The following is a 144179-nucleotide window of genomic DNA, read 5'->3' on the forward strand; positions in this document are numbered from 1 at the left end:
CTGTTCAGGCCAGGGGGAGAGCGAGAAAAGGAATTTGGACTCTCTCTCAGTTGGTTAAGCAGCTGTTTCTCTGGAGGTTCAGGTTGGGCAACAAGAGAGCAGAGCAAAGAAAAAAGAAAATAAAAAAAGTGAAAAAGTGAGAACAAGGGAAAGAGTGAGAAACGGAGGGGCTGTGGAACTGGAGTCTTGTTTCATTCCAAATCAGATTGCTTTATAGTAACACAGGGGGTGAGTGGTTCCAGGCAGCAGACAAAGGGCCAACAGGATCAATATTGACATTCTCCTTAGTGATAGATGAGTTGGCTGGGTGAGGTCAGGGACTGGACCTTTGTATTAGCCAGCGAGCATTAGTGGTCACGGCTGGGGGACACTTACAGTAACCTTGGCCTTTCAGTATAATGGAGGGTCTGAGGGTGCCCAGGAGAAGTCCCTCCCTTTTATGGGCTTTATTACCGTAACAGAGCTCCATCCTCCACTGGCCCGATTCAAACACAGATCATTACTTTGTCAAAACAGCTACCAGACCACATTGGCACTTGCGCAGGCAAACTTGTGCAGCAGACTGTGCAGAATCTCAAGGTGGCTGTTTTTCAACGCAGCAGTCGTGGGAGATGAAGAAAGGACAACACAAGACAAAGCAGAGCAAGTGACTGTTTATTAGGTCTTATTCCAACAGCATGTACAATAGGACAGATTCACTGGTGAGTCTTGCACGGTAGGCAACGATACACACACAGAGTACAATCTTTTTCCAGAGTTACGGCAAGATGGGCTACCACAAAATGCTGCAATATAACCCTCCTGTAATTTCCATGTGCTCGCTTTGCTCAAACATTTTAATTGTTGTTTACCTTAAGTGGTCAATTAATCCAAGGCAAACTCATAAAAGAGAGAAGGCTGTGGGCTGCCCAGATAGTCAGATCCAACTAGCCTAAGAATAATGGCTACTAGGGACATCACAGTCATTGGTGGGAAAGAAGAAGATCATAGTGGAGGGATGAGCATAATAGGAAAAACACAGTAGGGGCGCAGGGAGAAAAAAGAGAGAGAAACAAAGCGAGGAGGTGCAATTACACTGTTGCCAAAGAGATGGTGGGAAAAAGGAGAGGAGGTGGGAAAAGTAGAGAAAGAGAAGAGGTCATCTGAGGCGATAGAAATTTGGTGAGTTGGGTTCATCAAAGATGGAGCTTGGCCACTCTCCTCCTCCTCCTCGGATTCTGTTCTGGCTCGGGTTACTCAGCTGACGCCTCGCAAACACAAACACACACACACGAAACACATGGCTGCAGTCTCCCACGCACATGCTCGTTCTTCTTTCATGCACACTTGTAAGTGTTTCTTACAGAAACAGAAGTGTCATCAAAATATTGTAAGTCACTGCATGTTGATCCCTATGAAACGCACACGTACACGCATAGTCTGTCAGTCTGTCTCAGAGTCCAAACCACTCGGTGACCCCTCCTCTCCTGGGGTCGAGTTTCTGCCTCTGCTTTTCGTCCTCCATGAACTTCTCCTGCATCTCCTCCATCGAGCCCTCAGCCGGTGCCCGCTCTTTTTCTGGGAAGATGTCGGGAAAAGTAAATGTCTGGCCCAGCGCCTGATGAGGAGGCAAAGACAGAAAGCACAGAGAAAAAAAATTAGCTTAAAAAACACTGTGTTCTTACTTAATCAGATAAATCGGTTGTTTGTTAAGACTCAAAAACCATCGATCATGTAAATCACTTTCTGTGTAACAAATATGTCAAACTGCACCTTCCTAAAATAAATCACAGTTCTTTGCAAAAATGAAGGCGAGTGTGTCACCATTCTCGCTCTGTTACTCTTCATATGACACAGATGCTCACTCACTCTCTTGTCTTTAGTTTCTCCAACTTTCTACCACATTTTAGCTCTCCTCTCCTGTCCATTTCTCTGGTCTTGATTTATTCAGAGGGAAAAGATGGTATCCATTATTTATTCCATACTAACCCATTTCTAGCCATAACTAATGCATCTCTGGCAAAATGTAGCCTGTGTCATGTTGACATAGAGTACAGTACAGACAGCACACATATGCATGCATGCACACTCACTTGCACACAAGTGCGGTCACACACAGAGACAGGTCATGCATGCAGACATGCAAACATATCTACAGCCTGTCTCTCTGAGCGTCCCTCGTGGACACCTGGCAACAAGAATTCAGTTGAGACTGATAACAATAGAGTCAAAGGATCAAATGAGGGGAAAATGCAAGAACATGTCATTTTTATCACAGGGCATTTACATGTTAAGCAAAGTGCTATAACTTAGTAGTTTCCCCAACAACAGTAGAACATCTACCAGAGGAAATATAAAAACCCAATGCTCAATATATTTGTCAATACATCTAAAACACTAAAAGAACCTACATGATCAATTCTCTCATAGACTCAAATTACAGTGAATCACAGAGAAAATAACCTTCACCCACAAGAGTTGTACATCTGTGTTTAGTTACATCTGAAACTCATTCTTAACTCTTCTCAGTTGAACCCAGACACCTCGGGCTAAGGCCACACCTCTACAGTAGGGACCACAACTGCCCACGAATTGCTGAAATCCGCAAATACCTCTAAAAATGCTTACAACTGCCTATTTTAATTTTCCCGGGAGCTTTGTGTTAGGAATTTGCGCATTGTTTGGCAAATCTTTTTTAAGAAAAAAACAAAACAAAACAATTTACTGATATTTTGGTGTTTTTACATTAATGTTAATATTTGAAAATTTGTAAATATTTTTTTACTCATATGAAATGTATTTAGTCACTACAATAAAATGAAAATAAAAAATATTTTAGCGCTACAGAAATCCGCGAATCCACAAATACTGAACCGCGAATAGGCAGGTGGTTGACTGTAACTACAATTGATAAAAAAAATAATTAAAATCTACCGAAAAGGTGCTTTTCACTAAGCTCAAACAGTGCAAACCTAAACTATAGGTTAGAACATGACTACAGTACATACAGATCAAATTAAATGTACTGGATGCTGGGAGCACTGTGACAGTTCTGTTTTAAAGCTAGCAAGAAACAGCAGAACACCATGGTGGTAGACGATGCCGTCTGGGTGAAACAGGAGCATTTCTTCATAAAGACAATTTCCCAGGAAAGGCATTTCTACTCTACCTGAGTCCTCAAAGAGCTTTAAACAACTTACCTCATTCACCCATTCATACAAGCGCTTGTTTGTGCTTTTTCTAAGCAAGTGCCTTTCTATCTAACATTCACAGACATTCATACGGCAATATTGAAACAGCAACCTTCTGATTAGTAAATGACCTGCTCTACCTCCTGAGCTACAGCCAGCACTATACCTACCCCTGCATCCGGGCAAGAAGACACGATACCTGGATGCAGCTCGTCTGTGCCAATTACTCAAATTCTTGTTTTGTCTGAAACTCACTCATCCATTTCTTAATAACCGTTCGACATTATATAAGTTTTAAAACTTAGAGCAGCACGTCATCGGCATAGCAGTGGAATGTAATATTGTCTCCCTGTCTAATGTGACACAGCGGCCACACAAAAAAAGACAGGTGCCAGTATAGACCCCTGGGGGATTCCACAGTCCAGTGCACAGTATTGAGAATGAAAACAAAAAATGTGTTTGGCACAACGATACATTCAGACAATGGTTCTGCTTGCCAAAACTGCTGCAGAGGAGTGATAAAACAAAACACTGTATCAACTGCTGCACTGAGTAGTACTAGAACAGAATATTCACTACTATCAGCAGTTAAGATATCATTTGTAATCCTAATAAGCACGGCATCACTTCTTTGATGCTACATAAAACCTAACCTTTTCAAAGATACTGTTATGATGTAATGCAGGGGTCCCCAATCCCAGTCCACGAGGGCCGGTGTCCCTGCAGGTTTTAGATGTGTCCTTGATCTATCACAGCTGATTTAAATGGATAAATGACCTTCTCAACATGTCTTGAAGTGCTCCAGAGGCCTGGTAAGGAACTAATCATGTGATTCAGGTGTGTTGACCCAGGGTGAGATCTAAAACCTGCAGGGACACCGGCCCTTGCGGACTGGGATTGGGGACCCCTGATGTAATGCTTCAACAAGCTGTAGACAGACGATCTTAAAGTGTTTTGCTATAAAAGGTACTTTGTTATCCAACTACTCTGTGGAAGTCCAAACCTGTGGATAGATTTGAGGGAGCTAGGAGGCGGCTGGGAAATCAAGTTTTTGGTTGTGGCTCCAGAGGAAGGATAGCAGTTTGGGTAAAAACCAAAAGGCAGCTATAGGGGATGGCAAGGAAACATCACCTATATGTCCTCCTGCCTCCAGCTGATGACCCTGCAACTGACATTCTAGGAGTGGCGGAGGTTTGACAGGATTAGCGCCAAAGCAGGAGAAACATCTCAGCCGTACAAGAATCTACTACTGCTGCCACCACTGCTATTACTGTGTTTACTACTTTAATTACTGGTACTATCCATCACTATTGCTACTGTAACTGCAGCTGTTGTTGTCATCAAATTAACCAAATCTACTTGCACATAAAAGCTGAGCAAGAGTGAAAGTAAAACAGTAAAACAAACAGTTTAATTGGATCCAGTTAAATTTTTTTTGCAGAAATCTACATTACCACTTACCATCTACCTTTTTTCCCCACCCGATGTATATTATTCTTCCATATTTGCTCTTTTAAGACCATGAAATTAGGACAAACATCATGTAATTATACAGATAACATTGTTGTCCCGTCTTTACAAGTGCTTATTTCTAGATGACCACAGAGCACGCACACCAAACCCAGGCAGAGTTTATGCACACTTGTAAATATTTATACTAATAGATTATTCTGTAAGTCTCATGTATCTTTATGATGTGCTGTTTGGCGTTTCCAAAAAAATTTAAATAAGGATCATTAAAACTGTAGTTTACACTATCAGCTTCCACTTCATAATAAAATCCACTTAAATGACTCAGATTGATCAATTATTATGTGTAGAGGCCTGCTACAATAAAAAATAAATTGTTTCAATGAACACAATTGTCAATCAACTAAATATGTGAAACATTCTGTATGGGGTCAGTGTGTAGGCGTTAAGGAATGGTCTGGCTCTGATGTGAATGTTACTTTGTCTGTCTCCAACCCCCAAAATACCAAGAGAAACATGCATATAATTGCTGCAAAGCATAGTTTAATTCCCAGAGGGAGAGGCAACATGAAGCTGAAGATGCAGAATGAATCCGACTGCGTCTACTGTAAAAATAGGTGCGAATAAGGACAGCCTATAGCATTTTGGGCAATATGCTAAAATTTGACATAGTCCGGCAACTGGTAAGTGCTGATAGATCTCAGAGTCTGCACAGTGGTGTGAAAAACTAGCAACAAACAACAAGCTTACCAAGTACAAGCTCCAGTAAGCTTATTAGTTCATAATACTGTTGGACATGAGAATAGACCCTCCACAATGGTCTTTGTTCTGCAGCACTCGACTTGGACTATATCAGTGGATCCCAAACTTTTTTCGTTAGGTCCCCCTGTGTTTTACAAGAAAAATCTTCGCGCCCCGCCCCCAAACACATCCTCCAACCACACACACCCATATTTTGTTTTCAAACTCCATTGTGGTTTATTTCAAACCTCAAACATTTAGTAGACAACTACATGAATAAAAGTAAACTGCAATAAATTACAGGTAGCAATGAAATAAACTACTAACTCTTTTACGCTACGTCCACACCTACGCGCGTATTTTTGAAAACGCAGCTGCTTCTATGCGTTTGGGCCTTTCGTCCACACGTAAACGGCGTTTCGAATCACCGAAAACTGAGGATTTTTTTAAAACTCCGTATTTGCGTTTACGTGTGGACGAGGAATACAGAGCTCGTCACGCAACGTCAAAGGTATGTGCCTTTTTTCACGTCACGCTGTGCGCCACATTATTGTTTACATGAGATGAATTTCTACAATGGCAGATAGATTAACAGTATTTTGTCTCTATCTGCAGGTTTTACACGCTTACATACACACGCAGTTACTGTCCCTCCATTTACAAAGGCAGAGGCGTCACGGTGTAATTATTTTACGTGTAGTTGTTTTTTTCCTGTGTAATAATATTCAACATTACTATCAATACATTTTTCAAAAAATGCCTTTCTGTGCAAAATGGGTTTAAAAACATAAACAACTGTAGGATACTGTTAGGCTACGTTCACACTGCAGGCGAAAGCACATCAAATCCAATTTTTTTGACCCTATGCGACCCATATCCGATCATGGTATGACAGTGAGAACGGCACAAATCCAATATTTTCAAATCCGATCTGGGTCACTTTCGTATGTGGTACTGAATCCGATACATATCCGATGTTTTAGAAAGCGACTGCTGTTTGAACGGTCAAGTCGCATTAAATCCGTCTTTTACGTCACTAACACAAGACAGACGCTAATTATCAGCGCCGCAGAAGACATTGCGAACGCTTCCTGGCCATCCAGTGAAACTGTTGGGAAGACAACGTGAACATTTTATTTGTACTGTATAATCTGCAGATTCTGACAGAAATCTGCAACTATCCTTTGAAGCACCGCTCCTCTAAAACAGCAATTAGGTTAATTAAAATAACTAACAAAATAACTTAAAGCAAAAATTGGGAAACGTAAAGTCCGAAGTCTTTATATTGAGGGCCATCAGTCAAACAATATTGTTTGCTCTGGGTCTAAACAGAGCGCGTTGTGTGTGACGTCTTCTTTTGCACATGCGGGCCGCTTTGAGCGTTCACACTGGAGCACGTTTGCTGTCGCATTTTAGTTGTAGTGTGAACGAGCAGACAAAAAAATCGGATTCGATCAAAAAATTGGAATTGAGCATTAAGACCTGCAGTGTGAACGTAGCCTTAGTCCCTGGTTTGGACAGGGGGAAAAAATTGTGGCAGGATCAGCCTGATGTTATTTGTATCCTGCTGTAACTTTACTGTATAAAGAGCTAACATCTCCAAAATGTCAGGAGTAGTTAGTCATTACAAGAAGTGTTTGTGAACTAAAAATCAAGAATGTGGGATCCTGTTTGTCTGTGATTTGGACAGCCCAGCACGTGCTCCCGACGCAGGGGAAAGTAATTCTGTCGCAGAGACCTACCTCGGCACTTGTGCAGGTGAAGCCAAAGGGAAGATATGCTTCACCATATTTTATAGTCTTTGGCTTGGAAGGAAGTTGGTTTGGAAACATATTTGGCGATGCTTCATCTCCTGCTTTGCGTTTGTGTGGGAACTCCGCCAAAAACCTGTCAATTATGCTAGCAGTGTCCAAGCATTCTTTTTTTTTTTTTCTTTTCATACGCGCCCCCCCTGCAATGGTTCTGCGCCCCCCCCCCTCCCCCCTAGGGGGCGGGCCCCACACTTTGGGAACCTCTGGACTATACGATCACAGTTCTCCGTGGCATTACCTGACAAAACCCTGGATTTCCAAGTGTCCGTGTACAACTCCTTACACTGCTTAATTCAATTCAATTCAATTTTATTTATTTAGCGCCAAATCACAATAACAGTCGCCTCAAGGTGCTTTATATTGTACAGTAGATCGTACAATAATAGATACAAACTTATGATGCTTAACGCAACAAAAAGTAAAGCGGTACCAACAATTCTGTATTAAATGAATTGTTTTAATGAGTCAGACTAGTAAACCAAAAACGATTTCAACTGCCGAACACTGGACATTAAAAATGACCAAATTTGTTCAAATTCCTGCATCTTAAGTTTGCAGTGATTGTGTTGTGTGTAGAGTTACAGCTGAAACAGCAAAAGCACAGCTGTGGTCTTTCTTTGCATATATGGTAATTGTGTCAGTGTCACAAGATTAAATTCTGGCGTGTCCTGCCCAAGTCATTAGCCCTGTTTTTGATTAGCACTCAGGCACCAAACCCCAGAAAATGGTATTTGGAAAAGCCTGAGTAACTCCATCCAACTATCCAAAACCCATTATGGAAACTGCTATTTTGGTAGGATACTTCACACAGGCCTGAATTCATGTTACTCTCAACATGTGGCCATTTGGGTCTAAATTCTGATACCAGATTTGAGGAGTGCCTGGAGAAAACCATGCACAACCTTCAGTCAAAAGCTACCCTGTTCTTCTGTTTCAATCTTGCGGCAACAATTACATTTCAAACTACAGGAGGTTTTCTAGTGAGTGCAGTATAACAGTAAGAGATGACTGTGCAAAATAAGTCAGGCACAGGCAGAGAACTGCCAAACACCAGAGAAACACCTGGAAAACGCCAAGGTCTTCAGTGTCTCGCTGCACTCTCGCACACTGCCATCGAGGAATCCAGAATCCAGAACGCAAACACTGGATGAGGCCAAAGGAAGTTTTCTTGCAGGAGTAAGAGAAGGAGAAAGGAGAAGGAGGTCAAAGGGAGAAAAATGGGGCTAGAGTATGCGAGGAAGTAAACGTGACAGGAAAAAGATGAAAGTAGGAGGTGACGAAGGAAGGGGTCTACCCCAGTCCTATAAACACAAGAGCTCACAACAACATGAACAATGAAGCAGTGAATGAAACAAGACTTCACCCGACCTGAACCAAACATTGTCGCATGACAATTCCCAGTTATACAGAGCAGTTCTGAGTACCTTATGTATACAGACAGTGAAGATTAATACCAGCCTCGGAGAGCGCGATTCACAAAAACAACAAAGCAGCAAGACTGAAATCAACAAAGAGCTGAGACTCGTTAAACAAGTCTTATTGTTGGCAGCGGGCCGCGCCCTGTGTGTGCGTGCATGTATGTCAACCGTCTGCTCGACACATTTTCGCAGCGAGAGAAAGTGTTGGCAGAGAGGATACATACTTTTGTTTGAAATGTATACATCGCACCACAGCAGAGGCAAACCCCAGTCTCATCCATCTCCTGGCGCTGAGCTAAAACGATCTTTCCTGTGTGTCTGTCTGACTTGCTGTGTATCCGAGTGAGAGAGGGAGTGTGTGTATGACTGCATATTGAGTGATTTATGGTGATGACCCAGTCCTGGCCAAAAAAGACAAAAGTGGAGAAAGAGGCAATGTTATTATGTGTATTTCTCTTCCACGTTTGTTCCTCTAAGGGTTTTATTTCTGGTACTTGTTTAGTTCCTAGATGACAAACTGAAGGAGGCGTATTTTCCCTCTCCCTACATCTTTGCCATCTTCAACGTGCTCCCACTCAAGCTGCCATCCAGGAATATTGGGAAGCGATCCCGTACTGCCATGCAATGTAAACATACTCCTCTTACGCACATGAACAATCCATTACAACACAGTTTTCCTCTCAATGGGGAAAAGAAAGAAATGGGTGGTGGGGGGGTAAGTGTTGTCATTAACTCATTACCACGCCGTTTCACTTTTCCCATCTGTAGGCACATGTATACTTCTCTATTAAGCTCTAATTCAGTGCCTTGTTTTGCCACAGGAACTGGCCAGTGTCACATTTTGGGACCACTGTCAGAGATTTAACCAGTTGGTGGAGGCAGCTGTCAAATTAGGAAAAACAACTGGTGTGAACATGTTTTCTTAACCGCTACATTGAGGAGGAACTGAACTGCTTGCATGTAGTTCGTGTAAACCTCCCAGGCAACACTGTACTTGAGTGAAATGACCCCATCTGAAACCGGAGTTTGTTGAATCCATATGTGTGCTCGTACACATACACAAAGTCATGCACACGACCTGAGTAACCCTCTTTGCTGACCCCAGAGATGGGAAAACAGAAGACTAGGCGAGAGATAAAAAGAAACTCATAAAGGACAATTATTCAGTTCGATCGACCTTTCCCACTGATCTGTGACAAACTGAGCATGCAGTCATAGCTTAAAAACAGCTCTAAGATTTTTTTTTGGTTTTAAAATTGACTCCTTATGGGTGCATTATTTAAACAGTTGGAGTAAGTGTCCTTTAACCCTTTAAAGCTGGTCGGAGCAGGCACGCTCTGTTTAGCGTAACTATTTTTAAATCCCGGTAGCTCTGCAACCACATAAGCTAGCGCAATAATTTTTTTGCATATGAAACCGGAGGAGTTGTACTTACATCTTATGCCATCAGCTTGTCCTAGGTCACAGTTTTCTTCCACATATAGCTTTGCAAAAACTAAATAAAAAGCACTTGCAGCAACAAAAACATAATATTCCAGAAACACGCTTTGCCGATCCGATCAGCTGTTTGTAACACTTCCTACGTTGGAATAGACGTCAGCGCGAACTTTTGCATGTCCGCCATTACCTGCCCGAAACCGGAAGTGACGTCATTTTCGCGGAAATGTAGGGTTTTTTTTTTACCATCGGGGCCTCATGAGCCTATACTGGTGTTTTTAAAAGTTATGTTTGACTTTATGACTTTCTGTGTCGTTTCTGGGATGCTTTGGACTCATATTGCACTGCTGGAAATAGTTTATTTTGATGCATATGCTGCTTTTTGGCAAATTTGTACAATAATATTTATTTTCGTTTTTCCTGCAGTATATAAAAATTGGTGTATTTCAAAATTAAAACTATGAAGACACTCAAAATAAATTTCCTGTGGTGGGAAACTATTTTGTGCAACTTTTTTGTATTCACAGTTTTGAGGGATAAGCCTCTTATATTTCTAGTTAGAGAAATTTATGTTAAAAAAGCAAAAACGATTTTCAATTTTTTTGTAGTTTATTGCACTTTTTTGCAATGTATGTAATTACTATGCACTTAATGCAGACATATTATTAAAATCTGGGCTATAATGGTTGTATTGATGTATAGAAACTTGAAATGCTCCCTAAAATAGCACTACAGCATGTAAAAATATAATATAAGCTCTGGTGGACTTGGTTCTATGGTAGGTCTTAAAGGGTTAAGAAGAGGGGGAGAAAAAAACTAAAATGAATTCAAGAAAAAACGATGGCTGTTATATTTAACTATAAAATATGAAAGTCACAGTTGCTCTGGGTGGATAAGTTCAAGTGTCTGATGAAAACAGGAAAGTGCCGGGTCAGTAAAGTGACACTTTACCAGCCTGGAGCTGAATAGAACATTATGGCACAGTCGCACACTGAAGGCAGCGAAGGCTAATTCAACCTGCTTCTCTGGGCTGTGACCAGACTTCATGATGTGAAAGATTATATATTAAGATCTAGATCCCGCTGACTGCTAAGGATAGAAAAAGAACTATGCCACAACTAATAATAATAATAATAATAATAATAATAATAAAGAGGTTTGATTACTAAACTCCATTGAGGTAAGTTTGATTTCATTTTCCAATATCATAAATCCACAAAATAGCCTTTTTCATATCACATTTTATGTCCTCTGAAATGAAAGAAGCATGGAGCAACATTTTATTACTTTAAAGACTGTTTAACAGCTGTAAAACTACTCTCCAGGTCAAATAAGGACTTCCATTCAGATAATCTCAATAAAATCCATGTGAAAAGACCTTCTAACCACTCTTTTACAGCCTGAGATCAGCATTTCTTTTGTGCTCTCTCAAAACATCAAGCACCAAGAGTTATTATGGAGCTAAATAAGTTGTGACTGCGAGGTGGGGGTCAAGTACACCAACTTCTTGGATGACCACACTTGACCGAGTTAAAGAAAAAGGAGTTCTTCAGGTGGTTATACAGCCTCAGAGGGCTTTAAATGGTCTGAAAATCGAAACTGAGCCATTAATGCCAGCTCTTATACACTGCCAGAAAAACAATCCCCTCATTTGATAGGGGACACAAAGATAAACCGATAAGCTACAAAATCACTTACAAGTGAAAAGAATAACACGGATCATCTAATTACAATGCTGAATATACCCTAGACCAGGGCATGTAGCTTTTATGTTGCCATGTACCACAGATGCAATTTAATGTCGCAGCTTGTTGATATTGAGCTAATCGAAAATCAAACACGTGTAGACAGATGCTAATAAAGCGAGAGAGAAATCTGGAGAGATGCTGACAACACGGTGAGAGGCAGTGGCTTATGTGGCTAGAAAACAATGTGGTGATGTGAGGTAAACCACATACCATGATGAGGTAAACTGTAGCAAAGGACAGACACATCTTGAATAGTTGTGTGTGTACATGTGCGCAGAAGGTGTTTAAGAGACACTATCCAAACAGGCTGACAGTGATTTTTAAGGTGGAATTTAAGAGTTGTGAGCCTGTTTTCTTTCCTCTTAAATACAGCCCATATAATTCCCACTTCATAAATACAAGTGAAAAGGGGCTTTTAAACAAAATTTAGACTAAGTAAAAATCATATCACAATGAGGAAAATTTACTTATAATTGATAATAATTATAGTTTAATTTCTGACTATGGAAAAAACAAACAAACAGTACTGTCACTACTGAAATGAGGAAGCATTATACTGCAGTATTAGTGACATATCCACTGCCACAGTGTTAACCACCTAAAAGTAAAGGTATACCATGACTGCTGTTTAATGATTTCTTGATATCATCAAAAAATATTTTCTACTTGTGAAGTTGTATCTTCGGTAAGACTTTTCAACCAGCTGCTTGAAGTCATTGCATCAGTAATGAATAACATGCACCATTTGCTCTTCCTGTCATATGGAGTGCAGCTAGCAATGCTCGGTGGAGTCATCTGTTTACATCTGGGTTGCAGATCACCAGCTGTTATCTCCTCCTTTGAAGCCTGGTTGTAGTCATTGGTGGGGTTTTTATTTTTTATTTTTTTTACCTCATGTGCTTTGTTGTTTCCAGCTTTTTGAAAAGCACTCTGCTTTGTTAGAGGGAGTTGAAATAGGTCCATTTTTGCCAAATGGTCATTTGAGGCCATCACGTGGCTCTTGCTTTTAGACATGCCTGGACATGTCTGCTTGGGAATGTAAATACCTGGAATTTACATTCTGTGCTATCATAGATATGGTAGCATGGTGGTTATCACTGTTGCCTCACATTAAGAAGGTCCAGGGTTTGAATTCACTGTGTGTCCGGGGCCTCTTCGTGCATGTATGGGCTCTTTCCAGGTACTCTCAGCTTAGGTTAATTGGATTCTAGATTGCCCGTGTCTGTCTATGCATTAGCTCTGTGAAAGACTGGCGACTTGTCCTGGGTGTACCAATTTTCGCCCTGTGGTAGCTGGTATGGGTTCTAGCTGCCCTGCGACCCTGAACTTGATAAGCGGAAGACGATGGATGGATGATCGCAGATGATATGATTTGACATCATAATAGACCCTTTGATCTATTTTTATGTGAAATAACACTTCCTACTTTTCCTATTGTTTTATATAAAAGAACAACACTGTCAGGTTGTAAAAAACAAACAAACAAAATAAAAAAAATCCACACACTTAAAACAAAACTCATTTGTAATAGACCAACAGTAATGACACCAACTTGGAAACCCTTCAACACATCTATAGTGTTGCAAATATTTTCTTTGTGTTTCGCTGTGCCTAAATACAGTAGGTCGGTCTATAGTAGGTCAGTGTGTTATCTAAGGATGTTTTCCCACGTGCACAGTATGGTTTAAATGGTTCAACTGTTAGTGTTTTAGTGCAACGTCCAAGGTAGCGTCATTAGCATAAAAAGCATTTCTACTGAGATGAACAGGGGAAATCACCTGAAGTACTAATTACAAAACCTTTCAATACCAAAATCGCCAAAAAATGTTGTTTCTCTCTTGTTGTTGTTTTCTTTAATACCACAGGTGAAAAACTAAACATGGTAAATATGACTAGTGCAATAAAGGCATATTTTGGGTTATGGTGACATGACTTTTTTTTTTAGACAATTGGCACAGTCATTGTGAAATCAGCTATTCTCTAAGAGATCAAATGTTTGCAACAGCTAATGTAAAAATAGATACTTTAGACATTGTGGTAATGGTTAATGAGATATTCTGCAACCACCCTAACATTTTCTGTGTCTTTAACTTGTGAAAATATAATGTTATCATGCCAAATAAACAGTCTGCCACCATCATGGTATCAATTTGGGTATCAAGAATATCACAGTTCTACTGGTATATTTCTTCTACATGTAAGAAATGGCAACTTCAAACATTTCGGACATAATTCCACAGTTAGTGTATAAAACACAAGATGAACAGTGCATTTTCATCTGCAATTACAGAGACTAAATGGTCAAAGCAAACTAGGCGAGGCAGGAAAGGCAATGGAACAGGGCAGGAGAAGAGATGTAGCCAGATGATTGTAAATGGCTCCTGCTGCCTGGCTCCTGGGTGTGCCACACATTCACTCTCACTTTATCTCATTGACACACACACAGACAGACACACACACAGACAGACACACACACAGACAGACACACACACACACTTCTGTCCAAATGTCTTGGCAATAAACAGTTCCAGGAACAATAATATTAAGTAAAGAGAGTGGGGATGTAAAAGAAGTAGTTATTAAAAGACAAATTAAATAGCACCCAGGAAAGACAGCGAAATTAAAATGATTTTGTGTGAAAACATACAAACAAAATTAATATATTACTTTAGTCAGTTAAAAGTCTAAAACAAATAATCACTTTCAATGAAAAACAGATGAAGTTTAGAAACCAAGAGTACTTTTCTACGGCTTAATTTAGGGTTATGACCCTCAGCCTCCCTCCAATTACAATAACATCTCCTCCACAGCCCTGTAATGGCCAAATAACTTGGTCAGCTTTGGCAAGCAGTAGTATATGTCCTTGCGTGCCTCACTGTCATTCCTACTAATATTATGTCCTACCTCTACTGTTAATTCAACCATACAGAAAATGTCAAATCCATTTGTTGGATAAGAAGAGATCTAAAAACCCTTGTGTATACTTGACTTTGTGGACCAGGAGTAAAGAACGTTGGTGAACATCGCCTCTAGTGTCCAACTGAAAATACTTTACGATTTATCGCTGAAACCCTCTGACATACTAATGTAGGACATCCAGTAATACATAAGCACATACTTCTGCCCAGAGACAAATGGAGGGCGTGAGTGAGAAAGTGCATGTGTGCACGTGCGCATGCATGATAGGTTTCATGCCTGGGCATGTCTGCTCCCAGCCTGCTGCTGGAGACATTGGAGCCTGGTAACAGAGCTCTCAGGAAAATATCATCACTACCTAAATACACATCCAGCCACCCACAAAGACATCACATCAATCTGATCTCAAACTGGACACTCAGATGATAATAGCAGAAGTAGCAGCAACAACCGTGCACTCACACACACACACACATCTGCCCATATTAACAATAATGACCAACAACTAACTGAGTTCGATTTCTTCAGTTTCTCCACCATCCTCCATCATACCTTAAAGCCATATTACCCCTAAACCTTGCCTATCTCTACTGTTCCCCATTACAGACACGCAGAAGCATATACATAAACAGCTGTTCACCATCATTATCCCCTGCATGTATGTCAGTCACCCCCACAACCCCCAACAATGTACCCCATTTCGATTGCCAATACTTGTAAACAACCCCACCACACACACACACCCCTTCTCAAGCATCCCTTCCACCTACCCCACACCCTCCCAGCCCCAGACCAAACTATCTAGGCTACCAAACACAAACACAGCTAGACCCTTGCACAAAAACCAACACACTCACCCCTACATGCACACGAACATAAACATCCCGGCGTTGCCCCTGCCCCCCTCCCTCACTCTGAGGAATGTGGGGACCAGCTGGTGGAGAAAATTAAAAAAAAAAAAAAAAAAAAAAAAATGAAGAAGCATACCAAAACAGGAAATACATCAGCACAGGCCTATCAGAACATGTTATCAAGCCGGTGGCAGTGCCGCTGAGAACACGGGTGGCGCCGCGTGCTGATTGGCTGATCAAAGTGGCAGCTGTGTCATTACGGGTCTAGAGGTCAGGGGTAATCAAGAAAAGGTTACGAGCATGCGCGCTTGTGTGTGGGTCGGTGTGTATGTCTGTGTTGCCGTGGCTATCTAAATAAGGGGAAACTGGAGAGAATGTGGAAGGAAATGAGGGTGAGGAGAGAAGATGCTGCAGAGAGAGATAAAGCAAAAGTAAATAGAAAACAACAAAAGAAAAGACAGGAGACAGAGAGGCTGTAAGAGCCCTGAAGACTATTCACATAGTTCAAGTGAGCCGTTGATTTGTTGTGAGATTTGTTTGTCACACCAAATTACTATAGCATTGTGTTTTCGTGATAATAATTAAACCTGCCCTATGCAAATGCATCTACAGCACAGACACTGCATCTAAAATGAATTGGACATAAGAGTGAAACACAACTGAGAGCCTCCACTACGGTCATTAAAATAAAAAAAAGTAAAAAAGAAAAAGGTTTGCGTGTGAGATTCCTAGACCCTGCTCTGCTCTCTATAATTCATGTTCTCTCTCTACTGAGCTCTTATGAAACCTGCACACACACACACACACACACACAGCCACACACTCGCTCAAGATTTTGCTTAGGGGTAGAATTTTTCCAAATCAAGACATACAGGGAGATGGGGGGGGCCTTAAAGAGAAGCCTGATTGCCAAGCAAAGCTTCTGCTTTCATAATGCTCACCACCAGCATACACACATGTCTGTGCACACATATATATGTAAACACACTAATTAGTGGATAAGCTTATGCCTTCCTTTAGATGATTTATGTGCCTGCAATGCTGACAGATACAGCTATGCACACGCAAGGATGCAAGACTGTAGATAAATTGAAAATTAATTTATCGCGTTTGTTTTTAATTATTATAAAGACTTTAAAAAAGCCTTTGTTACGTCAACTGTGTGTTATAGCTCAGTGCACTCTTGTGATACGCTAAAAATATTAGATATATCTGAAATTCTCGATTCAATCTTTCAGGCGGTCGATTCCTTTATGTTTTGAATAATTGCGCAGATCTGTGCTTCATAGGGGTGGGTTTTTATAATCGATTTATCGATTAAAATCGATTCTGGCTTGGATTACGTAAAATCGATTCATTAAAATCCTGAATCGATTTTTTTAATATAAATTTATTTTGCCCGAAATGCCAGAATCTCAGGTGAAATCTCACAAAATTTCAACAACCACCAAACAGCTAAAACAGTAAATGAGAGCAGGAACACGGATTCTGCACAAAGACTTAAACACACAGCGCAACCCGCGGATCAGAATCAGTTAGATGTCGAATTTCTCACAGTCGGGGCTGAAAGCCGACAGCTCGCTGATTCTGATCTGTAGGCGGGTCCGCGCTTTGTGTTCACGCCCTTTATGCGCTGATTCTAAAGCTGTTAGTTTGATGTCTCTCCAAACAATATTGACCGAACCAGCAGCAAAAGAGGATCCAAACTACGCTTCACAAAAACATCGTCATGTATTCACTCTGACTTTTACTGTTTTGCTTCGACCACGATGCACAGCTCTCTCTCTCTCTCTCTCTCTCCCCCTCTCTCTCTCTGTACGGTTTTCTGCATTATTCGCTTGCTTGTTACGCACAAGTCTACCGTTGTTTACAGCGCTATCGGCCGACTTTTTTTTTTTTTTTTCTGTTTTATATACTTCCGAAAAGAAAACCTAATTTCTGCCGTTCAATGCTGAACAAATTTAAACTTTTTAAAATTATGCAAAATGCAAAATGCTTAGCCCTGTCTCTAATAAAACCGCTGTAACTTCAGAGGTAATGTTCATATGTTGATTAATGGTTTTCTTTCGTTTTTGATGTACTGCAGAATATTTTTATAAAATCCCAGGCCAGGAAAAATCACCTTCATGTGTTTCTGTGTTTTATCTTCAGCTACTTTGACACAAAGGCATCTGCTGTGACGCTCACACCTTTGATAAAGTCTTGCGTGTGTCAGCTTCCTTTTTATAGATACAAAAATATGTAAACGTACTAATCAGAATTATAATATTTCTGACTGTCACAATTTCCCATATTCAAATCGAAGTGAATCGAATCGAATCGAATTAAATCGAATCGTGGATCGAATTGATTCTGGACCTTGTGAATCGGAATTGAATCGATTCTAAAAATCAGTGACGATACCCAGCCCTAGTGCTTCATATGTAGGAATATGATTTAAGTCATAGTGGCACTGTATGTGACTCACTGTGAGCTTTTAATTTAAACCCTCAATGCCATTCTAAATAAATGTGGACAAATCCGGTTTCTTATTTCAGCTGTCAATCGGAGAATTAATGGTCAACTCTCCTCAGAAAGGTGAAAAAATGAATAGCCCATTAAAAAAATAAATAAAATACAATTCTTTAAATTGAATATTTGGTAAGAAACCATGATTCAGTACAGCACCTACGGCCTCGGTATGCGTTTAAAGTTAAGTTCTGTGCTCCATGGCCTATCATATAGGAGAAAATTCTCACAAGACTTACTAGAGGTACAAACTGAATTGAAATTGCATTTTCGATAAATCATCCCACCCAAACGGGAAGATGAGACCGCCTCGGGAGGGAAAAGTGCAGAAGTTAAAAATGTTAATTGGCGTGATAAGCAAGGGTGAGGCCGTACAGAGAAGGGAAGGAAGCAAAGCGGCAGACGGGCAAGGCTGTGTGAGGAAAGCCTGTGTTTGCGTGACAAGGTGAAAAGGAGGAAGAGGGAGGGAAGGTGAATGGGAGCCATCATGATCCAAATAGTTGAAAATAATAAAATTCCACACAGATAAGCAAGATTTCCCTCAGCTTCACTGCCTGATTCAGCACCTCCAGTCCCATAGAACAGGGCTTCGCTCAGAGTGGAGAACAGGAGGGGAGGGGCTGGGGGTCAGAGGGGTTTGCAGCAACCCATCCTGTACCCCCCCCCCCCCCCCCCCTCCATCACCACCCTTTATCCTAGCCAGATACACACAGTTGCACATATATGCACAACCATACTGTGTCTATTATTAAGCAACAAGGAGTCAATAACAGATACAAGAAAAAAGGGAGACTAGCAAGAGAAGCTATACAGCAAAACGTTGCCATCTAGTGTCAGTCAAACAGAGAAGAGAGCCATACTTGGCCATAGCTTCCTTCACATAATCGCTCTGAATACAGCTGTTTTTCCTCTTCTCTTCTTGTTCCTTTTTTTTCCAGCTGTGTCAGAACTCCTCCATAGTTGCTACTCAGTCTAACTCCGTTTGTTTGTGTCTCTCCCTGCGCCTTTTCACTTTGAGAGATGCCTTCCATGTGGATTGAGCGGGGGTGGAGAAAGCGTCTGAAAGAAACATGGGAAATGAGCAATTTCGATTTTAAGGAAGCTACCACTTACTCTACAAGTGCTGGTCCAACCCCGTATCTTGTTTTGTTCTGTGGTCGTCGGGTCAGGACAGTGTTTTGGGGGACAGAGTGAATGTGACTGGGGCATTTGGTTTGCTCCGATGCTGTCAGCGACTGGGGCCAAGGAGAGAAACTTTGACGGCTTATTTACTACTTTAAAGAGATCTTGGCCAGCAGCCACATAAACAATAGTAGAGACCTTTCACCTGTTAAATGAGATGACTGTATGGGTTAAAGATATCTGCCTTTAACTTGTACAAAAATGTGCATATGTGTAAGTGAATCTTTCAGATGGAAAATTACACTGACACTACTATGCTAACAGTGAAATCACTGGCTTATGTGTAAACAAAACAAGCTGCTCATTTCATGACGAGTAAAGGCCGGCATCGTGAGAATACCTTGTACCATCTGTGTTCCTGCTCTCCCTTCTGCTGCAAAGTTTTTGCTCATCACCTACTTTCACTACTCTCAGCCTTATGCAGACCATCTCTGACTGTATGAAGTGAGCTTTTGTCTACAGATAAAACTCGGAGCTTGAGTGGGATTTGCACAATCATACCCAACAAAAACATGAACTTACATCAACGCTTAGATCCTGCCAGTGAGTCTGGATGACTGTTAATGCACATGGATATGCCATCTTTGATTCTATCAGGTTACAATGACTGGCAAACAGCAGAGACTGGCTAGACCACTCCATGACCTTAATGTGCATTTTCTTTAGCCGCTCCTTTGTTCTCTTAGCAATATTGCTTTGGGTCATTGTCATGCTGGAAGACCCATCCGCAATCTCACTTCCGTGTTCTGGCTGAGAGGAAGTACTCTTCCACGATTTTATGGTACATGCCCCTTCCATTGAGCCCTCAGTGCAGTGTACACTTAACAGGAAAACAACCCAAAGCATAATGTTTCCATGTCCGTGCTTGATTGTAGGGATGGTCTTCTTTGCGTCATACTCAGCATTTCTCTTTCTCCAAACACAGCAGGTCAAGTTGATGCCAGAGAGCTTGATTTTGGTTACATCTGACCACATTACTTTCCCCTAAGCCTTCTGTAAATAATTTAGATGGGCCTGTACATGTGCCTTCTTGAGCAGGAGGACACTGTGGGTGATGCAATTCTTCAAACCATTATGATATAGCGTGCTAAGAAATGGTGTTCTTAGAGACTGGTCCCAACTGCCTTCAGCTCATTTAATAATTCCTTCTGTGCAGTGTTGAGCTGATCCGCCACCTTCCTGTAATCATTCTCACCCCACCAGGCATGATCAAGCGTGATTAATGGTCATTCTCACAAAGCCTCTTGCTGTTGATCTTGTAGCCATATTGGGCGTGGGGGTGGGGGCAGTGCCAGGTAGGGAGTAATGATGGCAAATGCCACAATTAGAATGACAGAAATTGCACATGCTGAAATAAAAAGTAAAGGGGACTTCTGCTGATGTCTCTCTCTCTCTCTCTGTGTTCGGTACGCATATGTATCGAACAATACAAAAATTTTAATTTATTTTATCAACTTTCCTTCTGACGATGCTGTCTGTGTTGAGCGCTCAGTGGATCTGCGCTCGAGAGTGCAGCCTAGACGGAGTAGTCGAATGCAGATTCACTGAGCGCAGGGGCAAGCTAGCGAGACAGAAGTTAAGCTCTTGTTGCAACATGGCAAACTGAACCTCCCCCACCCTCATTCAGATGTGGCGTTTGGAACTATTTTGGTTTTCATGTGACGTATGACCCTGAAGGTAAGTGCGTCATGGACAAAAGTAAAACAGTATGTCGGATGTGCCACGCAATGCTCAATTACATTGGTGGGAACTAGTGTGTTAGCGCAGTTAGCTCGTTAACGTGTTGGCCATCCAGCCCAACGGAGATTTGCCGTGTTGTGGCGTTAACGTCATTTCAACGAGATTAACGCTGACAGCACTAGTGGGAACACAACGAATATGACTGCACATTTACTCCGACATCATCCTAGTGCAAAGACAAGTGGAAGCAGACAAAAACAACAAGCACGCATGCTACAAACTTTACCCGAGTCATTTGGACAGCGGTTAGCACATGATTCTCCTTATGGGGACCTGCTATGTTTAATATGCTGCTGAGAATATAGCCCAGAAGAAGCGTATAGTATAGCTTTTATTTTGGAAAGAGCCATTTCTCTGTAATAAACTCTCTTTTCCAAAGATGAGTGATTTCTCGATCAGAGAGATTTATTTTATTTATTACTTTGTTGTTTCAGCAACATTAAATTTAAAAACTGTACTTTTGAGTTAAAATATATATTTATAATTTTAATAAATGACAAATTAAAAAAGCATGAACATTTTTTTGTATCGAAAAAATATCGAACCGTGACACCAAAGTATCGAACCGAACCGTGAATTTTGTGTATCGTTGCACCCCTAATATATATATATATATATATATATATATATATATATATATATATATATATATATATATATATATATATATATATATATATATATATATATATATATATATATATATATATATATTTTTTTTTTTTTTTTTTTTTTTTTTTTTTTTTAATCTCAATTAAAAAGAAATTCAAGACTTCTTTGTAAGTGAGCAAACTTCAAAATTCAGCATGGGATCAAAGAATTATTTCCTCTCCTGTATAAGAGATGCAATCAAACAACTATGAGCATAAAAATTAATAATTTTTGTTTTGTTTTGCCCAAATCTCTGTAAGCATTATAAATACAACACATTGTCACTGGAACATTTTGAACTGCTGACTGGAAAATTGTACTTTTTGACATTTACTACACAATAAGTTACTAAACTGAAATGTTGAGACTGGTCAGCAATCCCATTCTTATATTCCCAGCTTTACCTCATTGAGCTTTAACCATCCACTCTGAGAACTAGCCCACTAAACTGCTACAGCTGGCACCAGTCAGAAAAGTAACATCATTCTAAAAAAAATATAGTAAGTCCTGCTCCACAAAAACTTTTTTTTTCTTTTTACACGCCAGGTAGAAGTACCTTATCATAAAAGTTTGGCTGAAGATCAGGGTTTCACTTTCAGACTACTCTGCCTGTCAGGGACAAGCATCTTTTTTCCCTTAATTAAGACAAGAGGACAAGTTATTGGGCACAGCCGACACGACTCATGTAAGTGAAATATAATAATTTGTACTTGCATTTCTTGTTAACCTCTGCCTTTGGCATCCAGGAAGAGTGAAGCAATGCAGAGAAAAGCTAAAGAACTGAAACAGTTCTCTCAAGAATTTCAACAGCAATTTCAACATTTAGCCTCAGTTGCATTTTTTTCCAGGCTCTACTGTGCAGCCACGTAGCAGAGTACTTCCTGCTGTATATCACTTGTAAGAAAGGTCAAGTGTTATTTCCCCGAAACCATCTGAAGATTATGTGTGAAAACAACTAAATTTACAACCACTCAGTACAAACTGAAGAGAGAATAACATTTCCTAAAAAGCTGGCAAGATGCATCTTGTATGACAAGTAAGTGACTTAAAGAGTTATTCACCAAAACAGTATAAATGTCACTATAATGTTAACTAAACACCAACTTTGAGGATTGTAATCTGACTCAGAGACAAAAAATATGTTTGAAATACGGTGTTGTTATTGAAAACACTCAATAAAATCTACATCTGTTTTTTTATAAATCTCAATCAATCAATCTGCATGTTTTCATTTCCACCCCCATAATTATCCATAAATTGACATTGACACTATTACAGACAACTGTTAACACATCATTTATAGCATCTGTACCAGTAATTCTTAACAGGTACCTGTAAACTATCACTGTAATATCCAAATCATGACCAGTGCTTTAGCTACAGATGACTTATTTTAAGAAACTTCACAAAGTGATTTACAATCCAGTGGAAAAATGAATAGGAGTTAGGAAGGCAAATGCAAATCAAAAAAATGACAGCATTCATCACTAAATCACTAAACACCCCGAAACTAAATGTCTAAATAAATCTCTAAGAAACATTTTACAGAATACAATCTAGGCTGGAAAATAACAGCACAGATGAACTGTTAAAACGGTTACAGTGAATTTTCTAAATAGACAAGTGAAACACAAAATTTAAAAGAACAAGTTTCATGTTAACGCCATGCAATTGCATTTGTCCCTAACCACCAGAAACCTCACGTTAACTTTTATCGAGTGGAAAAAAGTTAGCGTTCATCCTTCAACTTCACTGCGCTAATGTTATGCTAACGTAGCTGTTTTGCTAGCAATAACGTAGGACATCATTATATACGAGCAAGTCCAACTTCAGTAACCCTGCAAACGTCACTGCTGTTTAGTTTTTCTGTCTTCATTTATGTTGGAAGTGACAGCAGAGCTGTACGTTTTAATTTTTTTTCAGAAATCTCTCAGTCAGAACATGCTATATCATGTTTAGGTGAAAACTAGCGAGCTAACTTCCTGCTAACTTCTAACTCCGTTGAATTTAATAAATTCTGTTTTCATGGATGCCTGGATGTTAAACTTAATTGTTACACCTGGTAAAGCAGCAACACTGATCATTTTATTAAAGATGAAAGAATTTAGACAGTTTTTAACTCTCAGTGATGCCGCAGTGTTTGTTTGACTTTGGGACCTGAAGCGGACAGAGTTTTGGACCCAGTTTACTCCGCGAGGCTCCTGACTGCGGCAGCCGTAATGCTCCGGCAATCCATCAAGCGGTGTGCTTGCATAGCTTACCAAAGTCGTACTAAAACATTTTTTGACAGATTTCTGCGCGCCGTGTACTACATAAAATCGGTTCGAGGTCAGTAAGCACAACCAGAATTCATACATAAGGCACACTGTCGATTTTTGAGAACATTAAAGGATTTTTAGTGTGCCTTATAGTGTTCTGTATATGTTATACAGAAGAAAAGAATATATCGCGATATATATCGTTACCGCACATGCTTCAAATTATACCGTGATATGGATTTTAGGCCATATCGCCCAGCCCTACCCTCAGCACATCAGCTTGAGTTAGCCTTCAACTGGGCTAAGTGGTGCATAAAAGCAGTCTGATTTTAAACACATTAGTCCCACTGAAAGCCAGTCAGGCTTAAAAGCAATCTGATTTACTGAAGATTTGTACCGCTGTTTTTGTCACCTCACCACCAGCACCCACCACCCAGTTTCACACACATACAGCCTCTTTCCCCTCCCCCTGATTGCTCTGCCCCGTCTCAGGACCTCCCTGCTCTGGCACGGCTCCATCATGGCCTTGGTCACCTTCCTAGCTCACCCTTAAAGCCCCTTACACTTGTACACACTTTCCCACACACAATGCACATTTCACACATGCAGACACAGCCCACCCCCCAGTACTGGGGTGCCCCCTAAGCCTAAGGAAAATGGCCGTCACGGAACCCTGCAAAACGGGAGGCCTCCCCTCAACCACAAACCTAGAGTAAGGAATGAGAGAGGGGCAAACGTATTACTGCTGCAATATTAGCTGATGGAGGGTGCAGGGGGAGGAGGGGGGAGCCAAGGATGAGGGTAGTAGAACGGGGGTACCACAGTGTGAGCATCTACCCACAGAAAACTCTTCCACATGTGGAGTCAATTAGGCACAATCTTGTTTTCTACCAACTGCTGCAAAAGAAACAAGAGTTTTCTGGGCTTTTGTGTTTGAGAGTGTGTGAGCGTGTGCGTACGCGTGTACTTAAGAAAGTTAAGTACTATAGGAAAGGGTGAGGAGAGAGCATGTTTTTCACAAAAATCAGCCAGAGAAATTAGACAGGGTTTTGGTTTTTATATCTAGCCATTTAGCAGCAAAGAGACAGCAAATCTTCATTTCTGCATGCAGTTAAGTGTGCACGACTTGACAAACCTGCAACATGAATGTGACTAGGGAGCAAATGACACTCAAAGAAAAACATCCATCCTCTAGGGCTCATTATGCATGAATGATGCACATGTCACAGGTGTGTGTACCCAAGTGTGCGCAGTGTTCTGCATCCTCCTACCTACAATGGGGGTGCATGTCTGGTGAGACAGAAGCGTCACTACTAACTGTGCTGGGAATTCCTGCCACACACAAAATCACAAGCCACTGCCTTAGTGTTAGACAAGAGGAAGTCTCCCCTTTAAAAGATTCATGGCTGCTTCAATTATGTATCCTCTTTTTCATCCTCTTTTGTCATGTTTAGACAGTTTTCATTATTCATCCATTTCAAGATAGATGGCACCCGGTCGGGTGGGCGGTGAAGCATATACAAGTGTCTACCCCAGTGTTGATTTACCTGGGCAAGATCAAAACAGCAGTCACAAAACAAACATTGCACAAAACTTGCTTTTCATACAGATCAAAGGGCCATTAATAAGGTGACTTTAGTGATGTTTTATTTTGCAAGTGGTGGGTGAGGGATGTACAAATACTAACAGACTTTAAGCTTTAGTGAAATGATCAAGAATACTCACGTAAAGGTCTGGAGGCAACAGCTTCCTAAGTGAACATGACTGCTCCATCCAACCATATCTCAATATTTGTTGTAAAAAGTCTCATATGAAACCAAAGAGACTATCTTGCGCTTAACTTTTACCCCAACCCATTTTTCAAAAAGGCTGCCCGAGCGTGAGCCGTACGGGTGGGAGCTGTAGCTGATGTAGCTGTTCAAGGATGTTTGCGATAATACCGTAAATTTAATCTGCGATAACAGCTTGCAATCCATCCTTTTGGAATGAGCTACCATCATTGAAAACATGACAAAGCACAAATCAAAAGCAAGCACAAAAGTAGCATAGATCGTTTTTTTTCATTGGACATTGCAAATAAACGTATAACATGATAACATTTCAGTCTAACAATAACTAAATTAACTTCATCTTGTAGCTCTTCAAGAGGCTGCACAACATTGTCACATAATAAAACTGAAATTAAAAATTATTTCCTAACTAAAATGTTGCCACTTGGGTCAAGCTTTTTGCCCAGCTGCTTAAATCCCTCCTTGTCCACCTGATGCACCAACTGCATCAGTAATTTTCATCCACCGTCTGCTCTTCCCGTCATATGGAGCACAATCAGCGAGTGTTCCCCTGATGCTCGGTTGACTCATTTGCTTACTTCACCAGCTGCTAGTATCTCCCCCTCACATGCCATCATAGCTTCGTCTACTCAATGGTGTGCTTCTGCCTCAAAAATTATTATAAGTTTGTTATTTCTACAGTTTTCTTGCGTATTTTGCAAAGCCCCTTGCTTTGATAGAGGCTTGACCTCTTGCGGCCAAATGGCTTCCATGCTCCTGAAGTATCTCTCCTTTCAGGTAGTAAATTTTCTTCAAAAAAATGACATGCTGCTCTCGCTCTCAGACATATCTGGCCTTGCTCTGTTTTGCGCGCTCTTCACGTGAATACATGGTGTAGCTTTATAATTTAAATTACACTTATTTCAATCATGTAAACATTTATTCCAGGATTACCACGTACAGTATGATATGGCAAAGCCCTGGTGAGGTGCACAGGAAAAAGATAAGGTAGGTAAAGAAACTGTACTTCTCAAGCATGTGTATAAGGAAGAGCGAATTAAGGATGTAGCCTTCAAAGCCAACTGCAGGGCAATGCAACATACCCATCTCAACCAATCCCAGTTCTTCCCTTAAAAAAAAGCCCACAAGAAAAAAAGATCACAGTTCAATGCCCCCAAAATGCCCCCACAGTAAGAAACACACACACACACACACACACACACACACACAGCTGGCCATGCAAGAAAAAAAAGAGAGCGTTATTGTGGTGAGGTCTCTGCCTTGCACTGTGTGCTGGGTAGGAGTCTGTGAGCTATATCTACACTACACACTAACCAGAAGAGATAGGAGTAGAAGGATAAGTGTGTGTGTTGATGTTTTCTCACCAGCTGAACGTAGGCTACTTTATAATCTGGTTGCTTAACCTTCTGGTTTAGATGATTTCTTTTCTTGTTGGACCCTGAAAAAGAGAAAGAGCAGCAAGTATTACTTTTGAAGGTAAACTAGAAAGACAACAGAGGGACAAAGTGATGATATTTATGAATATAGTGAGAGCATGACTAAGCAAAAATAACAGTATAATGTTAAAAGAAATGAATATCATTATGGCTTATCAGTTACAGACTTATAGTCTCTAGTATGGTACCAGTATTATTCTCTGTGGGCAGTGTTGCAACATTTTTAGCTGTACTACGAGTCAGTCAACAAAACGTGTAAAGCACTAATTATCTGCCCAGAAATTACAACAGTGTGCTCCATTCCTTTCTGAACAACACTAGAGAGTCTAGTGAGTGTTTTTCTTTTTTTGTTTTTTTTTTTTAAAGCAAGAAGCCCTAGCTACATCAAACAACAAGGGACGAGCACAGGGTGACAAAAGCCCAGGAAGCAGTGGACTTGAGCTTAATTTGTGCTACCACAAATATGTCCATTTGCGTATGCATTTCCCTAGGGAGTGGTGTGGAGAGGGGTTTTAATCAAAGCAAACGTACTCCCCATGCAGTCCTCAAAAATCCCAATTGCATGTTGCTGGATGAGGATGACAACATGTGTCAGCTGAACGCTAATTGGTTGACAAGTGAGCCAGAATGGGGAAAGCAGTGACAGTGAAGTTCACCACAAAAAGGAGATGGGGGGGAAAAAAATAAGGTTTTTGTATATTTTCAGCAGCTGGCTGACTGACCAACAACAGTACAAGCAAGAGTTTCCCACAGACTAGTTTTACCACATACTTTGTACGCTGTCCCTATCGACAACAGACACTCTCTACAGGTAGATGAGCTGTCCATGGACTGCCAGCAGACTTCCAGTGCATTACCACTGCTGATCCTTAACTTCAGCATTACACAATTTCAAGTCCTGCACAGAAGCCATTGAAAGAACAAAAGAATTTTATGTGTTCTTTCTAGGGATGCACCGATACCGATACTGGTATCGGGTATCGGGGCCGATACTGTAAAATGTGTGTGTACTCGTACTCATAAAAGTTAACCAATACCATGAACCGATACTAACTTATTTCATTAATCAGAGGGTGGCTTGTCATTTCTGTTGTAGTTCTTTAGATTGGCCACTAGGGGGACATCCCGCGCTAAACAGGCACAGGGTTAGGCGAGTAAGACTGGCGGCTCCAGATAAAAAAGAGAAACTGGAGGCTGCTGTAGCTAGGCTAAACAAAATGTCAGCAGTGTGGACCGGAACAGCCAACTTTAACTCAGGTTTCGGAAAAGCGAAGAAAAATGTCAAAAGAAAATCCACGGGCAGTTAAAATAACAGAGGCTCTGATTCATTTTATCGCTCTGGATGACCAGCCAATGCCGGTCGTGGAAAAGGTAGGATTGCACCGTCTTCTCAGCATACTCGAGCTGCGATATGAAATATAATAAATAAACAGAAGTGTTTATTTATTATTCTGGAAGCTCGGGACAGTGCCAATAGTTCAGTGATATTTTGTTAAATTACAATGTGGAGACTCCGCAATAATTTAAGAGAAATGCTTATTTTTCACTTGAAATTTTTTTGTGGTCATTTTTATTAAGATTTTATTTTTTATCGGCAGAGAATAAAATAAAATCTGTCTTCCAATTCATTGCATTTGTGTGTGTGTGTGTGTGGTAGAAGTATCGGTTTTTGTACTCTGTATCGGCAAGTACTCAGATCCAAGTATCGGTATCGTATTGGTTTGAAAAAATTGGTATCGTTGCATCCCTAGTTCTTTCAGTTTCTCTGGATGGATCTTTGCTATAATTAATTATTTAAATTATTTAAATTAATTAAATAATTTCCCCCAGGGATCAATAAAGTATTCTGATTCTATCCAAAGGTTCCCTTTCTGGAATCTTGGCTTCAGATAAACTAAAGTGGTTGGTCTGAACTTTGAAAACGAGGTGAAAGTGAACTATTGCAAAAAACAAACAAAGAGTTATCTTCTTTTCATAGTGGCTAAAAGCCAAAGTTATAATTGAAAATGTGTGGAAAAGGACAAACCAATCTTGTTTACCATGTAGTGCTGGTTAACCTCTTTCACAACTGCAGGTGATGATGACATCATCCTCATTCCTTTCAGACCTCTCTGGGTTTGAAAGTCAGGGAACCGGGGAACTGCTGAGTGCGTGCATGTGTAGGGATACCACATGTGTGTGGAGGCAGGCTAGGGACTTAACTTCAAATAAATCAAAGGGATTTTTTGAGGCCCTAGATACAGGTATACACATCTTTACATTACAACAAAAACTACAATGATGATGGATACTAACCAGAGCATCAAACGGTCCATCTCTCCCATAGAACTCTAATCTCAATAAGACCCCAGTGGTCAAGTCAACAGGCCCTCTGAGTAACTGCCATTTCCATGGGAACAGTTTATGACATTCAAAAACAAGGGAAACATTCCCCTGCAGTGAGTCATTCGTGAGTGTGTGTCCATGCCTATGTGTGTGTGGTACGTGTAGCTAGTAATCACTAGCCGGGCAGCCCACTGCTCAGGGCTTTCCCTGAGCAGGGTTGTAAAACACACCCCACCACCACCTCCACCACGCTGGCTAAGTGGAGGCCCCTAAGTGGGTGGGAGATGAAGGTAAAAAAAAAAGTGTGTGTGTGTATGTTTGCCATTAGGTTGCTGAGGAAATCCACAGGGAAATGCTACAACCTTTGAAATAGCAAGGTACGACCCTGACCAGTCCTGTCATAAAACATCGAAACGTCTTTGAAAACCCACAAACAAGTGCATAATACCTCGAAAAGATATAAAAGAAAGTATATTTCCCTTGGTTTCCTTTCCCAACGTATACAGACACACAGACAGACCTTTCATACAACACTCGCAAACGCAAGCACAATTCCTCCCTCTTTGAGATTGCGGTTTGGCAGCCAGCTATCACGTTACAAATCCCAGACCAGAGGAGTAACCATGGCAACTCCTTCCAAAATACCCCTGCCGCATATGGAGGGAAGAAAGGGTTGTTTTGCGCCCCTTACTCTCTTCAGCTTGCTCCCGTCTTTACACTGCAAATGGAGTGGAACCCCTGACGCAGACAGGGATACCTTCTCTGACGTACCTAAGGATAACCGGGGCCTTCTCTGACCGACTCTATCCCCCAAAATCTCCCTTCTTTCCTTCTTCTCAACCAAGGAGCTTTTCTCTTAGCTTCTAATGACACAACTCTAATAAACAGTTCTAATTGGTTCCTCAGACTGCAGGCTAGTCTAAGCTTGGCACCTCTCTCTGCCAGAAATAGAGGGGTGTTCTCCTCTTGGACCTTCAGAGCTAGCAAAGAAGGGTCTTAGCATCTCTCCATCTTCAAGCAATTCAATTCTCCTTTTCCTCTGTTCTATCATGAACTTGCGGATTCCTACAATTATACTGAGCCCCTAAAAACTTAATTCAATTCAATTCAATTTTATTTATATAGCGCCAAATCACAACAAATGTCGCCTCAAGGCGCTTCATAGATACAGAGAAAAGCCCAACAATCATATGACCCCCTATGAGCAAGCACTTTGGCGACAGTGGGAAGGAAAAACTCCCTTTTAACAGGAAGAAACCTCCGGCAGAACCAGGCTCAGGGAGGGGCGGCCATCTGCTGCGACCGGTTGGGGTGAGAGAAGGAAGACAGGATAAAGACATGCTGTGGAAGAGAGACAGAGATTAATAACAGATACGATTCAATACAGAGAGGTCTGTTAATACATAGTGAGTGAGAAAGGTGACTGGAAAGGAAAAACTCAATGCATCATGGGAATCCCCCGGCAGCCTACATCTATTGCAGCATAACTAAGGGAGGATTCAGGGTCACCTGGTCCAGCCCTAACTATATGCTTTAGCAAAAAGGAAAGTTTTAAGCCTAATCTTAAAAGTAGAGATAGTGTCTGTCTCCCGAATCCAAACTGGAAGCTGGTTCCACAGAAGAGGGGCCTGAAAACTGAAGGCTCTCCCTCCCATTCTACTTTTAAATACTCTAGGAACAACAAGTAGGCCTGCAGAGCGAGAGCGAAGTGCTCTAATAGGGTGATATGGTACTACAAGGTCATTAAGATAAGATGGGGCCTGATTATTTAAGACCTTGTATGTGAGGAGCAGGATTTTGAATTCAATTCTGGATTTAACAGGAAGCCAATGAAGGGAAGCCAAAACAGGAGAAATATGCTCTCTCTTTCTAGTCCCTGTCAGTACTCTTGCTGCAGCATTTTGGATTAACTGAAGGCTTTTCAGTGAGTTTTTTGGACATCCTGATAATAATGAATTGCAGTAGTCCAGCCTGGAAGTAATAAATGCATGAACTAGTTTTTCAGCGTCACTCTGAGACAGGATATTTCTAATTTTAGAGATGTTGCGCAAATGGAAGAACGCAGTCTTACATATTTGTTTAATATGTGCGTTGAAGGACATATCCTGGTCAAAAATGACTCCAAGGTTCCTCACAGTGTTACTGGAGGCCAAGGTAATGCCATCCAGAGTAAGAATCTGGTTAGATACCAAATTTCTAAGCTTTTCAGCGCCGAGTACAATGACCTCAGTTTTATCTGAGTTGAGAAGCAGAAAGTTAGTGGCCATCCAAGTCTTTATGTCTTTAAGACATTCCTGCAGTTTAACTAATTGGTGTGTGTTATCTGGCTTCATGGACAGATAGAGCTGGGTGTCATCTGCATAGCAGTGAAAATGTATGCTATGTCTTCTAATGATGCTGCCTAGGGGAAGCATGTATAATGTAAACAGAATTGGTCCTAGCACTGAACCCTGTGGAACTCCATAATTAACCTCAGTGTGTGAAGAGGACTCTCCATTTACATGCACAAATTGGAGTCTATTAGATAGATATGATACAAACCACTGCAGTGCAATACCTGTAATACCTACAGCATGTTCTAATCGCTCTAATAGAATATTATGGTCAACAGTATCGAATGCTGCACTAAGGTCAAGAAGGACAAGCACAGAGATGAGTCCACTGTCAGAGGCCATAAGAAGATCATTTGTAACCTTCACTTAAGCCATTAACTCACCCATAAAAAGCCAATAGGATTACTAAATCAATGATAAAACTGGTTTTGGCTCTGAAATGATCCCTGACAGGGGCGCAGGACTCAGGGTTGGGGTTGGGATGAGGAGGGGACGAAGCAGCAAGTTTATAAGTGAATAGCATGTGTTTATGTGGAGGGAGCATGGGGTGTCCTGGGACAGCTGGAGTGCTGCAGCAGCAGATCGTCAGATAAGCAGCTGTGTGTGTTAAGGAGAAAGGAGAGCCAGGCACGCTAACCACCACCGCAACTAGCCGCTGGAAAACACTCCCGCTGCTGCATGCCAGTGGAAGGCCGTCTACATTGTAAGCTTAAATTGCTAATCACCGCTAACCACTGCTGACAGTCTCCAAAAATGAACCAATTAGACTTTATGTTTCCTAAAACCCTGCTTCTGTGAACCTCAGTGCTATATAAAAAACAATTAAAACAATTCTCACAATAGAGAATTAGAATTATCATGGGGGAAAAGAACAGTAACAATATAACCTCATGTTTACAAATAATTTCCAGTAAAACCAGCACAAGTCAGAAACGGTTTTAAAAGATTTGTATTATGGTTTTTAGCTCCTTTGAAAAGTTTTGTATACTCTTGAGGCTTTTATTGTGAATTAAATTAAAAAATAAATTAAACAAAAATGAATAACTGCCAAGTTAAATTAATGGACGTTTGATAAATTATTTAAAGAAATGTAGAAATGTTTAAATACTTTATAGAAATATTTTTTGCCTACCCTGTAGGACGTAATGAGCTAGTAACATCATGTCACAAGTACCAGCATGTCACAAGTCTGCTATGAATATGCTCAGTTATTTGAGCAATTTGGGTGGGGGGTAATCTCTGAAGAATAACTTCCAGTGAACATCAAAGTATATGTTTTTGAAATGCTTGTCCCTATTAAAAATCATGTAATTACATTTACATAATTTAATTAAGTAAATGCATTACATTTTTAATATGGCAGTAATTTGGTATAACATTAAGCACTACACCAGATAACCAAATATGGGGCCGTACAGATAGATAGCACCAGGCAGAAAGTACACAGAAGTAGTTTTGCAAGTTTCAATCAATGCTTTGATCAAACATCCTGCAAGTTACAGACAAGACTTGTTTGTACATTGCAAGCAACACTGAAAACATAAGAACTCAATGGGAAAAATCATGTTGATATCTACACTGATATGGACTGGGTAATGTGTTAGGAACAAAAGACAAGTGAACAGTTTAATGAAAATCATCAACCTAGAGAGGGTTGAATTCAAAGACACCACAAAAATCAAAATAAATAAAATGCTGTGGGCGTCTCCATTTTGCCGAAATTTCAGTGCAACAAGTCAAAATGCTTCACAGGAGTTTGTGTGGCCCCAAGTGCTTTTATGCATGCCTGACAACATCGGAGCATGCTGCTAATGAGACGACGGGTGCTGTCCTGGGATCTGGCCCAGGGCATCACTGAGCAGTTACACAGTCTAAAGTGCAACATGGTAGCATCAGTGCCTGTCTACTTTCCCTATATGGGACCGGGCATTGTCATGCACCAAGAGGAACCCAAGACCCACTGCACCAGTGTAGAGTCTGACAATAGTTCCAAGGATTTCATCCTGATACCTACTGGCAGTCTTGTTGGCTACCCTGTAGGGTTCTGTGCATGCCTCCATGGATATGCCTCTCCACCACCAAATCGGTCACGGTGAACAACATTAGTGGCAGGCATTCTCCATAGCTTCTGCAGACCCTTCACATCTGTCACATGGGCTCATGGTACCGGTCCGTGAGTTGTTTGGTACCGGGCCGCGAGAGTTGAGGCTCAGGTGTGAAATGTATAGTTTTCAGGGTTTTTATCGGTTTTCAGCGTTATTTTGTTATCGTTTTTATCGTTAACTCGGTTTTCCTGGGTCTTTTCACGTGTGTTATGAATAAATCTTCTTTTTTTCGGTACCGGTACTAGTTTTATTCTGTTGTATTTATCCGCGACACCTTAAAGGCCGGTCCGTGAAAATATTGTCGGGCATAAACCGGTCCGTGGCGCAAAAAAGGTTGGGGACCGCTGCACTAGAGGATGTCTGAGTCTCATGAAGTCTGATTGCTTGGTCAGACACATTCACAACAGTGGCCTGCTGAAGGTCATTTTGTAGGGCTTTAACACTGCTCACCCTGTCCCCCTTGCACAAAAGGACCAAATGCCAGTCCTGCTGACAGGTTAAGGACCTACGGTTATGTCCAACTGTCAGAAAAGACCAAGAGGTAAAAAAAAAAAAAATGTCAGTGACCTCCACCTGTAAAACCATTCCTTGTTTTGGGGGTTGATTACCAACTCCCTGTGGGTACTTAACTAATCAGATCAATTTCCCAGACGTTTAACTGACTTGACGTTATACTCTGATTAAAAACTGTTACTTTAATTTTTTTTGAAGAGTCCATTTCGGTATATCTTCACTGTAAGGGTGAACTGTGTTTAGTGTGTAACAAGATTTGTGTACCGAGTTACACATCACAAAAAAAAAGTTTCATATTTAGTTTGCACATAGTCCATTACTTATATGCAAATATTTTATGTTGTACTTAAGTCATGCATTCGGTTTGAAATCAAAATATTTATACCACGTATACGTGTGTGTGTGTGTGCGTGCATGCATCTACCCCACTGACTCAGAACAGCTGCATTACAACTTTAGGATTTTAATTTGGATGAAATATTTGTGGCTTGGTCTTGCATACCAGGAATCAAGTGTTTTCACCACCCTCTCCCAATGTTTTGGACTGACTAAGTCTTTAGACCCATGCAAAGTCATGATGTTTGTATGTTTTTCCACCACTGGCATCAACTGTGTTGGTGTTGCCCGTACAACATCATGTGATGAGGGAAAAGAAAGCCAATTATAAACTCAAAATAAATACTTTATTCATCCAAAAAGACTGGGAAAGAGTTACAGCACCAAGCACTTGAAAAACAGCTCAATAAAAAAATACAATAACACTGAAGAAAATAGCTCATAAAGGTAAATAATTACATTAAATGATGAGCGTAATTAAATGGTTTAATAAATAAAGTGAATAAATATAACATGAATATAAAAAAATCAGTACATATACATATAAAGAAGGAGCCCATTTTAGCACTATAGTACTTAAAGGCTCAAACACCAAATGTAAAGAACATCCCAATCAAAAACTTTTTTCCATTTTAATCAGCTGTCATGGCCGCATTTATCAGAAGAAAAGCAGAAGATTACAATGAAGATGAAAATAAGAAAGAGTAGAAACGCTAAAAAAACGATGGTGCTTGTATCCCATTTAGAGCTGAGCGAACACACTTTCATCCCAAACAACAAAAACAAAGAGATAAGGCCAACCCTGGCAATAACATGATGATATTTTGCGAAACAGTGTGAAACAGTACAATCACTCCAAATTCTGAAAAAGTTACAGGCCTGCTTGAGTGCAAAGAAATGAGAAGACTCACCAAACTGTATCCTGGTGCGGACAACTCCCACAGGGACATTATAGATCTTCTCCAAGTAGTTCTTTACATCGTACTTGGTCATTCTGTCCAGATAAACCCAGAAAAACAGAAAACAGAACAGAGGTTATGGAGGCTTCCAAGAATAAGGCGTTGCATATGATAAGGATTAATCTGGACGTGTGTTTGGAGACACAACAGGCCGAGAAAAAAACCTTTGAGGTTGAAGTCCAGCCCTTGCAGGCTTACATACTGGATCACTGTTGATCATATAATGCCACATTCACTTAACTGACACCTACATAGAAATGATGCAGCTCATTTCCACATTGCATTCCCATAAACTTTGTTGTTATATTATCAAATGTAACGGACAGGACACTCTCATACAAACCCATATTCAGCTTTTATTCTATGGACCGTAAAGTGGAGAGGAGAAATGTGAGTGTCAGTGTTCATCCAATTAGCTGTCTGCAAGTATTGATCGCGTCCTGTGAAACCCTACACAGGAAGTGGGCCTGGCACCAACTGATCCGGCAGGCCAGCCTAGCTAAAGCTAGCCTGCTGGGCAGCATTTGAAGCAGATTCCTCTGACTAGGGAAAGAAAGGCTTTTAACTGCTAATCAATCAAGCCAATTGGATTAGCCTGGTAGAAAGCACTTCCCAAATGCGTCTGACAAAGTGCTTAATAGCGACGTTGTGGTCTGACATGAGTGCCTCGGATATGGCATCTTCTATCACCTCATACGTTTCTTTAATAGAACAGGATAATGTAATATTCACCGTTTTTCCAAGGTGACGGCCCGATACCTTGAGTTGTTGTAACAATATTAGCTGAGGCAAACATTTGCATGAGAAAACCCCATCTGTGAATACAAAGACTCTTTGTACTTAAGAGTGATGTAATATATGTTCCCATGCTATACAAACAATTGCCTTTTCCCCCTATAATAGACTAAAGTTTGGCAAACCTGACATTGGTGCAGAACTAAAACCTTCTCTTTGACCCTCTAAGATTTGTGCATTGAGGCCTTGCTCTTTCTGATACTTGAATAAGAATTTCCACATTTAAATCCACCATTTAATCAAAATATATGGCTTGATATAGTGATTTGACCATCACAGGGTTTCTACTAAACATCAACTTCAGAGAGTTGCCCAACTATGAAAAGAGAGAACCAACTTGGCAGTGAGTTTCGTCCTCTCAACATTCAATCGTGGTCCTGGTCCACTAGGGGCATTAGTGTGAAGAGGCTTCTGCTTTACTGTGACAAAAAAGGATCTTGTTGAGAGCACTTCTAGATGCATTTGTCTCTACTGTCAAGAGGAAAGAGATGTGGCATGCAAATCCACCTTCTGCTCCATTTACGCTCCCCCCCCTCCACCATAACTACTGTCTCACAGTGTGTGTGCCAGAGGGCAGTGAAGCACAGCGAAGTGACCAGGGGTACGTCAGATCAGGAAGGGAAGAAAGACTGATTACACAGTTGGGTTTTCCTAGAAAGCAGTTGCGCGGAACTGGAAGAGAAGAAAGTGGCTTAGAGGCCACTGAGGTCTCTTCTGGATCATTAGCACAGTGAACTGATCCTGATTAATGAGGAGAATATTTCTAAATCCCAACTGCTTTTACAACTCAAATTATCCAGCCACCACAAACACAGCAATGACATCCATCATAGAAAAAAAAAAAAAAAAAAGATTACCAGGTTATATAAATTTCTCTTTTTGGGGGAGTAGAGCTAAAGTTTCTGCTGCTGGATACAAGAGCGTCTAGTGTACATTTACAAACCGAGATTCATGTTTGTATTATGTTATGTACTTGACAACAACTGTCTTCCGAACTAAAACTCTTTGCAAAAAAGTTGTGATACATGTAAAATGGAAATATTAAAAATTAAAAAAATTGCAATGACTCGAAAATCATTCAAATTAAATATTTCATTAAAACTAGTGCAAAGACAACATGTAAAATCATGAAACGGTGGATATTTTTCTGTTTACTTTTTATACACTACCATTTCTTTTCTTTTTTAATAATCACATTTTTTATTTGACCTCAGTTGCTTTGTGTGTTGCATCACCTTTCGCTAACTGTAACCATTCAAAACACAAATTGCTGTGATTAGTGTAAACAAATGGTTGTCCCACCATGTGTTTGGGCCTATCTGTTATTATTTTTTTCTGTGTTTGCTTCTTAAAGCCCAAAATGCTTTAACTGGCCATTGTGGAAAAGAGCAAATGAACAGAACCAAAATTGAAACCGAAGCTCGCTGTGAAACAGCCATACTGAAGTAATGAGGGTACCTGTTTATCTGGACTGATCGGCAGAAATGGGACATATCAAGCTCCAACATGAGTTTGTTTATTTGACATTAGTGACTTCATTAGTGACTACCAAAACAAACAAAAGAAACTGTTATCCAAGTTTTTGGCACTCATTTGTAACCACAAGCAGACAAAAACTGATTAGGTTGTGTTTTTTCTGTTCATTATGTTGTGTGGAGTTAACTGATAAATAAAATCACTTTATGGCATTAGTTGTATATCTAACTGCTTTGCATTTTTACACAGTACTCTATATTCACACACACACACTTGACAGGGGTTGCATGAGATAGCTGTTTTTCCTGTGACCTAAGTCAATACATAACTCCCATCTCAGCTACAAACCAGGACCCAATCTGAAAGAAAGCCTTGGGCTGAAAGCTGAGGAGAAAATGTCAAGTTAAGTGTGCACATAAACAAGGCTAAACTTAGACAAAGGGCGTGGCGTCTCCAGCAGCGATGCAGGCAGCATCTGATCATCATCCCAGTATAAACACCCATCTGACTCCACAAGCTAACCTTTCGCACTTCTGCCTCTCAGGAAGAATGAAAACCTGTCTCCAGCAACTGCTAAGGCTAACGGCATCGTTCCTCAGCAACTGGTATATATTTATACGCAAACACTCATGCTACAAAGATTCCTCAGCCAAGACGATGAAAGAACTCCAAACACAAAACCTAGAAGGGCATCAGATGACGCAGACGATGGATTAGGTTCAATTATGGTCCGTTGTTGCCAAGCAGGTTTAATTCAGGAACACTAGCTTCATTGTCAGAAAACAGTTTAAAAAGTTATATTGTTCTGCATTGTTAAAGGGGGAGTGTAAAGGGAGACAAGGGACCTTGATCTAATATCATGCAGTGTTAAAGAAAGAAGGGCTGGAAGCAGGATGACATAAACGAGGTAAAGCTTTTGAAGCTTTCGCTCTCTCTTAATGTGACACGGTTGTTTATGTGCGACAATAAAGCAGATTCATCAATCTGCAGATTAACCTACTTGCAGTTGCTTTCAGATGTAATCGCTCACTTGCAAAGAATCTACAAGCTTCTGGATCGTTCCTATTCTGAAATGTGGGCTAACTCGCATGGAGCCAAAAAGATTATCAGTATCACATCAACTGGTTTTAGGTAGTCAATTTACACCTGTGCTCTGAAAGCATGAAAGAAGTAGATGAAAGGACACTTTTGAAAAAGAGCAAGAGCAAGAGGTGGCTTTGACAGTGTATGACAATACTGAAAAAACTCCCATTAGAACTGTTATCCTTAATGTGTCAACAAAATCTCAATTTTCTGTAATAAACTGACAACCTGGTACCCAAGTTGAATTCAATTCAATTCTACTTATATAGCATCAATTCACAACAAGAGTCCCTTCAATTTGCTTTTATATTGAAGGGTCATGGTGATTCATATGTCAAGTATTAAGTTCCACTATAGTACTGTGCAAAAGTCTTAAACCAGCCCCATTTCTTTACATTTTGTTTCTGAGCATCTTGCAGTTTTTTAAAACAGTCTTGAGCAATAGTTTTCCAGGCTTTCCCGAAGTCTTTCAAAGTGTTTTTCTGGACATTGGCTGCTTTTTCACACCAGTACTTTATTTTTTTCAGAGGAATATTCGTTGTTTGTTAAGCTACTTAATACTTACATATGAATCACTCAATCGCAAAAGAGGCACCTTAGTCAGGGATGGGCCAGTGTTGGGTCTACACCAGGGGTCTCGAACTCCAGGCCTCGAGGGCCGGTGTCCTGCGGTTTTTAGATGTGTCCTCGATCCAACACAGCTGATTTAAATGGCTAAATGACCTCCTCAACATGTCTTGAAGTTCTTCAGAGGCCTGGTAATGAACTAATCATTTGATTCAAGTGTGTTGACCCAAGGTGATATCTAAAACCTGCAGGACACCGGCCCTTGAGGCCTGGAGTTCGAGACCCCTGGTCTATACAGACAACTTAGCAAACTTAGCAACTTATACTCTGTCTACAGCAGATGAACAGTGTCTGAAAGTCATGTCAAATAGGAAAAACATCCAGCAAAGACCTGACACAGGACCTGAGTGATGCATCTGGCCTTTCCTTTGATCTGCAACCTGTTAATTTAAGTAATAATAGATGCATTATCATCATAGTCTAAATGGAAGGGTGACTGTCAAGAAGCCATTCTAAAGGATATCAAAACAGGTAGAAAAGTCTGAAGCATGCCAAATTATCTTTAAATAAAAAAAAACAAATCAATGCCTGAAAGTCTTACAGAACGATGAATCCAAAATAAAAATTTGTGGCTCAAATGATCGTCATCTGTAAGACAAAGTGTAGTTGGGAATTATGAACACAAAAATGTACCAACTGATTTTGATTCCACTCTAAAAACATTACATTGTAAGAATATGGCATTGCTCTTGGCTCAAGAGGAAGAGTAGGTCATCTGCTAATCTGGAGGTCTGTGATTGAGACCAAACCCAAATGTCTAGGAGCAAAGCGCTGTGTGAAGGGTTGAATTAGGCTTGTGGCCTACAAAGGTTAGAGTAGGAAGTATATTATAGTGCTTTATTTCCTTTTTTTTTTTTTTTAAAGATAAACATCACTTTGTATAAGCTTGATTTTGCTGTCACAACCATAGAAAGATTACTTTGTTCAGAAACTACTAAAAGACATTTAATTGGCCCCTTGTTTGACGAACAAAAAGCTGCATTAAATATTTGGCTGCTCATAGTCTTTTTGGTTTACAGCTTACAAGTAACAGACGCACATGACAGTTTAAAAATTGCCCTTCCTTTAAGATCTCATCAGGAGCCATTAGGCTTTTTATGATCACACATAACCCTCTCGACCCCGATGTGGCACCCAGTGTAGAACCAGTTCATGTATTTCATCATTATTTTTATTCAACAAGAACAAACCAAACAAAAAAAAAAAAGACTGGTGGTAGTAAAAACAAAGCTACCACAGAGACATTATTCGAACCACTGACGTTAACGGTTCTGGGAGGGGTTACATAAAGAAAGTCACTAATGACCAGCCGACGCAGCCCACAGACTCCATCCACCGTGACTTGATAATATCCTAGCTTTACATAGTAAAGCTAGTAAACGTTCAGTCCAGAGAATCAGAATCAAGGAGAACTGGTTCTGCACCAGAACCCGATGGAAAGAATTATTGACGAGTTAGGGAAAGAAATCTCAGGCATTGGTTGTTTGCTGTTTGAATTGCTTTTGCATCAACTGTGAATCTAACAGGTTTTTGTTTATTGGGGTTTTTTTGGGTTTTTTTTTTTTTTTTGGGGGGGGGGGGGGGGTGGAGGCGGGGTCTTAAAAGAAATAATACATGGATTATACACTGAAGAAAAATGCCTTAATAAAGACAAACAGCACACTTTTATGGTAAATGTCAGGGAAACATTAAACTAGAAGCGCTTAAGTTAATAAGGCCTTTATATACACACACAATAGTTTAAACATCGAAGGTACACTACACAGCCCATACATACTCATACATGCACACATGAACATCAAAGCGCACTGCGTCAAAGTGGTTTAGCGGTGAGAATGAAACAGGAGAGTATCTTCTGCACAGATGAAAGGCAAACGAAAGCCGCTCCACATTGTTGACCTGCCCATTGTCAATTTTCGGTTGAGATACGTACAGTCTCTACTTTAACCCTCCCATCTTCAGAGACAATACACACACATAAAGTGCTAAACACTAAGTATCAAGATCATAGTAGCCGACTTTGTTTAGAGGGAAAGCTGCCAAGGAACCCGAGACTTGAGGAGAAAAGAGACAGTTGAGAAGTTGAGAGCATAAAAGCAGCGTGTGAAGGATTAGAGTTTTTTTATTTGCCCTGCAGCCTGACAATAGAACAAAAATAGATCAAAGAGCCGGTCATTGAAAGTCACAAAAGTTCTTACCGAGAAACAGGTCAATAGAGCTTACATCACAAATCTACAGGCTAAATGACTTAATATGACATTAACTTGGGTTTACAAGCATGAAAAAAAAATGACACAGTTTCAAACGTGTGCTTATTACGTTGAAGAGGTGACCGGATATATTGGTGACTCCAACACTGTTAGGTCCAGGAACTGAACCATTGGCAAAAGAAATCGTGAGGTGCAGTACTACGGGGTCAGTTTGCTCAAGTCTGATTAGAGTGAGAAACCACAGCATGGTCTGGTTTCATAGTTATTAGTCTGCAAAGCATGAAATGTGACTGAGTAGCAGACTCAACTGAAAGTTCAATGACATGCTCTTTTCTTTGTGTGCATGTGTGCGTGTGTGTGAGAGAGAGTGTACTGGCCTCTCGCCATGCCAGGTGAGGTACAAGAAGGTGTGCGTGGGTGTGAGCCTAGAAATTTGATGATGTTATAGAACAGAGGGGAAATACTTACATAGCACAAAAGGTTTGAGAACAATCAAAAAGACCAACAAATACCTCCCTCTGGCAGGTAGACAGAGAATTTCCAGAGAACACAGCCCAGGTGTCTCAAAAAACAAGTGTCAAAGAAGGATTGATTTTGGACACATAGCAAAGTGCTTAAGAAAAGCACAATAAACAGCAGGCCCAGGGTGGGACAGAGGGAAAGGATGGAGGAAGACATGCCAGAAAGTGAGCGATACTGCCAAAAAGTACGAAAACTAGAGAAAAGCAAAAGAGAGCAAGACAAACAACTATGGATATCGAGCTCCCAGGTGTCAGCAAGATAAAGGCCACCTTGTGTTATTCTCTTGAGAACGCCAACAGTTACCCGTTCTCATTAACAGCTGCTCGGCTCTAAAATTTACCCACGCTTACACCGCCTACACTTGAGAATCATAACTACAACAGCTTTCACTGCCACAGTGACTCAGACTTATCAATAAGCTGGGAGTGGGAGTGACATTTGTCATTGTCTCTCTGTGTGGGTCCATTTACTACGATGTTGGTAAGAAAAGTGAAAAAAAAAAAATCACAGTGTTTCCAAGCACACACTGAGGCCCCAGCAGCATATCAATCAGCCGTGCACCTCTCGCAAGCATCAAAGACTGCGAGGAAAAAAACAGAACACCTTACACACCCTTATAAACACACACGCACCCTGCACTTACCCAGTTTTGTGCATATATACACAAAGAAACACACCAGTCGCACAAACGGACACACTCACACTTACAAGCATATACAGAAAAACACACACACACAAAGACACACAATTACATAAGCACCCTAGGAGTTTGGCAGAGAAGAGGCAAGAATCAGAGTGGGAGGCCAGGCACCTGGATGAACAGATTATGGTCTAAACCCCACCAGAGACACATAGATGATCTGCCTCAAACTTCAATTTTTCTCCCCAGTGTGGGTTCTGGGCTTCTCATTGCCTCGGGAGTGTTGGTAACCTCCGTGACCTTGGCTTGTAGCGGTAGTCAAAATCAGCTTGTCACTATTAAGTGCTGACTGGACCTCCTGTCACGTTTTGTGACATAGATACAGCAGAAACTTGACAAAATAAGAACATCGTATCTACACAGACAAGATTAGTTTTGCCTTCCCTTTCTGTCTCGCTGTTGATGCAGCTTCTCTGAGAGACTAATGGTGAAGACTCGATGTGTACAAACTGATTCAAAGCCAAATAAAAGTACTTTTGACCTTGCCTCATGCGTCACTCTCCGTGTGAGAGTGAAATGACGGCCTGTCACAAGTCATTGTTGCAACTAAGCTCGTTAGAGGATAATCATGAGGTGGTACACACTATCTACGCTGTGGAAGACTGAGGCCTCAGTTTTCTGTTTTTGAGCCTGTCGCACCACCTGGTGGCCACAACATCAAACATCAGGCACATATTACTGGTCCTGCAAGACCGTTACTGTGGCAGTAAAAATAAATTACTGCAGAGTAAATGCAAAACATATGTTCATCGTACCATACGTTCGACTGAAACTACAGTCTAAACTCTAAAATAAATTTACAGCATATACAGGGCAAAAAATGATTAGGTCTTTTTAAAGTTTATTTTATGTTCATTATATCTTTTTTAAGTTTAGTGTAGTTTTGTTTTGTTCTCTTCTTGGATTAGTCACTTGACCACTCTTACTCATTTGTTTTGTGTTCATTATCAATCGCATATGGAGAAAGAAAAAAAAGAAAAAAGGATCCTCAATCCAAGGAAATCTGCTCTAGGGCTGAACAGCTTGTACTTAAACAGAGAGATAGAGTGAATGCTTATAAAAGGGCCAGTATGTACAAGTAAAGCATTTGTGATTTTTGATTAATGTGTGTACACATGTACATATTTACAACTGGAACAATACGCAGACTTCAAACGATAAGCATCTGCATTTATGGGCAATGGCAGCCTGAAAGGACCAAACAAATGGACTAGTATGTTATTTATGGCACCGTGGAAAAAGACAGGAAAAAAACACTGTGGCAATAAAACTATAAATGAAATATTCCACTGACTGAAGTATTTTAGATCAGAGGCGTTATATCTGATAATAATTATGTACAACAAGCTCTATCGTGAGATCTGTTAAATTAATATGTTAGGAAATACTCAAATCTCTCCCAAAAGACTTTTTCAAGACTTTTCATTTACAGTTCACAAAGAGGTGATTAGAGGTGCTGGTGATTACAAAAGACAATTTGCTTGAAAAAGTAACTATGCATTTAAATAAAGTAGTATTAACAGGAAGTTAAGCGTGGGATTTACTGGCTGCTTTACACATCGAGTCATCATATTAGCAGTGTTTCCCTGAGTCTCACACAGAGCTGAAATGAATCAAGTATGCATACAGTAAGTGAATGACAAATAAAATATTGAGTTTTGTTGATTTTTTTTAAGGGCTGGGGGAAAGGGGTGTGTGAGCTGAGACATTGTGAGGTCTTTGTTGTTTACATCAGGGAAAAGAGTAGCATTAGAATACCTAAATGTAAACTAAAAGACAATTTTCAGTCTCAGTGAACTGATGTTGGGTCACAAACACATTTAAAATAGAGAAGAATATAACACACCAGAGACTGTAATTTAGTTTTCCAGCAATCACCTTTATGTTTTCCTACTCAAAGAATAATAGGCATCCACTTTTATATTTTATGGACAAATAACCATGTCTAAACTAATACAGACGCACTAATCTGTGCATAGTAAAACTTTCTCCAAGTATTATGTGCAGCAAAATCAATTTACCTGAGAATGGTATGATAATTAAAGGTGTATGGTAATGAACTCATACATATTAACGTTTATAATCAAAGACTTACTCCATTGGGATGCGAAACTGGACAGTGTCTTGAGGCTGCTCTTTTCCCGGCCTCACCAGGGTCAGAAACCAGCTCGGTCTGAAGATCCTCAGCTGGGGATTGCCCAGCTGGTAGAGAGGATATCTGAGGAGATATGCACAGGCTGGCTCTTATTATCCTTGATATAATTCCCATGAATCCTATAATATTGTCTAAAAAAAAAAATCACAATAACTGCTACCTAGATAAACAAGTAAAATTATGTCTTTAATCTTTGTTTGATTTAAGATAAGCAGCTGAGGTCCAGCACCAAGAGGGTTCCCTTTTCTACTAAAAATATCTGGAACGGTTCCTTAAACTTTCATCTCACACAAATGCGTAGAATGGAATTTCTTTGGACATTTTAGTCACTGCCATATAAGCAGGTAGCACATCTTTCCTTTTACTTAGTTAAGAGAAATTGAAAAAACAAATAGAAATAACGATGGGCAAGAATAACTGTCTGAAATCAAGAGCATTGAACTACAGAGGTCTTGACCGGGGATGTCAAATATATTTTACATCGAGGGCCACATAAGGTCCGCTTTGATCTTAAGCTGGCCAAATAAAACTCAGTTTTTTTATCAGTGTAAATAGATTTCCCTACACATTTAATCCCTGAGATATCTTAATATAAAATAAAGAAGTGCATTTTCAACAGCACATTGCAGTTTTTCTACATGAAAAATGTGAAAGATTACAGAAAAGTTCTCGCAGCTCACTGCCCAAACTGTCCCTATTTATAAAACTTAAAGTGAAATTTTCTTGTTTTAACTTAAATTTCTATAGTAGACAGTAAAAAAATGGGAGCTTTTCTGTCATTTAACTGTTTTATTGCTTAAATTGATTCAGTATAGTATGAATGGCTACGGGGGAGGTTGTCATCAGCAGGAAAAGCTGTAAAATTTATAAAAATACAGTTAATCCAGCAGGCAGGATCGGGGCTTTATGTTTAGCACTCCTGGTCTATACCTAAGGATGTGAGGTCAAAGATGTGTCTTCCTCCAGACACAAACTTGTGGCTAGCAACATCACCTGTCTTGATCTCCTTTACATACCAAATGCAGCCGGTAAATGGGGGATACTCAAAGGAATATGAGACACTGAAACAATCTATTATTAAATACACACACACACAGAGTTTGTTTTGCACTGCCACGCTTTATAATAACTTCCCCCTGAAACTTGAAAAAACAGACAAATCCAAGTCTCCAAACCTAAATTATCAAATATTAACAGTGTAGCATTTTATTGGATCTTGAACAAATATAAAAAATGTGTTTATGATGTTTCTGTTTACCCCCATTAGGCAAGATCATGTGTATTTACGTAGCTCAGCAATACAAGCTACACATTTCCCAATGCAATGTCTACGGTGCACTAATAACAGCACCCTGTATTAATAAGCGTGGGTTAAACCTCGTAAACAGTCACATTACCCCTACGATGATTTAATATTGCCGCAGATTAGTTGCTGCAATTTCACCAACCTGCAAAGTGACTGCACAACAACTCCAACATCATGCTATCTGCCGTTTGTTTTTAGCATAGCAGGCTAGCGCCCGCTAAGTTCTTGTTGCTTAGTTATCTGAAATTCACAGTGAGCACATAACTTGCAGTCTAAAATACACTGACAGTTATTGACAGCAACGTGGACTAATCCGACTGCATTCAGGACAGAGTGCATACAGGTCAGCTGGGAGACATGCTAGCAATAGCTTGTTTTCTTAGGTTAAACTGCCAGAAAAGATGACTAGCAATGTATCCACGAGTAAAACTGAGGCTTCTTATTTAAACAAAACACTTGATACTCACAGCAGTCGTGTTACTGGCATCCCTAGAAATTCTTACTGACAGACATACGCTGATAGTTACTTTATAGTTTTTCAAGGTTGTCAAATCCTACACGTGCAGGGATGTACTTCCGGGAACATTGGCAATGCGCAAGCGCATTGGATATACTACCTTCCTGTGATGCTAGGGTGCTAGTGAGCTGTATGATATGTGTGCTCCTTGTTTCAGCTTATTGAATTATAAACTAAAAGATGCCCATGTTATACCGGACTGTTATGCAGCTTTCAAAATCTTGTAAAAAAAAAAAAAAAAAGCACTGAAAAGATTCAATTACTTTGTCACGCATTTGGTTTCATTTTTGAGAATGTCATTGTTGTGAGCATATTGAGAAATTAGTATATCAGAGAAACAGTCGGGTTGAGCAGTTTGGACAGAAAGGAAAGAAAGACAAAGCCTGCAATGGTTTGTTCATGTGCAAAAATGACTGTTCTGGCGACCCCTAAAGGGAGCAGTTGATAGAAGAAGAAGATTTTGAGTATATTCTCAGGACATATATGATTAGGCATCAGCAGAGGGAGACCTCCTCCCATCTCTGCATCTTCTTATCTTTGCTTCAGACTCCACACTTGTTGTCTCTTCTTACAACACAATGTGCCTGCACCAAGGGTAAAGATGATTGAAGACCCCCTGAGTGGAACATGAGTCTGTGGCTCAGCTGGTTCAGATCTGGCAGGAAATGGACCTCACTGACAATCCACACTGTGCTTGGGGGGGGAGTTTCCATCAGTTAAGATGTCATGGAGTGTGTGTGTGTGTGTGTGTGTGTGTGTCTGTGTGTGTGTGTGGAGGGCTTTTATTATTATAGAGTTGCGTCAGTGTATGAGGCATTTTGTTGCACTATTTCAGAGTGTCCAATAATGCCTCTAGATGTCCAGTTTCATTTTGTTTTTTTTCTGTAAGAAATATAAATAATTGCTGCTGCTGAGTTCATTGCTTGTTTACTTGTTTGTTTCTTTGGAACTGGTTCATCTGACAGCTGATACGACGCTGTAGCAGGGAGCCATTATGCTGATGAGCCTGAGGTGCGACGGTTGCTTTAAAAACACAAGCTTGAATGCCAGAATGCAATTGTTGCTGCTTGTTGTGCATAACGACACTGGATTGTTCATTAAAATAGGTTAAATTCTATAAGCTCTAAAATTCACGATTCAACTAATAATAGATTGATACATTCACACAGACCTTATCAGAGTGCATGTAATAACCTACAAATTCATTTAGTAGTTGTTTTATTATTTATACACAGCAGTATTTCTACTGAAAGTAAATAACAGATTGTTTCAATCTCAATGCATCACTTGGATATCTGAAGAATAAAAAAGATGACAGACATTGACTAAGAGGAAGTATTCATCAAACAGCCACACCATATCACTGAAAATCCTTCTTATGCAAGGCTCATACCTGGTCACGGGACCTCTGGGGATCTCCAATGGTGTTTGGCATCTGGGTGTTGGCGGCGCATCCTTTTGGTCCTTCAAAGTAGCATTCACATAAATGGGCCAATGACCAAATGGGCGCTAGCCATTGCATTATACACGCAATGCAAATATCACCTGGGCAGTGACTCCTAATTATATCATAATTTTATTAATCATCAGTGTTAATACACTTTGGACTAAGAGTATTTTGCAGAAAAATCAAAACTTATGCATATTTATAACTATTGTTAAATTTAAAATCACTGTAACGAATGTGGAGAAGGATGCGGTTATCTTATCTTATGATATTTATTTGATATGCCACTAGTCTGTATTTGTTTGTTTGTATTTTGTGGGTGTTTTTATATTAAATATCATTATCTATATCCTGCATTTGACTTTTTTCACATCAATATCACTGAGATTTCCTAATAAAATTCAGATAAATTAAATAAAATAAACAATTCAGGTCAACACAGTGGATCAGCGTTAAGCATTGTTGCCTCATAGCAACATGACCCCCGTGCAATCCTGAATTTAATAAGCATAAGAAAATGGCTGGTTAGATATTTCATACCAGATATGTTTACAGTGATTTTTCTGCCATTGTAGCTGAAAGCAGAGCACATTTCACAGTAGTCTTGTGGCTTAATCCTGCATCTGTGTTCTAGCTTTGTGAAAAATATTCCTGACAGGAATCCAATAGCAGTAAGGGTACCATTAGCTGGCACATGGAGGTCTGTGTGACCCTCCAAAGATATGCCTCCCCAGACCATTACTAACCCACTGCCAATCTGGCCACGCTGAATGATGATGTCCCAGGCATCTTAACATTCGCTGCAGTGTTTCCAGATTCTTTCACTTCTGTCATGTGCTAGTTCTCAACTTTGAAGATGCCAGTGCTAGTGCCAGTGGTGGACCTGCAGGTTCTGCTGTTCTCTGGAGAAAGATGATCTGCACCGTGCTGTGTCGTGAGCACAGTTCCCGCTAAAGGGCAATGAGCTCTCGTACCATCCTCATGGAGACAGTAGCTTCCTGGAGGCAGTTTTGTAGGATTCCGGCATTGCTGCTCCAGTCTTCACCAAAAAGAGCAGAAATCAGTCATGCTCCTGGGTTAATGGCCATCCGCACCTTTGTCCAGCTCACCTCCTGCTATAGGCCATCTTCTAGTATCTTCTTTACATTCCTGAGCCTGTGCAGTCAGGGGAGATAAAGACAGAGCAGTAGCTTTTTGACCATGACCAACTGCAAAACCACTCCCGTTTTGACTGTTGTCTCTTTGTTGCATCCCCAATGCATCTATGCTTTTATTTGCACCAGACAAGTTGAATGGATTCATAATCAGTTATGCTTCCTAAGTGGACAGATTGACATGCTTTAATACAGAGTTTGGGATATCACAACTGTTCTCATCACTGTTTAAAATGGGCTCTTTGGGAAAATAGATGTAGCTGATTATGCTTATCATTCAATTTTAAATAAGTCATGATTTGGTCGGTGGCTTGGCTGCTTGTCCGTCTTGCATTTTTAGCTACAGTAGACACACCCACACACGCAAAAGCATGCACTCATACACAAAGCCTATCACATTTGTATCTGCAACAATTGTAACTAATGCTCAGTTGTGCGTGTAGCTGCTATAGCTACAATTCATTCTTAAAGCAATGGTCATTCAATAACTGAAAATATACTTTTTTTAACATCACTATCACTTTTTACTGCGTCTGTGTGAAAGAGAGCAGAACAAAGACAGCAAAAGCAAAGCAGAGATTGTATATTTTGGGACAGTAAAAGCTGGGAGAATTCGAGGGTGGAGGAGGGAGCGCTCTAATAGCAGAGGTGGATAGACGGAAACAGTTCAGTCTACTGTGGCATTGTCCTGCCAAGAGTGAGCACTGGGGCAGCATGGAAACTTTCCCCCTCTGACTCTCAGGCAGTCGCAGGAGAAGTCGTCGGTATTGGATATCCAAGAGAAAGAAAAAAAGGAAACAGTAAATTAAAGATCCAGACATGGATGGAAAAGTTTGTCAGCTGAATTCAATAGTTTTGCACGTAACGAGATCCACTGTTTTAGCAATTCCTTCTGAAGTCACTTCAAACCTTCTTGAGGAATGGTCCAGCTCGTTCCCTAAACAGTTGCTTGGGTAAAACAGGCTATGTGATAGCTAATGTGACAAAGATGCATGACAGCATCGTGCACGTTTGTAATGCTAACCAAAGCTGTCCACAAATAGGTTCACACAAGCACCCTCAAAAGTAGGTCTTTGTCATTAGAACCATAATTTGTCCACAAACATACACACAACATACACAGACTCGCAAGGTGAAAGCAGCACTACCTAAGCTATTACATTTACTGTAATGAGGGGGTTTTTTTAGACCCTTTATCAGCCAAATACCTTACATTCAGTGAATTTTACACAAAAACAGCGCCTTAGTAGCACGTTAGCATCTCACTGCACAGAAACATTAAAGCGGATGATTAGGAATTACAGAAACAAAAATAAAGACAGACAGCAACGAATGAGAGAATGCTTTCAAACTAGAATTGAGTTAAAAGTGGCCTTCGGCTGTTACAGGCGAGGCTCATATAGTAGGTTTGGACTACAGCATGTTATGCGTGTTATGCACCACATTCAGGGATGAGGCAAAACTGTATCAGGGGAACCAATTATCATTTTTGGCAGCAGCTGTTTATAATAGCATTTTCATCACCTGTTGACAATTTATAGCAGATGTTCCTGAGATACGACACAGTAAGACACTGTGGCTTGTCATCCATCAGTGGTCAGAAGGTGCTCCACCGCCACAGCTCACACCAAAATATCTTAACAACTACTAGATGGGCCCGCCATAGATTCCAGTGACTTTTCGTCATTGTTCCTGGTGTAATGACAACATACAGAACTTTAGAATTAATCATATTTACCATTACATGTTTTAATACACATCAGAGCAAGCTGACTGTGGCATGTAGCACCCACAACCACTTCTTAAGCTCATAGTGTTGTATATATATATATATACATATACATATATATATATATATATATATATATATATATATATATATATATATATATATATATATATATATATAAGTAACTATTGTGCACAACCACTGTTTCCTGATATTTCCTGTTTTTCTGACATAATCTCATATTTGATGTTTTATGTTTTATGTTGGAAGAGAACATGACTGAAGGTTTAAATCATTTCAACTCTAAGCAAAGTACTAAATCTACTTGACACCGCAAGCATAAATCATTAGCCTGTCCATCCTAAACCTAATTAAACATTTGCCCCTGTGCCATCAACACTAAATGAGTGGTCAGAGGTAGTGGCCAGTTAAGGTCAGAGTCCTCTGTTTTTTTCTTGTCCCATGTTCACACACTCGAATGGACTGGGTGCATGCCGTGCAGCAATCCTCTGACTATAAATAGCAACCAGTGTCATGGGCAATCTGGATAGCGTGTAAATGTAGACCCTCCTCCCCCCCTCCCGGATGTTCCGTTGAAGTTACCAACCTGACCTCTGACCCAAGAGCCTGGCTGCGACAGGGCCACCGCTGAACTTGAATTTCAGGGTTTCGAATGCAAGCGTGAAAACACAAAAACACATGAGCATATCTTCAAGTACAGTGCATGCACACATGCAAAAAGACACAGTCACAGTTTGAGACAGGTAGCAGTTCAAATATGTCACCCGAGGTCCTGAATACTTGCTGCATTCAATCACTGTAAGAAAGACGTAAGCTGAAAGATCAACTGACTGTTCAGCTTCTTTGTCTCTCAAACAAGGTGCTTATAGAAGCACTGCAAAAAAAATAAAACAAGACAATCTTCTTCTACATTCCTATGGTAATATGTAATCATAAAGCTGCATGCAGTTTTCCAGAGATTTTTAAATTGACTGCATTTGGAATAAGGTGATTAGGTAGAGCGCTCACACGGGTTCCCACAGACTTATCCAGTGTCTCTGCCCCTGCCAGAGTTATGTGATAGACCGGGGGGGTAGGAGGAGTGGCTGACATGCATAAATGAGGACAGGGGCAACTGATCTTCAAGGTATGTCAGTCAACAGTCTTGGGATATCTGGTGCACTGCACCACAGAAGACCTCAGCCTACAAACGTAACAACATTGTTCCTGATCTGTGATTCCTCTCGTCTCATTTTTGCGTCCAATAAAAGTTTTGTTTGATACCAAAAGAGCCATAAACATGTTACAATAAGACTTGTGTTGAAATAAATGGAGAGTGATAAATTAAAATGCACATGAGCAGTGTACAGCTTGGGTTGCAAAAAGTTACTGCATAACAGAAAATATGCTTCAGTGAGAGCAGCGTTCAGCATCAACAAATCTCAGTGTCCACTGAGATTAGTTACCATATAAAAGTATGGGTTTACCAGAAGTCCAGTGAATCTATGCTGACTTTATAACTCAAGGCAAAATGAATGCTGACAGTCAGAATCCCACCTTCAATCAATCACACCATCACCTGCAGCATTTCTGTCCTCAGATGTCTTTTCTCACATGAAACGGACGCACACACAACAAACTAAACTTCACACACTTTATGACACACAGGTCTTTAAATATCAAAACACATATGGAATCTACCATGGATTCCTTTTTTTGTGACAGTGCTGTATCTAAAACGTGCAAAAGTCACAATTACTAAAGAGCAACACGTTAAACAAAACACTTGGTTGTAACATTTTGGCTACTGTATCGCAGGATGTTGGTTTAACAACTTATTTTAAGTGCAAGCTGTTGTCGCATGCTGGAATGCAGATCATTTTCAAAACAAGTGACACTTAACAGAAAGAGCAGAGAAAGGCACATCTGGATGTAAAAGCCACAAGCTCATTTAATCATTGCCATCATCTTGTTTTGCATTGTCTGCTCTGCACTGGCTTTTCTTTTTGTGCCATGTATTTATTTTAATAGTCTATTCTTATGTGTGGAAGGTTTTTTTTATATATGTAACTAAGGAGGAACACCAAGGCCAGTGTTTTTTATATATTCAAAATATAGCTTTTTGGTATAACGTATGCACATAATGCATAAAGGAGTAGTTTTACTGTAATGTATTTGCTTTGAGCTATATGACTTTGGCCCTGGAGATACAGCAGAGATGTGTGATAAAGAACATTTTGTAACCAGCAAAACTAACAAATTGTCAAAAAACATTTTAATCCCTGCAAAGTCTGTAGAGCCAGTCAACAAGTGACGTAATTATTTGTCATTAAAAATAGAGGAAAAAAACTTCTTTGCCCATTGTGGTAATGAGCCCAAAGATAACGCCCACCCACCCCCCAAAACAAAACAAAAAACAACGACAAAAAAACCCACCAAAACAAAATGAAATTAAATTTGTATTTTTTTTTTTAACTGCTTGAAGCTTGAATAATTTGAAATATAATCGATCCTAAATGTTTGAAAGCTTCTTTCATGATTTCACCATCAGTCCTTGACATTACCCTTTGCTTTTCATTGAAACACCCGGGGATCTCATTTGGATGAGGTATGGTATGTTCCCCGACCTTGCCATTTCCAATAGACGCTCCTCGCCGTCTACCAAACCAACAGTTGACAAGTGTGCTCAGACTTTACGCATGGAGAGCGCAGGGAGAGTCTGGGAGCACGCATGGGGGTCCCTCCCTTCCAGGCTGCCCGTGGCCTCCTCACCCCGGCGGGCACCTCCAAGACTCTGCCAAGCCCCCTTGATCCCCTATTTCCCCCTCTCTACCTTTCCTCTGAAGAAACTACCCGGCGTTACGTCAGAAAGTGCAGGACAAGCAAGACAGCGTCTTAGGAGCTATTCGCAGGCATTGCTGCCAAACCCTACTTGAGGCTGCCTAAGAGCTCACTGCACCCAATGCTATTTACAAATCCAATCCTTTTAAAACATCAGCAGTATGTGGTAAGTCCGTTATTCATTCATATCATTTTATTTCTGCGCTGGGCTTCTTTTTTTTTCTCACAGCTTTCCTCACATGACAGGTCTCTGTTGCCGGCACAATTGCGCAAAAACCCAAAACAGCAGTGTAAACCGTGTAATGATAAAGAGTAGAATGGTTCACACTGTAGCTTCACTGAAAACACCATGACATGATGAAGCAACAGATGATTTTGACGCTCAGAGATTTCTGCAGCATTTTTACTCTTTGACTCTTTGCTGATCTCAAAAACAACATGCCCCACGCTCGAAATAGGAACCCTAGCCCCATCCCAGAGGTAACATGGGATACGGGATTGAAGGAGATGAACGAGACCTGGAAAGGAGCGATAGCCTGTCTCGGGGTTGCCGTCTTCTTCGTAATGACCATCGGGATCATATACTGGCAAGTGGTGGACCAGCCCAACAAAAACTGGATCCTTAGGGGAACTTTCAGCGGACTGATTTGGGAGAGAAAAACCCACTCGCTGCTCATACAGACCCTGACTGAGGATAAGACCTACGTGGAAATTGACGTCGGGAACGTAGGGAACACCGATATAGAGATTCCCTTCGTGAGGAACCTGTGCTGGCTCAATAAAACTGAGTTCTGCTATACCTGGGACTCGGTGGCCGAGGTGAAGATCTCGCTCGAAGCGAATGAGGATACGGAGACGGAGTGTTACAGCATGACTTGGGCACCGGTACACTGTCATGTGGAGCTGAAGGTAGTGTTTCTCTTTATGTGCACACGAAATACACAAATCACAGCAAAATGTGGAGTGCAAACCCAGTTTTGCACCTTATTCAGGCTAGGAACATTAATGTCCCCCTTTGTAGTTTGTAGTTTGCGGAATGACATTGCCCTGCTTTGATGACAGCCTATTTCTGGTGCACAGCGTGCAGCAATTTATAAGCAGGTCCCTTTGCAAAGTAATATAAGGCAGTTTCTCCGTCAAATATTATAGAATAAGAACTTTAAAAGCATATCAATAATCAAGAAGAAAAAATGTATTTCACTCACAATCTGTTCATATAACTTATTAACGGAAAACAGAAGCTTTCAAAATGGTAGAAATCTCCTTTTAGAAAAATAATTGGAGAGTTAAATGTGTTTCTTGCGGCATACGTGATTAATGATATCGTTTTCAAAGTGCAATTCTGGCAAACGCAGGATAAATGTTTTAAATTTGTATAAATGTTTTTAAATTTAACTGGATTTTTATATTGATCTTCAGTGTATGGGAATTATGTTAAACTACGTGAAACAAGCATGCGCACATACAGTGTTCCTTTCCTTCTTTTTAAAATTTATTTATCTGCATATTTGTCACACTTGGTACTTGTTTCAGATAATCAAGCTAGTTTTACAATTTCATGTATTTTAGACAAAGATAACACGAATAAATGCAAAATACAGTTTAAAATGATGCTTTTATTTATTAAGCACAAAAACGGTTTGGCAAATAACAGTTGTTCAAACCTAACTGGCCTTATGTGAAAAAGTAATTGCCCCCTAAACCTAATAACTGCTTGTATCACCCTTGGCAGCAAGAACTCCAATCAAGTGTTTATGATAAGTCTTAGTCATCCTAGTAGTTTTGGCCCACTCTTCTGAGCAGAATTGTTTTAATTCAGCAACATTGAAGAGTTTTTGAGCATAATTGACTTTTCAAGGTCACGCCAAAGTGTCTCACTCGGATTAAAGTCCAGACTTTGACTAGGTCACTCCAAAACCTTAATTTTTTTTTAGTTTTTTGTAGTCATTTGAAGGTGGATTTGCTTGTGTATTTTGGATCATTCTGTGCTTGAGCCTCAGTGAATAGCCGGACAGTCTCTGGTAGAGGTTTTCTAGGAAAAAGCAGAATTCAAGCTTCCATCAGTAACTGCAAGTCGTCCAGGTCCTAAAGCAGCAAAACAGACCCTCATGATCATGTTTGACTCTTGATAGGATGCTCTTTTAGTGAAATACTCCGCTATTTTCAAGCCACATGTAACGGGACGCAAACTTTGCAAAAAGCATTTGTCACATCAGTTCACAGAATGTTTTTCCCAAAATTTTGGGGATCGCCAAAATGTTTTTTTGCAAATGCAAGATGAGTTTTTTTGTTCTTTTTGGTCAGCGGTGGTTTTTATTTTGGAGCTCTCCATTGGATGGCATTTTTGTCTAATCTCTTTCTTATTGCTGAATAATGAACACTGACCTTAACTGAGGCAAGTTAGATGCTATTCTGGGTTCTTTTGTGATCTCCAGGACGAGTTGTCAGTGCACTCTCATCGTAATTTTGGTAGACCTGTCTCTTCTTTTTCAAGTTTTCTCCATTTGTGGATAATGTCTCATTCTGTGGGACTAGAGTTAGAGTAAGAGGGGCTTGTTTGTCTAATATTAATTTTTTTGGGATTATCTGAAACATAAGTGTGACAAATAGACAATAAAGAAATAAATAAATCAGAAAGGGGACCAAAAAATTTGTCAAATCGTTGTAGGCGACTTGTTATGCTTCATTTCTGTCTCTTTCTAAAGCCATTTAATTAACTACACTGAGTGAAGTACTTACTGCACTTTCCCCTGCCTTAATCGTCAGAGGCATTTAACTGTTGCAAAGTTTGGGTAGGTTAATCTGTCCCCACTGGAACATTCCTCGACTTAACTCCCTGTCATGTGGTGTGACTGCTCACAGAAAATCTTCTAAACCAAAGTCACATTTATTTTCACAATTTCCAAAAATCCTGCCCAGAGCCTCTCAGGTGACTACTTGGCACCTGTTTTGAAACTGCTTAATGGAGCCCAGATTTGCTGACGTGAAAAAATAAACTTAAGTTCTGCGTATTTGTCTCTTGAAAACAGAAGGGAAGCATTCGTTTAAAAAAATTAAAAATTCTCTGACGCTCAATCCCTGCATTTTTTTCACTGATAAACCAGATGTAACCTTAACTGACACTGAACTTCAAATATTACATTAACTCATCCAGTCAAAAAAACATTAATACAATGCTTTTATGAATAATGTTGTTACATTTGTAGCTGTTTAAATTAAAGTAAAATCCTAATTTGAGAACAGAAATGAAATTTATTATGGACTGTAAGTCTCCTAAAATATTTAGATGCTCTTAAATAATTTGTTCTTGAGAGTTGCTGCCCTATTGCATCAACTGCTGTACTTCTAATTTCCATATATTTACCACAGAGCAGGGATGACAACGAAAAACTTTCTGTTCTATTCTCTTTTCTTTTCTTATTATTTTGTCAAATACTGACAAAATGTTGGTGCCCTTTAGTGAGGTTGCTAAAGTGTTTTAAAACCAAATTAAATTTTTTACCCTCTCCTCACAAACATTACTCTTTCCATACTTAATTGAGCTACTATTTTAATAATATATGGCTTTTTATAAAGTTAATTGAATTAGTTAATCACTGTTTTATTTTATTTTTTTCTTGTATGCAAACATTTCACTCTGGTTTTCTTTCCCTTTTCCCTTTAATGTGTGATTGCATGTATATTTGCACATGCGTGTCTTTATTCAGGACTGCTTCTCCATGGCCAACATATCCTGGTACGGGGGTGCCAGTGTTCGGGGTCAGACTTGGCCGATCAACGATCAGAACGCCACGATGCAGCCCTTCATCGTCAGTGATCTGAAGGACAATCCCTCTGGGTTCGGCTCTGCCCTGGAGCGCTACTTCCTTGGCTCATCGGGTAAGAGGTCACTGATGGGATTTGCTCTCGATCTCGTCGTTAGCAGTGGACTTAGAAATCTTCTCCACGGCTATGTTATTACAAGAAAAAAGATCTCCTCAGTAAGGATGTTGGCAGTTTGCCACGCTTGCTATTGGTGCAGCGTTAGAACAAGAACAAGGACTCTTGAAACTTGATCCCACATGAGTGGGTATACCATGTGTGGCGTGAATCCCAGGGCGCGAGGGAAGCCCTGTGGATGTTGTTGTGTTGTCCTACCCTTTTCAGCCCCTCATGTAAGCATTTATGCTTGAGCTGGCAAAAATGGTCCTGAAGCAGCGTCCCTAAAACACACACAACATACTAGATAAGTTGGCTTCGCCACAAAGATAGTGTGACACGATGCTGGCTGTGGCATGTCAGTTTATTAATTCAGAGATTAGAGTACAAAGGCAATCAAGCCACCTATAGCATCTTAAATTAACTCTTAGGAATACCAGAGTAATTGTCTTTTGTTTCTATTAACAGAGCAGGTTGGATGGAGGCCCTGCTGACTCTTATAACTCACCAGGTTATTTTGAGGGTGTTAGATTTTATCCTCGGGGGTAAGGGGGGAGAGGCAGGGGCTGTTAGCGGATGTGAATGGTTAATATGACTGATGAAGAATCTCTGCAGAGAGTGTGTGCATGTGCGTTTACACAAATCTCATGGACTATGGAGATTCAATGTGTCTTTGTGTTGGGTTGGTTTCTGAGCTACTGCTTAAATAAACTAATCTTTGTTCCTATTGAATTTCGATATCAATCTGAGATCATGATTATTATTATTAGCACATTGACATTGTTCAAAAAATCTTTAATATGCACATATTATGCACTCATTTCTACATGCAGGCCTTGGGTGTAAAGTGAATATCTTTGAGCTCTGTAAATGGTTTAGGATTTAGCTGTGAGTAACTACACAACTCGAATAACCTGCCACAGGGAACGCAGTGACATCACCCAATAAGGCGACACAAACAATCACCGATAATCATCGACTTCACTGATTGTTAGCACTAGCTTCACTCACAGTCATTTACATACTGATGGAACCGCATGCAACCGCATATACACACATATATCTTTTGCTACGTTATGTAACAGTGACAGGCTTCGCCTGAGAGTCACATGACTTAAATCCCTTTTCCACCTTGTGAAAGGATGGCAGTAATTATTAGGACCCCCGTAACCCTTTGTTTATCTGCTTAGCTTTCCACCGAGAGAAAAACACACACGCACACACATGCAGCCAGAGATAGCATGAGATCCCAATGAGATCAACTGTTTATTTGTTGCCAAGTAACCTCTCACAGATACATAGCCCCAAACATAGCAAACTGATGCTCAGCAATGACAATGATGCCTGTTGGAGCATTAAAGGTATATTTAACATGATATCCTGCTTTAAAGTTCAAGGATGTCTTTGTTTGGCTCCAGGATTTGCATAATGTGCACATTAGGCCCGAGACAAAATGTTTTTCCATGATCAAAGACATTTTCCAAGCATTTCAACACTTCTCACTTTCAGATATTGGACATTGGAAGTTTCATGTATTTTCCTTATTTGCCAACAACATAATCAGTCTGATGTGTGACAAACTAGTAGCTTCTCGGTCTATTTAGTAAAAGAAGTAATTCGTGTAACCTACAGCACATTTCATCACCAACAAGGGCTTTAACCTTCAGACTTGTGTGGTCCTTTGCTGCAAGTAGAAATGTTGCACCTGCTGGAACTGCACGAAAGAGCTGTTCTCTCCGGTGTAAACTTGGTACATTTGTGAATTAGCAGCCACTTTTACAAAAGGCATACGAGTTTCAGAGGCAGTCCAGTGAGGTACTGTGTTTTATTGTCAGAACTGACAGCAAACGGACACCTTCTCAGACCACATCACGTCACATGCCAGACAAATCAATCCATCCATCCAGCCAGACATTTATTTTCTTCTAGTAATGGAATTCAGGGTCACGGGGGGTTGGAGCCGATCCCAGCTGTCATAGGGCAAGAGGTGGGGTACACCAAGGAAGGATCAAAAGTCAGTTGCAGGGCTATCACAGAGAGACAGGCATTCATTCACATTCACACTTTTGCCAATTTAGAGTCGCCAACCAACTCATCTTGCATGTCTTTGGACTTTTGGAGGAAGCCAGAGTACACAGAGTACACACAATGAGAACATGCACACTCCACACAGAAAGAAGAGGAATGCAGTTAATATCCAGTTATGGTTTAATTCCAGTGTAGTTTGCATACTCTATTAGTATCTACCATTATTTTTATGACCCCTGTTATAGTCTCTCTACATGTTCAATTTACATTTATATTTTGTACAAAAATATTGCATTTTACATGCATCAAAATGAATTTGTGCTCATTTTGCTGCTCCGGGCAAAATCTGTATAGAAAGAGCATTTTGTCAGTCTTCATCAGCTGCGTTTATCTTCCTTATCTGCCCAGCAGCTCAGTCCAAAGAACCACATGATATCTCAGATTAAAATCCAGTGTGATTATGACTGTGAACTAGGTTATTATAGTTAACCAAAACCAAAGTAAAAGCGTGGAAAAACATTCCAGTTAACTAAAACGGAACTAAAAAGCCAGGCTAAGTGTAAACGTCTGATACATTAATCAAAGAATATAGAGATAAATTCAAATGCAAAGGTTTTGGGATGACTACATTAATAGAATCTGCTGCTTTAACATTATTATGGCTGTACTGTCACGTGTATTCCAGTGTTATTGAAGTCGAGACACTGACAAATACCCGTCATACTATTAAAAAATAAGCAAACTCAGCTTGGAAAGAAGCCAGAACTGAACTATAAATGAAATGCAAATAAAAAAAACTATGGAAAATTCAGCTATAAATCTTATAATGTGTTTGAGTCATAACTGCTTTATTTTTATGGATAATAGTATTGGGACAGGAAACAATTACAGAAGTTTTTTTGGCAAAGAAAATCCACATTCATGTGTGGATATCATTATAGAGATTTGTGAGGTTACACAACCGTGTGAAAGTTTAATTAGAGAAGTGATTTGTTCCTGCTTTTTTTCTCTTTTTTTGCACTTTATCAAGTCTAATTGAATGCAGCTGGAAAAATACTTACAGAAATAATAGAGAAGAAATTATATCATATATCACTGGTTATTAGCATGCACAGCTCCTCACCCCTTTTCTTCTCAAGAAAAGTTGCTTTTAAATCCAGCTATCTCCACCAACACTCAGCAAACCGTGATTAGGATAGTGCTTCTCAAAAGGAGTTAGCTGCATGCACACAGCACCGTATGCGGTCATAGACACACAGTACACGCTGTTCATGTGTATTTGAAATGCAGCGATATGTCTGCGCCAATAAATGTGTATTGTAATGTACAGTAGAGAAAAGCTGGTATGCATCATCAGTGCTCAGTTTCATTTTGGGGTGAAAAACAAGAACTCCAGTGTTGTTTTTCATTAAAAAAAAAAATTAGCAGTATTCCAATAGTAAAAAAAGAAAAGTAAAACTATCGCCACATGTCTTTACTTTTGGTTAATATTATTTATTATTAATGGACTGACAACACTTTCATCTTAGCTGTCTTCATAAATCTGCTTTGCAGGAACAAACATACAGTTAATGCAGCTTTAACGTAACATTAGGCTTCACGGCTGTTTGAACCCGCTGACCGTTGCAAGAGTCCTGTCTACACTGACTCTAGTTAGTCATAGCTTGAGTTATAAATGTTGTGAGCAGTATAGAGCCGTGGCTGACATTAAAAACTTAAGAGGACTCCTGGGGATAGTTAAAGACCATGGCAGACAGATTGAAATATTTGTGATAATAGAGCTTATATGTATGGTAATTGGTGATATTAAACAGAGAATCAAGAAGACGGGTAAAGAGTAGCAAAGTAAAGCCAAGGTGGAGAAACTGGATGAAAGAGATACAGCATGCCACCATGCAGCAGAGTGACATTTGAGAGCGTTTCCAACTGGAGGAACTTATCACAGCCACACCTGTCTTTAGCCATTCAAAAACACAACTGGACTAGTAAGAACAGATTAGCTATTAGCAAAGTAGCATCCTAGATCACATGCATTATAATGGCATATTAAAAGAGCTACAGCTAGAGGTCCGAAGGCTTGACATGGGAAAACTGCATGTGTTCAAAAAGATTGTTATTGTGTGCTGCATGTGGGCTTAAAACAATACTAAGTAGACAAACCAGTAACAGATGAAAACTGTCTCTTTATTTGTCTCCTAAAATAACAAACAAAATGAAATAGATTATAATATAATGAGATCTTTAGCAGTAATGGGAATACAAGCGGCGGAAACGATTATTTGAAACACATTGATTTGAAAGCAAAGTAGCCATTTTTGTCCCGTGTGTGACTAATTAACACGGCGGGATTTATGTGTAAAATAATTGTTGGATGTTGGCACACAAGTGAGAGGTGAATTATTTGCCAGAAATTCTATTCTCATATATAAAAGACTTCATTTTTCCATGGCCTGTATCCAAATGCTTTGTACTGAGCTGAAGTTTGGCTTTCATCTTGAGTTTCCAACTTGTTATTACAAACGTTTTTAGTTTTTTTAAAAATGTGATTGTGTAACTACTTTAAATTTCCCCCTCCTGTTGTGCTCAGCCAGCCAGTAATGAATCTAGTTTTTCTTAATAGATTTTTTTTTCATGAAGAGAAACACACCGAACACGCTTTCTCCAAGATTCCTCGCAACAACTTTACAACAACTCTTTAAGATATTACACCACTTCCTCCACATGCACACGTGACTTCTGTCTCTAATATAACGGAGCTTTATGTTGACAAGGGATAGAACAGTTAAAGCTAAAACATGTTTCCATTACTCAGTTTCATGGAAAGCAATAGAAGAGGAAGGAAGGAAACCACAAAAGAAAAACAGATAATTATCAAAAAATTTTAATGTCGTTCAGCAATCTGAATGCAAGGTATCCAAGCTATAAGCTTTTTACAAATGTTTTGGAGATGCAAAGACTAAATACACTCGCTTTCTCCTAACCAGTAATCAGTGTTGGGGAGTAACGAAATACATGTACCGCCGTTACGTATTTAAAATACAAAATATGAGTAACTGTATTCCGTTACAGTTACCGTTTAAAAAGGTGGTATTTAGAATACAGTTACTTTGTTGAAATAAATGGATTACACGGCGGTACTTCCCTGTTTCATATTGTGGCGGGTCAGGACTGTTTGGGTTTTGTTTGCAGTGTTGCCAACTCCTCAGTAAGGAAAATCGCTATTGGCTGTCCTAAAAGTCACTAGAAGTCGCTAAATGACGTCATCACCTAATTTGCATAATTGGTCATGCTAATGTAATTGTAATCTATGTTGTTGGAGAGAGAAATAACATTGTGGAAGAGACATAAAGTGAGTAAAAAACGTCCTAAATGCATTTAGAGTTTATTTAGAACTACAAATTAAATTTCTTTTAGCAATTATTGTTTTTTTTTAATGTCACAATTCCAACCCTGCTCCTTAATCTGGGCTTGGACGGCAAAAGTGACCCGAAATAGGCACTCTGGTGGAGTTACTTTGTGTGTGTGTGTTTATAAGTAGTTTTAAACCTTGTGATCCACAAAACAGCATAACAGTAAAAGAGTAAAAGAAGAAATGACTGCGTTACAGCACCCGCTGCTTGTTGAGAGTAAAAGCGATATGCGCTTTCATGTCTTTTTTTTAGCGACTTTTTTTTTTTTTTTAGAAAAAAAGTCGCTAGGGGGTCTAAAAACTCGCTAAATATAGCGACAAAGTCGCTAAGTTGGCAACACTGTTTGTTTGACAGCTACGTTCTGTTGTTCCAGGCGGCAGCGTTACGGTTGCCATGGTTACAGGGTGACCCTCTCTCTGCGTGTTTCCTGGGTGAGAGAGGCCTTTTTGTTGTTGTTATGCTAAGCTAATAGGCAGAATGCTACCGGTATAGCTCTAAAGAATGTAGCATCATAGGCAGTGTAGTCCGTGCTGCAGGGAGAATGGACTGCCATACCCGTTATGTGTCTGTGAGCGAGGGAGGGAGAAAAAGGAAAAGTACGAGCTGTCATCGAGCAAAAACGGGAGCTGGAAGCATGTAAATATAATAATAACCACTGCAGCCAAGAAGAGAGCCTGACGAGCCCAGTTGTAAGTAAGCTATTAAGACTCGACTGTACACCGTGTTCGTGTTTTCCTCCAAAAACAATAAGTTCTGTTGGAGCAGCCTTTCAACGCCTCTCTCTGTCTCTCGCTAGCAAAGTTGACCCAGACAACAAAGTAAAGCTAGTTTTCGGCTACGAGCCCGACACGAACCCACCGTATTAGCCAGAGGTCCCTTTACTACGGTTCGGAGCCGCGGACCTTCAGTAACAGTAATAAATCACAGCAATAGTACATTCATGTAGTTGTAAACAGCATGATAATATATTAAGTAATCCAAAGTATTCAGAATACGTTACTCTCATTGAGTAACGTAACGGAATACGTTACAGAATACATTTTGGGGCATGTATTCTGTATTCTGTAATGGAATACATTTAAAAAGTAACCTTCCCAACACTGCCAGTAATTGAAAGCACAAATAAGGCTTACGGAGTACCAAAGAGTAAGAAATCAGAAAAGAAATCAGAAAAGAAATCTAGCTCTCTTAGCTGTGTTCTTAATTTTTACTAAATGTCTTCTCGTTGGAAAAGTTTTAAAGAAGATTTTCTTATTGGTTTTTAAACCAATCCGAGATCAAGATGCCAAACGTAGGACACTGCTCCAAAACGCTCATCTGCGTTGCTCAATAGGTCACGAAGAGGTCCCTGGGCAGCTGCCCCGAAACCTCGACACTCCCGGAAAAGTAAGATGTGAAACACTTCAAGAATGACACCGTTAGCCAGCTGAAGCTTTGTTAAAAGCAAGCTGTCATCTCCTGTATGAGAGAACTACTGAATGAAAATCACCCCACAACATTTTCCATAGTTGACCTCTTATACTTTCCATGAAGGACAACAGGCAAGAAACAGAAGAAAGACTTTTTAAAGGGTGTAACAATAGGACAGCTTCTGTACTCTTCTTATAGACACGTAACTTGCCTGTGGTTGCTCAGGTCATTTCCCTTTCCTTACTTTAACCCTGAGCTTTAGTGAAATCTTTGTTTAAGTGAGAATGTCAAAATATGAGTTTAAACGGTTTGCTAACGTCACCACTGAAGCCAAACAAAAAGTATTACATCATCGGCTCTCGCAGTTTTTAGAGTTTGTCTAATCCAATCTGCTAGTATTGAAAAGGACACATCTGTAATGTTTGTGCAGAACACAGTGTCTCACCCTTGAAACAATAAAACTGATTGATGATAGGAGTAGAGCAGAGAGAGCCTCTTTAGTGTTTCATTATTTCTTCAATAAGTGGGATTGGAAATTTACTACAATGGCAATGTCCCAGTTTTGTGGCCATCAATTTCTTGAGGTTGGGCACAAAAACGAAATTTCCATTGTTAAAGAAGTACATGCCAAACACACACAAACTCGCACACCCGCACACACAGGGTTAGTGTTTGAATGCACATTTTTTTTTAACCCCTAGTCAGGTCTGTAAGTTTGCACGGTTGTCAGAAAGAACAGGAAAACTATGACAGGTAAAAGAGTGCAGTTCATCTGGTCCACAGCAGCAGGGAGTCATAGAGTAGCATTTTCCTTCAGACCAGCACTCTGGAGGATCCCAGACGCCACATTAAAACCTTAGCGACCCGGGTGAAGGTGCACAGGGTCTGCTACCACCTACAGATGTTGAGGTCAGACTGAGCGAAAGTGAGCAAAGAGCACTGTTTCTCTTGGAAAGCTGCAGTTGCACATTGAACAAGGTGCGCATGAGAGACGTGTACGTGAGAATTCACGTATGTGCACATATATCTGATGGTTGTTTGATTTGCGTGTCGACAGCTACAAAACTGAGAAACGTCAATCAGATCTGTACAGCAAACGTGTGTAATCTTTAAATTAACTGATGCTTTGAAGGCGAGAGCATATTTTCCACCAGTCACAAAATGTCACTTTTTGAGAGCTGGTAAAAAAGAAAATGTATTGAATTTTTTGAAATTTTTAAGAAGCTGCTTTAAAAATCTCCCTCACCTCCTGGGTACACCACTATGGGAGCAACTTAAGGCTTCAAATCTTGTTCATTTTCTTTAAAATGATCATAAATCCTGCTAGCATACGTTGCGTCTTACAGAGCGTAATAAATAAACAGGATTAGAATGGTTTGGGAGGGGGGTTGTTTTTAAATGAGAAGCTCCCTGACAGGAAAAAGGCACACCAGTGCGTTCATAGTGTTTTGACTAAGATTTTATAAACAGACGACAGGATTTGGTATACTTAACTTTCAAAAATGCACGTTTAATCCGAGATGGAATAACAGGTACGGCAGTTCGGGATCAGTTTGTCTCATTTCCTCGAGGCTCTGCGGTGTCATTTCCAACAAAAATTAATTATGACTTGAGAAGGCAAATTCAACTCCGTTTTCCACTCTGTATGCACTTTAGTAAAAGCCACTGTTTGCAGCTTCAGCAGCACATTAGTCTACGAGGCTTCTTGCTGTCTGGTGTAGTCCTTTTGCGTATGTTTCCACTACTTTCTTTCCACTTCCATCCTTCTATAAATCTTTATAATTTTCTCTGCAAACCACATCACACACCACCATACTCTTTCAAAGCACCTTTGCCTTATCAATTTTCTTCTCTCGCGTCCATTCAACTCCTTTGTTATTGAAAATATTTCCGTATGTCAGAAATACATCAAATTAAATGTTTATCATAAATATTTCCTAAATAAAATCTGCATTTATAAAATTTGTAACAAACACGTGGATGTTGACCTAATACCTTGTGAGAGGCAGCTGAGGTGTTACCAGTATCTCTTTGACATTATCCATTGCAAACACGTGGGAATTACCCTGTGGCTGAAGGCTCCTCACAAGGCTTTTAAATACTGATCTCTGAAACTATTAATCTGATTATAAACTGGTACACGAGTATCCCGCCTGCTCCTGGTCCCTGCTTCCATGAGAACAGTAAGCCCACTGAAACTAGAGAGAGCAGCTGAAATGAGCCAACGTCTCACCAGTTTCTCAGACTGTCTAATCTGTTCATTGATTGGTCACAAATCTTAAACCCCAGTTTGGTTACTTTGAGCAGCTTTTGCAAAATCTCAATACGAGGTCAGGGTCTGTGTTAATGGCTCCGTTTATTAAGATGGGACAGAAACATAGCCAAGCAGAGCACAGAGGAACTGAAGGTTGTTAAAGCTGGGAGGGAGAAGGTGGGGAGTCAGGTTAGGGGAGAAGTGGTTAGGGTTAGGGTAACCTGAGATGAATGGGGCATTCCTTCCAGGGCAACTACATCTGCAGATACAATTTTCAGCTACACATAATCTTGTCATTATGCAAGCCATCTGATGGATTGTATGTGCATGCAGTAGCAGAAATCTAAAGAGGCCCCCTTAACTGCAAGGTTTTAGAAGGATAAAGTAGAGAAAAATCATCTTCAAATCTTCAATATTTCTGGTAAGTTTTGTTATTCGGAGAGGGAACATGCACGGGACATTCAATGCTCGTGTTTGCCCAGAAGCAAGCATAATGGACAAATAAAAAAGGTTTCTAACCCTGCCCTCAGTGTTACTTTCCAGGCTACCTGAATCTCATTTCACTGGTCTGCAGTGTAACCTACCTACTTAGAACTTGCCAGCAGTTTCAGGGTAAACTCATCCAACTGTGTGCTGCTATATCTCATTCTGGGGAGTGTTTTTCTTACATCTGAGTGGAGCAATATCAGCTGACACAGGCTGCACTCTACCTCCCACAACACTCCATCCGTCATACTCATACTGGTCTCAATAACACTCATGCACTATGTCATATAAGTGGAATTTGCAATGGACTGTCTTATTTGCGCTGATGTCTGCCTCTTTAAATCATAACTGTTTGAATTACCTGACTTTTCCTTCGCATGAGTGTATGACCTGGACTGTGACTTTATATTGCAGCTGTTTATCTGACTCCTTAAAGCAAGGTTTCAATTGCTTTATGATGACCGACGCCCATTCTTGTGTGCTTCCTACCATGCAGGTGTCGCAGTGCTTGTATCTCCTGACATCCCCCTGCAGCTCGGGCTGGACAGCAGACAGCAGTTCTGCCTACAGTCACTTCCAAGTATGGAGCGACTCCCTCTGCAGTACACTGTGTGTGTGGCCCACAATGTAAAAGCTGCTCACCAGGAAGCAGTGCAACAGCTCTGGGAGCACAGCAGGGAGCTGCCCAACATGAAAGCACTGCGGTTAGTTCAGTTTAGATTTAGATTAGACCAGATGTAAATTTCACTCTGCTTCACTTCTGGTTATTATAACAGCGGTGCACTGGTGTGGTTGGTGAGCACCGATTTAAACTTTAATCTCGCGAGCCAACTGTGTTTAACTGTTCCAGTGTGATTCCTGTGTGTGTGCCGCAGGCTGCCATTCTGGAAGCTGCTCGCCAACATGGACTCGGGGCCGAAGGTGGAGCGGGAGATGAGGACTTTCTCGAATCGTCTGAAGAGACACCAGCTGGGGGAGGGAGTCATCAGCCTCAATGAACATTCCACCAACCTCCTTTCTGATATGGTACACGATGCAGACACACACTGACTACTGAACTGTGCTGTGTCTTCTCCCAGCCTTTAAAGGCTGTGACAGAGTTAAGTTTTCATTATGAAAATATTCTGCAAAGGCAAGCCCAATCTGGGTTGGATAAAAATCCCACTGGGTAAACCGTTTAAATGAAATAAAAAATAAAATTAACCCACCAACAGGATTTAACAAATAGTGGGATAGGGATTGGTAACACGCTCTGTCTTGACAGTTTTTGTATGGCAGGTGTGAGCTCTCATATTAATAAATGGATCATAAAAGGTTGCTGTTTTCAGCATTTTCGAATGCAACCTTTGCTTTATCGCACTGAAGTGGACATTCCTGGTGGCTCGGGCCACCTGCTGCGGTCCTGCTGCCATTTGACATTGCAGGTATCAACTGATGGAGATATTAGAAGTTTTGCGGGTGCAGGCATCAGCTGTATTTAGCTTAAATTTTTATTTAAACATTACAAATATAGTGTGTTGACATTATAGCTGGCTGCAGGGGCCATGCTTTATGTTCAATTCTACTAGTCTGTTGATATGAGGTCTTGAAATGAAAAGCCAGTTCATGGAGTTTCTATTTTCAGTAGAAGCTCTCTTCTTTTACTAAGCCTAGAAAAGTTTATGTTAACCCAGTGACTAGAATTAAGATGTGTATATTATTCTTTTTTCATTCATCTTCATTTCTTTCGCTGCATAGCTGCAGATTTTCATAATCCACTCCTTCAACCACAGAGGTAGTGTCAGGTTTTGTGTGGAGGCGAGGAAGGAGGAACCCAAACGCAGGACTCGCAGGTAGGTGAAGCCTGGTGGTTTATTATGATGAGCGGATGAAACAGGACGTGCAACGGAGGGCTGACTGAACTGAAATGACTGAACTGGCTGGATTGGAAACACGGACAGCGTACACAACATCAACATCAATGACACGACAAAGAACTGGTGAAACCGAGGAACTTAAATACACAGGTTGAATGATGACAATGATTGGAAACAGGTGAGCACAGGGATGAACATAATCTGACTAATGACACAAGAGACAAGCTGACACGGGGAAAAACAGGAAGCGAGAACATTAATGTGGCGAACTAAACTGAACATGAACAAACTGAAATCACTAAGTCAACGACCCAGGAACCCTGACAGTAACCCCCCCCCACTTCAAGGGCCGGCACCCAACAGCCGAAAAAAGAAAGAAAACAGAACAGGGGGGGGCGGAGAGGGAGTCCAAAACAAAACAGTTCAGGTGGGGGGCCACGCGGCCAGAGACTGAGCCAAAGCAGTTCTGGTGGGCAGCTACGCCGGCGGCAGTGGCGACTACTGAGCAGGTCCAGTGGGCGGCTGCGAGGAAGACGGCGGCGGCCACTGAGCAGGTCCGGTGGGCGGCCGTCAGAAAGACAGCGGCGGGTACTGAGCAGGTCCGGTGGTCGACCACGCACGGCGGTGATGGAGGGGCGGCTGCAGGAGACGGCGTGGGAGACGGCGGGTGCGGAAACCCCTGGCTGGAGACAGGCGGGTGCGGAAACCCCTGGCTGCGGTGCGGCCTGGCCAGCGGGTGCAGAAACCCCTGGCTGAGGAGCTAGAGAGCTCACAGCTGGCTCTGGATGCTGTGGCTGCAGGTCAGGAAACTGAACAGGATGGTGAATGAGAGACTGGGTAGGAGACTGAACTGACTGGACCACAGGCGGTGGGAGGATGGGTGACTGAGCTACAGGAGACTGAGCTACAGGAGACTGGACAGGAGGAGACTGGCGGAGACTGGACAGGAGGAGACTGGCGGAGACTGGACAGGAGGAGACTGGACTACAGGGGACTGGAGGACAGGAGGAGACTGGACTACAGGGGACTGGAGGACAGGAGGAGACTGGACTACAGGGGACTGACTGGACAGGAGGAGACTGGACTACAGGGGACTGGAGGACAGGAGGAGACTGGACTACAGGGGACTGGACTGACTGAGCTGGAAGCTAAACAGCAGGTGAGTGAACTGACTGGACTGGGGAGGCTAAGGGATGAACAGAGGTTGGTGAGGCTAATGGCTGAGCTAACTGAATTACTGAAGGGGATAAAGCTGCAGCCTGGGCTAGTAAAGCTGGTGCCTGAGCAGGGGACAGGTCCGCTAGCCTAACCAGGGAAAGCGCTAGAGCATGGAAAACTGGATCAGGAGGTGGATGAAGAGGTAGACTAGCAGGGGGAGAGGCTAGCTCTTCCAAGCCTCTAGGGAGGTCAGGCTGGGTTGTGGCTGCCCTCAGCCTGGGTGCTGGGACAGGTATGGAAGGTGGCTGGACGCCAGTCACACCCACCCGAGGAACACGGGTGCAGGAGTGGACTGGGTCGCAGCTGCCCTCCTCCTGGGAGCTGGCACAGGTTTGGGTGTAGGCTGACTGATAGGGGTGGAAATAATGACTGGGTGTGTGATACTGCCAGGTTTATCAGGGATTATTCTGGTCCTTCTGCCACCACTATTCACAGTCTTTGGGGGAGCAGAGCAGAAAAAAATCTTCCCAGTCCACATCATCGTCCAGGAGGGAAACTCCCCATGAATCAGAGATGAGTCTATTACACGTTTTAAGTGAAGAATCAGACGAAGAGTGCGAAAAACAGTCACTGGAACTCACCACCGGGAGTTGCTCAAAATGGTCCATATTACGCGGGGTAAACTGAGCCTCTGGCGCGGGAGCCTCCGTTGAGCAGAGTTGGGAGGCAGAGCCACTGTGGCATGGCGAGGTTGGAGGTCCAGTGAATGAGGCGGCGGGTGTGTGAGCGAGGAGCGGAGCGGCGAGAAACGCCCACTCTCCGCGGCAAATGCTCCGGTGCAGGTGAGGCAGCAGGTGGGGGAACGCGGCGTCTCCGAGGCCCGCCCAGAGCCAGGCGAGTCCCCTCGAAGACGTGCTCTCTCTCCGCTGTTTTCCCCTGAACTCCTCTGCCCAACGGGAAAGCGCTGCCTCCTGCCGCTCATAGAGGTCCGAGTCCGCTGGGTTCCAATCGTGTCTTCGTGGCACGGGTCATGTCATTCTGTCAGGTTTTGTGTGGAGGCGAGGAAGAAGGAACCCAAACGCAGGACTTGCAGGTAGGTGAAGCCTGGTGGTTTATTATGATGAGCGGATGAAACAGGACGTGCAACGGAGGGCTGACTGAACTGAAATGACTGAACTGGCTGGATTGGAAACACGGACAGCGTACACAACATCAACATCAACGACACGACAAAGAACTGGTGGAACCGAGGAACTTAAATACACAGGCTGAACGATGACAATGATTGGAAACAGGTGAGCACAGGGCTGAACATAATCTGACTAATGACACAAGAGACAAGCTGACACGGGAAAAACAGGAAGTGAGAACATTAATGTGGCGAACTAAACTGAACATGAACAAACTGAAATCACTAAGTCAACGACCCAGGAGCCCTGACAGGTAGTAAATCTGGTAAGAGTTCATTGGTCAGAGGCCCACAACTGGTCAGAGATAGAGATGAAAGAGTTTTCTTAAGTGGATCTCCAGAGCACTGGAGGCAGGGAACAAGGGAGGGAGGACAGGTTCAGTGAAATGTTACAACATAGAAATACAAAAGCCAGATTAGGTTTGTTTTGGAGTTTTCGTTTTTTAGTTTGTTTGTTTGTTTGTTTGGGTTTTTTTGCCCAACAGAACTTAGTTCCACAAAATGCCGATCAAATCTCCAGGACACTTTGTGATGCCTTACAGCTTGTAAATGGGGACCTTCATCATCAAATATGTTTTCAGATATTCTTTCAGCTGCACATTCATACAGTTCCCTTCCCTAAATGCTATTGCAAACTGCCTGGTAACAACACCACCGGACTACAGTCAAGTCAATCCGTGTCAACACCTGGTGGAACCTGGTGGTGTTCCATTACAAAACAAATATAGTTGAGAGAAGACAAACAGAGCCTTTCCTAATAGGTATTAGGTTGCTCTGAGTTTGGTAACTGCAGGATGGCAAAGAACTGGGTGTGCTGAGATTTGAAGGGACCTTAGCCAACTAGAGCAAGTAATCCCAGCTTGATGCTCAGATATGACCCAGACTGTACAGCAGAAGACCATGCAGGCAGAAATGCAATCAGTCGATAAAAGGTTATTGCCAGGCATCCTGTTATATACGTACACACTGGTAATGTTTCCATTGCATTTTTAGTAGTTGTGAAAGAACAGAAACATAATAATAATAATACAGAATAATACGCAATCATGATGGATGGCTTTATTTGGTGAACAACAGTTCACTACTTTTCTGGTAGATCAAGGATATTAATCTCCAGTTTTGTTGGTACCACCTCACTTCACTCCCCTCATACTTCAATAAAGAACCAGCCAAGCGTAAAATCCTGCATGGAAACTTACAGAATTAACACGTTAGGCTGTGTAGAAGTGTGGCTAGCAACAATGATCCCCTTTCACTCCAGTTTTACAAGAGTCCATACATTTTCAGTCACTCTGTTAATTTTTATTTTACAGTTTCCATTTTACTCTGCAAGGACTGGCATCAAAGTGATTTGGTTATTAATAGGTTTGCATTGTTTCTCATTTTATTACATAGAAAATAAAGTAAATTTTTAGAATAAAAGCATTATTTGGATTTCTTTGCATTTTACTTCTTTCTGGATTAAAAAAAAGCAGAAGAAATTAATGGTTAGTGGGGGGAAAAAGATCTAAGAAATTAAACAATATGAGCTAATATAGCCTTTCCTCCCACAGCTATTTTACATATGTTTTGTCTTGTTCCACGGTTATGTAATGCAAAGTTTCAGTTTGACTCTTAACATCTAATTCCCAAAGGACCCTAGCAAATGTCAAATGGTTCTGACAGAAGTTGCATTCTCAAAGCTACAATTCTGCAAAGCAACTTTGCAAAGGTGTATGCTAGTAGCACCGTTAAACTATTAATGCAGTTATTTAGAATTGTTGTCTGTCTCTTTGTCACTTTGCAGGACCATGACTACCTCAACAGCAGGAAAAGGGGGATGTCCAAGAGACTGACCAGGGACCTCCCACTTGTCAAGCTTCTTAACATTTCCATCACCATGTCCCCTTTCCTGGGGGTGGACACCACACGGTTCCACACCTCCCTTATTGATGGCACGGAGGCCTACTGGCTCAGTCTCCCTTCAGCCCCTCAGGGACAGCTGGTGAGGCATGAGAGGCACACACTATCATATTGTAAACCACTTAGATAGAGATTTATGTAGTCAAAGGAGCTTGCAAAGAAAAGCGTCTGGACTTCTTTAAGTTACTTTAAGCTTATTTTAAGTTATTTTAAGCGTCTGGACTTAAAGAAGTCCAGACGCTTTTCTTTGCAAGCTCCTTTGACTACGATGACCTGGATGACTGAGAACCTTCACAGACATGAGATTTATGTATTTTCATTTAGTTTGTTGTTGTGGTAGGCAGTATAAAGAACCCACCGCATTTTTATTTCATGCTAAGTACAGTTTTCCCTGACAGTGAACTTTCCTCACGCTACTAAAACACTCTATTCGGTCAAACATGAAACCAGACAGAGATTTGGGGATATTTTCCTCCTGCATTGCAGACTCTCTGCATTAATCAGCTCCAGTTTGGTCAAATTAAAAAAAGCAATGCAATGCAAATGCAGTAGGACTAAACCAGGAAATCTATAATTGCAGCAGCAGTTGCACTGCGGTTTATAATTAGTCAATTATCCACAGAGAAAATAATAGCAGCGTAAAATAAACACCAATTAGAATGCAGTTGCCTCTGTCCCTCTATCCAGATCCCTGTGATGAGTCAGTGGCGAGGAAAGTTCTGTGTAAAGCTGAACATCACAAATCCAGGAGCAGTGAGCTGGTTCCTGGACAGGGTAGGAGCCCTTCAAGCCCATTTAGGGATGGAGTACGTCATGCTGGAAGGGGGCGAGGGGAATCTGTTTGAGGAGCAGGCACTGCGGCCACCGCAAGCTCTGGGTGGAGACAAGTACATCAGCCTGCTGGCTGACCTGGCCACCAGGATAGGAGATTCCACCATTATGACTGCAGGGACACGGTAATCTGTCAGCTGATGCACAATGACATTGCTTCCCGTAAGGCGCATTTGTGTTTATTAGGACTTTTTCTGTGTCTCAGGTCCAGTTACAAGCCACTCTTTGTGAGGATGACCCCCCTGCAGTCTGATTGGAGCCCGATGGGTCTTAAGGCCATCATTCCCAACCTGTTGCACCACACTTTGCTGGGATACAACTTCCTCATTCCTGATGCAGTAGGTAATACGAGAACCTATGGGTCCCTTTTTTTATCACATAGTGATATTTTTGCCTTTTTGTGAGAACTGAAAAAAGCGCTTGACTAGTGTTGCTTTGGACAAAGCTGGGAGCTGTCAGTAAAACATGGGCCTGATATAACTGCCGTGAAACATCTTAAATTGTTCATTAGATATGAGGTATGATAGTTTTAATACAATGTTATAGCCCACACTAGCTTGCAAAACACCAGTAATTAATATGAATCAGATCTAAAAGGATAAATTGATCTTTTTCCAAAATAGAGAAGCTTACATCATATTGCGTTGTCTTAAATCTGCAAATTAAAAAAGCCACACGAGCATCAAGTACCCACTGTTTAACTGTTTTTGTCTTTTCTCTGCCTCTGCACAGGTGGCTCTCTGTCTGGAGACCTGGTCACAGATGAGGAGTTGTTCATCCGCTGGCTGGAGATTGCAGCCTTTCTTCCTGTTATGAGCTTCCACACACCACCCTGGATCTTCGGGGAGGGCCAGGTATACTACCGGTCTGCCTCGTGTAGCCACCCGGCAGCAGCCTGCGTTGGGTGCCATTACAGCTGTGTCATCCACATTAGTGACAACCTAGCAGGTTCACATTCTGCTCATGACTTGCTAACCAGATTTTCGCTTGTGAAGATTTACTGTGGAGAGATCAAGTGTAGCGAGGTGTGAATGCTGCCAATTAGATGTTCTAAAAGGGGGTGGGAGATTATCCTTCCTTCCCACACGCTGCTGATGAAAAAGGGACCTTAGAGAAGTGGTTCATTGGCCCAACAGCCAGCCCTCAATTCTGAGGGTCAAGCGCTGAGAAGTTCCCACCGATTCTTTTGCAGGGGAGCTAGAGGACTGCTGAGACCTGATCTATCAAAACTCAGATCTGACTCTCCCCTCAGCAGGAGGGGCAGGACTGAACCATGAACCTCTCCATGGGAAATGAGGAACACACTATTCACCATGCACAGCAGGAAAACAAAGCCTTAAGTCTCTGATGACAGGTATTGATGCTTTTGACAATGTGTTACCAGAGCTCAGGTTCCTGAACAAAAAAACGCTTTATGCTTCTGCAGAGGAAGAAGGGTAATGCCCTCCCTAACCCCCCTTCCCCTCCCGCCTTTCCTCATCTCATTCACCTGTGGTTACGAGTCCATCTGGTCTGAATTACAATCCCTATTCTAGATTTATGGCTCGCTCTCACTCTCAAGGGCCACTTCAGCAGGAATGATAATGAATTTGAGGACAAGTCTTGGAAAAATACTTTATTGTGGCAATTAAGATTTCCATGAGTAATTGACAAGTGTGACAGAGTGGGAGTGATCAAATGACATTTTTTCCACTAGGAGGGAGCTGAAGTAGCAAAATATATTAGTTGTGACTTGTGTTGTGTGAGAAAGATAAAAATAGGCCTTTTCGGACGGCGAGGCATTTGACAGCAGCAATGTTTTCCATTTTGGTCTCTTGCATGGTCTTCAGTTCATAAACCCAGATGAAGTGAGAGCGGGGAGATATTTTAGTGGAGATAGACTGTTGCATTGCCCGTGATAAATGACTCTTTTATAGACATTTTTGCTACAGTTTTAAATGTGGTGCACCTTTATTTCCAGAATGTGTGAGACTGCAGTCGGTCACAGACAGGTCACAGCGGCAAATACGTTGGAATCGAATAGCAGCAAAGCCTCAAAGCCACACACATGCCTGGCTTCTCAATTAGGGAAAGATTCACTCAAACCAGTGGCTCATTCCTACAAATGGTCTCAATCCCAAGTCATAAAAATACATTTTTTTATAGAGGCGGTCAAGTTTTGTTTTTGTCGTGAGACTCTGAAGAGGATGTGACCCTTCCAGGAATGCTGAAGTCGTTTGGGCAAAGGGAGACAGCACAAAGACTTTTGGCAGAGTTAAGCCCACTAAGTCAACAATGAGTGACTGTTGAGTTGAGTCTGCGTGTAGAGATGGCACAAATGTCCTTAGCAGACCTCACTGTCAATATTTTTCTTGTACTGAAATCCTTGCGGTGGATGATTTAGTTTAGGAAAGGGCTGGTCACTGGTTTCAGTTACTCTGTTGATCCAGATTTCTTGAAAATAGATTCTTTGGATGAACGATGTGAAAAAGGCCTAAGTGGTTCTGAATGAAAATACTGCCCAAGAAAAAGGCAACGATGGATTTTAATTAGGTCGTTATAATCCTAATAGTTTTTGTTTTGTTTTTTTGTTTTTTCTAGGGATGCAACGATACCAATTTTTTCAAACCGATACGATACCGATACTTGGATCTGAGTACTTGCCGATACAGAGTACAAAAACCGATACTTCTACCACACACACAAATACAATTAATTGGAAGACAGGTTTTATTATATTCCCTGCCGATAAAAAATAAAATCTTAAAATCAGAGTCTCCACATTGTAATTTTACAAAATATCACTGAACTATTGGCACTGTCTGGGCGGTTGGGAATTTTATATCGCAGCTCGAGTATGCTGAGAAGAATCCTATGTTTTCCACGGCCAGCATTGGCTGGTCATCCAGAGCGATAAAATGAGTCAGAGCCTCTGTTATTTAAACTGCCCGTGGAAATTCTCTTGACATTTTTCATCACTTTTCCAAAACCTGAGTTAAAGTTGGCTGTTTAGCCTAGCCACAGCAGCCTCCAGTTTCTCTTTTTTATCTGGAGCCGCCAGTCTCACTCGCCTAACCCTGTGCCTGTTTAGCGCGGGATGTCCCCCTAGTGGCCAATCTAAAAAACTACAACAGAAATGACCAGCCACCCTCTGATTAATGAAATAAGTTAGTATCGGTTCATGGTATCGGTTAACTTTTACGAGTATGAGTACACACACATTTTACAGTATCGGCCCCGATACCCGATACCAGTATCGGTATCGGTGCATCCCTAGTTTTTTCTTTTTCTTTTTACTGTAATCCACAATAATGTTTGTTCTCGTGTCTCAAATGGTAATCCACAGGTGCTAAACCTAACTCGGAACTACCTAACAAGGCACCAGAGGGATGTGGCGCCGCTGATTGAAAAGTATGCAGAGGAGTGGCAGGAGACAGGAAACCCCATCTATCGCCCAATGTGGTGGCTCAATCCAACTGACTCCATGACCTTTACCATCAATGACCAGTTCCTCATTGGAGATGAGGTCAGTTAATGGAGTTCTGATGATGTGGGATCTAATGCACTTGGCATGTTTTAGCAACTTCAGCCGTATCCTGATGTCACGCATGTGCGATCTCCCTTATATGTGTTTATTTTCAGGTGTTAGTGGCACCCGTGGTGGAGAAGGGGGCAGTGCAGAGGGATATATATTTACCTGACGGGGGCTTTCAATGGCAGGACAGTCAGAACGCACGGGTGTTCGACGGGGGGACGTTCCTGCACGACTACCCTGTCCCCCTGACGGAGGTGGCTGTTTTCTTACGGAGGAGCTGACTCGGATGACTGTCCCACAGAGTCACGTGATTTATCCTGTTACTGTTTTGAATCAAATTCTTTTTTTAGGTACTTGTGCTGTTCTTAACTTGCACTTTTCTACTAAAGACCATTGACCCTGCCTCAAGTGCTGCCTTGAGACGATTTGTAGAAATATAGATATGTATATACATTTTTTTTTTATACTTGCACTTTATGGTTCAAATTTTTTTTTCCTTTATGTTATTTGTCTTCTTTTCATTTGTTTTTTTTTTTTATGCTGAATGGTTTTACCTCTTAGTGATTTGTTTCTGGACTTTTTCATCCACTCTGCTGCTTCTTTTGTTTGTTTGTTTGTTTTCTTTTTTTTAATGGTTCCGGAGAAGTATGTGTGTTTACATACTGCATTTCTACAGTCTTTAAATTTGTAGCTGCTGTTGGCTCTCTTCATAAGGAGGAACAAAGCGAGCTCCTTGTTTGCTTAAAAGTATCTGAATTTCTCAAGAAGACCAAATGAAGATGCAGAAAGACAAGGAAGGCGGTTTAAAAGGGCCTTTTGAGAGAAACACTTACTGGCGGGAAAATTAACACAGGAAGCTACATACAAGCACCATGGTACCATATGTCTTGCTCACTCTATGGAAAGGCTCTTACTTGAACTCATCAGGCCAAAGGGCCGATGTTTTATGAAAGATGAATGTACCTCAAGTAACGGATATGAATTGCTTTACAAAGTCATTAGACACAACAGCCTATCACCCCATAATTCATATTCTTAGAATAGTTAAGTCATAGACATCCATGAATGTCCCTTTGTACTGTATGCTGATGAACTTGAGGCCAAGCCACTTTCATCGTAACTTTGCATATATTTAAATTTTAGATTAGACTTTAACCTGCTGTATCAAGCGCTTTTAAGTGAGTGCCTCTTTCTTTACTGACTGTTGATGTGTTCTTACATGTGAGCCGAATTAAGTTGTAAAGACAACCTTGCTGATGACACCACATGGGTGAAAAGGAGATTTTGTATAAATACATGTAATCAGTCCCTTTTTATCTGATAATCTGACTGTGACATCACTCCCATTCATGAGTATGAATCCAGCAGCAGCAGCCGTGAGGCTCAGTGAAAGACTTTGGACCAGGTATAAAGATAGTTTGGTCCAAAAGATGCAAAATCTGACTTCCAATTGTGCTAAAAATCACTCTTTTGGAGATTTCTCATTTGTCTATTCTGTACAAAAACCGAAATGGAAAAACAAAAAGTTGTATTTTTGTTATTTCTTAAGCCTATTTTACTGAAACCGGTAAATTTATTTTCCAATTTCTATGCAAACGTTGAGTGTCTTCAGTTTATAATTACTTGATAGGAACATATGATTGATGTGCCATATGATGGTACTTTTCTACCTACTACTACTCTCACCATAAAAATAAAGTACAAAACTTATATTTCTCCAAATGTTGAGCCACATCAAATAAATACAATGCTCTCAGTTGTAAGCATAGCATGTTTGCATATGAGAAATTGGCTGTTTGGAGAGAAACAAAGTATTTGCGAAGGATTCAATTGCTGGAATTGTTGAAAGAACAGATGTGCAGAGGCCCACCTGACATAAACCTTCATGAGTAATTCAGTCACATCATCACATAGCCTACTCTCTGGACTATCTTTACACTTCTATCACTTTCTTAAGTTTAGTTGTTTACTTGTAAAAGCTGTTTGAACCCAGACTTAATGCTCTAAGCAAATGAAATGTAAATGAGACTGATTCTATTTTTTGATTATGTTTAAAATCAGTCCAAGAAGAGACGTAATCTTTATACCCTGAAGCTCGGCTCTTTATAGTCAACTGTCAGTGTTGCTTTTTTTTTTTAAATCAATTTGTTCCATAAAGGAAAATCTTAAATGGCAAACAGTGAGGATACAAACTCTGGAAACTTACCATTTATCTCAACTAAATTGATTGTGTAACTTTGATCTAAAAAGTTTACTGTATCAGCTCAAACACTCAGGTCTACTGAAGTTTCCTATCAGATCACCAAATGTCTTAGTGCAACGCTGTATGTTGTGAACACATTAACGTCTTAATCTCTCCTGGGGCAGAATGTACAATGGACACACTGTGATTTCCTATAGCCCTTCATGTGAAGAGCTTTTCTTTTTCCCATTATATAATGCTGTTATGGAATGCTTTGGTAGGTCAATGTAGGAGTTGCAGGAAAAGCTTTGTTGTGTTATTCCTTCCCTCTACAGACTGAGTGAGCCATGTGCCTTAATATGCCACAAATCTGGACGACACCGGCGTCTAGATTATTGCAGTATCAGCAATGACTGTAATACAATGACTGTGCCATTACAAGTGTTTTTCTCTCTTCTGTAAATCAGATAACATAGAATGACAAAGTTGCAATAAAGTTTACATTTTCTTACTTAACTCATCAAGTTTGCATTTGCTTCATGACATACTGGAGGCCACATTCAAGTGGAGCTGCCAGATTTTAATTATTATTACTTCAGATTTTTTTAGTTCAAATCCAATCCTGAAGTTTGCACATTTTTTTCTGTCTCCATGCTGGTTTGTGTTTGACTGTGCAGGCAGTGGCAATCTGCAGTTACACCAATCAGGCGCAACATTATGACTACTAACGGGTGACGTTAATAACACTGATTGTCTCTTCATCATGGCACCTGTTAGGGATATATTAGGAAGCAAGTGACCAATTTGGCTGTATCCCAATTCAGGGTCTGCAGCCTTAAAGGCCGCATTTTAAGGCCGATTACGTCACCGCGACGCGACGAAGGATGTCCCAATTCGAAGGCTGCTCGAAATGCGGCCCTCAAATGCGTCCTTAATTTCCCTGAATTTTAAGGACGTGGCGGTGTCACTACCCGATCCATACCGGAAACCCGATCGGTACCCCGCATGCGCAAATCTTACGTCACTTCCTCTCTTTGCCAACATTGCGACATTCAATATATTGGAATGATACGGTTAGCGCCCAGTTAGCTCCTAGCATTTCTCAACAGCTCTGCCTCCTTTTCGACTGCCCGGGACATTTAAACAATGGATAATCCGTATACAAACAAATTCATGCTTTTCTCCTCAACAGAGAGCGTTCCCCGATTGAACAACAGCGCCGTAAAATAAGAAGAATGGCGCCTAATTACAGACAATAATATTGATTTAGCAATGTGTCACGTGAAGATTCATCAGCCAGATTAAGTGTTTACTGACAATTGACAGTGATAGCGGACATCATCATCACTATTCCAGTCAATCCTCTCCTCACAGACAAGCATAAACACACTCGTCTATCACTAAATCAAATTTAACACACGTTTGTAATGACGCCAATTCAGTTTACAATAGGGTTCATTCGCTCGGTCAGCAGGTGGCAGTATCCTCGTACACTGGGGAGTACACTGCCATTAAATGAACAGAAGAAGAAGAAAACATCTGCACATGCGCGGTACGGATCGGGTAGACCCGATTTGAAGAGAAGGGGGGGTTGTCACTACCCGATCCGTACCGGAAACCCGATCGGTACCCCGCATGCGCGAAAGGTGTCTACTTCCGGTCGTAGCGTTTTACGATAGTTATGGGTCAGAGTATCGGTTAAGATGTTAAGAATAATAAGTATATCTTAAAATGTTTGCAATAATGAAGCATTTCAGTACAATGTAGACAAAAACGAAAAATAAAAAGATAGTTACGGATCGGGACTCCCCGATCCTTACTGCGCATGTGCAAAGTCGGACCGTACAAATCGGGTCTACCCAATCCGTACCGCGCATGTGCAGATGTTTTCTTCTTCTTCTGTTCGTTTAATGGCAGTGTACTCCCCAGTGTACGAGGATACTGCCACCTGCTGACCGAGCGAATGAACCCCATTGTAAAATGAATTAGCGTCATTACAAACGTGTGTTAAATTTGATTTAGTGATAGACGAGTGTGTTTATGCTTGTCTGTGAGGAGAGGATTGACTGGAATAGTGATGATGATGTCCGCTATCACTGTCAATTGTCAGTAAACACTTAATCTGGCTGATGAATCTTTACCTGACACATTGCTAAATCAATATTATTAAGTCTGTAATTATGCGCCATTCTTCTTATTTTACGGCGCTGTTGTTCAATCGGGGGACGCTCTCTGTTGAGGAGAAAAGCATGAATTTGTTTGTATACGGATTATCCATTGTTTAAATGTCCCGGGCAGTCGAAAAGGAGGCAGAGCTGTTGAGAAATGCTAGGAGCTAACTGGGTGCTCACCGTATCATTCAAATATATTGAGTGTCGCAATGTTGGCAAAGAGAGGAAGTGACGTAAGATTTGCGCATGCGGGGTACGGATCGGGTTTCCGGTACGGATCGGGTAGCGACAGGGGTGTCACTACCCGATCCGTACCGGAAACCCGATCGGTACCCCGCATGCGCAAATCTTACGTCACTTCCTATCTTTGCGACATTCAATATATTTGAATGATACGGTTAGCGCCCAGTTAGCTCCTAGCATTTCTCAACAGCTCTGCCTCCTTTTCGACTGCCCGGGACATTTAAACAATGGAGAATCCGTATACAAACAAATTCATGCTTTTCTCCTCAACAGAGAGCGTTCCCCGATTGAACAACAGCGCCGTAAAATAAGAAGAATGGCGCCTAATTACAGACTTAATAATATTGACTTAGCAATGTGTCACGTGAAGATTCAGCAGCCAGATTAAGTGTTTACTGACAATTGACAGTGATAGCGGACATCATCATCACTATTCCAGTCAATCCTCTCCACACAGACAAGCATAAACACACTTGATGATCACTAAATCAAATTTAACACACGTTTGTAATGACGCCAATTCAGTTTACAATAGGGTTCATTCGCTCGGTCAGCAGGTGGCAGTATCCTCGTCCACTGGGGAGTAAACTGCCATTAAAAGAACAGAAGAAGAAGAAAACCCCTGCACATGCGCGGTACGGATCGGGTAGACCCGAGTTGTACGGTCCGACTTTGCACATGCGCAGTAAGGATCGGGGAGTTCCGATCCGTAACTGTCTTTTTAGTTTTTGTTTTTGTCTACATTGTACTGAAATGCTTCATTATTGCAAACATTTTAAGATATATTTAATATTCTTAACATTTTAACAGATACTCTGACCCATAACTATCGTAAAACGCTACGACCGGAAGTAGACACCATTCGCGCATGCGGGGTACCGATCGGGTTTCCGGTACGGATCGGGTAGTGACAGGGGTGTCACTACCCAATCCGGAGAAAAGCATGAATTTGTTTGTATACGGATTATCCATTGTTTAAATGTCCGGGGCAGTCAAAAAGGAGGCAGAGCTGTTGAGAAATGCTAAGAGCTAACTGGGCGCTAACCGTATCATTCAAATATATGAGTGTCGCAATGTTGGCAAAGAGAGGAAGTGACGTAAGATTTGCGCATGCGGGGTACGGATCGGGTTTCCGGTACGGATCGGGTAGTGACAGGGGGATTTGTACGGTCCGACTTTGCACATGCGCAGTAAGGATCGGGAAATCCCGATCCGTAACTATCTTTTAATTTTTCGTTTTTGTCTACATTCTACTGAAATGCTTCATTATTGCAAACATTTTAAGAGATACTTATTATTCTTAACATCTTAACAGATACTCTGACCTGTAACTATCGTAAAACGCTTCGACCGGAAGTAGACACCTTTCGCGCATGCGGGGTACCGATCGGGTAGACTTCGTGGCCCAACATATCCCAGAATGCATAGCGCGGCGGTGGGTGTGGATAATTTTGCCAGCGGATGAGGGACTCCCGAAGAGTAAACTTTAAGTAAGTACTGAATATTATGTCACTTATCTATGTGCAAATGTTTAATAACGAAGAACATTAAAACATTACTGTTGGCCACATGTCGGCAAAGTTATGTGACATTAGTGACGTTTGTACTAACTTGGTTTTAAAGCCTTTACTTTAAAATATACACCATTCAATAGCTGACCTTAATCTTACAGAGAATGATCAAAGCTCATGTAGAAACAAACAAACAAATGAACAAAAGATTTTCTCCTTCATTTCTGTCAAACAAAGCTGTATGAAACGTTTCCAGCTGTTAGTATCATGGTTGCTAGGCAACCTGGGCAGCGCAACGGAGGCTAGACCGTCCCATTTCACAAGCCTCGCACTTCCTTTAAGTACGCGGCCCTTGAGGATCGTTGAGGCTGCGTACTTTAAGGCTGCAGACCCTGAATTGGGAAACAGCCTTTGTCCTCAAAGAAGAAGCAGGAAGACTTGTCCAACTTGTGATGGAAAATTGCAGTGCTTCTGGGGTGTTTCTGGTCTGTAGTGATCAGTATCTATGAAAAGTGGTCCAAGGAAGCAACAGCAGTACAGGTAAGTGGACATGGAGCCCATACTGACCCGAAAACACCTACAATGTGAGCATCAACTGGACCTAAAGCAATGGAATAAGGGGGTGTGGACTAACAAATCACATTATGAAATGCTTTGGTAGGGTTCATGTAGTTGCATCACATGATCAGCCAGTTATGGGTGCATTGCATACCTGGGCGATACACGGCACCAGGATGCACTATGGAAACGGTGGCAGTGTGATACTCTTCTAGAAAACCTTGCGTCATGCCATCTATGTGGATGTTGCTTTGACACGTTCCACCTACCTCAGCATCGTTGCAGACTTTGATTACAACCTTTCATGGAAACGATATTGCATTCTTCTTTCAGCAGGATAATGCACCCTGACACAAAGCAAAAATGGTTCAAGAATGGTTTGAAGACCACAACAATGACTTTGCGATCCAGATTTCCTATAGTTCAACCCATAGTCCAATCTATGGAGGCCCCAAATCGCAACTTACAGCGCTTAAAGGTGCAAGATACAAGATACCACGCACATCAACTCCAAGGGTCAAGTGGACACCATGCCTCAATAGGTCAGGGCTGTTTTGGAGCAAAAGATAAAACGACATCATTTTAGGATAGTGGTCAATCGATTATGTTTTTTGTTTGTTTGTTTGTTTGTTTTTTTACATGCCAGGGATATTGGGGCATGCTTCAAAACCACAAATAAACATAACAATAATAAATATGTAAAATGAACACATTTTTAATTTCAGACTTCAAATTTATTCTGTCATCTTGCACACATGTAATCTTATGCTAAGCCCTGATATTAACCCTTTACCCTCTTTCTTCTCCCCATGCCAGCAGGTCTAGGTCTATATCTGTGAGCAGATACCGACAAATAACATCTGCGCTAATTCCACGTAAACCTAATAAAAGTTATTTATAACCTTGGCGAGTATGCGGTGGACGAGATTCTCAGGGGACTCACATTCAGCCCAACCTCGGCTGAGCTCCGTTTCCTTACCTTCCTCTCTTGCTGCCACTTGGCTGAGCTCCACCTTGGGGCCCCAGTCCCGGCTCCTTTAGTGCAGTTAGACAGGTGCAGCTGAATGGAGACATTCAGAGTCCCTCCAAGCCGGCCACCGAACTCACCATCTCCGTTTACACCCGCACTTTAAACACTCAGATTCATGTGGCACTTTTTAAAGTCTGGGTGCAGTTCTCAGCCAGATTAAAATTCACAAGACGTATTAGTACGGCTCCATGGTTTGTGAGGTGATGAAGATACAGTGTTAGAGACTGGAGAAGACTCTCCTCCAAGGGACAGCAGAGGTTACAGAGTTAATTTCTTTGCTAAACCTTAAAGGACCTTTAATATAAAGTTCCTTATTTTCAGTTACTAGACAGTTGTTTCAAGAATTCAAGTTGTGTGTACAATAAATCAATTTTAGATATGTTCATCCGTCATTCTAAACAGTGGATTTCCCACCGTCAGTTCCAGTTTAATGCTAATTCACAGAACAATAGCACAGATCCTGCCAGAAATCCTGTGGTCAAAGACATCCACCCTTAAACTAACATTTAGCAGGAGGTCCAATTATTATATTTTTCCTTGGTCCGTGAATCAACATTTAACATTCAACCCAATTAGTTTGGGGCATAACCAAGCCTTATGTAAGTTGTTGAGCAGTGCGGGAAAAACAAATTGTCCTGCCAAAAACCCAAATCATGAATGACACGAATGATCTACATACGGTAGCAGCAATTAGAACAATGTGATTCTTTACTGTTAACAAATGCCAGTGATTACCGCCAGACAAAACGGAATCATCTCTACCCCTGCGTGCATAAATAGCTTATAAAACAGGATAGGCAACGCTGGCTCCCCTCTTTTCTTTGAGGGTGTTTTGGCGCAAGTGGCACATGGTGACAAGCAGAGGCCACAGATCTTTCTCAAAGTCTACTTTTAGAAAGTGCAAGTCAAGGTTTTAGGTGTCAGTGTCTGCTCCCGAGTGAATGGCTTTTCCATCTTGCCAATTAGGTAAGCCAGCGGTTAAAGCTTCATGTTTTTGTAATCGATTGAGTGAGGGTCTCGTATTTTGAGCAGAGAAGAAAGTCCTTCTTTCATTTGTTAGAATACTAATCAGATGTTCCTTTATGCACAGGAAGTCTGCACAGACTTTATGCTTTTAAAAAACACTTTTGAAAAAGACAAAGAAGTGGCTTTGAAAGCGAAATCTTTTTTTAAGGCAGGTGCACAGAGAAAGAAAAACATCATGTGTAATCACTGCCCCTCTTTGGAAATCTGTCACCATGCAATGCCTTTAAATGTCTTTAATTTAATTTAGGTTAATTGTTGAATGCACCCTGAACAGCCTTAGTGGAGGGACTTATTAATACCCTCAGAGACGGAACTGACTCCTGGGTGCCATCCACTTGAGCTCAACCACCTGTCCAGATGGCAGGCTAATGCCATCGCCCAGCTTCCTTTTTCTTAAGTAAACACTAAGCTAAGGAAGGAAAGATCTAATTTTCACACCAGACCAGTTTCAAGAGGTTTACAAATTGTCAGAACTAAGAAAAGCTGATAAACATAGCTATGACCTTTAGATGCAGATGGGGGTGAGACGGTTGCAGTTAAAGTAAAATGCAAACAAGGGATAAACAATCGTCATGGTGCAAAGTACGTGACCTTTGGGCTTAGGGGGATTTTGAAATAGGTTACAAATATATCACTTTAGGAACACATACATTTTTACAACTTTATTTATCCATGGTCGCTGGAGGATAAAACACAATAACTTTTGGAAATCCCTGATTATTATAACTATTTTTTTAATTAGTCGTAGTAGTAGCTTTGATGCGCTGCTCTTTCTGTGACCGGTTTCCTTGTTCCTCAGCCAGCAACTTCCAGGAACCGACCTCACCAACCAGCTGATGAATACACATTTTTCCTGCACTACTAGTGGTGTATGATGTCCAGTATAGAAGACAAGTAAGTAAAACCTTTATGAATGTGTACAGGGTTTAACCTCAAAGTAGGGATGCACCGATACCGATACTGGTATCGGGTATCGCGGCCGATACTGTAAAATGTGTGTGTACTCATACTCGTAAAAGTTAACCAATACCATGAACCGATACCAACTTATTTCATTAATCACAGGGTGGCTTGTCATTTCTGTTGTCGTTTTTTAGATTGGCCACTAGGGGGACATCCCGCGCTAAATAAGGTTCAGGGTTAGGCGAGTGAGACTGGCGACTCCAGATAAAGAAGAGAAACTGGAGGCTGCTGTAGCTAGGCTAAGCAAAATGTCAGCAGTGTGGACCGGAACAGCCAACTTTAACTCAGGTTTTGGAAAAGCAATGAAAAATGTCAAGAGAAAATCCACGGGCAGTTTAAATAACAGAGGCTCTGACTCATTTTATTTCTCTGGATGACCAGCCAATGCCGGTCGTGGAAAGCATAGGATTGCACCGTCTTCTCAGCATACTCGAGCTGCGATATGAAATTGGACACTCTGTAATAATTTAAAAGTTTATTTTATTCTCAAACCTAATTTGTATTTATTTTATTCCAAACAGAAGTGTTTATTTATTATTCTGAAAGCTCGAGACAGTGCCAATAGTTTAGTGATATTTTGTTAAATTACAATGTGGAGACTGCAATAATTTAACAGAAGTGCTTATTTTTCACTTGAAATTTTTTTGTGGTCATTTTTATTAAGATTTTATTTTTTATCGACAGGGAATAAAATAAAACCTGTCTTCCAATTCATTGCATTTGTGTGTGTGTGGTAGAAGTATCGGTTTTTGTACTCTGTATCGGCAAGTACTCAGATCCAAGTATCGGTATTGTATCGGTTTGAAAAAACTGGTATCGTTGCATCCCTACCTCAAAGTACTGCTATGTTTTAGTGCTGTCTAATGGGAGAATTAAAACATTAGCGCTGTCACAGTAATAACAGTAAATATTGATACACTGTATCAAATATGCTCAAAATTTTAATATAGAAATTTAAAAATATAGAAAGTGTTTTTCCCACCTGAGTGGGGGAAAAAAATACTTGCTAAAAATTGGCCTACATTTGAATGTGCTTTTCAATTTGATTTACTGTGATCATGCAGTAAAGGTTCTTTAGATAAGATGCTTTGTGCCACACTAAGCCTCTAAATTCATTAGTTTCATTAATAAGTAGCACTGGAACAGGTATACCAAATAAAGTGACCCGTGACTGTATGTAGCCGAGTTATTTATAAAGTAAATTAGACAAAAACTTCAGAGAGCAACCAACAATAGCGCTCACACTACAAAAAGACTAAACACTGAAATAAAAGCTAAACTAAAATGAGCAAATCTACTCCAAAAACTCCTTAAAGCTAAATTATGCTGAGGAATAAATACACAAAGATTATTTTGCCTTTGCAAATTAGGCAGATGTCTTTATTTTACTTGATTCTAAAAAAAAATCGAACAATTCCAATGACTGTTTCGCAGCCTCCACAGTGGCTGTGTGGTGAGTAAAATGTTTTTCTTTGGAAAGATAATAGCGTAATAAGCAAAAAGGGACGCCTCAGAGGTCATGCAGCCATCTGACATTCACTTTATTGTTCAAACATAGTTTGGTATATCAGCTGCTTGTCTTTTAACAATTCTTTAAATTAAAGGCAAACATATACAGCTTCATCTTCAAAAACATGCAGCAGTGTAAACATGAGGTCTAGATAAAACTACAAGTCTGGGATAACAAAACTGTCATGACAAAAGAAAAGGAAGCATTTTGTCCATGTTTTTTTCTTAAACCAGCAAAACCTCAACTTAGGGGTCATCATTTGTGACGATCCGCTGTCAAATAACCAAGATGTGTTAAAATACAGAAGCTAAAACCTGAAAAAATAAATATGATGGACTGACAACATATACATTATTTAAAAAATGCAATTCTATACATGACTAGAAACTTGCATTTCTTAAAAAAATAGCTGAAGAGAAGAAATGATATCCAACTTTACTGAAGAGACCAAAAAAACGACCATGTGATTTTGACTTAAAAACAACAGCTGCAACACTGCTTTGATATAACCAACAATCCGATTGCTCATAAAAGTCTACAGAATTTTTTTTTGAGGTGACAAAAGGCTGCACGAGTAGTCTGGAGTTTCTAGGTTTGAACGATAGGGTCAGAGATGGAGTACGCAACAGAGCTAAAGTACAGTTAATTGGCGATTTCCCCCCCTCGACCCCTCACAAAAGAAGTAAAGTCACTGTTGACCTTACGCTGTCAGATTCAATCCAAACGCACACCTCCCTGTCTTATGAACTCTCACTTCAACAGCAAACTTCACGCTATGCTATCTACCATCTCACTGGAATCACATTGGCATTGTACTGCATTTCAACGTCTAGTCTTGCACATTTACATGTCAGCAAAAGCACTCGTTTTCAGTATTGTAGCCAGCACCCTAGGACACTAGGCCAAGTTAGCAAAACCTGAGTATGAAAACAACGAACAAGAAAAAAATCATGTGCCTTTGTCGCCACTTAAGAGTCATAGAAGCCAAACCTGAACAAAAACACTGGCTGTGCACTTGGAATAAGAAAAGACAGTAGCAACGTGTTGATATTCAACATTACAGTGACATAAGGCTCGCTACTCTGATCCAAGCTGAATGTTTATAACTTTTGCAATCACAGACACCTTATTTTACTCCTGTCGGTGTGAAATTACTGGGTGCAGCTGCTAAACGTTCAGAATCATCCTCTCTTTAAACCGCACTTCATGAAATAATGGAGAGCACACGCAGCATGCAAATTTAATGAAATTCAACATCAAGTTTGCTGCTTTGGTCAGTGCTTCAGGAGCTGCAACTGCAAGACGTTAAAGAAACTTAAGGACAAAGCTAACGCATAGGATGGGAACGGAAATAAAGATATTGCACCATCATGCAACTTAAAATGCAATTCAAGTATTTGATGATGCCACTGAACAAGCCTTTAGCTGAAATGTGTTAATGCAGATTTGATCTCAGGCGCCCTTCCTGCCCTTTTTACATTAGTGGGTCAGTAAGGCACCGGTATGTACAGTCTTGTGAAAAAAACCCAAAACCAACTTTGATCTGTGCATTACCTGTACCCGACACCACCGGTTACTCACTATGCCTAAATATACAGCTTACATAAGTGCCTCACAAACGTATTAACGATAATGCTTCCTTTCAATCATCCTTATTTTTGTAACAACAATTAACATAAATATAACCTCTAAACCAACAAGTGACTCTGTACAACCTTTTTTTTGAATATATGTTACTCAGTCTTCCACCAGCAAAGACAGCCATCACTTGGCAGCTTTGTTGTTGAGCTCAAAGAGACCCAGGATGTCCAGCATGGCCTGTCTGATGTTGGTCCCAAAACGATGCGAGTCCTAAAAAACACAAAGGAAGAAAGAAATGCAAGAAGATTCCAGTAAGCTTTTTCATTTAAAATGGCCATTAAAGAAGCAAAGAAATGGAAAATTAGTGAACTTACAGTTTCTGGGCTTGAATGTTTGCTGGAGATGTGGAAGTTGATGTGGTTCTCACCAAGAATGATGTAGGAGATGCCATAACCATCATCAGCCACCTTGTGGGCAAAGAAAGCGAGAGAGTAGACTCTGAGCTTATCCCATACACAGTAATGGTAAATGGTAAATGGCCTGTATTTATACAGCGCTTTACTAGTCCCTAAGAACCCCAAAGCGCTTTACATATCCAGTCATCCACCCATTCACACACATTCACACACTGGTGATGGCAGCTACATTGTAGCCACAGCCACCCTGGGGCGCACTGACAGAGGTGAGGCTGCCGGACACTGGCGCCACCAGGCCCTCTGACCACCACCAGTAGGCAACGGGTGAAGTGTCTTGCCCAAGGACACAACGACCGAGACTGTCTAAGCCGGGGCTCGAACCGGCAACCTTCTGATTACAAGGCGAACTCCCAACTCTTGAGCCACGATCGCCCCCAATTATTAGATTCGTAATACATTTTTATTGCATTAATATTTCAACTTTTTTTCTAATTTAAGGATTATACAACCTTATGTGTTTTGTTGCAGGAAAACTAACACAAACAGCTGTGAAAGCTGATGGACAACTTACTGGACCAAAACCACCTCCAGAGGACACATATTCTGGGTGTCTGACCAGATCGAACAGCTCAACCTGCTGCAGAGGAGTCTGGCTGGTGGACAGCTTCCATGGCTCAGACAGGACCTAAATGTAAAGATTTATGAAATTCACAGATGAAGACACATTATTGTATTGGTCGATCGCTTTATAAGAGCAATTATGGGCATTATTCGAGTACCTGTAACACACGAAACTTGTGAAAACAAGCTCATACCTCCTTCAGGAAGGGTGAATCCTCTCCGAGGTATTTGGAAACCACATAGAGGCAGAAAAGGTGGCGATCGATGCCCTGTCCTGTCATTGCCAAACGGTACAAGTCTTGGTGTTTTTCTGCCGCCTGCTTGAGCAACCTGAGACGCTCTTCTCTCTGTAGAAAGAAATACGAAAGGAATAAAAGAGAAATATGACAAATAGTTTAATAACACAATAACAATAATAAAGTGAAAAAACAATAAGTAAAAAAAATACGGTAGCGCATAAATGAAAGGAGGGGACTTACTGTCTCATCTCCGACCATGGCACGAACAAAGGCGCAAGTCTCTATGGTGCAGGAGCGCACCGTTTCTGTTCGACCTTCCCTGAACATACGAGTCATGGAGGCTTCATAAGTCAGGCAAAACTTCCCTTTGTCCTGTTGAGAGAGTAGAATTACATTTAATTAAATCACAATTAAAAAGAGAAAACATTTTTTTTATGCATGGTTTATGTATTATTAATATTAGCTATTAATTAAAATGGTGTAACCAATTAAGAAACATACCACAACTAACGTGCAACACCAACGTCCATTGGCATAATTTGACTGATAAATGAATAAAAGTATAAAGGAATACTAATTGAGTAAAATGTAATGTTTTGTGTCATATTATTAATTAAAGTGCAACATGAATAATTAAAAATAAAAGTTTTAATTCGCTATTAAATCCACTAAACACTGCTTGACTGCCTACAAATCTATGCTGGCCAGCTAGTTGTGACTGCCCTCTGCTGGAACTTAATTTAATTGCATGCGGCTGGAAAGCGCTGGCTTCTGAGAAGTTACATCTACACTTTTAAATATGAGATTGATTTTATAATATTTTCTGTAATATATAAAAAAACAACTTATTTCAGATAAGGATATAAACAGGAAAATAAATGGTAGGATGCGGGAACTTACTCTGTAATGGGCCAGCTGCAGGGCAATCTGGATGAAGGCATCAGGACTGGTGCGGCATTTCTTAATCAGCCCCTTTCCAAAGTCAGTGAAGGGGATAATGTGACAGTCCACGTCATCTGCCAGAGCTCTGGCTACTGTCAAAGAACTCTCGATGGTTTCCTGGCACTAGAGGAATAAAGGGAACATAACTGTATGTTTTACTCAGACAAAAATATCTATTTATATATATGCATTTTATGAAGAAACGTCAAGATGATTAAATTATTAGATTAGTTTTAGAAGCTATTTAAATCCAAAAAATAACATCCAATAAACAAACATCTATATAGTTAATTAAATCCACTCTGGTGTACTTAGCTTATGCTTCCACAAGAGGGAATCCAAGTTCTGCTAATATAAAATTATGGTGTAAAGTAAAAGATTTTCTACCTCAGCAGGGATGGTCCACTGCAGCCTTTGAGGGCCGGGCAGGTTAGGATGAGGCTTCCCAACACAGTGACCGTCCTCAGTGTATCCCAGCTTGGGATCCATGGAAAGTACATGCTGCAAGAGAGTCAACACTTTAACTCATCTCACTCAAAAGTTTCTGCTGTTTTGCTTGCAATGTCTTCTTGCAATTATGCTTCTGTACATCACCACGTACACCGATTTTAAATTTAAAAACATCAGTAAATAACTGAATGAGTTACTGAGTCACTTAAGATGCTGTGTTAGGCATTTACTGCAGCAGTAACCTTCAGATGCGGCTTGCTTGCTTAAAAGCACGCTCTATTAAGTTGAGATCTACGGCCTGAGATCTACGGTGGTTCACTTCTTGGAGAGGGTATATTGCCATGGCAACTTATGCTGTGAACTGTTCCAGACCAGCAGGTATGAAATCACCACCTACTGAACAATTTTCTCCAGAAAATAGCGTCACCATTCCTACAAGTCCCTTGGACAGTGCGGGGAGTGTAGGAGGGTCTAAAGTGTTTCAGTTGTGTCTTAAGTCTGTTTCCCTGATGAGCATCAGTAATAAATTCAGAAGCAGCTTTGTTGGCCACAGTTTTGCAATAGTAATTTGTTTTTCTATAACATATGATCCTAATAAGGGACATATCAAATTTGCATGTAGACAAAGCCTATGTTTGAATTTTGTTTTCATATTCAAACTTTACTGCCAAACGTCACTGCAGTCTGCAGAGACTCCGTCGTCTGGAAGCACTTATTCTTTTATTCACAGCATGTTTAAGTGTGATATAGATTCTCTGCTGGGGATATATATTTTATATATGCAGCTTGTGAAATCTTGTAGGCGACACTCATAGGGATCATTTTCTGTAGAAGAATAATCATATGATGACTCTTAGATTGGTTAGATGCTGCCAGCAGCACCACAAGCTGATAACCAGCTTCATGTGAATCCTTATCCTGATTGCCAAGGCTTAGAGCACAGGTGTCGAACTCCAGGCCTCGAGGGCTGGTGTCCTGCGGGTTTTAGATGTGTCCTTGGTCCAATGACCCCCTCAACATGTTTTGAAGTTCTCTGCCTGGTAATGAACTAATCATTTGATTCAGGTGTGTTGGCCCAGGGTGATATCTAAAACCTGCAGGACACCGGCCCTCGAGGCCTTGAGTTCAACACCCCTGGCTTAGAGTAAGTGAATCCAGATAACAGAAAGGCATCCTGGGCATGCTGAATTCAGCAGTCAGGTAACCCTGTTCCACTGGCTGCCATACATGCCCATGTCTCAAACATATCTGACAGATGAAACAGTATACAGGTCATAAACTGTTTCTCTCTTTCTCCATACTTCCCATCATTCTGGTACAAGTTAAGCTCGGTTTCATCTGTCTACATTTTTTTTTCAGAAATGTGCAAATCCTTTTGATATTTTATGACGTATAAGCAGTGTTGGGAAGGTTACTTTTAAAATGTATTCTATTACAGAATACAGAATACATGCCCCAAAATGTATTCTGTAACGTATTCCGTTACGTTACTCAATGAGAGTAACGTATTCTGAATACTTTGGATTACTTAATACAGTGGTTCCCAAACTTTTTTTGCTGGGCCCCCCTTGTTTTACAAGAAAAATGTTTGCGCCCCCCTCGCGCGCGCGCGCGCACGCACGAACGAACACATCCTCCAACCACACGCACCCATATTTTGCTCCATTGCGGTTTATTTCACACCTCAAACATTTAGTAAACAATTAAGCAAATACAAGTAATCTGCAATAAATTACAGGTAGTAAGAAAATAAACTACTAAGTCTTTTACGCTACATCCACACCTACACGGGTATTTTTGAAAACGCAGCTGTTTCGTCCACACGTAAACGGCGTTTCGAATCACCGAGAACGGAATTTTTTAAAACTCCTTCTTTTGCGTTTACGTGTGGACGAGGAATACAGAGTTCTTCACGCAATGTCAAAGGTATGTGCCTTTTTTCACGTCACGCTGTGTGCACGTTATTGTTTACATGAGATGAATTGCAGAATGGCAGATAGTCAGATTAACAGTATTTCGTCTCTATCTGCAGGTTTTACAGCTTACATATATGCAGTTACTCTCCCTCTATTTAGAAAGGCAGAGGCCTCGCGGTGTAATTATTTTACATGTAGTTGTTTTTTTTTTCCTGTGTAATAATATTCAACATTGCCATCAATACATTTTTCAAAAAATCCCTCTGCAAAATGGGTTCAAAAACATAAACAACTGTTGGATGCTGTTTGTCCGTGATTTGAACCGGGGAACAAATTGTGGCAGGATCAGCCTGATGTTATTTGTATCCCACTGTAACTTTACTGTATAAAGAGCTAACATCTCCAAAATGTCAGGAGTAGTCATTACAACAAGTGTTTGTGAACTAAAAATCAAGAATGTGGGATACTGTTTGTCCATGATTTAAACAGCCCAGCGCTGCTCCCAACGAAGGGAAAACCAATCCTGCAAGGAGACCTACCTTGGCACTTGTGCAGGTGAAACCAAAGAGAAGATGTGCTTCACCATATTTTCTAGTCTTTGGCTTAGAATGAAGTTGGTTTGGAAACATATTCAGCAATGCTTCATCTCCTGCTTTGCGTTTGTGTGGGCGCCCGTGCTAGCAGTGTCCAAGCTTTGTTTTTTTTTTCCCTTTTCATGCCGCGCCCCCCCTGCAATGACTCTGCGCCCCCCCTAGGGGGCGGGCCCCACACTTTGGGAACGTCTGACTTAATATATTATCATGCTGTTTACAACTACATGAATGTACTATTGCTGTGATTTATTACTGTTACTGAAGGTCCACGGCTCCGAACCGTAGTAAAGGGACCTCTGGCTAATACGGTGGGTTCTGTGTTGGGCTCGTAGCCGAAAACTAGCTTTACTTTGTTGTCTGGGTCAACTTTGCTAGCAGAGACAGAGAGAGGCGTTGAAAGGCTGCTGCAACGGAACTTATTGTTTTTGGAGGAAAACACGAACACAGTGTACAGTCGAGTCTTAATAGCTTACTTACAACTGGGCTCGTCAGGCTCACTTCTTGGCTGCAGTGGTTATTATTATATTTACATGCTTCCAGCTCCCGTTTCTGCTTGATGACAGCTCGTACTTTTCCTTTTTCTCCCTCCCTCGCTCACAGACACATAACGTGTATGGCAGTCCATTCTCCCTGCAGCACGGACTACGCTGCCTATGATGCTACATTCTTTAGAGCTATACCTGTAGCATTCTGCCTATTAGCTTAGCACAACAACAACAAAAAGGCCTCTCTCACCCAGGAAACACGCAGAGAGAGCGTCACCCTGTAACCATGGCAACCGTAACGCTGCCGCCTGGAACAACAGAACGTAGCTGTCAAACAAAACCCAAACAGTCCTGACCCGCCACAATATGAAACAGGGAAGTACCGCCGTGTAATCCATTTATTTCAACAAAGTAACTGTATTCTAAATACCACCTTTTTAAATGGTAACTGTAACGGAATACAGTTACTCATATTTTGTATTTTGCATACGTAATGGCGGTACATGTATTCCGTTACTCCCCAACACTGCGTATAAGTATAACTTGACCTTGTTCTTAAGTATAACAAGTACACTTTTTGCAAATCCTCTGCATTTGCCTTCATGAAGGCATCTTTAGATGGTAGATTTTGACAATAACACGCCTACCTCCTGACTTGGCTGTACTGGTTGTCTTTAGTAGTCGTGCAGGTGTTTTGGTGTTGCTCACCAGTAAATTACTCATTTACTAACACACGAATGCATCAGACTGTTGGTTTGGTTACTTTTAAAGTTTTTGCTGTGATTTTTTTAATCTGTAGTGGTGCAGAGTTAAAATGACAAAACTTGCGGCTAAATATTTACGGCTTTAACTATATAATATTTCTCGTGATATTACGAGATACCGTATTTACTTTTTTCCACAAAACCAGTGACTTACCTCCCACAGATGGCCAATAATCGGAGCATCTGCCCAGGAATGCTCTGCATTCAGTCCCATCGTACCATTCTTGTAAACTATCATATTAAAGGACTTATCAAACCACCTGAAGGGTTACAAAATATTATTAGGTTAATTTGCAAACAGGTTAATGCCACAAACCTACTGAAAACTGGCCATAAAATCTATAAAGTTTATCTCCACCTGTCGTAGCATTTTCCATGGAGCAGGGACTTGGCATAAATGTCCAGAGACTTGACTGGGTTTTTTGCATCGTAGCGCTGCTCTGTATCATCGAGGGTGAGGAAGAAGGCTGCCTTTTCTACAGCATCCAGAGACTGCTTGTTCTTTCCACGGCTGAAGAACATCTCACGGGCCTTTGCCCACGGTGTCCTAACAAGGTAAAAACAAAAAAATATGTTCAAAAAGTAAAGCATAGATATAACTGCATGAGTGTAAAATATGTTCTTTTAATCTTTCTAACAGAAAGCATATAAAATCTGGAGCTAAGTGTCATTTTTGCTACTTTACAGTAGTTTTAAAAAGATTTCTTTACGCATGTTACATAAATACGCGTACATTTTTCTTTGTCGGTATGAGAAAACTGTGAGCCGTCAATACCACACTCTTTATTACTCCGTAAAAATGTATTTTACTAAGCTTTCAGAAAACGCTTGTGAAATCGCTTTTAATTTAATTGCTTTTTAATTACAGCTGCACTTCAAACAAAACAAGTTAGTGGTTAGTCTTGTTGGCATGCTTGAAATATGATACATGCCCAGGCCCATATTATTAGCCTATTCTAACATGACTTTGATGTCTCTTTGATTTCAGGTTTATTTTCTTTATTTCAAATACCAATTTGCAATCACATTTTTAATTTCTTAAAATATATCTTTCAAAATAAAGTTTAAGTTCTACCAGGAGTTTTTGAAGAACACCAAACTCACCGATTCAGCCTATGACCACTGTAAATGTCCACGCATAGCCTTCATTGCTGTACTTCCTGTCATGCTACAGATTAAAAAGTAAAATTGTGTGGCCTCGTCAATCCTGGCTCCAGCTTATTCTGCAATGATACCCACCTATCCCCTGCAGTGAGTGCTGCTAGTCTCTCCTCTCCTGGCAAGGGCTCCGACTTGTCTGCCAAGATCCTCTCCATCTGCTGCTCGATCTCCCGTGGCAACAGCAGCCGGCCATCGTAAAACATCCACACCTTGAAGTAACGTCCCTTATGGTACACAACTATGTGTTTGCTCTCGTTCACGTGCTGAAGGGTGTCTAGCGGAGAAAGAACAATGACAGGAAGAGAGAAAACAGGAAAACAAGAAAGACGGATGAAGAAAATCTGTGGTTGTGGGGGAGAAGGGTATATTTATATTTGTACATGTGTTGTGTTTTCTTTTTAAATAAAAGAACTTGCATACCACACATCATGTGGATGACTTGTGTGTATAATCAGAAATGCATGTTGTTTAATGCCAACATCTTTGTGAAAAAGGAGAAATAATTATAAAAATATCAAATATCAAGTGGATGTTGCATTATTTTATTTCTGGTAGCAATACAGATGTTAGTAAACAGTAATTTGCCCCAGAAGTAAAAAGATGTGATATCCAGTTTTCTTTTAAAAGAAAAACATTCATTTACACAATACAAAAACTAAGGCGGGTTGAAATGAGGAGTGCAGCAAGTGGGATGAAAAAGGGAAGGACTGGGAACAAGAATGTAGTTGGGAACACAATGCTTGTTTGAGCAACAATGTGAACAAATGTGGGTAGCCAGTTTCAAAGCTTTACTTGCATCATCTCATTGCTACTGTGTTATTTTACTACAAATTTGGAGCTTGAGCACTCAAACAAGCAATGTACTTGGTACTGGTAGGATAAAGGGAAACAAATACTTACACCAAGAACAAGCCAAATAATAATATTTAGCCTACTGTAGTTTCTTATAGTAAGGACCTCCATCAGTATGAGTATTCTGGGCCCAGTATACCACAGGGCTGAATTGGAAAGCCGTTCTAATCACTGCAGCAACTCAGATCTTTCTGCTTACAAAGACACTGAATAAAACTTATTTTATTAAATTTATTTTTAAAAGCACACTACATTTTTCTATTTTTGAAATGCCTTCAGTCTAAAAAGGTAGCGTTAAATACCTTCTGCTGGGTCCCATGTGCCTGCTAAGCAACACAATTTATTATTATTGTACATTTATTATTGTCTTGGCCTCGAGTCTTTCAGGTTTGAGTTTTTAAACTTAACTGCTCATAATCTTGATTAGAGGATTTATATTTTTTTGTAGTAGTTGCGTGCACGTCATTGTGCCTGTAAACACCTCAAAAAGTTTGGAATGAATCAAAGTAAACAATTGCTGATTTTCACTGCTTTACTTTACTATGAACTTCTTAAATTACGTTTAAAAAAATTAATTTTATGTATTACAGAAATTCAATCTACAAGGCCAGAACGATGTAATCTGATCCATTTTTTTTTTATAAAGTTTCCAATTAAGTCATTTTAAAAACAGGTAAAGTCATGTACTTTAAAACAAATAAATACATCCCACTGTTTTTGACAGCATTGTTTTAGTTAACTGCAGTTTGCAGGAATTTTTAATAATGTACAGCTCTCTTTGGGTCCCGACACAGCAAAAAAAAAAAAACTGTTATTTTCATATTTATTTTCTAACTGCACTGTCATGAATTTTATCATTTAACATGCAAACTAAGAGTAGACTCTGAGATGTAGCTCTTGTGTCTTTTTGCACTTTCTATGACCATTGCACGGTCTTGTCTTGGGGTTAATTTGCTGAGACATCCCTTCTTGGGTTAACACACAGCAGAATATTCCAGACCAGCAAGCAGAAAGAAAAGAACAAGTTCTACCTTTATAGAGGTGATCACACTTGTTAATGATAAATTAATCACATTTGATTAACTGCACCTGTCTACTACTAACTCCTTTAATTCCTATGGCAGCAGTAACACTGTACTTCCAGGACTGTGAAAACATTATTCTTATAATTCTTTCGTAAACTGTGTATTATAGTAAACACATATTCTGCATATTTTATTTGCATGAAAAATATACTTCTTTTATTTATTGATTTATTTATCTAAGACTGTTTGTCTTCTAAAACTTATGAACTATATTTCAGCGACATGCAAATTAGTCCTTGAATGTGCACACAGCAGCACACATGCATTATCAAATCATAGAAGTCAGACTTCCAACTCAAACTGATGGACAAATGTCCTGAGGAAAAGTACAGTTGGAGTAGAGGAGGCGCCAGCTAAAGACTCTACCTGTTTCTACACCTGGGACACGAGTCGTGTTGAACATATGCTCGTATTGGGCTGAGCACATGGGAATAGTGTGTAGGAGCATGAGCTGAAAAGCAAAAGGGGAGAGTCAAACACAAAGAGATGACAAACTAATTCACTAAAATCCCAGAGAGAGCCGCAGCAGACACACACCTACATGACCGGGAGACTGGATGAAGTGGGAGTGATGAGGATTGGTTTGATAAGCAAGGCTTCCAGGGAAAGAGACATGAGCGGAGTCCAGAAACCAGTGGCTTACTATCTCAAATACACCAGCAAAGCCCTGATGCAACAGTATTTTTTTTAAGAGAAATTTGAAAGCTTTTAGAATATTGTGACGTAATGTATCACCTAAACAAATTTGAACATTCCTATGCATTAAAGCCAATAGCAGCACAGGGCTGTGCTGATGAGAACGAGTATAGTAATCGAGGTTTCCAAAGGCTGTTGCAACGAACATGACCAGGGTCAAGGGGTAGAGGGGGGAGAGGGCACGATGGAGACGTGCCCTCCTCTTACCTGTCTCCACACCGGGGATGCGGGAGGTGTTAAACATTCTCTCCCACTGAGCTGAACACAGAGGAACCTTGTTCGCCAGCAAGTATATCTAACGCAGCGTCCGGCACAAAACAGTAAAACAGAGACAATCGAGTGTGAGTCTGTAACAGAGCTAGCTCATGCAACGGTCTTTGCATAAATGCATACAGTTGGATTTGGTAAGGGTAAGTGGGCATTTTCACAACATATTTTGCTATTGTGCAAGTGTAAGAATTTGCATCATGCAGCTTGGTGAAGGCAAGGGGCTGACGGAGATGCAGGAAATAAATGGCACTGGGGTGGGTTAGTTTCTTTACTAAGCTTTTAGAAAATGCCTGTGATTTTGCATTGTTGGTAATTACAACTGCACTTCAAACAAGCAGAAAGCACAGTGCATGGTTAGTTACGGTAAGCTGAGGGTGACAGAGTATAAATATAATAATTCGTGAGATTGTGGATAACAAACTTACATCAAAGCACACAAGAAATGGTTGTTAAAAGATAAGCAGCTTTTCATTGTAAACTTAAAAGAAAAACACACTGAGATAATACATATTAATCAGTAAAGTATGAGTTAAATATTTACATGGAGCCAGTGTGAATGAGTAGGAAAGTTATATTACGACTATGTACGCTTCACATAGTTCAACAAATCATTAAATGTCAAACAGAGGAGCTCTGTACTCACAGGTTTGATCTGAGCTCTGTCCAGTTTTCTCCTGTACAGCATGATAGAATGAATGGCGTTACCTGCCCTGGCAGCCTGGACGGAGGTGGGGAACACGTACAGGAAATCCTGGAGAAACAGAGATGATCAATGAGAAGTTCTCACATCTTCCTACAGCTTGTGAGGCAACAGAAACATAATAACTACCACTTAAAGCTGCACATTTAACCTGTGCATTAAAAAAAGTCAGATTGTTGCTTTGTTTTAACTGAATCTTTGTTCATCGTTGGTAAACACAAATGTGTGACCAGTTTTGAAGGTGAACTCAATGTGGAGTGAGGTGTGTACCGTAGTGCAGTGAATCCTGTGGTAAATTCTCGGCATTGTTATTGTTGTAGTTCCGCCGATAGATCACATTAAGCAAGTTGCCAGCGTCTTATCTAAACCTGTGCACTTGTACTTTTGATAGCTGATTAATTTATTGAGCAATATGTTGTTCTAAATATTACAACAATGCCATAAACATTTGCATCTCTTTCGTTTTAACCTGTTGTAGCACCATTAGTCTTTCAAATATGTAAGCCTAAAGACTGAGATGGATCATCTGGGAACAGGGACAGTATAGAAACTCCTTCCTTCTTGCTCTCTTACTCACAAGAGAATAATCTACACATCTGACAATTTTTCTTCACTAGATGCCTTTCGTTTCCAACACTTTCAGCAATTTGCGCTTCGACTTTTCGAGATGTTAGCCGAATGTGTTCTCCACTAAACTATACATCTGACAGCACGTGTGGTTTTAATTTTTGGACACACTGGAGTTGTGACTTAATTAAGAGGATGAGTTGTTTACTATGTCAGATGATGAGAAAATGTGTCTTATGTCAATTTACACTTTGCCTATTCATACTGGTGTGATCTAGATTGTACAACACAGTCTGCAAATTGGTCTTTGAACTTGAAGTCTGCAGCTAGTTTAAATCAAACCTCAGATAATGTGTTGTTCTTACAACAGGTAAAAGTTAGAATTGATACAAATGTAATCTGGCCATTGATTCATTGTAGTTATTTTGGTCAAAGACAATTTGCATAGAGTATAAAGAGGGTTTGTAAGCAAGAGCACGGATCCATTTTTGTTCCGGTTTTAGTGACAGATTTACGATTAACAACTGCACACAACTGACACATTTGCAGTGTCCTGACTTTCTCACTGATCCAGGTAAAAAAAAAAAAAAAAGGGAGGTTTAGATTTATGCAGACTAGGGCTGCCACAAACGATTATTTTGATAGTCGACTAGTCACCGATTATTTTTGCGATTAGTCGACTAATCAGATCATCATCCATTGTACATAAAATGTACAGCTTATTGCACCAGCATGCACCTGCTCTTATATACCTATCATTAGCTTACAGCTTTAAGTGTTTAAGGTATGTGCTAACTAAAAATAAAGACAAGATGATAGTTTATTAAATTTTAATAAAATTTGCAGATTGTTTCAGTTAAGTTTAATAAACTCCTTGCTATCTAAAATATAACGGGACACCGGAGTAAATTCTCGAGCATCTCACACTTCTGATAATCAGTTGTCTGCTTGACGTTTATTCAGCTGTGTAAAAAGTATAACTTTAATCTCAGCCAAACAGATTTACTCAGGAACAAATAAAATACTGAAAAAAGCCAAACAATAAAAATTTTAAGTTATCTAAGTGACTTATATATGTTTAACCCGAGTAGCAAAAGACGGCGGTGGGTTTGAAAATGATTTGCCGGGAGTCCGGTGTTCTCATGGCTCTAGTTAGCCTTGCCCCCGGCTAGCTATCGAGCTAGTGGGTAACAGACGTCTCCGAAAACATCGGAGCGCTTTTGAAAATATGTGGTGTCTTGATAAACTGAGCAGATATTTACACAGCTACATTCTCGCCTGAAAACATGTTAAACGTTTATTTTGTGACCCAGAAAGAATAATAAGAGTAATATTAAAACTAACTAGCTGCCGCCATTGTTGGAAACTGAGCTGGGCGCGCTATGAATTCTGGGACACAGCTTCTTCTTCGGGGTTTAACGGCAGCTGGCATCCTTGTACATGCAGTGCTGCCATCTTCTGTTTCAGTCTGTTATTACACTCTTAAATCCTACTACTTATTCCTGCGTCTTTTGGGATCTTACAAAGCTTCAAACGACACGTCGACTATTAAATTACTCGTCGACGATTTTGATAGTCGACGTAATCGTGACTAGTCGACTAATCGTGGCAGCCCTAATGCAGACACTGCGGCCAGTCAACCCATCCACAAAGTACAGATGCTGTAATTAGGTGATTGACTGCCAGGATTCTGAAGACTTGACGTCTTTAACTCCAAGACTACAAGACTTCAGCTGTAACTTGCCCTGAGAAATTTTAATAAAATATATTATTACTCATGGACACACGAGGGTTAATGTTGCAGAATGCATATCATTAGGGTACATAGTGTTTAATAACTTGAAAATTTTCTAAGTTACAAATTAGATTATGTGTGTAGCACAGAAATACTCTCATTCAAAAGCCAAATATGAAAATCAAAGTTAAAGGAAGACAGTTGAGTTAAATTTTAGACAGTTCACACGTAGAAACAAACTGAAAGTGTTTGTTCCATTCATTCAAAATCATAAACTCAGAGGTCATCGTTTTTTGTTATTTGTGCTGTTCTTATCCAGTCTCAAATGTTACGTTTCGTTTTGCAGATAGTGCCGTGAAGCTGCTCGAGTGTTTGTGTTACTTTTGTTTTTCCTTTTACAACATTGTGTAACAAGTATGTCACAAGATAACTGCTGATTACTCTGCAAAACTTAAAGATCACACACAAAGAGTTAATAATTAAAAGGCTACAAGGGTTTGTATGCAATTTACAACCATCCACGCTTTTGGGGGTCAAAGTGCGATAAATGGGTCACGTTAAAATGAAAACTGCTCAAATTGGAGTGTCAGGGTTGGAAAAAACCCACACACAACATGCCTTCAAACACTCAGACCATCATGAGGAGACTACCTCACTATTACCAAACAGATACAGAAGTGGAGTTGCCTTACCATGGCATAATAGTTACTGTTCACCATGATAGGTCCACGGCCTCTCAGGTAAATATACTCTTCCCACCAGTCACTGACCTGTGACAGGCAGAGAGAAGGGGGGGAACAAACAGAAGTTTTCAATGCATTGCTTTTCAGGGTAAGACTGACCTAAGAATCATGACAGTGTGAAAAGTCAGAGAAGACGAACTCACATAGTTGGACGCCCACCAGGACTTGAGTTTAAGGTACCACTGCAGCCTGGGACCCAGATTCTTCTCAAAGTCTTGAGTCAGGCCTTTCATTCGTTCAAACTGCTGATCATCCATCAGTGGGCGCACTGACTCCAAGTACTGAAAACACCAGAAAAATCAAGGTAGGAAAGAGTGAAGCAAAGAGTATCTGACTTTTAACAAGAGCACAAAGGGCAGGAAAAATATGCAGCACACAGTGTCTTCTCAGACAGACAATCACAGGCAAGAAGGTACCACTGAGTCAAAGCCTGAGGGAATGTGTAAATGAATTTAAATCAGTACCTTTAAGGCTTTTTTGTTTACATGCAGTTCCAGTGTATTGCATGTTTTTGGGTTGGTTTTTTTTTTTTATCTTAACGATGAAAACCTAGAAGTTTTTTGCTCTTCAAAATGCAACTTTGGTGCCAGTCCGAAGCCTAGCACCTTTATCAGCATGATCATAAATGTAGATAAAAACACCAGAAAACAAATTACCCTTTTGCAGGTGTCCTTGACAGAAGGAACAGGTAGTCGTGGCAGAGAGTTCTGGAAACTGTACAGCATTGGTTTCCGGCCGGAAAACACCTTCACTAGAACCTGGACAAGCAGAGAGAGATAAGGCAGTTTGAAGTGATGTTTTGTTTCACCTGGAAACCAGCAAGGTACGAGGCAAAGTCCGAAGACATAACCAGCAGAAAATAACAAGAGGACACAAGTAGCACTTTGAGTATGGCATCCACAAGATTTGCATTGTATCTCTGCCTGGACCTAACTGACATAGCAAGTGACTAATTTTTGAACCTTAATATATTATAATTTAGCAATAATTACCTGCTGTTTAGAACTCATCTTATAAGTAAAACAAGCACACATGATTATAATAATGTTTAAAATATAGTATAAAACCTCAGCCCTGTTTAATGTAGAACATTTAATTCAGCATATGACCAGTGAAGACACTCACAAGTGCTTAATAACACTATTGCAAAAACAGCATTGTTTATTCAAGGCAATAAGGTCCATCTCTACGACATTCTACCAATTAGCTCCTCTTCAGTGACTGGGAACAATGGAGCACATTATCTCACCATCCAAATGCGAGTCGACCAGGACAAGGAGCCATGACGTTCTTGCATCCACCCATGCCATGACAGCAAGGACTTGAGGACAGTCCTCATAATCATTATTATGGTAACCCACAGGCTCGTGCCCACTAGAATTCCTCCGACTATCCTCTGGCTGTCTGTGGACATATATCGGCTGTGGACAGAGAACGAAACAGGAGGGAGGACAACAGGGGACAGGAGACAATATAATGTTAAATATTTAACTGCAGAGTGGACACAAATTATGGTTTTGCCTAATAGGGCTTTACAAAACTTTTGTAAGTTAGTAATCTGACTGAAGAATAAGTAAAGTGCTATGATGTTCAAAGTCATTATATAAACAATTTATTATCAACCTTGGCCAAATGAGCAAAGACTGCACTACACTAAAACAGCATAGTGAAAACATGGGGCGATTACTGTCACACAGCTACTTCCTGACTTGGCGAAGTCCAAAGTCAGCAAAGACAGACTGACTCATGACAGATAAATGATGTATGTTATTTACTCTGATAGGAGGACTAAAACATTTTGATGAATTTACTGTCAGCAGTAAAGTCCTAAACCGCTGTTACGTAGTGTAGCCAAAGTTAATGAGGACAGATCTGATCATGCAGTAGATTTTTCTGTATTTGTGACTTAAAGGTTTCAAACATTTTAACACCAACAGGTTGTACTTGTTACTAAAACAAAAAAGAAGGTTCGAGTACTCTTAATATTTCAGACATTCTTCAATAAACTAAAAAAAAAACACCATCAAAAGACAGCCGACTTGACTTGAGAGCACTGTGGATAAGAAAAACATTGAAGGCTTTGCGTGTTCAAGACATGATTGCACAGTATTACTAAACATCATCAACATTGTTGGCAAATAATAAAATCAGTTGTGGCAGGTAGCTGGAAGAAAATGAGTCGCGAACACACTAGTTTACACACTCATGTAACACACAGACCTGTATGAAGCATGCGCATTATTGCAAATGTTGTAACATTTGCAATAATGTAAATGTTACAACAGGCGAACTCCCAACTCTTGAGCCACGATCGCCCGATATCGTGGCTCAAGAGTTGGGAGTTCGCCTTATAATCAGAAGGTTGCCGGTTCGAGCCCCGGCTTGGACAGTCTCGGTCGTTGTGTCCTTGGGCAAGACACTTCACCCATTGCCTACTGGTGGTGGTCAGAGGACCCGGTGGCGCCGGTGTCCGGCAGCCTCGCCTCTGTCAGTGCGCCCCAGGGTGGCTGTGGCTACGACGTAGCTTGCCATCACCAGTGTGTGAATGGGTGGATGACTGGTTGTGTAAAGCGCTTTGGGGTTCTTAGGGACTAGTAAAAGCGCTATATAAATACAGGCCATTTACAGGCCATTTATCTTTAAGTATGAGTCAAACACACTCCATTACCAACGCATTTGGCAAAATACCTGCTTCCAGCCAAACAACACCTGGCTAATTCCCACTGCATTTGTTTACCTGCTTTCTCACCTATCATTGTGCCACTATGTAAAGAAATGTGCATGGTAGTTAGGGTTACACTTAGAAACAATCTACTTTAGAAAACACTAATAAAAGTTATTATTTTTTTAATAGGAAAAAAATGTACAAAAAGCCATATAATACCAGGATATCACCTCGTGGGATCAGCTTACCTGATGGGCATATGTTGACCCAGCTTGGTAAACAGCCCCAAAGATGGATCCAGCTGTTTAAATTTATTGTAAGCCATGTAGGACCCAACCACTATGGAGAACCCAGCTGGGCTGCCCGGGTACACACCAGTCATTATCCCATTCTGTGGAAATGTAAGTCAAATTGGGGATTAAAGAGGTCATATAGGGCCAAGGAGATAAAATTAAATTACTTCATAAAATGTTATCATGAGTCATGAGGATACATGTGACAAATCATTATTACAGACATGAAACAAAAGAGGAATGTGTGAAAATGCTAGCAGGTCTTTGGGTTTGAGTCATTCACTATGACGGTGTGTAAACAGATAACTAGGCCAAAGGCTAGGACACAAAGAACGGGCAGGAAGGTTAGTGTCACAGCTGACTGTTTGTCACAGCTGACTGTTTGTCTATGACCTTCTAGTGCAAGCAACCTAATAAACAACAAAGAATTACTTGGGATCTTGTAATGTTAAATAGAAAAGAGCTGTAATGTTGTGTGCATAGCCATTACCATACATAAAACCTCTGAACTTTGCTCTTTGGTTATTTTAATGCCTCCCACCTTGAAGCGAACAAATCTTTTCTTCCAGGAGTGGATGCCAGAGAGGTAGACTTGGCGAAGAGCCTCATGAGACAGGTGTAGATCAATGCCTTCAGGGGTGACTGTGAACTGAAAGGCCACCGCCTGGTGCGCTTCTGCCATGGTGGCTACTGATGTACAGGGTCACTGAGGACAGTAAGAGCAAACAGTAATATTAGCAAAGTGAGAGTTTGAATAAAGTTTATGCCAAAGATTTAAGGACCATGTCAATCAACAACTGAACTAAATCTTCATTCTTGTTCCTACAAACTCTTCTTCACACAGCTAAACAAAGATAGTAACTTCTAGAGTGGTTACACACTACAAGGTTCAACACGGTGTGTTGATCTCTAGATAAGGCTGTGAATGATTGGTCTAAGCCAAATATCACAACTATCCCTCAGCTGTCTTGAAGGCATTTGTCCAACACTGCTGATTATCTACCTTTTTAGATGTAATCTGTTTATCTGCAGGGAATCAGCCACAGGGTTAAAAGGGTTGCTGCTGGACTTTTAAAACAGTTGAATGCAGTTTCACTGACACATGCACAGTCACTCACACAATCTAGGTTTAAAGGCAAAACTAGTGCTAGTTTTAAATGTGGAGCAGTTGTGCACAAGCACAAAGCAATCCATCTGTCATGTGAGGAAGCACCGACACAAATATTTTTAAAAACCCACTTCAAAAATAGAAATTGTGACTAAATTAGAAAGAATTCACAATGGGCACTGCTCTCAGCTTGGTAAGGATCATAAAAACTGTATTATTTTTAGCAACTATTGTGATTGGATTAGCGTCCTTCACAAAATGAAAGTCATGTGTATGTTTTTAACTAAACAGGCTCCTGCAAACTGAGATCAGAGGCCACACACAGGTGGGTGACCCCTTACAAATGTCTGAACTAGGGCTGGGCTATATCATACCGCTCACGGTAATACCGGTGTAATTTTGGGCAACGATAGGAAAATGACATATGATATGAATATAATATGACATAGAATATGGGTAAAACGCGCATGCGCAGTGCCTATGTTTACATACACACATGGCGGCGACGCAGAATGAGAAGAGCGAAAGCGGATCGTTAAATGAAACGGATGAACCAGAATTGGTTTTTAAAAATGCTGCAACTTCAGTGGTGGAACTGGTTTAGCTTTCGTCCGTCAGATAAACAACAAAGCACTATTTTTGGTAGCTAGCATGCTAGCGGGCCGTCGTTATTACCATGTTTATTGGAAAATATGGCACAATTAAAATCAATCCTTTGATTTTTCTGAAAATCGACAGTGCCCCTTATAATCCCGTGTGCCTTATGTATGAATTCTGGTTGTGTTTACTGACCTTGAAACGATTTTATGTACACGGCGCTCGAAAATCTGTCAAATGTTTCTGTACGACTTTGCTAAGCTACGAAGCCACACCGCTTGATGGATTGTCGGAGCATTACGGCTACCGTAGGGAGGAGCCTCGCGGAGTGATACGTACTGTGCTTCAACATATTATTACGTATTGTGTGTGTATAACCTCTTTTTAAGTTTTGTGGATATTATACATGGTTATGCTGAGGATATGTCGGCCAGTTTCCACTGGAAATGCCTTTTGGTTAAACTATCAGCAAGGAATTTTCATTTGCACTGTTACATTTTTTATAACTTTAATGCACATAAAAAACAGCTGCTTGTTTAAGTGAAAATACATTGATGGGGTTTTTTGCACTAATAAAGTTGTGGAGTTGTAAAATATTTTGTCTAGTATCAATTATATCGTTATTGCAAATTTTCAAATGTATATCATGAAAAATATTTTTGGTCATATCGCACTGCTCTAGTCTGAACTGGTTATACTGGTAGCCCAACATAACTGATGTTTGGCATGAGGCCTGTCTTGTTTTAAAACTGTCAACCCTAGTCAAGATATGGCTGCATAAATAAATAAAGTAAATCTTTTCAGTTACAATAATTATCTACCCCACCCATTAGTTTTGGAAAAATTTGAAACTAACTTGTCTCAGTAAAAGGCAACACTGGGAAGTAACCTTGATCAAAGCTGGTCTATTGTATTTGAACAAGTGGGTCTTCCAGCTTACCTACTATAAAAGACTCCATTGTAGTTTGTATATTTATGAGGCAACCAAGAAAACAATTAATAAGATGCTTTGTTATGAACAAATGAGAACCAGTAGCTAGTGCCCTGAATAAATTTTTATCTAGATTTAATTGTTTCTTGCTACAAACAGAAAGCAACTGAATTAAAAATGCTTTATTGGCTTAGAAGAAACATGAATGAACTTGACAAGCTGTGCACAAATTCTGTTATATTGTAAACATACTTTATGAGACTTCCTCAAATAATTATTCTAATACACAGATCCTTTGCTTTGTCATACATTAACCATGGAATAAACCTCCAAACGACTAGCATGATTCAGAACAAAATTAATGAAGCCCTTATTTCCAAAGAGATGTCTCTCTGCAAAGACCATCTTCTTTTAAAGGATTTCTATCTTTTTTCCTTTTTTTGGTTACAGGGTCCACTTTTATTTCATTCAATGAGAGCACTCTGAAAGCAGTACACGTCGCTTCTTCCACTCTGAAGGAACAGCATCCACAGAGCAGCGTTTCAGCAGCCAGTCCCCTCCCCCCAGCTACTTTCCAACATCACATGATCCACCCTGTGCTGCAGAAACTAGGGGAAAGGTCGCAGCACAGCGCCGCTTAGATGCCGCGTAAAACTGGCAACACAGTACTCACGAATCGTCCTGTGCCACCCAGCACAGTCATATGTGGTAACAAAGGAGCCACTGAAAACATAGCCTTTGCTGTGGATGTCGTATAACCGGCGATAAACATTTAGGTCTTTGCGACCATTGCAACTAGCCCTTGTCTTTATGCAGTTACTGTACTACTGTCTGCATTATCATTATGGCTGCAAACACCACACTCACCCCATAAAACCAACCGTCATTAGCGAACACTTACAGGCTCATAAGCTAGGCCCACATTTGCCGGTTACATTTGTAAAATTATATCAAATATCCTCCCACGTGGTCTAAGTGAAATTAGGTCATCAGTGTGTAACCTGGACATAAACACACTACGTGTTATTTATTTATAATAACAAATAATTAACCCCCGCGGTCCTATAAATTGTGTTTTGTTGTAGTTTATGAATGTAAACACGCTCCTACAGCAAGGACACCACAAGCCAGCTTTCGCTGACCTTCACAGGTAGGTGACATTTATACCCACACCCTTCACTACATGTGTCCTCTGGTGCAATCAAATAATTTGCTCTCTAAGGTTCACTTTACGTTACAGTTACATACGTTTTATAATGCGATGGCCACTAAAAGGCCTTTATTTGGACTTTTGCCGACATAAATGTTGGAAACAAGAACATAGGAATCACCAGGGGAGTCTAACATTAGAAGCAATACCAAAAACAAAGACAGAAAGAAAAGTCATGACAGGTGAAATGTTTATATTCATGCAGATATGCGGTAGAGGCCTCTTTGACATGCATTCCAATGATCTGCTGTTAAAATAGCTTTGAGTGCAATGGACCGTTTCAGTGGTTTAGGCAGGATGCTTACATTGAACTTGATCTCTGGTTTCTGTAGGCCAAACTGCCACACAGAAAACCTACAGCTGTGTGAGTGGGTGAGGAAAATGGCCTGAACGCCATGCAAACACCTCACAGCTCCACACACTACGCCGACAAGGTACTGCAACAAATTGACAGTCGCGGATTTCACTTGTCTAGCCTGTAATATTTTCCCCCCGTAGCGCACGTAGCTCTGCATTTTCCCCAACTAATTCCAAAGGAGCACAGAAGAGAGACGGAGAAAGAAAACAGAGTCACGAGAGGCCGCTACGCACTAAGAAAAAGAAAATACGCACGAAGCCTTGTTGTCAGTGAGAAAGAGCAAAACTTACAGTTGTGAGGAGGATGTGACTCTGGCTGGCTGTCGGCAGGAACTGCTAACGTTTAACACTCCTTATGAATGAGAGCGCAGACTTGTATACACGGACTGCCCATTTTGCTACGTCACATATCTCAATTTTCGGCGGCCTCCATATATAAAAGTGGTTAAAACAGCGCCCCCTTGAGGACTCCCGCTCTACAAAAAATATGACAGCTGGTAACCTGTGCAAAGACATTACGCTGGAGATGGGATCAGTGACACCATGACCATGCTATAACAAGTGAAAGGTGGGTTGTTAAGTAGTGTATGGGGTTGAATATAATGTCATGGTGCAATCCTGTTAGAGCCGATAAGGCTGTTTAAGGCTTATTACAGTATGACAGGTGTACAACTGAATTTTATGGCAAAGTTATAAATGATTTTTATATAAAATTGTCAAATTGGAATGTCTGTTGTGGAAGAGCTCTGATTTCAGCTTTTGAATGAGTGTTTGTGTGTGGGTGGAGTTCTTCATTGTTGATCTTTGAGCTGGTTAGTTTATGATCATCCTCAAAATGCAAATTTGCCCTGGCCATGTAAGCTACTTACATGGAAATCAAACTCCATTCCTCCATGAAGTTTGTAGGTCAAAGAGGCTCTTTCAATATCTCCCAACTAACAATGTTATTCCATTCACTGCTCCACACTGGGAACGCCACTTGTATCTACAAGTTCATTGTTTGTTCTTGGCAAGCTTCAATGCCCCACACTGATATCCAATACATGAAATGAGGAGATAATGTTGGGGAAAGTGTATGTTTGATAGAAATAAACTGCTTTCTTCAGTTCCCAGTGTACTGATAGCTGATAGTGAATTTATGTTAAGCCACCCACTGTTTGTATAGGTGACAAGGTGGATGGGTTGTTTTGTTGGATAAAGCATTGGCAGTAGTGAGGGCACTGTCTTAAACAGAGCCATTACTGTTGTTCCTGGTGGAAAAGCCATGTCCATCACAGGTTTGAATGTAGCCTCTGCTGCTGAGCTATTTATTCAAACTAAAATATAAAGAGATATGCATCATCAGGTAACAGCAGGAGGTGTGTCTTGATGCTCTGCCACCCTTCTCTTTGTTGGATCAGCTCATTTAGATTTGAAATTTTGATGTCACAGTAAAAATCCTTTGTTTTTCTTCTACTCAAGTCCAGGAAAATTTTAGTGCATGCTCGTATTTGCTGTGGGCAGTGAGTGCAGCAAAGTTGTTGGTAGAAAGGTAAAGCTGGTGCCCTATATAGTTGGCCTGCACATAGTTAAAAAGGGAAAAAAATAAAGAAGAACACCAAGACTAGACTACTATATAGCTGCACGATGTTAAAGGGATTATAATCTGTTTTTGTCATTTTTAATTTTTAATTTGTTAGTGTGCTTAGAGTTATTTTCCAGTTGATTAACTACTTCTGCTTTAACCTCAACTGCATCAGAGTCTGCTTACTGACCAGCTCCGAAGGAAATGAAGCAACTGCAATCTATAATGTTTCTGCCATTGTGTCACAGTTGTTGAAAAGTTTTCTGTCTGGAAGAAATTTGTGTTTTTACTGCTGCCAAACATTGCCATCTCTGACACTTTGTCCAGAGCTCACTATTGCTGAAGTTCTGCTCTGATGTTCCATCAACAAAGGCTTTGTTTTGGTATGCTTCTAATACACGTCAACTGATGTAATCTTGGACTTAACCAGCTGCAAAAGTTATTAAAAACCTTTTTTGGGAATTTCTTGGAAACTTCTTTTTACATTTTGCATTTGGGCATCCTGGAATTATTAATGTGTTCTTTCAGATAGCTTAGAAATAAACATTTAAGCATTAAATATAAAAATTCCTCCCTTGAATCATAGATATCCACAACATCTTTGAGAGGCCATATTGAAGCATTGTTTGACCACAGATCTAAATAATTAAATTTCCACCTATTACTTTTCTTATTTATCCTTAAAAAAATAAATCTGGAAGTACCCCTGTCGAAGTACCTGTCGAAGTACCCTTCAGTATTGGCATTGGATCCATCAAAGTGTGAGTGTTAAATAAAATTGCTTAGTTATTGATTAAAAAAAACACTGTATGAACATGAGTGTGAGACGTGAAGTAGAAACCGCTTTGCATGTTCAAATTAAATAGAAAGGCACTATACAAGTGCCAGTCCATTTACTATATACTTGAATATGGAGTTGCAAAGCACAAGGAAATAAGGAACACCACTGAGAAGATTCATGAATGAAGTCAAGAAGGGTTGGTGTGACAGAAGAGGATATGGACAGGGTGGTGCTTTTTATCACCATAGCAACAATCCCAAAAAAGTGTATCAGCCGAAGGAGGAAAAATAAATAAAATCCCTGATCACTGAGCATTTCTTAGAAGATCAAATCTCTGCTTGTCTAAATATGTAAAAACCCAAACCTTATTCATGGGATGCAGCTCAGCTTTCAGTATCACCTGCATAGCTACTGTTTATCCAACAGAGGGCGCAATATGACTTTTTTTGGACAGAGTTTCTCACATTGATTTTCCTAGATCTTTTTAAGTCAAATACTCTACAAACTCTCTAAGAACACCAGTGCGTTAAGACGCATTATTGTTATAGCCTTCCTTAGCGCTTCCATCATTCGTCTCTGACAACTCAGTACGCGAGCTGGGGAGATTTCCGCTCTGAACGCGCAGGACATGAACACAATATGAGGGAAACGACGCAACAGCTCCCTTGTTGACATTTTGTATACACTTAAAATCGACAGCCTACCGTGTATTCGCCTCCGTGCAACTCAAACACGAAAAACACGTCCGAACTTTGGATTCACGGAGACGTAAGGATCCCACGGCTGCTCATGCGCGTGCGTCTTACGCTGTCACTGGTGTGCAGCCTGTCAGACAGCTGCAGCCAACTCGCTCGCTCGCGGCATGTGGAGCAGGGCTGAGTGAGGAGGGAGGAAGGGGGTGGAGGGGTTGTCCGTTTGACCAACATCGATTTGAGCGGAGGTAGTCGACACTCGTGGACGAGCCTTTACCGCGGTGGCAACGTCAGTGTGACAGCTCCCCTTCGCAGCGAGGGAGAGAATGAGAATAGTGGATGTAGTTTGTACAGCGCGGCAACAGAGAAGTCACTTCAAAAGGTGAGCGGAGAAAAGCGTCTCTGACACACTGTGTTGTCTTCTCCATCTGATTAGCGCTTGTAACGAAACGACCCGTTTGTTACTGTCTTTTCCTGTCCTGTTATGTTTTCACAACTTGCGCAATCAGCTAGAGATCAGTAAATGAACCCCTGTTCACTCGTTTTAAAACTAGTCGCACGTGCAGGGCTGTTAGAAAGCGCTCGTGTTAACCGTTAATGGAAGTGAAGGTTTAATTGTGCTCGTGAATGTTTTGGGTTTTTTTTTTTTACGGAACAGATACGGTTTATGGTGAGAGAAGTTGGCTAACTTCGCAAACCCTCTGTGGTTAAGAGAAGTGTAGGAGCGGTATTCATTTTTGGGAATTTCTGATTTTGCATCACTCTCACGGGCTTTCCGGCTGTTAAATTACGTGTTAACCGTGACAAGACAAGTGTTTAAGACGGAAAATGACTCGGTGTCCTTAATTATCTGGCGTTTCACCCGAACAGCACTAGTCTGGGGTTTTTCTCACGAAGCAAAGACATTTCTTAATCAGTTTCGCTCTTACCATCTTTAAGTTCCGCATTGTGTTAATGTATGCTTCGCAGGTATGAGAGAAGTGTCAAAATCGGGAACTATAGTTGTGTTCGACACAATGTCCTGTCGTTTTATGTCCGAAAAGCGACATCGTTCTTTAACTGGAGCCAGCTGGGGTTTACTCTGAATATCCCACCACTCGGAAAGCAGACTCCAGCATCCGAAAGTAGGCCAGTAGCTGGTCTGTATGTCATGCTACACCGTGCTCGGTCCCCCCTCTGGAAGGTTAATGGGAGTCTGACTGGTTCAAATGTGGAGTGGGGGGAGGTTACAGACAGACAGACTCAAGTGAAAGATGTCCAGCAGCTCTAGCTCTCCTGTGTAGGATTGCAGACTCATATTACAGATGTGCATGTTGCTAATGTGCACATTACCTCTTTAATTTAAATATGTACTTGGTAATAGCATGAGAAGTATTGTACAGGCGTGTTAAGTCAGTGCTGTATTAGGTTTTCACACTTCACACTTCACAGCTGTGTTTCTGTTCATATCAGAAAGGTGTTTCTATGTTGTGAGAACCCCACCCATACCTCACAATTTCCTGCCTCTTTAATTATCTCCTGCATCTGTTCCTAATTATTTTAGTTAATAACTGCTTTGATTTGGTTTCTGTTGTAAAGCTTTTCAGATAGCAATAAATCAAGTCTCAATAAGTCAACCACCCTTTAATATTAGATTTTCCCTCATGAGAAAAATCTGTAAATCTGTGTGCACTTACAGATAGGGCATGGCATTTTCAAAAATGAATATTACGTGGATCTCATCGTTTTCAAACCGTCAATTTGATCTAGAGTCCAGCAGCACATGATGACTTTAGGATATGTGTGTGAGTAAAACTTTTCCCTTTAAACATTGTTCTGACTGCAAGCAGGATGTCAGCCACATGTGAGGCAGAGCATGTGAGCCCTTATTTTATTATCCTTGTCTTTTTTCCTAATGACTCACTAGAATTTGCCTTTTTTAGAACACTGATGTGTTCATTAAGCTTTTATAAATTTGCTGTTTTATATCCCTGCTTAGCAGACTTAAAAGCAATTATGTAGTATTATGTTCTGCAGTATTTTAGATAATAAGTAAATCCCTTGGTTAGCACTTGGAGGAAAGGATCATAATTAGCTTTAGTCAAATAAACCATAAACACAGACGCTTTCTTTTTTTTTTACTCTGATACAAATTTACGTCTGTTTATGGTTCACATGTTCGTTTTCAGCCAAGAGTTTGCATTGTTTTCTGTTGGGATAATATTATTACAGCAGAGAAGCAACAATAGTCTTTTTGTCGGTCTGAATGGCGGCTTTATGATAGATTCCAAAGGCTTACAAATGGGCCAGTGTCACAAAAAGCACCGAATAGTGAAGCCTTTTGCCAGCCTTTTAAAGAAAGAAGAAAAAGAAACACTTTACCCCAATAGTGTGACCCATGAAAGGTTTTCAGTGGCCTTATCACATGATTAAACCACCTACAGGTAATCTCTGATCATCTTGTTGCAATGCAATCGTGGTCAGAGCTGGGGAGGTGTACCATATCGCGTGCGGGGGCTTAGTAGTTTAGGCTATAGCTATGTTTATGAAAAGTTGTTCCGAGGCACACTTGAGGCAAGTCCAGGTGTTGGTCTGTTTTTATCAACCAACAAAAAAAATTTTAATTTTTTGTTTTGCTTTTATTTACTGTATCGTGCTTAAAGCTGTCCGGCCTATTTCAAATGAGAGCTACATCAGAACCAGAAGCAGCAACACTGCTTGTTGATCTGTATGAAAATGTCTCACACATTGTGTTGTGAGCCATGCTAGGTCGAGATGTCACAAATGGGCTGGTCAGTATTATTCAATCATAATCTATGGTAGGGTAGATGTCACAGAAGCTATTTTGGACAGAAATGAGTAAAATTTTCCTCAAAATATTTAAATATCCCCAGCCATTAGTATTCTACATTTTTCTTTTCAGGGTGACAAGATCCTGGAGTTTGTGTCACCATGCATTGCGTCATAGACCTTTGCACACCTTGAATAGGTTTTATGTGTTTTTACGGGCTACATACAGACAAACATAGTCACACTCACACCTACATACAACTTGGGTTCCTCATTTGCCAAACCTGTGCTTGCACTCCTAGAAAGAACTTAAACTCTGCACAGAAAAGCCAAAGTCATCCAGTGGATTGGAACTTAATAGTATAGTCGGCGAATATCTCAGAATAGTGGGGCTTTTATGATGCTTTTATGAAGACTGCGATTGTTGGCACCTTTTAAAATTACATTAATACACAAGGATGATCATATTAAGAAGGCAGTTATAAGAGGGCAAATGGATGATAGATACCAGTGTAATAACATTACTTTACACTATTATAATCCTTAAGTCTCAAATACAGCATTTTAGCATTTGAGCATATGTTACTTTATCACAATCATGGTGCAAGAAACTAGGTTTCTGCGAGAACTCATTCTGACATTTGCATGAGGTAGTTTGTCTATAAATGATCCCAATTCTTTTTCCCACACTCCGTCATTAGTGAAATTGAGGTCACACCACTGTTGAGATTGTAAATTGTCACAGAGGCTGAAAACTGCTACACCCATGAGGACACGAGTGGTCGGTTCATGGGATAATAGCTGAAATCTTTGTTTGTTTTTTGACATTTGTAGAACGGCTAAAACGGACCATCTTGGAATTTCCCCTCTATGATTGGCTCTGTTTGTGTCTTTTCTAGATGCCACTTTAAATTAGTTTTTGCCCCAAATACTTAACCTCGTTTTGCTGAACTGCTATAAGTGTCCTTCCAGTGTAGAGCTGTCCCCCTTCCATAATCCTCTCTTTCTGTCCTTGTAAACAACATTAAAACAGACCGAATCACACGCGCCGTGTGTAATGGTAAGCCTAGCATTTTTTATTTTTTCTCTTCAGCTTCTGGCTTTGGCCGTGGTCGGCTCTTCCTCATTGGGTAACATCCTCTCTTTGTGTTCACCTTCTTGAATTATTTAATCTGTTTGGCTTTCCAAAACCTAGCACTGTGCTGTGGTGGGCAAAATATAATGGTTTGTAAAGAGTGGAAGCTGTATCGGAGGATACGTTTGAACTTAGTAATGTGACCTGAGCGTTTGCTCTTAATTTAGTGAAGGACGCTTGTTGTGCAGCAAGATGCACTTTGTAAATGGTTAAATAGGAGATCTGTCTATCATCTGCATGATTTAAGCATTGCTTTTTTTAAACCAGTTTTTCTCTGTTTATTAGTCATTCAGCTTCACGTATGAGTTTACTAAGTAGTTATTTAAAGTGTGGATATACGTTGTTGTTGTTTTTTTTCTAGCTACACTGCTTATGTTGTAGTCATTTATGAGAATGTGGCTTTCTCTGCAGGATCTGAGGTTTTGTGTTTATGAATATTCTTCCCTTGACATTCTTGTCGTCCTCATACCACTCCTCAAAAAATTGCTCGCACTCTGGAAAACAGGCCTGCGATGGGCTTGCTTCTCTAGCATCTAAAACTTTGTGTGGTCATTGTTATAATTAGACCCCCCCTTCCTGCTCTCAAGCCACAGTAATGAACAGAGACTGCTTTCAGTCTGAGTGATACAAGGTGAGGTGAGCCCTCTTCCTCCTGCTCCGTCTTGGTTTTTTTTCTTTGTCATGAAAGGAAAAAGGGCACATTTGGATGGTGAGTAATGTTGGTATAATCTATGTTCTGTGTGGCTCTCTCTGGAAAAATGATAAGGCAGAGGGACATGGGTAATATAGAGTGCAGCAGGACAAAAAAGTCCTTAGGGACAGCAAGCTATTCTGAGCCTTTGTGCTTTTTCTCAGTCCCTGAGCTGAGGATGTTTCCCCCTGGGCCACAACGTCTGTGTCTGTATTTTCTATGCATAAACACTACAAAAAAGTGAGTGAGATGGGGCGGTGGGGAAAAGGGCCCAGACAGTAAGGAAGACAGGGAATCTTTTGTTAAGGAGACCATAGCTTCTCAGAAGTAAGATTTTCTCTAAGTGGCCTAAGGTGGGTGGTATTATTCTTGTCTCAAATTGTCCTTTGAATTCCTAGTATGGACTTGCTCTTTGCTTCAGCTCAGTCAAGAAAAGATTTAGTACACAGTTTATTTTACTTTGCTATGAGTCAGTGGCCACTATGAGCAAGCCTTGAGAAAAATGCTACTGGCATGGTGAAACGAATGGCTGTTGTCCATGCACCATCACACCTGCCAAACATGTTTGTTAGTATGGAGCCATATATAGAAGCTGTTGATGATACTGAGATATCTGAGCTTGTTTTTTATATTAATGCGATCATATTTTGAGCATGTTAAAACGTGGCTTCTAAAAATATGATTTGGTAGCTAAATTATTTTTTTATGTCCATTATATTGTACTTTAATGGAGGTTTCATAACTTTATTTTTTTTTTAGAGGAAAAAATAGTCACTCTTGTGTTTGTTGTAATAATGATTCCTGTTCTCTAAGTAGGTTCTAAGCTTTCTATGACATTCCTCATCTCTTAATCGTGCTCTCAGTTGGCCTCTATTCCCATCTAATTTGACCCTGGATGATCATCTTTCTTCGCCCCTGCTTAAAGTAGGGAGGGCACCTCGTGGCCGTTGCTCTCTGTCTGCTTTTTCCAGCTCTTTTCTGCTTCTCTTGGACACATCCATGCTTACATGCATACACTGTGTGTCTGACACCCATTGCAAAACTGGAGCTCTGTTGCCATCTGGGACTTGAGAGTTCTTCATGTGGAAATTAAAGCCATGTGGTTGCTTGTAAGCTTCCCTTCTCTGAACTAGAATGACATACTTGTTCTTCACAGCCGCCACAAAGCTACACCACTGAGCTAATGTAATGACAGGGGAAACGGGATGCACCACAGGACATTCTTTCAATTTAATTGTCATAAATTGTTCTGCTAATGACTGTAGTGATTAATACGATTGTAAACTTAAGCAACAGATGTATAATTCCACCATATTCTTAATTTGAATTGCTTTTTCTTTTGATGTAGGGAAGTGAGAAACCCTCGATGAAGCGTCAGATTTAGATCATTTACATCTTAGTCGTGCCTCATTAAAAATCTGTTTGTCTTTGACACTTCATGCTTATTAGTACCCTGACAGTGAGGTTATAAGATCCTCTGCAGGAACAGCGGTGGTTTACAGTACATGTTTATAATAAAATATGCATCTGAAGAGTGAGTGTTTACTCGGCAAGGTAACCAGGCTGAGTCGGTGCATGGTTCAAGCTTGTCTGATCTGAGCGTCCTTTGGCTGACCATGCAGCGCTGACTAATCGTGTGCTCAAAAGAACGAAACATCTGGCGTCGCTTTTTTTTTTTTTTTGCTTTGCGTCGCCATCAGCTGTGAGGTTAGTGTTTTGAGTGCCAGCCACATAAAATACATTAACGTAAAAATTTGATATTAATATCAGATATTAACAACAAATCTGACCTTCGGGATTCAGGTCAACCTTTTTCCAGTATTTCCAAATTTGACCTCAGCTCGTCCCCCTTGTGTTTTTGCCCTTGTGCTGGTACAAACTGCCTGAGGTAGTTTGACTTGAAGGCTTCGGTTCAAGATATCAACCCACACGCACATATTGGAAATATGTCATCGTGTATCTATCTAAATAAGAGTCTAGCGCTTGTGGTTAGTTTCCAGGGCCCTACAGTAAGTTATTGCCAGACTACTTGTAATCCCAAGCTTTCATTCTTACTTGGCGCTTGTATAATCCTCTGTCTTAAATCGGAATCCGCTCAGATTAAGATTGATTATAAGCCAAAAGAGAGATGATCAGAAACCAAGGGAAACAGAAATATGTTTAAATAACGTTTGAGAATTGTGTTGTTTCCTGTGAGATTAAATATATCTTTTAGTTTTTCAACCGCAGTTAGCTGATAGAACTATAAATGGCCTTTTGGTTTTCAGTGCGGAGAGCTGTTTAAAAGTGTGCTACCAGTACGTCTTTGAAATAAAGCTACTTGGCTTAATTTTTTTCCTTGCAAAAGCCAGGCTGGTTATGGCTTTATCCATGACTTTTTAGAGTGTGTGAGCAACATTTAGAGATAGGAAATTTTAGTGATAAATCAGTAAAGGAAGTTTTGACTGCCGCATCACGGCATCACCGCCGAAGACCTTGTAATTAGCTGACTGTGACTCAGAATGCTTTGCAAGCTCTTTGTGGTTACAACTGTGCACTGTGAGCTTATATATGTGAGCCTAATTTAGAGCCCTATGTCATAACAGGAAATGATGTCATCTAAGCCTTAGTTTCTACCCTGTTAGCAACATGGTTGTCAAAACGTAGCCATACAGTTGTTTGTTTTGTTTTTCTTCTTCTGAATGTTCAGCGGTGTTAACCATCTCAAATTCCAGCTTACTGTTTGCTCACGGTCTTCTCACTATCTCAAGGGGCGATTTTGTTTCTTTCAAACACATAACCTTTATTCATTCCTTCTGTTTTCTACACAGTTAGACAAACGACACATCCCTGTTCATATTAACTCCCCCAGGTGTGATATTCGTGCGAGGTTTCTCCCACTTGGTGACCTTCTCAGTTGCTTAATCACATTTTCCATTGAGCTTCCATCTGTTGACACCCTGATCCCGACCACAAGTAGCCACCTTCCTGTTCACCACTTAAAAAGAGCAGCTGAAAGTAAATGACTTTGACGCAGCCACGGATGTAGCCTCAGCTGTTTTCTCTTGTATTTTGCTTATGAGTCATAAGCAAATCACCAGTTGTATTAGTGTGATATAATCTTACTTCTCGGATGAGAGGTGAAACGTCTTCAAGAGACATAAAGATCAGCTGCAGTTTTACTGAAATCTTTCTTGCTGATCACACAGTCCAAGTCTGAAAGAGTTGAAGTATTTGTTTAATGGCTGGAGGAAGAAGAATTTTGTCCCACTCTTTCTGTAGTTTTCCTTGAACCTGTTATTGAAGGAGTGGCAGTCACTAGTTTCCTTTTCTTCCTGGCTCAAAAACAATGCTATCAGCAGTGTGGAGACTCAACACAGGAAGAAAGCATCTGAGACCTAATGATGAAGCCCGACAGATGCTTTAATTATTTATTTATTTTTTAAAGAAATTCCCTCAGCAAACAGGATTTTTAAAAAGTAAAATTCCATTGTACAAAGCATAATGAAATGTTATACATATTCGAGTGTATATATATATATATATATATATATATATATATATATATATATATATATATATATATATATATATATATATATATGAGAGAGATAGAGAGATAGACATAGAGAGATAGAGATAGATATAGAGATATAGATATATAGATATAGCGATATATATAGATATAGAGATATAGATAGATATAGAGATATAGATATAGATAGATATAGAGATATAGATATAGATAGATATAGATATATATAGAGATATAGATATAGATATATAGATATAGCGATATATATAGATATAGAGATATAGATAGATATAGAGATATAGATATAGATAGATATAGATATATATAGAGATATAGATATAGATATATAGATATAGATATAGAGATAGATATATATAGATATATAGAGATAGATATAGAGATATATATATTATTAAGTTTCTGCCAGAATTAAGTTTCACTGGCAGTGCCATTAAAGCTGAACTCATAATAATAGAGCACGTTCTCTTGGCATAACCTTGCTTACACATCCGTGTTGTGCGACGTTCCTACTAAGTCATTGCATTAAAATAAGATTAGTCCTCCTCATTCACTTAAATTCAGTGCATCTCTTAGAAGAGAAACATAAATTAAACTTTTGATAATTGTGAAAATACAATTAAATCAATTCGATTAATTAAGAAAAACAATTATGTAGCTTTACAATGTGGTGCCATGACACTCCACACATCAACTCCGATGTTAAAAAACATTGTGTGCATAGTTAAAGTATTCAGTGCAATTCAGTTTTATTTATATAGCACCAGATCACAACAATAGTTGCCTTAACGTGCTCAGCTTTTTATTAATTTATTATATGATAAATACACTAGTAAGGCCACATTATCTGATCATGTGATGTAGGTAAGATAAGACTTTGGTTACCGAGCTCACCTCACAGACGGTTTACACAGCTGTTCAGAAAGTATGCTGATGCCATCAAAACCCTGAAATGGCTCAAGCTGAGGTGGATGAGAAAAGGGAAATTTTGAAAAGGAAAGCAAAGAGCAACAGAGTCCATTTGTTCAGAGGTCTGGTGTCAATGAGCACCTGTTTCTACTGTGGCAAACCTCTTCCATTATTAGGCCTAATTGTAGGAAAGTCCCAAGAACTGCTCGTATTTCAGCAGCACTGGATACCTTTTTATGTGTATGTGAAGACATCGTTACAGGTACTGAGAAGCAAATTGCATCCTGAACTTGTACGTTTTGTGAATTGTAGATCGCTTCAAATGCAATGTCTCCCTGTCAGCACAATGAGTAAGGGTCTGCAGGGAAAAGTTAAAGGGTCTTTGTGTGAGACGACAGGTGCACTCACACCTGTTGCTGCTTGGCATGCTACGAAAAATCTACTGCCTGAGGTTTCTGTCGGCTGCATGTGTCGAGAATCAGTATGACGTTCCTCAGTGCACCACGTTTATTCCAAAGGGCTGACTTATTATACTAATTTCCTGTGTAACCTTTTTAAAACAAACACTCTTCAAAAAGTCAATGTGAAGAATTGCATTGGACAATACCGTGCAAGCTAATTCAGACAGCCAACTCTAACTGCACTGTGTCATAAACATGTAACATGCCTCATCCGTTATATTCCATATTTAAATTTCTAAATTTCCCACTCGCTCTGACACGTCAGTGCCGCTGCTGCGCTGCATTGCTTCGTACTGTTTCAAGCCCTCCACCAACTCCAGCATACACTCATAGGCTGTTTACCTCACAATTTCTGTATGTGTCATATTTTTATGGAGGGATCTCGGTAAGTTTAATGCAAGGAGATTGTAGCAGTTTTATGTTACAGTTATCTCTTTTACATTCAAGCAACATTTTATATCATGGATCAAGTGTGTAATTATCCTACCATACCAATCAGCAGTAAATCAATATTTACCTCAATATTAGGTCAATATTCTTCCACATGCCCAATGTATATGCCAATGCATTGGCATATACACGGGTTAAGAGATAAGAGATTACTCTCTTAATCTATTTCTGTGTGTTTTCTTATAGATTTTGACATGAAGAAGGACATAGACACATTAATAGCAGAAGAACGGGCTGAAATCATCTCTAAATATGACAAGGTAGGTGTTTACAGGAAAACCTAACTGTGACTGTGAACATTTCCATAGTGACCAATTTGTGGTTACACTTAGGATATTTTTGCAAAGCATAATGCATTTGTAGAGGTGTAGCCACAGAAGATTGTCACGTTTCATTTGGAGGCTACTACACAGATCAGCATTCACACGCTCCCTACCTTTGCATGGGCTAAGTCTCAATTGCATCTGTCAGGAAGGCAGAACATCATCAGAAAATGTCAAGGCATGTGCTCATGTCTCAGGCTCCTAATTTAAAATGTAGTGCGCTGACTCGCAGGGTTTAAAGAGGAAAATAATGGATCTGTCCAAATATGCATGATTTGAACTGTTTGTGTTTCAGGGCAGGCAGGAGGGTGTCAGTATTGATCCGTGGGAGGATGCTGACTACAGCATTTATAAAATCACAGACCGATTTGGCTTCCTGCAGTAAGTACATTTGAAGCTTTGGTCTCTACCTTGCAGTATTTTGAATTTGTGCACAGTCCCTTGCATTGAATTGGTCCCATCGTTCTGTATGCTACTTCTCAGATTATGATGACTTTTTTTTATCATATTATAATGTAGATTACTCTCTTAATCTACTGCTTTGATACATATTGTGTATTCCTGCCCTTCTCCAGTGAGGAAGAGCTTCCAACACCCAGTGTGCTTGAAGAAAAGGTATGAACATTTTAACATATAGCTACTTCATATTTTTACCATTAAAGTGATCTATATATGTCCGAATCACATATGCACTGAACCACATGTTGTTTTGTCTTTTTTCTCTCCAGCAAAAGCAGCAGGAGCTCGAGCGAGTTGAGAAATGGTTGAAGATGGTGAAGAAATGGGACAAATACAAGAGCAGTGAAAAGGTCGATAGTCACCCATCAACATTCAGACACCAACATGTTTTAATTTAGCCCATGCTTCCTTTTTTCTGCTTGGCTATCTGATGTACTATTTCCGTTTCTTTTTATAATCTGTTTTCCATTCCTCTTTTAAGCACAGCTCACTCCTTTATCTCCATCCATCTCCTCTTACTAGACTATCGTGAGGAGATGGATAAAAAAAAAACAAGTACATGAGTGTATGAGATGAATCCGTGTCAATCAAGAGAGCTAAAAGGCGTACACCTCAAGAAGCATTCAAACGTGACGCTATCCCTCTGTCTGTTTTTGCCGCCTCATGAAGAGCCTGTGTTCGTGTGTTTCTGTCACATCTGTTTCAGCTGGCGAAGCGTGTATATAAAGGTATTCCTCTCCAACTTAGAGGACAAGCTTGGGCCTTGCTTTTAGACATAGAGAAGGTGAAACAAGATGGTAAATATGAGGTAAGATCTTAAAATTGTTGGCAATTTTCTATGATTTTGAGAAACTGTGTCCTGGTTTTTTACACAGAAATGCACTACTGTATAGTGCTGTGTAAATAATCATTCTGTACATATGATAATTTTTAATCCTACAACTGTTTATAACTTGCATGGTTCACATTTCTGTATAACTGTATATCTCAGATTTCTGTATAGTTTTTTTTATTTCATATTTATATCCTGTTCATAGCCTGTACATACTTATAGTTATAGAATATTCATAACATACTTCATACGTGTACATTATAACATACCATAATAGACCCATTTCTGTAATATACTTACATATCTATATTATTGCTAATATATATTTGTAATATATCTATATCATGGCTAAAGCACTTCTGGATGGATGCAAACTGCATTTCGTTGCCCTGTACCTGTGCATGTGCAATGACAATAAAGTTGAATTCTATTCTATTCTATTCTAAATGTCATTCCCCTGTTATCCAGAAAATGAAGCAGCAGGCTCGTAACTTCTCCACAGAAATTAAGCAGATAGACTTGGATGTTAACAGAACCTTCAGGAACCACATCATGTTCATGGATCGCTTTGGAGTCAAGTGAGTTCTTAGCTTCACTCAGGAGGAAGCTGAAGTATTTCATTGTATCCACAAGTAACACATTATACATACTTTTTAAGAAACTGTTAAACCTTGGTTGTTGTTTTTTTTTTTGTTTTTTTGTTACAAGTGGCCTTGTCAGGTTTTTTTGTTTTGTTTTGTCAGGTCACATGTCCAGGTTTCCCCTGACAGAGGTTCCTGCAGGTTGTGACCTCTGACCTAAACGTTGCAGTAGCCCTGTCCCCTCCCCACTTACATACGCACTCACACAGTGCCATGCACACACACACAAAACCAAAGATGTGGTTTCCTCCTCTCTGCATTTTATTAGCCTTCCTGTCAGTGCGCAAAGCCCCACAGGAAATGGCATTATACAGAAATGTGCGCTGGCGTCACATGTACTGTAATACCACTGCAACAACAGAAACTTATATCACCAAATGTACACAGACTTACCTTCCAAACACTAAATACCTTCTTGTGTTTCTCATTGTATTTGCTTGGGGCAAGGCGCTGTTATGTGTTACTCTTCACTCTGAGTGTGTAACTGAGTGCTCTGTTTTTTGCCCTTTGTAATGTACTTCCCCTCCAATTCAAAGCCACCGAGTCCAAATAGACCAAAACACCGCTCCATCCTGCCTGGCTGCCCACTCCTTCCCTGCAAGTCAGCAGCTGTCTCACACACACTGAGAAACTGACAGCTATTTAAAGCTCCTTTCCTGTCTCTGTCACTGTCCATAAGACATCTATTTACTATAGAAGCCTGTGGGGGCATTGTCCTATCTACATCTGCGTACATTAGATCTGTTACGATCCCTACGCCGTGTGCACGTTGTACACATTACACACACATTGGCTGCCTGTGTTCAAGGTCTGAAGCAGTTGTGATCAGATGTAATTTCTGGAACATCTGTGGGGCTTTCCATACATGACAGCATATTTTCACATATCATGAACAAAATATATACTTCTCTACTTCACAAGGTCAGCCATTACGAAAAGAAAACCATAAAAGTAATCTTTTTGGTCTTTTTTTTCAGCCATAACAGAAGTCCTGTTACACATTAAAACTTAAATCTGTAGCAACAATACTGAGGCTTGATGAAGCGACTGGGATGAAATAATTGGTTGAATTGAACCGCTTTACTCCAACACAGCGTTTCAGTTTGTTTGGTTGTTTTAACTGGTGGCTTCTCTGTTCTCTCTCCAGGCAACAGGCGCTGTTTCACGTACTAGCTGCTTACTCTGTCTACAACACGGTGAGCAAATTTGTCCGTGTATCCGTGTCCGTGCTTAACATTGTGTTGCATAATATGGAGGAGTCTTGTGTACACTAGCTGCACAGGAACAAGCAGCACATCCATCAAGAGTGTTCGTTTCTGTACAGCGGAAAACAGGCCGAGCTATCCAGACCCATCTGTTGTCACTCTTGTTTAAAGCCTTAGGAGAGATCTTTTATTTATGACTGGCTTGGCCTAATTGTACAGCAACACAGTGTAGCAGATAGACCATTGTTCACACTATTAGACCAACTTCCCCTTTTGACAATATTTTAGCTTCAGGACAAGTATTAAGCCAATTCACTATCTTTTGTCTTAATGTAAGAGGACGCCTTGTTTCCAGCTAAGCGCAGCTTTTAGAAAAACAAACCTCACATCCTCATTTCTCAGAGAAGCCAAGTTGGTTACTTTTCACTTAGCAGTCATCTTAACAGTGTCTCTGCACCAGTGTCGTTGAATCACAGTTGTGGATCTGAAGGCAGAGATAATGAGTTTTTCATGCATCTGCTTGAGGGTCTCGGTGTATTTTTCCAAGTGTTTCTCTTTGCATGGTGAAATTGAGCGTTTACAGACATGCACAGAATCACCAGCACTCGTATGCATTTGTATCCTGTGTCTGAACACTTACATCCATCATTTGCATTCATATTGAACAGATTTTAATATTCCTACGCTTTTCAACTAGCAGAAATTTAGCAATAGACTTTTGAAGAGTACACCACACGCAGGCGAGCCAAAGTCTGTTTTTCTGATTGGTTTTTGTAGTCGATTCCTGTGTGGTAGAGGTGTTTGAGCCAGAGGAAATGGGCATGTGTCGTTCCCTTTTTCCTTTTTCCCCTCTTCTCACACACTGCTCGGAAGAAACTGGGTCAGTAGGAGAGCCAAGAGAGAAAAGGGAAGAGAGAGATGGAGGGGGGGGAGGCATGTTTGTTCTTTTTGCCTATGTGATGGTAGTGAAGAATGTGGAGAATGTGTAGTTTAACCTCACCATAACCCTAGCTGTATTTATGCTTTTCCTCGGAAGGATATTCTGGTGTGTCCGTTGGTAGCTACACAATAAATCAGCCTTAATATGGACAAATACTAAGCATGTGTCTGTGTTTGCATGTGTGTGCTTGCCAAGGGCTAGTTTAGTTTAAGTCACTGAATCATTGTGAAGTCATATTGTCAGTAATTGAAGCTGGATGCATGACATTACTGAGAGTCTTTGATTGGCTAGTGTACATATTTGTACAATCCAGGTTTGAAGTGCTGATAATACCAACACTACATCTTGTTGTGTACAGTAAAACTTCCAGAGTCTGTCTTCAGACCTCATAAGACATTCAGATGCTCTCTGTTCCCTCATTTCTTAGCCTGTCCGTGCATGTGTGCGTGTGTGTGCTCTATTAAATTATGAATACTTCCTCTCATTTGCCCGTTCTGTTTAACTAAGGCCATTTCTGCTCCTCTCTTCCCCCAGGAGGTGAGCTACTGCCAGGGGATGAGTCAGATCGCTGCCATCTTGCTCATGTACCTGAATGAGGAGGATGCCTTCTGGGCTCTATCCCAACTCCTTACCGACAACAAGCATTCCATGCACGGTGAGACAGAGATGGGGAAACAGGAAAGCACAGCTAATTAATGTCTGGGAAGTAACTGTAGTGTTTAAAATGTCTGTGAAGGTTCTCAGTCATCCAGGTCATCGTAGTCAAAGGAGCTTGCAAAGAAAAGCGTCTGGACTTCTTTAAGTTACTTGAAGACGTTTCACCTCTCATCCAAGAAGCTTCTTCAGTTCTAAGGTCAAATGGTGGAGAGTCCCAGATATAAACCTAGTGGGAGTATCCCCCCACAGAGGGACAAAAGGACCCCCTGATGATCCTCTAATCGCCTGAGCCAAGGTGTGAAACTGGGTGCGGGTCCCAATCAGCCAGAGTTTCGGGTGAGTTCATTGTGAAGGGTGGGGCCAGGTTTCACAATGAACTCACCCGAAACTCTGGCTGATTGGGACCCGCAATGTCCATGCCTTGACACTCCCACTAGGTTTAAATCTGGGACTCTCCACCATTTGACCTTAGAACTGAAGAAGCTTCTCGGATGAGAGGTGAAACGTCTTCAAGTAACTTAAAGTAACTTAAAGAAGTCCAGACGCTTTTCTTTGCAAGCTCCTTTGAGTACTGTTTAAAACCAATTAAAAATATAAGGATCCTTTACCAACTTTAGTAATCGTTTTTCTCTTTAATTTGTATATAATACATCTCTGCTATCGCCATACACAACTTATAGTCTGCTGACTAATTTTTTTCCCTCCCTGCTAGGGTTCTTCATCCCGGGATTTCCCAAGCTGCACCGTTTCCAGGCTCATCATGAGCTAATCCTGTCCAAAATGCTGCCTAAGCTCAAGAAACACCTGGTGAGTAGCAGACTGATGACTGATGCCTTCCATCCATCCTTCCATCCACAAGAGTAATTGAGCTCTTTGAAACCTTAGACGTTCAGACTCATTTCAAACAATCAGGTCATTTCTCATTTTTTTTGATGAATTCATGTTGCAAAGGACCGCACGTTGCAGATCTTAGATCCCAGAGTATTTGGAAAGCGAGATTTATAACTGAAAACAAATTCTAAGGCAGAGTTTCGCATTCATTCCTGCTCCACAGGACAAGGAGCAGATGACGACAGGGATTTACACCACAAAATGGTTTCTGCAGTGCTTCATTGAAAGAGTGAGTATTTGAATTTCTTCCAGATCTTCACTGTTTTTTCGGGGGGGTTATATCTAGTCCCATTAATGAGTGCCTCACAATGCTTTCTTTTACTTTCCTTTTTAAATTAGAACTACACCTATGGCAGTTTTATTATGTTTTGATGAGACTGACTCTTAAATTAACAGACACCTTTCACCCTCACCCTGCGTTTATGGGACATCTACATATTGGAAGGGGAGAAGATGCTATCTGCTATGGCTTACACTATCCTCAAGTTACACAAAAGTGAGTATGAGGCTGTGCCATGCCGTGCTTTATCCCTCGATACGGCCGCGGCTTCTGTTGCTACACGAGTGAGCGTTACTGTGTGGATTACATCGCACGCTTCCTCTCGGTTGGCTGCTTCCTAACTGGATGGCTTACATAACAGAAGTGGTCGGTTGCTGTGGAGAAGAATCAAAAGCTGATTTTTCATTGGGTGGCATACTCTAGCACTGGCTCGGCACATTGGTTGATTTCTTGCAAAACAACTCCTTTAACAGGCCAATTCTTTACTTGGTATCTTTAAACATGACATCTGAGCTTAACTACTCTTTTCAACAGTAACATTTCTATTCCTCACCTCGTGGAGATTATCCTCATAGATTACTTTGCTCCTCCTTTGTCTGTGTTGTGTGTGTAATCAGAGCGCCTGCAGAAACTTCAGTTAGAGGACCTGAGAGAATTTCTTCAGGAGCAGCTGGCTGCTTCTTTCTTCATGCCTGATGATGCTGTAGTTGAACAGTTGCAGACAGCAATGACTGAACTACGCAGTAAAAAGCTGGACCAACCTCCTCCAGGTGCACCTACGTTCATCCTAAGCTTCTTTGTCTACAGCGTTTGTCTTGTAATAACCCACAAATTGTGTTTCCTTTTTTTAGCCAAGTCAGATGAGTTACCCAAGAAGCCTCTGGGTCAAGAGAGACCAGTTCTCCTTCTCCCATTGCAGCCTGACTCTTCTGTGGAGGTCAAAATAAGTCCGCCGTCTGAGAGCCAGCCCAGTACAGATACCCAGGAAACAGTTGGCATCACCCCACATCAGCCTCCCTCCCTTGAAGAGCCCCAGGAATCAAGAAGCCTCTCCAGGCCAAACACACCTAGTTTGCCTTCACCAGACCCTGTTGTGGTTCACACACAAGGGACACCATCTTCTCTGAGGCCTTGTCGAAATCCTCCGATCCCTCCGAAAGTAGGGGTAAGGAGAGATGTTAAGGAATTGTTCCCAGCAGTTAGTCGAGAGAGGGGCAACGAGGAAAACGAGACCTCAGTCACAGAGATCCAAGACGAACCTGTGGATTGGCCTCCACCCTATGAGCCCCCTCCCTTGGATATGCATACAATGGAAGCTGAGGAGGAAATCATGGATCTCCCTGATCTACCACCTCCACCTTTCATTTTTCCTAACCAGAGTGACCAAATGCCACTGGGAGGTTGTTCGCCCCATCTGGGAGCTAGGACTGGCCCGGGTATCCAGCAGTGCTCTCACTCCCCCCGCTCAGCCTCACCACTGGTCAATCAAATTAAGCTATCCCCGAAACTATACCCTAAACCTCCGACATCACTTGACATTATGCAGAAAAAACCTTTGCCCTCAAAACCCTCCCCCAATCGTGCCTTCACAGATCCGTCTTCGTCTCCCAGACTTCCCCCAAAGCCAACCAAGTTCCCAGTCTCTCTATACGTCCCGGCATCTGCAGGAGATAGACGGCCTTCTAACACCTCACAGTATGACAACCTTTCGGAGGTTGACGAAGATGACCGTAGTCTAGAAAGAGTGCTGAGCTCCACTCCTGAGGAAATTCCTAGCCTGCACAACAACCCATCATACAACAGAGAATATGACCCTGCTGTGTACCCTCTGCCTCCACCTCCTGTCTACATGCATCACTCTGCTTCCCCTCCCTCACTATGTGCCCTTCCCAGTTTGCCACAAGAACCAGAATATGCAGGAGAGGGCAGTTGGGTGGAGGATCCTATCCTTGCCCCTCCTCCACCTAGTTTCGCCGACAGACTTAGTCCCCTCCAATGCACCACTGCCAGCTGTTCAGACCCGCAAAAAGCCATGTCACCCGGTTATTCTAAGCCTTTCTCCAGGGGCCCCAGAGACCATTCTGCCTTCCCAGCACCGCTGTTGTACACCGGGTCACCTCCGGCTCACTTAAGATCCTCAGGACAGTCAGAAGTAGGAGTACCTTTGGTCCAGTCCAGTCCAGACTTTTGCAGGGTGCCTCAAAGTGGACATCAGTTGCCCAAGTCGGTGACATTTTAAAGTGTTATACAAATGTTACTGAGTTATTGATTTTGACAATATGCTTGGGATTCTCTGTTACTGCTTGTCTAGTTTTCAAAGACATTTTAAAGGTGAAAGGCCAGTAAGTTTTAAATTTGTCGTGTGTGTGCTCATGCTTCGTGTATAGATTTCTGATTCTTGCACCTTCTTTTATGGGCAGTGGTGTCAAATTTGTATTTAAATTCTGTTGGCTGCACAGAAAAAGTGTTAACTTGCCTGCTCTTGTTGTCATGTGAGAAAATGAGGTTTCAGTTTTTTGGATTGTAATAAGAAATTTTCAGACTGTTTGTCCATACATCCTGCGCATTTCACCATTGGTTTGTTTCTCTCTGTTTGACAGTGTCCCAACAAAGTGTCTTAACCTTATCATGGTGCACTGAGGGTTGCAACTCTAACACAAGGGCTTTGAGGCTGCCAAATGAGACCTTGCAACCAAAGCCTGTACATTTATGCTGAATTTATATCAAACTGTGAGCAGGCTCACATATCTAACAGTATATCAAACTGTAATTATTCTTTACAGAATTTTTAGGTCAGTACTTGATTTAAAAAAAGGACCACTAATGCAGTGCACAGGCAAACCTTTCAGAGAGTTTAAAGCTGTATCCACCAGCAGCAATATGAAACGATGTGATACTTCTCTGCTTTAAATACTGAAGTTTATATCACATGAAGCCTGGTCAGGTCAGCTATTTCCCAGGCAGGTAGCAGTGGGTACTTTGTTTGTCTTTTTAATTTCTTTGTTTGGATGCTTTTGTTTTTCAAAGTAATAGTTCCAGTCTTATCTGTTTGTCTAATACTTGATCTCACAGCAATAATGTACTGTGTATATATACATGCATGTCTCAAATTTAATTAAGGAAAGACTAAAATGAGGTTTTATTCCATCACATCAGCAGCTTCTCAGTAAATCCATTGACACTTTATTTGAGAGTAGCGCCATCTAGTGTCCAGTGGTAGAATAGATTCAAAGCTGTCGGACTAAGACCGAGATGCTTTTTGGGAAACTACTTCTGCTTGTTAATAGTTCTTCCTTTTATTCTTGGTTATGAATGTGCACATATTCAGAGACTTATACATGAGCAAATCCCATATCTCACTGTTTAAGACTGATATAAACCAGGAAGAAAAATTCATCTGAGTTTCTTCACATATTTTAGAGCTATTGGTGATTTTAGTGTTTTATTTAATTGCTATAAGGACTTTTTTTTTTTTTTTTTGAGAAATGGAAGTTGAGCCATAATATAAAATACAAGGAACTACTGTATAGTCAAATATGTTTATGTTCTTAGAATTATGACATTGTATGTAAACATCAGTTTTAGGGTTTGTTTTGTTTTTTTTGCACTGACATTTGTTATTACAGACTTTGCCGTTCTTAATGTTTGTTTGTTTTTTTATGGAATTACAAATTCATGCTAAAGTCTTTGGTCTAGGTTTGCAGACTCACTGTACATTCTTGTCTAACAACTTGGACCTTAGCTCCCACACAAGTATATTTGGCTTGCTGGAGTATTCTGTCATGTGACCTGCCCACCAATTGTGGATCAGTACTCCTTTTATGGATCTGTTTGGCATCAGTGAGATTTGGGCTCAGACCAAAGCTTTTGTGCAGTTATGCAACTATGAGTTTTATAAAGAGACCAACCCCCGGTTATCTGTTCCTTTTTTTCTCCTCTTTTCTGCAAAGACAATTCACAACTGCTTTCAGATATTTATTGCACACCCACAGTATCATATAGTGTATATACCTCAATATCAAGGTGCTTATATTAGTTTTTTTTTAATTTTTTTATACAAAGTAAATTAGGGCACAAGAGATTTAAATTTACACCTTTAGAAGTTCCTTAATATTAAATATGAAAGAAGAATATTCCAACATAATCCACTGATTCAACGCCAGCATCCTACATTACGTATAATATTCGTACTTCATATTTTATCTGCAGCCACCCTGATTTTTCTCCTGTTGGGTTAAACATAAATTTTAGGTATAAGTGCGCTCTTGTCTTCAACTTTGGTTGTTCTCGACAAAGCAGTTAAAGGCTACAAGCATCACAAGTTTTTATGTTTTTGCAGAAAGTTTCTGTACATTCATGTATCAAGTTGTGACAAATTGTCATTTTTACCCAGACAAAATGAACGGCTTGTCATAGATGTGGTTACTGGGAACACAAAATGCTGTCTGTACATCGACAGTATTGATTGATTTGATATACACTGTCTGAGGAGAATGGATGAACAAATGCTGTGATTAGGTTTATATAAATTCAAAATAGAAGTAACGCCTGTAACCTAAAAACTTTAGTGCAAGGAGAAACCACATGCAACCTCAGCACAGACACAGTCCACCTGCTGAGGACGGGTAAGTAGCTCAGGTAAGTAGCACAGCTACGCCCACACCGCTCGTATCGTTCATATCCTAAGTTGAGCCATGAGGTTGGAAAGGGAGGTAACGCTGTTCCTTAGTTTGGAGTCTTCTTCCTGTCCCAGTGACACTCCAGCTAGGCGTGTGGAACCGTTTACTCCCATAATGCACGGCAGACTGAGGAACACCTCTACAGCTATGCCACCCCAACCCTAAAGTAAACAGAAAAGGCTTTTTTTAGAACGAGATAATCAATGACCTTTCCTACAATGCCCTGAAAGCATCACACACTCACTCACTCACATTATTTGAATTAGTTGCTTCAATAACAAGCCACTTAGTGTTGATACCTGAGCAAGTGTGGAGACAGAGTGCACCTTCCTCTTATCTGTCAGGACACTATTTGTAATGTCGGCGATAGAAAGACCCACCGACCATGACCGCTGGCCTCGATTTTTCATGATCTCAAAGGCTCTGCAGGCACAAATTAAAATAATAAACATTTTTTTAAAAAGAAAAATATTTACTTAATTGATCAAAAATGCACTTTTACAATTATTATAACCTTTTGTTCAAAGTTATAATAATTCATTCAAGTACCTGTCTAACAGTGGTTTGGTAGAGCTGGATCCTTGGGCAATCTCAGGTGGTGCATTGGAGTTCAACCCAGAGTTACTCATCACAGCAACTGTGAGACAAAAACAGAAGCGTAATCGTTTGGATGACTGGTATTTTTTAGTCCTTAGAATAGAAAGAAAGTACAAGTTGAACCGGTAGTGCAGCATTACTGCTTATGGTTGAAATGGTTGGGGGAAAAACAAACAAAACAAAAAAAACGTGAGGTGAATAAATGGGTTAAGACATATCTGTAAATAGAAAAACAGTCAGTGTACAGGTCAGGAATTCACTGGAGGGAAAAAACAACAAATATTTAAATAGTCAGTCCTTTCTGGCTCACTTTTGTTATCTGAAAGTTCTCCTATGACCCAGGCTGGTTTGTGTGTGTTCAGGTTGATATCCATGACATGACTGAGTCGCTCCGAGTCCAGGTTACACCCTGCTCCAATCACATGTGTTGGAGGCAAGCCACTCTGCCTCCAGGCAACGTGGGTCATGATGTCCACTGGAGAGAGAGAGTGAGTGACCGTACGTGAGTTATATAATGAGCCGAGCTGTCAGTAGAAGGCGTGTCTGCTGCTGTTACCGACCTGGTTGTGATGCAATTAGCATCACTGCGCTAGGGCTGAGACGTGCCAGATTGGGAATTATTCCTCTGTACAAGTCAACGTTGGTCTGTACCACGGTGACATACGACTGTTCGCTGCTCCATGCGTTTGCAGTCACTACAACCACCCTGGAGCCTGCAGAGGCTGAGATATCTAGCACAGCAGAGACGATGGTAATTAATTCCTGCAGACCTGTCACAGCAAAACTTGTAAAAGAAAAACACAAAGCTTAGGCATTGTTAATTCAGCAAACATTGACTGTGGCATTCCCATTCTTGTTCAAATGTTTTCTTTCCCCTCTTTCCTGATGAATCATCAAATATGCTCTCTACACAAGCACAGTGTCAGTCCTCTCCCTTCTAATCAAACTGACATCACTGGTGACTCAGCAAAATAGCACCTCTGGGTTATTTGATGGTGCAGTGTGACGTACCTCTGGATACTTCAACATTTGGCAGACTGAAAATCTCCAGATCTGTACTGCCACCCTTGGTGGAACTCTCAGCGACGTCAATGAAAACCAGTTTATCCACTTTACACTGGATGAAAAGCAGATAACAACATAAACCACTTATGAATAGTGAAATAGGAATTGCTAACATCTGAAGCTGGTGAAATAATAATTGTATGACATAACAGTTTATTAAAAAAAAATAAAAGAAAATCAGGTGATTACCTTGGATAAAATGCTCATCACTGATGCCATTCCTAAATCTCCTCCCCCAATAACTGAGACTTTGTTGATTGGTTGACCGTGATGGCTCATTCCACCTGAAATTTAGTAAAGCCATCACTATGAACTACTTGTCTCATTAGTGATCATCAATTATAATAAAACTATATATTAGGAGTTGCACCATCACTGATACGGAAATTGGAGACAAACGCCAGGAGCTCATGGGGATCTTTGTTGTCTGTTGTGGTCTTTGAGGACAATGGAGGGTCTTCCTGAAATTTGGTAACCATCTCATTCAGAAGACCCACCACAGATGACTTTGGCTGTTACAGAGGAAACGAAACAGCAACATTTCAGCACCTTGTCCGCTTTTAATTTTAAATTTCAACCACACAGTACAAGATCTTACATGATCCCAGTTGTGAAGGCCAGGTAGGTGGATGCGTCCATTGGCATCAACGTGCTTGCCCTCTCTGATGACCATGTTAGAAGTGGGTTTCATGTGACATATGGGAGGAGTGAATGGGAAGGAGTCCAACAGCCACAGCTGAATGGGGAAGTTGTAGGAGCGACCTTTGGACAGAGACACCTCAATCAGTACAAAATTAAGACCTCACGCTCAAATTAGAGATGCTATTAAATTATACAACTCTTTCTGTCAAAATTGGGAGGCAAGTGAGAAGAGTTTGGTTCAGCCATACCTTCATATTGGACCGGGAGGGTGCCAGTTAATTTCAGAAGGTCTTTTTGGGTGCTGTCACTAAATGCTGAAATATCAGTAAAGATAGTATAAGTTTAATGTTCTTGTGTACGAAGGAAATGTGAAGGTCAGCAGTAAATGGGTTTAACGTAAGAACTTACTGTATGTGCCTGTGGATGGCTTCATCCCAGGATAGATTCGATAGATTTTCTCCAACTCCTCAACAGCAACATCACGAAATTTGTACTAATATCAGGGGGGCAGAGGAGGAAGACTTCACTGTTTCATATTTGGGTTATATATTACACACACGAGGGAGGTATATTGTACCACATCCGTTCTCTACAGATTTGGGTCATTACAGTAATCTTTTATTTAATTTATTTATTTGTGGCTGTAAGAACATTTGTCATCGTACATTTATTCTGACAACAAAACACCCAACAATTACTTTTATATTGACATTTTCTTGAAGGGTCCAACAGGTCATTGCGTATTGCTGTATTCCACACCTACAATGGAAATGCTCATTGGCACAAACAATAAGTGAAGCACAATAATACTGCAGTCTACGCAAAGTTAGACACGAGTAGAAAGCAGCTCAGTTTAGCACTTTTTAATTGCCCTTCCCGTCTCATTACTATTTTAAATAAGTTACCATTCTGTTCTTTTTTCCTGTCTCATTGCCATCCAGGTTTCTCTCAGACTTCAGTAACAGAGCTGGTTCGGCTAGTTAGTGAAGGGAGACAGCAGCTAACCTATATTAGCCTGCTACACTACCCGGCAACTATGTTTTGAGTTTTAACTTACGAGGATCTTTCGAAGCAGCTCGTATTAAATCACTAACCTTCGAAAGAATCCGCTGGATTTGCTCTGGCGTGAGGTCCATCTATTAAAGCACAACTCCCCGAAAGAAAATAAAAAATAATCCACGTTTACTTTGATTTCCACCAGACTGAGACTTTGCTTCCACTTGAATTCTAAAAAACAAACTTCCGCAAACTTTAAGGAGTAGTCAGGCGACACAGGGAGACGGATCCCGCCCTCTTGTGACATCAACTACGGCAAGGTGGCAGGTACAAAAAGATATGTAACGCCATTACCACACTGTATGAGCACAACCTTACATACTGACCATGCCAGTTTCTTTAAATAAAATAAACAAAAATACTCGACACAATTTAGGGAAAGAAATCGTTTTTGCTCTCTCTTCCACAGAAATACAAAGCAAAACATTGACTACCTGCTGCATTGCATTTGCAGTCCAAAAAAAAGCTCTTTTAGATTGTCATACTCTGAAAATGCAGACATAAAACTAAACAAAAGCCTTAATGCATTATTGTCAGTCAGATCCTTGCAAAGATAAAACACAAAGTATGAAATGGTAATGTCGTCTACATTTTACTGAGTTTACAATAAAAGTTAGTCTGGAAAAATATGCAACAACTTCGCCTCAAAAATAGCATGTCATCATTTATATAACATTTCATGTTAGCGTTTTGTTTTGTTTGTTTGTTTGTTTTTTTTAAAAAAAGAGGAAAAAGAAAGAAGAAAGAAAGAAGAAAGAAATCAATCACACTTTTCCATTACTGTAGTTGTCGATGCCAATCTTTTTTGTTTTTTTAAACAGATGGGACTGTAGGTATCCCTGCACTCAGCAGGTAAAATAAATAAGAAAGGAGAATGTGAGAACTTTAATCCTAGTGCCTGAATAATTTGTGCATATTGTCTTTTTTAAGCCTTCTTTTACTAAAATTCTTCCTCTCCAGTTTTCTTGAGATGCTGCTAGGTTTTATCTAATCTCAGGGAGAGAAGCAATGACAAAGCACCCAAAGTGGACAGTCACTAGGTTTCGTGTATCCCTTTGTCGCATCTCTCAGCAAAATGAAGAAAATGATCTTATTTTATTCCTCTCAACGACAATGAGGCCTCAGTTCATTTTTTTCCTCTTGACGTTTTTTCTTTTCAGCTCTTCTTCCTCCCTTCTTTCCTCCTCCAGATCCTCCTGCACAGCCATTCTCAGGCTAAAGTGGCAAATCACAGAAATACAGAACAAAACATTATTTTGTATTCTTTTTAGAGGAGTAGACCACTATGGACAAATGGCACACAGACAGAAAAAGAAACTGAGGTCCCCCCCCAAAACAAATTCTTATTACCTCCTAGCTTCTTCTTTCTGCAAATCTTTCCAGCTGCTTTCCATGAATTTTAGTGCATAGTCACTCTCATCTCTGTATCTGCAGAGGTTGAAAACAAATATAGAATTTGATTTTCAGTTCAATTAAATGGATTTTTCCTTACATCAGACCATGTAGTGACAAGCCTTACCTGTTTCGATCATAGCCAAAGATTTCCTTTATGTGCTTAGAAATTTCCTCCTGCACCTCACCTCCATCATCAATAAAATCATCCATTTCTGAGTCATACTCATCTTCCTCATCCTCATATTTCCTCTTGTATGCAGATGTGATAGGTGGCAGCATTGGTCCTGGATAATGAATATAGAAATTACTTTCAAAATGCAGCATATCAAATTTTTCCCTTGTCAATATAAACATAGTAGGGAGAAGACACTGAAATTATGTTTTGTCTGAGGTAGGTCGCAGCTCTGTGACACAATAACGAGGACAAAGGCTGTGAGTGTTGCTGACACTTCATTCAGTTGGGCAAACAAACCCTTTGCCCTGTAGCAGACTGTTGTGTTTTTTTCAGGCTGTTAGCAAATGTTAGCCATTTTAAATATAATATAATATAATAATTCTAGCCTATGCCGCTTAGGATTGCTGGAATTGACGCTTTTCCACACAGAACCCACCCTGCAATCCACACGGTCCAAACAATCCACAGTCTGTGTCCTGACACAGACACAATGTAACACCCCCCAGATGTCCCATGTTCATGCTCCAGTGGATAAGAGCTGTTTTGCAGCAGTCAACACAATATTACGCTGATGGGTTTATTACTGTGTGCACAATGTATAATACAATTTCCTTTGTAATGTGTTGCTTGTGGGTTACGGGTAGTTGTTTTTCTCTCTCCATATATATATATATATATATATATATATATATATATATATATATATATATATATATATATATATATATATATATATATATATTACACTATAATATGAAATACTCACCATTTATATGACCTATACATTTGACCTACAAATACGTTTTGCTTGTTTTGTTACATGTAACCATTGCAGTAAGAGTTCAAATGTTGAATGTTATTTAAAATGTAGAGAGAAGTTCTTTGTATGCTTAGTGTTTCTGGATTATGTTCGTCAGGCTATTTGTAACACTACTAAATATCCTCGTGACTAAAACACTAAACAGTGTCCGTAACTGAACCCATGATTCACTTAACTTAATTTCATATCATTATTTTCACATTGATTGTTACCTGGTGGTCTGTTCATCACAGGTCTCTGTGGCATCATAGGTCTCTGTGGCATCATAGGTCTCTGTGGCATCCCCGGCCGAGCTGGCATCCCCGGCCGAGCTGGCATCCCCGGCCGAGCTGGCATCCCCGGCCGAGCTGGCATGCCTGGCCTGGGTCCACCAACATTCTTGGATGAGATGGTCTCTGACACTACAGTGCACTTTGGTCTTCCAGGTCCTAATCCACTACTGCTAGTTGGTCTTCCAGGTACAAGTCCTCCACTGCCAGGCCGACCGGGTCCACTTCCTTGAGGTCGGGATACAATACTTCCAGGATGACCTTGAAGGCCACTACCACCAGGCCTGGCCTTTGGCACACTACCAGATGTTCCTCCAGTTTTTGACTGAGGCTGGCTCCCAGCCTTAGGAGGGCCACTCAAAGAAGGTCTCATCACTGAATTTCCACCTGATTTTGCTGCAGAATTCATTCCAGACCGTGGTGGTTCTCCCCTTCCGAACTTCGGGCCTCCATTTGTGGGTCCCTGCTTTGAGGAGCTACCCTGGCTAGGCTTAATCTGTTGAGAACTCACCTGTTTGGACTTCTGGCCTGTGCCAGCTGTACCAGAAGGCCTGTTCCCAGGAATACCTGAAACTTTTCCTTGAAGTAATGACGAGCTTTCTCTTCTGAAGCTAAGGTCACTTAAGGTGCTGGATTTGTGGCTAGACGAGGGCTTTGGGGCCCCTTGTTTGGCTAAAACCTGAGATGACATGGCTTTTGAAGGTACTTTACTGTTTATGACACCTGATGAATTAGACAAGCTTGTCTTGGATTTTTCTTTATCACTGCAAGACATCTTGGTTCTTTCTCTTTCTCTATCACTACCAGAGAGTTTGGAAAAAGAGAGGCCTGTGTCATTAATTACTGTTGGTTGTGACTTCTTCATTGACCCACTGGGCACACTTTGTTTTTCTAAGCAGATCTTTTGTGGTCTGCTGTTCTTCTGTTCCCTCTCAAAAGTGTTTTTTTGACTTGAACTATAACCAGACTGAGACTTCCCATCTCTTCCTCTGTCTGCCTTTGAGTTTTTGTCTTTGTCTTGTTTCTTAGCCTTGCGCTCCATCTCCAGTTCTTTTATCTCATCTGCTGTGCGCAGCCTTTCCTCCTTTTTCACTACCTTGGGTTTTAGATCAACTGGTTCAAACTGTTTCTTTTCTGCCAATTTGAGCAAGTCAGCAAAGTTCATGGAAGGTGCAGGGGGCTTGGGCGGCCCATTGTTTTTTTTAGAAGAGGTTTTGCCACTACTACTATTACTGCTACTATTACCCGCTATTCTCCCAGGCCTCAGTGGCTCGGGCTCGGACTCTGGCTCTGAATCTGTCTGTTCATACTCGTAGTTGTCCTCATCATCCTCTGGGTCAATTGTATCATTCCTAAAACTTCCCCCATTCAAGTCATCTTCCTGCATATCATGTTTTGATCTCCTCTTTTTGGGAACCTCTACCACTGGGACACCATTGTAGCCTTTGAAGTTATCCTTAGTTCGGGAGGCCATGGCACGCGCTTTACGGTCTGACTTTAACTCAACCCTCTTGGCTAATAGCCCCTCTTTCTGTTTCTTCATTTCCAATTCTAGGAAAAACACACACACACACACAATGAATGAAGAACAATCTGTATACAACAGTGCATAACTAATAAATCCCAATATCCTGCATTAGAAACTTAACCGTTATTAAATCCTTAATACCTTTCTTTTTGTTTTCAGTAACTTGCTTCTTCAGAAGTGCCTGCACAGCAGCAGGATTTACACCCTTTGACTTTGGGTCCTTTTTCGGGGGTCCAGCTTGTAAACTGTATCTCTTCTGCTCAAAGAGAAGAACACATACAATACAAGTTGTAGTTTATGGGGAAAGTGTACACTCTTGTTTAACATTTACAGTCCTCCCCATAATGATATAGC

General features: G+C 40.6%; 6 protein-coding genes across 10 annotated transcripts in view; 2 read left to right on the forward strand and 4 right to left on the reverse strand.

The window, feature by feature from the left end:
- Nucleotides 1-643: 643 nt before the first annotated feature.
- On the reverse strand, nt 644-47181 carry mrpl23 (mitochondrial ribosomal protein L23). The gene is made up of 5 exons (XM_006789581.2): nt 47040-47181; nt 45207-45329; nt 35651-35733; nt 27056-27129; nt 644-1597 (listed from the first exon to the last, which is right to left on the reverse strand). The coding sequence occupies exons 1-5, from the start codon at nt 47057-47059 to the stop codon at nt 1433-1435; spliced, it is 465 nt and encodes a 154-aa protein (XP_006789644.1). The 5' UTR covers nt 47060-47181; the 3' UTR covers nt 644-1432.
- Nucleotides 47182-54111: 6930 nt separating this feature from the next.
- Nucleotides 54112-80933, forward strand: si:ch211-236l14.4 (SITS-binding protein). 3 transcript variants are annotated; one of them, XM_087842932.1, is made up of 11 exons: nt 54112-54426; nt 54507-55169; nt 57968-58139; nt 68263-68470; nt 68642-68792; nt 73756-73953; nt 74559-74827; nt 74908-75044; nt 75435-75556; nt 78028-78207; nt 78324-80933. In XM_087842932.1, exons 2-11 carry the CDS (start codon nt 54699-54701, stop codon nt 78495-78497), a joined length of 2082 nt encoding a protein of 693 aa, XP_087699058.1. In that variant the 5' UTR covers nt 54112-54426; nt 54507-54698; the 3' UTR covers nt 78498-80933. The 3 variants fall into 3 exon arrangements, with proteins under 3 accessions (XP_087699058.1, XP_087699061.1, XP_087699062.1); XM_087842935.1 differs by having other exon boundaries at nt 54112-55169; XM_087842936.1 differs by lacking the exon at nt 78324-80933 and having other exon boundaries at nt 74908-75040; nt 78028-78128.
- Nucleotides 80934-89423: 8490 nt separating this feature from the next.
- Nucleotides 89424-115514, reverse strand: cpt1ab (carnitine palmitoyltransferase 1Ab (liver)). Of its 3 annotated transcripts, none has more exons than XM_035907116.2 (19): nt 115437-115514; nt 108726-108890; nt 108140-108282; nt 106476-106647; nt 105883-105984; nt 105370-105507; nt 105176-105253; nt 102125-102232; nt 101419-101506; nt 98657-98852; nt 97776-97964; nt 97572-97677; nt 93597-93710; nt 93168-93332; nt 92508-92639; nt 92223-92375; nt 91979-92092; nt 91366-91458; nt 89424-91261 (listed from the first exon to the last, which is right to left on the reverse strand). In XM_035907116.2, exons 2-19 carry the CDS (start codon nt 108864-108866, stop codon nt 91175-91177), a joined length of 2319 nt encoding a protein of 772 aa, XP_035763009.1. In that variant the 5' UTR covers nt 108867-108890; nt 115437-115514; the 3' UTR covers nt 89424-91174. The 3 variants fall into 3 exon arrangements, with proteins under 3 accessions (XP_035763009.1, XP_006789642.1, XP_006789641.1); XM_006789579.3 differs by lacking the exons at nt 101419-101506; nt 115437-115514 and adding exons at nt 100882-100966; nt 112679-112783; XM_006789578.3 differs by lacking the exon at nt 115437-115514 and adding an exon at nt 112679-112783.
- A 29-nt stretch (nt 115515-115543) lies between these two features.
- Nucleotides 115544-135531, forward strand: si:dkeyp-19e1.3 (uncharacterized). The gene is made up of 14 exons (XM_087842938.1): nt 115544-115806; nt 125558-125631; nt 125990-126075; nt 126270-126309; nt 126423-126503; nt 126860-126961; nt 127454-127563; nt 128774-128822; nt 130306-130426; nt 131141-131235; nt 131483-131548; nt 131716-131815; nt 132217-132369; nt 132451-135531. The coding sequence occupies exons 2-14, from the start codon at nt 125566-125568 to the stop codon at nt 133836-133838; spliced, it is 2457 nt and encodes an 818-aa protein (XP_087699064.1). The 5' UTR covers nt 115544-115806; nt 125558-125565; the 3' UTR covers nt 133839-135531.
- On the reverse strand, nt 135034-139866 carry uevld (UEV and lactate/malate dehyrogenase domains). The gene is made up of 12 exons (XM_087842939.1): nt 139677-139866; nt 138991-139075; nt 138831-138896; nt 138539-138702; nt 138311-138452; nt 138130-138224; nt 137887-137992; nt 137436-137606; nt 137186-137350; nt 136828-136915; nt 136578-136701; nt 135034-136439 (listed from the first exon to the last, which is right to left on the reverse strand). The coding sequence occupies exons 1-12, from the start codon at nt 139716-139718 to the stop codon at nt 136275-136277; spliced, it is 1413 nt and encodes a 470-aa protein (XP_087699065.1). The 5' UTR covers nt 139719-139866; the 3' UTR covers nt 135034-136274.
- A 145-nt stretch (nt 139867-140011) lies between these two features.
- spty2d1 (SPT2 chromatin protein domain containing 1) overlaps nt 140012-144179 on the reverse strand; it is a 4440-nt gene continuing 272 nt past the window's right edge. The window contains exons 2-6 of the mRNA XM_006789577.3: nt 143967-144081; nt 142241-143848; nt 141158-141317; nt 140989-141066; nt 140012-140853 (exon numbers count right to left, since the gene is read on the reverse strand). Coding sequence (XP_006789640.2) covers nt 140760-140853; nt 140989-141066; nt 141158-141317; nt 142241-143848; nt 143967-144081 — 2055 coding nt within the window. The 3' untranslated portion in view covers nt 140012-140759. The remainder of the gene's footprint in view (nt 140854-140988; nt 141067-141157; nt 141318-142240; nt 143849-143966; nt 144082-144179) is intronic.

This window comes from Neolamprologus brichardi, chromosome 7 (assembly GCF_056152115.1).
Source record: "Neolamprologus brichardi isolate AB-2024 chromosome 7, ASM5615211v1, whole genome shotgun sequence".
In the NCBI taxonomy this organism is placed as follows: Eukaryota; Metazoa; Chordata; class Actinopteri; order Cichliformes; family Cichlidae; genus Neolamprologus; species Neolamprologus brichardi.

Coding starts and splice junctions, on each gene's coding strand:
- mrpl23 (XM_006789581.2), bottom strand. CDS start 47,059: ATGCCAGTAACACGACTGCT. Junction 35,734..45,206: donor CAGTTTCGCATCCCAATGGA/GTAAGTCTTTGA, acceptor TTATCTGGACAG/AATGACCAAGTACGATGTAA. Junction 1,598..27,055: donor AAGTAGCCTACGTTCAGCTG/GTGAGAAAACAT, acceptor CCTCCTCATCAG/GCGCTGGGCCAGACATTTAC.
- si:ch211-236l14.4 (XM_087842935.1), top strand. CDS start 54,699: ATGCCCCACGCTCGAAATAGGAACCCTAGCCCCATCCCAGAGGTAACA. Junction 68,793..73,755: donor CCAACCTCCTTTCTGATATG/GTACACGATGCA, acceptor GTCACTTTGCAG/GACCATGACTACCTCAACAG. Junction 75,045..75,434: donor CCTCATTCCTGATGCAGTAG/GTAATACGAGAA, acceptor GCCTCTGCACAG/GTGGCTCTCTGTCTGGAGAC.
- cpt1ab (XM_035907116.2), bottom strand. CDS start 108,866: ATGGCAGAAGCGCACCAGGCGGTGGCCTTTCAGTTCACAGTCACCCCT. Junction 98,853..101,418: donor CATCCCCGGTGTGGAGACAG/GTAAGAGGAGGG, acceptor TTTCTCCGCTAG/ACACCCTTCAGCACGTGAAC. Junction 92,376..92,507: donor CCATGGTCGGAGATGAGACA/GTAAGTCCCCTC, acceptor TTCTTTCTACAG/AGAGAAGAGCGTCTCAGGTT.
- si:dkeyp-19e1.3 (XM_087842938.1), top strand. CDS start 125,566: ATGAAGAAGGACATAGACACATTAATAGCAGAAGAACGGGCTGAAATC. Junction 126,076..126,269: donor GACCGATTTGGCTTCCTGCA/GTAAGTACATTT, acceptor GCCCTTCTCCAG/TGAGGAAGAGCTTCCAACAC. Junction 126,310..126,422: donor CCAGTGTGCTTGAAGAAAAG/GTATGAACATTT, acceptor TTTTCTCTCCAG/CAAAAGCAGCAGGAGCTCGA.
- uevld (XM_087842939.1), bottom strand. CDS start 139,718: ATGGACCTCACGCCAGAGCAAATCCAGCGGATTCTTTCGAAG. Junction 138,703..138,830: donor CCTCCCGGTCCAATATGAAG/GTATGGCTGAAC, acceptor CTCTGTCCAAAG/GTCGCTCCTACAACTTCCCC. Junction 138,225..138,310: donor CAATTTCCGTATCAGTGATG/GTGCAACTCCTA, acceptor ACTAAATTTCAG/GTGGAATGAGCCATCACGGT.